This window comes from Plectropomus leopardus, chromosome 3, assembly GCF_008729295.1.
Source record: "Plectropomus leopardus isolate mb chromosome 3, YSFRI_Pleo_2.0, whole genome shotgun sequence".
Lineage (NCBI taxonomy): Eukaryota > Metazoa > Chordata > Actinopteri > Perciformes > Serranidae > Plectropomus > Plectropomus leopardus.
The window spans coordinates 32675599-32819054 of record NC_056465.1 but is presented as its reverse complement, the minus strand read 5'-3'; the positions used below and the strand labels follow the sequence as shown (position 1 = coordinate 32819054).

Sequence of the window (143456 nt, the reverse complement as noted above, 5' to 3'; positions counted from 1 at the left end):
TTATATTTATGATTAGGACTGATGTTGGTTAAAAAAAATTACACTCAATGTTTAATGTATAATGTTTTTTTTTTTTGTTAAAGCTTGATTTTGTGAGCAGGGCAATATGAGTGTGTGTAACATTTAAGTGGGCCCTAATGGTTAAAATGTGACTATTGACATGGGGTTGTGTGGTACAACCACACATTTTATCCACAGAAAAGGTCTTAGATTTTTTATTTAAACTAATGAAAAACAGTTGTATTGATAGTGTATTCATGCAAAATGTAGGCTATAAAATTGAACTTTTTCTTGTACTATGAGTTTGTAAATCACAGTATTTACATTCTCGGTTTAACTGAGATTTTATGACATTGTTTTATTTGCTTCAGCTGGTCCTTCACATCAGTCTGAATCCAATCTGGTGGCAAGTCAAACTAACCAAACCAGGAATCAGAGCCAGGTCTCTCGTGCGCTGCTGTGATTACTCCACCACTTACCCGGGCACTACATGTCTGTCTCCACTCCTTACCCCTGCTCCATGCACACACATATATACAAACTCATACATCAAAGCCGGGGGCTCATTACCACGCAGAAGATAAACATGGACGGCCCTGCAGATGGTTAGCGCTCGGATAGAGGTTTCTCTGTATATGTATGTTTGCATGAGTGTTTGTGAGGAGCTCTCCTGAAGCATGCCGGCAAAATAGAAGTGTCTGTGCATTTTTTCCACGTTAGACCTCTTTGACTTGACCAGGGAGCAGGGGGATTCTTTAACGACGTCAAGGACTTCACAGCAGATCTTATTCACACATGCAGGGATAACATTTGAGCAGCGCCGGCCAACTTTATTAGTGGCGCTTTACAGGGATATCCATGACACTCCCACAGCTCTCTGGAAGCTCCTCCACATTATTTCAGGGCAACGGCAGGTTAATAGAAGCCAGGTGGAACCTCCCTGCATTTCCTCTGACCAGGGGCGCGTGATTGACAGTGAGTTGTGGCGATGAATTGGAGTGCAGCTACCCAGAATCAGGGTCGGGATGGAAACATGGCAATTCAAGAGCAACAGCTGCTTTTCTTGGCCACAACAGAGAGAGCATTTCCATTCACCTGAGACTGCTCTTAATTGGAACGTGTGGATATGTGCGCTGATGTGTGTCTGGCTTTTCTCTTTGCTTATTTGTGGTTAATGGTTAAATAGTATTGCAAGTCACCCAATTCTCCCAAATTTGGAGCCTGTTTTTTTTTTAAGTGAATGCACTTAAATGTGGGTAGAGGAACAGAGAGATTGCTTCAGAGATGGCGGTCTGTCTAGTATCACCAGTTTTTCTTTCTTTTTTTGACATTGTGTGATCAAAAAAAAATTACCTAAAAAAAACCTATTTTAAAAATGTGTTATTTTGATTACATTTTCGATTAAACCCTTTGAAACCTGAGTAAGCTGGCTTGATTTCTTGCAAAAACATGGATAAAAAGGCAAGAACTGTCAGACATTCAGAAGGCAAGAACAAGAAATGACCCAAAACTTGACCAAAAAAATTACCTTAAATTAGCACAAAAAAAGAGCAAAATGAGAAAACTGAACCCTGTAACCTTATTTTAAATATAGATTTATAATAATTATAGTTTTTGTGACATTTTTAGGAGTTATTTATTAATTATTCCCTCTTTCTTTTTGAAGCCAATTTTCAGGTAATTTTCAATTTGCTCCTTGCATTATTTCCCCATGGTTTTGAAAGAAATCAAACCAGTTTGCTAATGCTCTAAATCTGTGTGAAAGGCATCTGAAGAAAACTGATGTCAATCCAGGTTCAAAGGGTGAAAGTAAAACTATGTAACATTCAAGAGAAGAACTGAAGTGAAGAAATTTTTCCTCTTAAAAAGGAATATTTAAATTCCAAAGCAAAAAAGCATCCTTGCTCACTGTAATAAGCTTCATGTGTTTACTGCTACAGTCCTACTTGGTCTAGTATGACCAGCGTGTATTCTATGATCTGCACGCTACAAAATCTTGAGTGAACTCTGTGTTTTCATTCATTTAGATTAATTTCACAACCTTGAGTTACAGTTGGACTGAAGCATATTGAGACCAACATGGCGTTTGATTACTTCGAAGCCCTTTCTGATGAACTACGGCGAAATATGAGAGACAGCTCACTCTGATTGTGACCGTAAATAATTAGCTTGTCTTATGACACCACTACTTTTGCGCAAGCTTAAAAAATGATTAAAGTATGAGTAAAGTGCTTAAAAGTGGCCAAGCCTGGACTTAAAATGAGATTGTCAGTCACCCAGCAGCTCTTTGGCATGCTGGTAAAGTTGATGTCACAAAGAAAACAAACTTAATTTTTTCACTCCCAGTTCCCTCATCTTGAAGTCAGTGGGTTTTTTGAATGTGTTTTTGGTTAGTTGCCCAAAACAAGGTCTGTGGTTAACACAAGCTGAAGAGACTTTCACATTTTGTAGTGTGACATAAAATACGTCAGTAAATATCCCACCGTGAATTTTGAAACTTGTATGTATCTTTAAAAAAGATGTTGGTAACAAATGGCTAAATGAGACGACAGAACATCATCACACCGAACGCGGTTTTCAGCCCTGTTGTGGTGGCGACGTTGAAGTCATGCAATTTTTATGTATTTTATTTATAGCATAATGCTTTTTACCTCTGGCCATTACATTTATGCTTCAAAAATCAGTTGTGAAGATTATCTCCCTGGACAAAATATCTAAGTATCATAAACTTTTGTTTGCCACAGAGCTTATTTTCTGCAATAATCCAAAATCCAATGGAAGAATCCCATAAGGCTTTTTGACGAGGGAACCAGGACGAAGCTAACTTCCTACGACAAAAACATCATCCTTGCAGCACTCAATTAAAAGTTTGCTAACATTAACAACATGACTAAAGTCAGGGTTAGGTCATTTGTTCTATCAAAAGTAGATTCATTTTAACATAAAAAAGAAGATTAAAACAAAAAATGGCTTGTTATATTTGACACAAATCATATCAACAGCTCAGGGTAAGTGTTATTTCAGTATTCTTGGCCCTGGATCTTCAGACCTGTTCCCCCATCCACTTAGATCAAACATTTCATGCAAAAAATACAAATTTCCTAATCGACAACATCCTGTGTGGCCGTCATCAAGGAGATCAGTGTACAGAGCAGCAACGCTGTACAAAGAGTAACTGTTTTTATATTTTGAAAAAGAAAAAAAGGCGGGTGGACCATGTGAAACAGATGGTCCGTGCTCTCTGGGATAAAACAAACTTTCAACTTACTTCTGCTCTGACGCTCTTTGAGAGCATTTTTTGTGTTTAAATTCCTCAATATAAAACCTGTGAATGGTTCTCCAGCAGAGACGAAGAAATGAACTCGTACGTACGCTAAGATGCACTGATTTATTACTGTACATCTATGAGGATGTCTGTCAGTGAGACACTGATCTCATAACAAACAACAGTGCCAGGAGGTAATCATTTTTTGGTAGAGCATGGGCACCACTTGTGTCTTGACAGTTATTTCTTCATCTGTCAGTCTTTTCTTGTCACAACTCATTTTAGGGATCATTTCAAATCACTCACAGTATCAAGTTTTGCCTATGCAACCCTAATTTAGACGTCTGAGTTCATAAACACAATACGTAGTGTGCTCTTTCATCTCTGGAGCCACGACTGTGATGTTAACTGCTTGGCAAAAGAACATGACACCCAGGGTGACAGAGGGATTACTCGTTCTATATTTAGTGTTTATGTACATGAATATTGGCAGGACAACTCTGTACATGTGACACACACACACAGCGATACAGTGATAATAACACAGATCTCCAGCACAGAACACATTTACAAGATGGGCTCTAGAGCAAACACTGGCTGAGATACATAAGGGAATGTCTCAACTACGACAACTTCCTCATAAAACTGGAATTTCCTCGTAACAGTTATTATTGTCATCAATAAAAACAATCAAAAAGAGAGACAGAAAAAGTATAAAATAATTTAAATTCCTCCCTAAAACATGTAGTGAATATGCAGTGAGAGATCTATACAACACGGGCAGCCACTGTTTCTCCTCCGGTGATTTGAAACTGAAGGAACGCACAAATATGACGGACAAAAGCAAATGTCATGCAGTGACAAAGAAACATACAAGATGAAAGATGATCTTCTTTGTAGTTCTGCCTCCCCCAGTGGCAACATCATGTCAAGACGACAGGCCCGGTAACGAGGCACCCCCACGCTTTGGGCCACCCAGAGGTGCCGCGATGAAATGTAAACATAAATATACAGGTTGATATCTCTCTCTACAAACAGTTCAGTCACTGCCACAGGCCCATCCGCTGTGTGAGTAGTCAGTCTGTATACACTCCTTAGTAGAATATCACTTAGAGTTAAATAAACTTATTTAATATATATATTTATAATAGATTTATTCTTTGCAGAGTCATTTAGCAGTATTTCCTTGTTTTCACCAGTTTGCTCTGGTATTTCACTGAGTGACCACTGTGTCCCACCACGTAAACGTCCAGCAGGTAGGTCTTGCCCGGCTCCAGACCTGTGATGGTCTCTGTGGTCACAGCTTTCTGCAGGTTTGGGCTGTGGAAATACTTGCACAGGACCTTTTCTGACTTCCTGCGGGTCTCTGGCCCAGCGCACTGGTTTTGTTCCCGGCGTCGCTGCTCCTCGCCGTAATTGTCAGCTACCTCTTTGCGGTAGATGCAGTATTTGTTGCGGTCCTGCGTGCCAAGCCAGGCCACGGTGGCGGAGGAGCAGGTGCGCAGCTTGTCGAAGGCTTTTATACGCGTATCCTCTGGAAGTGACGGGAAAGGCTGCTTGCTGCTGGGTCGTGTGGTAGCGAGCACCTTCAAAGTCGAGGCCCCTTTCCTGCTGCCTCGCAAACGGATCAGGTACTTGGCTTTTGGCTTTCCTCGCAACTGGAACTGCCGTACTCCCTCAACGTTCTGGGACAGAAGCAGCTTTCCGTCGCGCCGCACTTGCACCTGCACGGCGTCCAGACACGTGTGGACAAACAGAGTGACCCTCTGATGGGACGACACAGGAGCAAAGCGTAGAAACTTGCTGCCCTTTCTCTTGATGAAAACATCCGATACTTTGCCGTCCTTCAGCTCCACCGTCTTCTGGCGAGCTTCCTCTTTAGTGCGGGCGAATGTTCCCACGTACGCTGTGCTGGTGTTGGTTGCAGAATTCACAGCAAACACGTCAAAGTAGTACTGTGTGTCCGGCTTCAGGTCTGACACTGTGAAAATGTTTTTATTGCCAATGCACACCTTCTGAATGTCTGATGCTCTGGGCTTGACTGCGTACGCCCGGGAGATCTTGTTACTTGTGAGGCCTCGGTCCTTTCCAAAAGCGTTGTCAGAGGGCACAAAGCCAAAGTGGGCAAAGTCAAATGGGCTGAAGTCTCTGCCAGGTTTCGGAGCCAGCATGAAGGCATCGTCGACAACCATCTTAGCCTCAGCAGCACACATGCTTTTGAAATTGTGCTCTTTGTTGATCACGACACAATACTGCACAGGCTGGCCCATCAGAGAGCCAGTTGGGGTCGGTTTCCAGGCCAAGGTGACAGTGGTGCGGCCCAGCGCGGTCACATCCACACGAGGGTCGTAAGGCAGCTCCGGGTAGGGCTGGTCGGACTCTGGAGTCGTGGTGGCATACACCTTGAAGTTGCTGTCTTTCTCGGTGGACAGCAGCTCCAGCTGGTAGAGTCCAGATGGCGTGCTGGTGGCCACATACGCCTCCACATCGTTACCCTTGTAGGTGAAGAGCTCCGTCCCCTCGTCTACGGTCACCTGCTGTTTCTGCTGGTCCAGAGGTTCAGGCTCTCCTGGAAGACAAACAAGCACAACATGAGCTCTCTGACTGACACTGCATCCAATCTGTTGTCATGACCTTTACAATATTTTCCTTCTGTTTCATTTTGGCTTTGATGAAAAATCATCTATGTGCATTCTAAAATTGCTTAATATGTTGATACTGCAAGGTCACGATGAAGCTCTGCAAGCCTCATGGACGATTAGCCGCTCACATGGCAGCCATGTTTTCACTCCAAACATCCCCAAAGATCACAGGCCAGCATTCACTCGGCCTTTCCGGGGAAGCTGTGCTACAAAGAGGCGCCTTGTAGCTTCTACGTGAGAGAAATGGACCAAGCATAATATTATGTTTGTCAACCAGAGAGTGTGCTCAGTGGTGTACTAAAAATTAATGCTCAAAGATTTACTCCCACTAGAGATGTTTAGCAAAAAAAGAGCTGCAAAGAAGGGAAGAAGTTCACTGGTTCAACCAACACACCGTGTGAAGTGAAGCCTACTAACGGTGCTGCGTGTGTTGGGTCCGAATTTGATTATTTTTCTACTTAGAGATGAATTCTTTTCTCTTGAGGCAAGGTGCGTGTCTTCAACAGTGTAACAACCCAATAAATCATTTCATTATATTTGATCTGACAAGAGCACGGACACACACGCAGGTGCTCACGTATTGATATTCAAATATATGCTCACATCACTCATGTACGCTCAAAACCACCGCTTTGGTCATCTGGCAAGACCTGCTGTGTTGAAAGGACGTCCTCCAGATGGAGAAAGTTTTAATATAAGGCAGAAAGTTAAAAAAAAAAGAGAGAGGAAAAGAGGAAGGAAGACAGACAGACAGCAGGATTTACCTTAAGACGACCAAGACAGCTTAAGTAAAGGGATGTAATGGCTTTGATTCAGTAGGGTGACTAGAGTGGAGCCCTTCTCTGAAATTATAGACGTCAGCTTGGGCCGAGTCAGACATCATAAGTGGTCAGACTAGACACTACGACTGTGACTTAATTAAAACCCACCAAAACACAAAGCCTAACATCACGGCGTAGGTTAATTGTGTGTGAGGGGATAGTGATATTTCCACAGAACGTGTCATTAACCTCTTCCACTGATGCTTGATGTCAATTATACCTGATCCCTCTCCGCTGGCCTCTTCTGGCAGCTCCTGCAGAGTCAGTTTCCACTCCAGAGGAGCGTCGCAAGGTGTCACGGTCACAGACAGGGGTGTGTTGTCTTCTTCCACCACAAAGTAGTACCTGTGGGAAAATGACAGGTTAAAGGGAGCCGATATGGACGTTGCTTCATCACATTTTGACGTTATCCAAAATAATGTTTGGTTTAAATGCATGAGCAGACTGTTGGAGACTGTTATTGAGGCTCTGACCTTGGTCTCTCTTGCTCTGAGCTGACAGACACTCAATTACACGAACACGACTTTCTCATTTATTATTTAGTTTTGCATCTACATAATAGATCATGTTTCAGGGCAACGTCTGATGTTTCCTATCTATTTACAGTAAGAGGCCATCAGCAAGTTCAATGTATCCACGGTGATTGTTATTGATCAGTCAGCAGCTAAAGGTGGAATTGACGGTTTTGCACTCATAAAAACATGTTTTTGATCATTAGAGTTATGTAATTCTTGCAGTCATTATTTGTCTGAGCAGCTCTTACCTTTTGGGTGTGTCCCTGAACAGGTAGCCACTGATCTCAGCTCCGTCTGGGATGACAGAGGAGTCATGGAACAGCGACTTGTCTCTGATCTGCATTTGAAAGAGGCCTTCGTCTCTCGTGGGCAGCTTCTGGGCCAAAACTCCGAGCCCCAACATCACCAGCAGCACCACAGTCCAACCTTTACACTGCCTCATTCTGAAAGACAGAAAAACAACACTGTGGTTTCATTCATAGGATTCAGTACATCCTGGAAACAGAAGCATAAAGGGCTCTGTCGTTTTATTTTAAACAAATAATTAAAAATGTTGACAACAGACTTCTTTGTTGTTGTTTTCTTTTCTTTCCTTTTCTTGCAGAGAATACAAGGAGAGGATTAAGCCTGGAAACAGAGGCAAACAGTTAGCCTGCTGTTTGAGGGTAAAAAATAAAAAAGCTGGGGAATTTATTGACTGTAGGGAGAAAACAATACTCCCAGCCGAGAAATAGTCCAGCTCATGACCCTCCCTAAAACCTCAAGACATCATTTACATTTACTTTTTGTAAGCAAGAATTAAACAAACGAGATACAGCATGTTAGTCTTAGGGCTCGTTTATGCTCAACATAACAGAGACAGACGGAGCCTTCTGTCTGTACTCTGCATTCATTTTGTCCGTTTCTGTGCATGTTTTCTATGAGCTTACGCATACAGACGAAATGGAGCAGTGCAGCGTAGTTCAAGCGAGACATGAACGTAGGAGACAGCAAAGGAAGTAAAATAATGGCGCAACAGAACCCAAATGTAATATACAGTAACACTTGTTAAAAATCCTGAGAGAAATTGCTCATCTGCGTCAGGAAGTATATAATAGCCAGACAGACGTCTGTTATGTACAATGCTGCCTCTTTACACCGCAACACTTCAAGGAAACATCGTACTCTTGACATCGGGACTTTTATCTGACACCTTTAGATACTTTACAGATTAAGATTTTTGCAAAAAAATCACAAGAGTTTATAAAGCATAACTATTTGTTAAAATGTACATAGTTATGACCTCCTTTACGCCTTGTGTGTCACATGCCTTTAGAGGTGTTTCTACACGCTTACAGTCTTTATGCTAAGCTAAACATCTCCTTTCACTATAGCTTCAAATTTAATGTAATTTTCCTCTTTAATATACAAATATAAAAATGGTATCAATCTTCTCGCCTAACTCCTGGCAAGAAAATGTACTTCCTTAACTGTCAAACTATTTCTTTTCAGTAAATCCAACCATAACTTAATAATAAAGAAAAAACAATAAGATTTTGTTACCTTTGGACCCTGCTTCCAGTCGTTATGCCGAGCTAAATTACTCAATATCCGTCACTAGCTTTATATTTAATGAACAGATTTCAGATTGGTATCAACCTTGTCATCTATTTCTCAGCGAGAGAACAAATAAGTACACCTCCTAAAAAGTCATACTATTACACTTTACAAATAAAACTAAACAAATCTTAATAATATCAGATCAGATTTTGTTACTTTTGTATGAAGCCAGGCTAGCTGTTAGCCGCTGTTAGCCCCTGCTTCCAATCTGTATGCTATGCTAAGATAAGCTAATATTTAGCATACAAACATGAGAATGGTATCAATCTTCATATAAAACTCTTCACAAGAATACAAATAAGTGAACTTCACAAACTTTTATAGTACAACCAAACATAACTTAATGATAAAAGAAAAAAAACTAGGAGGCAAATTGTGTTACTTTAGGACAAAGACAGGCAAGCTGTTAGCCGCCGCTTCCAGTATTGATGCTAAGATAAGCTAATGCTTAGCGTAGGCCTACAGACAAAAAAGTGGCGTTGAGCTTCTCACTCTTAACAAAAAACAAATAAACATACTTTGCATAATGCTGAACTATTTCACTTTACAGTACAAACATAACTAAAAACTGATTTGGATTTTGTTACCTTACAGAGCCAAGCTAGCTGTTAGCTATGTTGAGATAAGCTAATATTTAGCACAGGCTACAGACATGAGAGTTATACAGGGTTCAAACACATTTTCATGGAAAAAATTTCAAAACTTTTCCATGACCTTTCAAGAACCATTAATAACATTTTTTTCTTCTTGTCCCACTTGCCCAGCATTTTTCAAACATATCAGATTCAAACGGATATAAGCTACATAAAGAGAAAAATGGAGAAACATATGTGATTTTAAGCAAAACATCACAAATGAACACATATAAGAGCTGACATTTCGCTTTATGCAAGCTTAAAAACTTTTTTGCAATAAATTTGAGGTTTTTTTTAAAAATTGAAATGTTTCCATTAGACGTATTTTATATTCGCAATTTCATTTGAGGGATAATAGAAACCTGCTTGATGTATCCAAAATGTCTCTTTTGCAGTTGGTGTTCTTTTTTTTTTTGTTTTTTGGCTTCCTTTTTCTTTCCTTTTATTCTGGCATTAACTTAAAACTGAAAAACTCTTTGTGAGTTCTATTTGGCAACACTGAGCTTTGGCAAGAGACATAACAATGTTTCTAATGGGGCCCTGCTTTAATGCGTTTCCACTACATATTTTTATTTGATGTTAAAATGTCTTTTCTAGACGTCTTTTCCTGTTAATTTTAACCTTAATTAACATTGAACATCAAAACAGCACGGTTGCCATCTTTGAGCGAGAGACAGAAATTGAAGGGAGAATGAGCGCTGGCCGCAGAGAGGAAGGGGGATTAGATTTAAATACAGACGTGTGAGGGAAAAGACATGGCTTAGAAACTCTGGGGAACCGCACCATTTCATAAAACGCTTAATATAAAAATATCCCCAAATCCATGTCATTTAAGTTTTATTGACGCTAATATAAAAATATTTAGTGGTGCAGTCCACAGATGGAGCTGCGGCTCCGGACGAGGTGCAGCTGAGAGCCTCTCACGTATCCCCTGTCTATTGATTTTGCCCCATTGATTGCAGCTGATGGGAACGCCAAATCCCTAGTGATTTAATCAGCGTAATGATGGCAGATTAGCCAGATACTTTACTGCCATTTACTGCAAGCGAGATGGTGTCCTTTTAATGACCCCTCTCCCTCCCCCTTTTTCTCCGCTCTCCCTCCCTTGTCTGTCTCTTCTCCTTGATCGCAGTTTTTTCACCAACAAATAATCTCTTTCTCTTTCACACTTGTACACACAGCCATTTACTATATCTCCTCGCTCATTTCCTCCCAAAGTTAAGTAAAACCAGAGGACGAGGGCCTGGATGACTACAATCTCCATTTCTGCATTATCGTGCTCTAAAAGCACGAGCAGGAGAAAAAGGCCTTGACAGCTCCTGTCAGTGTCTCCGTCTCTGCCGTTGTCTGAGCCCGGCCTCCCGTCAGCCCGCCAAACTTCAGAGAGCCAAAGCAAAGCCGCCTAAGTGGTACTTTGAGGTTTGACTCACATAGAGAGAGGAGATCCTTATCGCCTCAGCTTGTCTCATTCCACTTCAGAAGCGTGTCACTTGGAACAAAGACATGTCTATTAATACTCAAGACAGCGCTGAGGTGGTATGTACAGAGCCGCTCAGAGCTGTCTTTCATTCCAACATCCCCAAAACACCACGCAGACACAGCGAGGGCCTCGTCCCCGGCCGGCTCTGTCCACCACACTGATGTCATTACACATAATGTCTGCTATCACTCATACAGTAAGGGTTTTATCACCACTGTTATTAGCACATTTGATGTGTGCTTTCAATGTGCTCCTCATGTGACGCCACTGATTTAAACCCTCTGACTGAACCTTTTACTTCTGCCACATGCGCCCAACCGCTCAGTGTGCATTCACAACTGCGGAGAGATGACATCTGAATATTAGAGCAGCCGTGTTGGGGTCACTGCGGTTGCATGGACCAGCGAAGAGTCAACATGGTCACACAAGCTGCGCTGGATCCGCTTTTACATGCACCATTCTCATGCCACAGAGTTTCCCTACCAAAATAACACATCCAGAAGAAAAAAAAAAAAAGAAGCTGCATCTGGAACAAATAAAGTCTAATGTTTAATTAGAACGGGGAAGAATGTATGATTGCAATTTGAGGAACGGATAATTTTAAGGCAAGTTCGCCCGCAATCGTGTCAACTTTGTTTTGCAGTTGCTTTTTATCTGTTTATTTATACATTTATAGTTTTTTGTTTCACTTTTGGTGGAATTTGCGAAGCGTTGTGGGTGGAAAACATCTTGCATATCCTAATTGGTGAGCTGTGGAATCTGTGTAATGGGATTAAAGGACAAATGCAGCTTGCAGTGGTTTCAAAAGTAGAGGAAGTAGTGATAATCTTTGTACCCGTGGCCGTCTTTGACACATCTACGGTCAATACAGTCGCCTGAAGAGAAAATGTTCAATGTAAGTTCATGCAAAGCAAGAATACGTAACAGTTGCATGTTTCATACGTATCATTTCAACGTTGTTCTAGATATGTGGAGTGTGAGCTGTCATCAGGAGGTGGATGGCGTGATACCTTGGCATCATTGCTGTGTTTCCAGCAGCTAGTCATCAAATGTGGGTGTTTTGTTGCCACTGGTCGCTGTTTTAACACCAGTAATAGTAGCATGAAAAGTGGATGTTTTCTACCACACACTGCTGCGTTTTCAGGCAGGATAGTGCCACAAGAAGCGATGTTTCCTGACAGCATAGTAATTTTTTTTACAGAGACATTGCTGTGTTTCCTGTTGGGGTAGTGCGTTCTTTTTTTACCAGGACATGGCTTGACATTGGCATGAATAGTGACTGTTTTTACTGGAGATATCGCTGCTTCTCATGCTGGGATAGTGCCATAAAAAGATGTTGTTTTTTCTAAGATGTCAGTGCTTTTCCAGCCAGGATAGTGTCACATACAGTTGTTGTTTCTTACAGAGACATCCCTGTATTTCCTACTGGGACAGTATCACAAAAAACATCTGTTTTGTATTGAGACATCACTGCTTTTACTGCTGGGATATTTCCAAGAAAAATGGTTGTTTGGAGACATTGCTTAATTTCCTGTTGGGATAATACCATTTTTTATGGAGACATTAATACGCATCCTGCCGAAATAGTGCCACCTAAAGCAATTGATATTTACCAAGACATAACCATGGCTATCATTTACAGAGATGCTGCATTTCCTGTTGGGATAGTGCCATAGAAAGTTTTTTACCAAGACATTGCTGCTTTTCCAGCAGGGATTGTGCTGCTAAAAACGTGTATTTTACACCATAACAACCAAGTAGTTTTTGTGCCTAAACCTACACATTAACCACAGCAATGTGTTCGCTATATAATAATATTCAAATGTATCTGTTGTTTACAGAAATGTACGTTCCCATCAGAATTACTCATTTATTCCTCATTCCTTCATTAGGTTGCTCCAGTTTTAATCTCACACAGAAAGAATGCAAAAATGTCCCCGCAACCCCTCTCCATTCCTGTGTGATGTGAGGAATGACATCCCTTCGTTTTAATCACTTCTATAACAGCTTTGACCCCTGCTCTAATTTGGGGTCATTACAAGCAAATCATGTACAAAGCCAAAACAAAATGTTCACACTTGGTCTTTACATCTCCCAGATGGACGCAGTATTTTCAGGGACATCAATCAGCTGCAAAATCATGCACAATCTCCTCGTGATTAAAGCAGAACAAAAAACAACAACTTTCATCCACCTGATCAACTCTTGTAAGTGCTATGTTTCCATGTATGGAGTTGGAGCTGAGCACATGCATACACCCCAGCATCATATGTGTGCATGTGCTCGTGCACCGATCTGCCCCTGACCTCCCCTTTTTCTCCTCTCACTTTGTTTAACCGGTCCCTCTCTCCCTCTCCTCCCCTCCAGCTCCTTGTCAAGACGGATAAGCCTCCTGCCTGCTGCCACATGGAGCTCATTAACAGAACGGGAGGGAATAAAAGACAGTTTAATTTCAACACAAATAAAGAGACATTTCGGATTCCACCCAACAAGACGCCTGGCAGCGGCTCGCAGGACCCGAAGCCTCTGTGTGTTTTCGTTGAGGAAGTCTGAAGGCAGATTTATGGTGGGTCCTCAGCAGCGAGCTCCATCACTGCTGTCACTTCAGGGCCAATGTGGGGATTGGAGTTGAGTGGAGTATATGAGGGGGCCCGGAGCCAAGGATGGAACCACACAGGACCTGGACCTGTTCTATAGGCAGGCCAAACCAAAGCAGGTCTGGTGTTTTTGGACAGCTAAACAGCTCATTAATGAATTGGTAGAGACTGTGGTGAGGGCTCCCATCCAAGAATGGAGATTTTCTATCTGGTGTGTGTATGTCCATACGTGTGCGTGTAAGTGTGTGTCCAAACCATCACATTCCTCCGCTCTTGTCTAAATCATGGCTCGGGACCTGTCTCCTCGCCATCCACAACATCACTCACAGTTTGAGTTTCTGAATTATCCACATCATCAGAACCACCAAAGCTGGCACAATAGCGTGATGGAAACAGAGAGTTTTCCTCTCCCCTCCTCCACCCTGCTCTCTCTCCTTCTCTCTCTCTCTCTCTCTTTATAGTCCATCTCTGGAGCTTGCATTTAGCACTGCATCCTGGAATGTGTCTACAGAGGAGGGTCAGGTCGCAGGGCCGCTTTCTGCCTTTAAAAAGATAGAACTGAAGGGTGGGGGGAGCGGTGGTGGTGGCTGACTGATGTGCTGGCATTGTGGCTGCAGAGGGTGATTAAAGATTACAAGAGAAAATGCCCCCATGGGAAAGTCATCCACCCACTGCCCATCATCCCATGCACACATCCATGCACGGGGGCCTGGCTGCGTCGTGGGAAATGAGTCCATCATGATCTGTTATGTTGTGCTTCACAGAGAGCCCTGTTCAGCAGTGTGAGCCGCCCTGCCTCCTGCTTGTGTCCATCTGAGGGAGCATAATGAGGGGCTTTGCAAAATGAATGTGCCCGGGGACTGGGAGCTGTATGTGTGTGTGTGTGTGTGTGTGTGTGTGTGTGGATATGATGAATAATTTAACAAGGAAATAAAAAAACTTAACGTCCTTAATCTTCCACCAGTGACTCTGGATGTGTGACAGCACGGAGGAGACTGTATATATACACACTCACACACACACACACCGCAGCCTGTCACTTCTCTGGACGCGAACGGCTATAGCAACACTGGCGGAATTCTTTCAGCCGGAGAGTTTTCATATGCAAATCACGGTTTAGTTACGGTATGCGACGCAGACCTTCCCATTTTAAGACTTTTTTTGTTCATGATTCATTCTCCTGAGAAAGTAGAAGGGAGGCAGTGTGGCTTCACCCTGCTACTAAATACAGTTATTCAAATCCCCAGCTCCGGGTATGTCTCTCATTAAACACCGACTGAGAGGAAAAAACTCTCACATGAACCGGATGACGAAAAAAAAAAAAAAATCAAACATGCGCTAAAATGTCATTAATCTGCAGTGGATGATTTGACATAAAATTTCAAGCATATGAAAAATTATCCTCATTACGCGCTCCAATCATATACAGGTGCGTAAAAGCAAAAATTTGCATCCAAATTGCACTTTGCAGCTAAACGCGTGGATGGAGAGAATAACGCACATTGCGCACACGCAGTTGCGCGTATTGATAAATCGCCGTATTGGGTACTGTGTCACCCCCGGGAGCATGGGAACCATCGGGAGCCACAAAAGCAAGCTTCTAAAGTTCATCCTCAACACCGCGCGGTTCCGTGCGCAGTGATATATACAAGCGCAAAACCCCAAATTTTAGCCAAGATTAAAAAAGCATGCGAGTTCGGGCTTGATTGAAATGTGTTTGAAACTTTTAACTTCCCGGAGTTGTAAACCGCAAAAACCTCTTCCCCTCTCTTTCTCTCTCTGGCAGGCGTTTCAAAGGCACCACTTTACTCGGGGAGTCCGGGCTCTGAATTTATATGGAGCTTTTTTAGAAAATAAGAGACGTAGAAAAGTTAAAGAAAAAGAAGAGGAAGTTGGATCACACGCGCCGATAGAGACTCAAAATCATGCGAAAAAATAAATAAATAAATCTTACCTTTTAGAATATGAAACGGCGAAGTTATCAGACGGATGTCGCTTCTTGCTCTCTGATATCACCAAGAAAAAAAACTTACAACTTAAAGCGATTTAAAAGAAAAATCAAAACACAAGTTGTCCTCTACAGAGTCCAGTAGTTCCCTCAGTTTTCACTTGGTGCCTATCAATCGGATTAGGCGACTGCTCTGGTGCGTGTTTGCAGTTTTCTTGCGGATTTAACTGGTCTCTAGTGGGCAGGAGTGTGTGTGAGAGAGTGTGTGTGAGTGGGTATCCTGAGTGCTGGCAGTGCGTCCCTCCCCTGCCGCGCTGCTGCTATTGAAACCTCCACTGGATTGGAGGCAAAACTGGTGCGAACTTCTTCCCCCTGCGCTCTCTGTAGGAAGACTCCAAGACACAGAACCAGCCCACTCTCACACACAAAAAATAAACCAAACAGGGACCAGACAGCTTCACTGGCCCTCAGACTCAAACCACTGACTGCAGAGGAATGAATCTGGCAGACGCAGCACCTGAATTCCTCATAGTTTTATCCACAAAGTCACATAACTTTGCATTAGGAGCAGACTGCGCTGCTGATAAAAACAGACAGATGTCACCAAAGCATAAATCTAGAGACAGCGGGGTTTCCCCTCTCCCACTTTTTATTTTCCTAACTGTTTACTCTGATGTTCCCTGGAAATTAGTACTTTTGGCCTTGTACAAGTCACGCAACCCCTCGGGGCTTACAAGTTTTATCATGGGCCCTGATACCTGGGCGTGCACTACATGATCATGATACACTTCCTCTGCTGAGCAACTTTGATGATGGCGACAAAATCTCTCACAAGTGGCACACAGGTTTCATCATCACCTGCGGAAATTCCCAGCGAGACATCAGCTTTGTTTGCAGGGTTGAAGCCCTGGAAAGCAAATATTTATTCAAGATAAGCGCCATTCACTGTCTCCGAACTGAATTGCCCCCAAATTTATGGCTTGATGGGGGTCCGTGTCTGATGAGCAGGCAATCTAGATTTAGAGGATGCTGCCGTTTCCTGCTGTTTCCTCCCCACGAGGAGCCGTCTTTCACGTCATGTTTCTGTAGATTTGCACGCATGAACGGCTGAAGGTTGGAGCTTCCTGCAGTACCTAGATACATCGCAACTAAATCTGCGCTATTGCAATCAATCTTAACCTATTAATTATGTATTTCCATTGACAAAGATGAAAAGTTGGAGAAATCAAACATTTGAGTGATGTAACTCGCACATTTCCAAAAGGATTCAGGACATGTTTTCAGAGGGTAGATACATTAAGACAAAACTGACAAACATAAAGTTCTGTATTTCATTTTTTTCGACGTTATTTTAAAACAAACCTGATTTGAAAATGTCAATAAACGTAAAGCCTAAGATTGGCCCCAAATGATCAGAAAAGGCATTTCTGCTGTCTGCAGACTGCTGGGACAAAGTGTTGGTACAACAGCGTCATCTAGCGGCTGCTGCAACAAAGTAAAAACAAATTTGCAGTGTTCATTGAAAAGAAAAATAGGAGACTTTTTAAAATTTTTACACACGGCTAGGTAGTAATTACAGTATTATTTGGGTAAATCCATCCCCCCATATTCAAATATGTTCAAAATGTCTCCCCCAGTTTATTGATTAAAAAAATATAAAGAAAAACATGCTATGCTACAAAAGGCAACTATGCACCCCAGTAAAGGTAATGTTATCATAAATAAACATAACAAATTGCTAATATTATTATTTCAGGTTCTAATACTACAGTATACTCTAGTTTTGCATGTGGTTTGTCCAAGTGGTGTTGTCATACCGGCATGCAGATTTAAGTCAGAAAAGTGTTAAATTAAGGTTAAAAAAACTGCACAAGATAAAGTAACGTCAGGTAGTTTGGAACTTGATTTTAGGCCCACAACATTTTTTCACCATCAGTTAGATTGCAAATCAACGTTTTACTTTTGAATGCTTCCTCTAGGGACAGGAACCACTGCTGTACTTGTACATGTAACCTACACACAGGTGCACGTGTGTGTGTTGAGGTTATTGATGCCTGGGCTCATGATTAGTGCCGCTGTGACTTCCACATCCTTGGGATTAAAATAGATGCCAAATTGAATCTTCTATTAGCCACATCACCAAGCTGTGAAAACGAATCCCCTCTGGGGACATGTATACTCACAATAACCCACACTGACACACACACACACATACCTACACGCACACACACACCTACACACACACACACACACTGACCCAGCTACATGCCAGAATCTTGACAATGTATCCACACCAGGGACAGTTTGCAGATGGAGGGAGGAGGGGAATAAGGAGGTGGGAAACGCTCCTGTAATGTTAATCCCTCTGCACTATTTCAGCTTCTCTGCAGAGATGAGAAAAATGTAATTTTAACAGATTTCCTGCAAAAAAATGTCACACAAATGCACATTTTTGACCTTTATTCTTTTTGAGAGCGTCAACTGATCCGGCTCTTTTCTAGCAACGCCCTGTTTCACACTTACACAGTTACAAAATGAACGTTCACATCTGGTAGTTTCTACTGAGCTGAGCCACTAGAGCATCGCTGCCTTGCTTAAAGGCATTTTGATTATAATTGAATGTCAGATGTTACACAAAGCGTATTTCTTTAGGCATAATTTTAAGTATGGTATTCTAATACAAACCTTTTGCACAAAATCTCACTTGCAAGTTTTTATCGGAGCTACTTCCTTCTTAAAGGGACAGTTGATTCCCAAATTCAAAGTAACCCCAACTGTATAACCACGCAGAAGGAAGTGTGCATCTACTATTAGACACAAGGCCAATGCAAGATGTAAACATTCATGGCGTCCTCCTCGGCTGAGCTGTAATGTTAGCTAGCTCAGTGGTGCTAGGTGAGCCAGCAGTGGGTGCATGCTTCATTCTGATATTAAACTGCTCACAAAATGTGGATTATCTTGAGCAAGTAGGTTATGCCTTGTGGAAAGACATTTCTGCTTAGTTTTTCAGATTTTTTCAATTTAAAAAAAAAATTGTTCTTTTTTCCCCAAGTTTTTTTTAAAAAGATTTTTTTTTCTTTTTCTGTTTTTCTTTTTTAAATTTTTCTTTTCTTTTTTGTGTGTTTTTTTAGCATCACAAGCTTAGTGCCACCCTGTTCTGTTATACTGAAGAAAAGGCAAACGTCTCTGCAGCTGTTATCTTCAACATGCAGCAACTCACATCAAAACAATCTAGATGGATAAATAGCCCCACAGGTACGAGGAAAACATGTATTTTTTTCATTTTTTTGGGGGGACTGTCCCTTTAAATGATACTGCTTCAGTTTATATTCCACCATAGGGTGGATTCGAGTGTGGGCATTTCACTCTCATGCAAATGATCAGCCAACTGCAGTCTTGCAGAAATATGAAGCAACATTGTCACAAACTGGCTCGGTGAATGATTGAGCTAAAACTATTATGATTGATTAAACTAAGAGTAACTTAAATGGACGATGGAGCGTGGAAAGAGCAAATTCAATAATGAAAGCCATCTGTGGACGTGTGGCAGGTATGTTGTGGAGGTGTTGAAGGTGCAAAACCAAAAGGCAACAATACAGGGTTGATGTCTGCTGAAGGACAGGAGAGAGAGAGTTAACACCTGGGCCAGTCTTTACAGCCAGCAAGACCCAGGTGAGCCTAATTAAGGTAACGAGCCTTCATGTCACCAGCTGCCTGATTAGGCCAGGACAGCGTCAGAGACAGTGGGAGGAGGGAGGATGATGCGTTTGATTGTGTTCTTTTTAGTGTTTTAATCCTTTTTCTATGTAACTATTGATTAACTCTTTGAAACTTGAACAAATTGGCTTTTTTTTCCCAAAAAAAGAAGCCAATGAGCAACTAAAGAAATGCCCCCCAGAATGCTGAAATAAAATTACTTGAAAATTAGCACAAAAAAAGCAAGAGGAAAAGTAAGGAAAAAACTGATTACAGTGCTAAAATTATATTAAATTAACTGACAGATTTTTTTTCTGTAACATAATAAAAAAAAAAACATATAAATATAGATTCTCAATATTTTACCCTGATTATTAAAAGCTAAATTTTAAGATTTTTTTTTCTCACCTTTTACTTATCTTTTGCAATTTGTGGGACATTTCTTGTCATGTTCCTTGTTGCCCTTTTCAACACGTCTTTTAAAGAAATCAACCTGATTTGGTCAGGTTTCAAAGGTTTGAATACTTGTGAAAGGTGTCTGAACGCAGCACAAGAAAACTGATGCTGATCCAGGTTTCAAAAGGTTAGGTGACCTGATAATTTGTAAATTTTTAAACAGGAATTCATAATGCATTAAATTATCATGAGTCATATTTTAGTTAAAAGAATACGTGACACATAAAATGATCATCACTACTCATCCTTGCACGAGAATATACTTGTTTATGTGCAAGTGTTTATGTCTTTGGTAAACATGTATGTGTTTTATAAGTACTGAGCGTATGACGGGATAAATGAGATTTACGCATTGTGTGAGAGTTTGTAAATAGATGGTTTGATATAGTTTTGCTGTTGTTAAATGCAAACCTTTATGACTTCAATTCATCATGAATGTTTTCCATGTTTGGATTCTTTGTTCACTGCCGATACGTTAGAAAAAACAAAGTTTTCTTCAAAAATTCAATGTAACATGGAGGGAGTAATTGATGTACAAATGATAATTTTGCTGGTGAAGTATTCCTTCAGCATCCCTATACTGGATATTTTCTGTACCCTTATCATAAAGAGTTATCATAATTTTACATACTGAGAACACCACACAGTAAATTCGTTTAATCTTGATTTTACATGGGTGGCTGCAGATTTGTAAAAGACAGATAGCTGAAACCAAAAAAAAACTAACCTCCAAATAAGAGGAACATTTTTCTCTTTCACAGCTCTAGTAAGAAAAATGTGCTATCGTAATTTGGGTGAACCAGCCCTTTATCTAAGTCAGTTTATGGATTTAACCCAGTGAACTATACAGACATGATAAATGGTTTATTATCAGTGTGAAATGTGGAGATTGTGGGTCGGACTTGTTTGCCTTTTAGATATCCAGTCACCCATTTCACTAACTTTGTTTTCCATTCTGATTGTTTGCGTGTAACATCTAATCAAACTGTCCTCAGATTCACTTCCAGCTATATCAGATTGGTGGTTTGTTATTCAAGATAGTGAATTATCTTTGTGATTTTATGAGGAAATATGTAATATGTTGTGGCTTCGAGTCGTTTGCAGGTCAGAACTGAGTCATTATGCTCCGGCCTCAGTCTGTTTGCTTTGGGGGAAAACTCTGTCACTGACTGCAGCCTCACCTAACTGATCTCCTTACACCTTCCCAACAGCTCAGGTAATCCATTAATGCAGGGAGGATGGAAAGTCATATGTTATTGGACTGAAATGCGTTCACATGATGCTTAGCAGAGCCTGGGAGGTGTAATCTGCATCACTCACCTCACATCCATTTAATGTTGTCTGAGAGGTTTTCCGTCACAGCTGCAGAGAGGAGGATGAGGTCTGCCTTTTAGCGCCCTAATAACCAGTTCATCATTAACTCGGCAGAACTAAGAGCGTTCTCAAGGCAAACATCAACTCTGAAAACCACTGATACTCAACTTTCAGCCCCCAGGCCAAATCTGGTCCCCTATAGAGTGCTGGGTGTCCCCCCGAACCATTTTCAAACTCACAATAAAAATAAAGTGATTCACACTTGGAATTGTTTTTTGTAATTTTAGTAGAGTGAATAAAACAGCATCAAAATAGAGCACGTTTATCTGAAAAGTTCCAGTGAAGAATCCTCTGTAACCCTAACCCCTAACCCTAACCCTAGGTGAGCCCCTAATGTCCTAAAATCCTAGAAATGTCCCAAAATCATGGAAATGCCCTAAAATCCTAGAAACATCCTCACTACAATACTTCAAAAATCCAAAAATCCCAGAAATATCCTTAGATCCTAGAGATGTCCTAAAATCCTTGCAATGTCCTAAAATCCTAGAAACGGCCTAAAATCTGAGAAATGTCCTAAAATCCGAGAAATGCCCTAAAATCTTAGAAACATCCTAAAATCCATAAATCGCAGTGAATTCTTGAAACATGCTGAAATAGGAATGTCCTAAAATCTGAGAAATGTCAAAAAATCAATTGAAGAATTGTGCTAAAATCTGAGAAATCTCCTAAAATCCTAGAAATATCTTAAATCCTAAGTGCTAAAATCCTAGAAACATGTATGGGGCTGCTACGACTGGCCCCTGTCCTATTGTCATTTTGTAAAAGTGGCCCCCAAGTAAAGCAAGTTTAGCATCACCGATGCAAATGTTTCTGTCCATCGTTTTTTACACTGTTGTCTCTTCTTGGAGAGAAAAATAATGTGTGAACTTTGACCTAGCTACAGATGTTGCACTTTTGTCATCTTTTCTAATAGATAAAGAGAAAATCTGCACACTGGGCGACACTGAAGGCATCACAGCAAGATTAAGAGGGAGGAGAGACAAAAGGTTACAGTTCAAGGGAAAGAATGAGGGAGGGAAGGACGGTGACGGGAAACAAGGCTGTGTTGAGGACGTCCTGTGCGAGTTTCACCCCATCGTGTACCCACCTGGCCTCCAACAGATGCCTCTGTCAGCCAGGACAAAATAAACCTGTGAGTGCAGATAAGGCCGGCCTGAAGGGTTTGTTACATGAGACCGTTTCGAGGGCTTTTGTTGAGTTTGTGTGGCAGAGAGATCCATTATGTTGCAGAGATAAACACAGATAAACATACAGAGCATTTGGGTGATACGAGCGGTTCAGCATTTCTAAAATTAGTCCATAGGCCTCACTCATCCTCTCTTTTCTTCAAAAGCTCTTTTGGCTCTTGAAAGAAGAAAAAAAGCCACAATTGAAACCAGATGAAAGAGGACACAAGAGAAGAGCGCATGTCGTGTCAGCGTCTAACTTCCTCTCATTATCCAATAAGAGAGCAGCAGTGTCAGCGTCCAACTTCATCCTATTATCCAGTGAGGGAAGCAGCATGTCAGTGGTGCCCTGAAATACTCGGGGGACGGGGAGACGTAAACAAAGAGCAAAGTTTAGATTCACGATCGCGTACACAGAGGCAGATTCAAACAGGAGTCTGTCCCGGGCCTTTTTAGTGAAACTCTAGAGCGCAGCAGCTCCAGGCGTGGTATGCCGATTGTAAACACAGCCGTGAGGAGGCAGAGCGGAGGAGGATCTGCTCTCCCCACTCTGCTTTGTGTCTATAGGCAAGAGGAGGACAAAGTAACAGAGGCGTTACATCATCTGTAACACATTACATTTCACACATTTGTTATCAAAACAGAAAGTGATAATGTATAACATTTTTACAAAATAAAATCTCACTTGTGAGAGTAATTTTCTTCTACCATGTGCACTCAATTTATTTACATTCTGTAATTATTTATCTATATAGTAGTTTTCATTATTAGTGGCGGAGTCCGCCAATCTTGCCCTGGATTCAAATTGCCTATATACGTATACAAGTGGGTTTGTTTCAACCCACTCTCATTTCAACAGCAAAAGTGTAGCTTTTCAATCTTTATCGCCCCCTGGTGTCTGTCTGCAGTATAGGTCATAAAGCCCGCCCCTCCATGTTAGTAAATGGGACACAGGCCAAACTGAAAACTCAAACTACACGCCAAATAAATTTATCCCAAAGATGGTTTCTGTCACCGAAGGTAGTTCTTATCACCTTGATGTTTGTTCAAGTGATCGATTTTGAAATAAGTTTAGCTTTAATGAGTTATTCAGTTCTTTAAAAAGTTTTTTTGTCAGTCAGTTTTGACTGCCAATCTGTGGACTCGTTTACGTACAGTTACAGAGGTTAGGATTAGTAAATAAAGTGACTATGGTTAGGTTAAGGAAAAGAAACATGATGAAGACGTACCTTAAAATGACTAAAAGTTCACTCAAAGTTCACACAAACACGGTTCCGAACACGTGTCTCCGGGGTAAAGTCCTGAGGTAAAGTCTAAATTTGTGACGGATACATCGAATCTCCTTTCTCCTCCTTTCAAGATTGTTCAGCACTGCTTTTGATCACAGCCTTTAAAAATACGTGGGAAATGTATGGATTGGATTGGATGGATTTGGATGCATTACTTTTAGTAGGAAAACATACAGCAGTTTGTGAGAACTTTAAAAAAAGCCAACATGTTTCGACCGTAATTAAAGCTTTTTAAGATTCCTCATTTTTCATGTTTTTCACATTTTTGAAGTGCCTGGATTTCCTTCCTGTTCATCCTGTTGGTTCCCGGTATTAATGAGCACTCGACACAAATTTGTGACCTACATTTGGTTATAGTCTACAGAGCAACCAGTCATCTCTCTCTTTTTCTAAGTGTGACAGAACAGTCTGCTTGGTCAGTGACATTAGATACCAACACACTGAGGCACCCTTCAGTTGCTGTATGAGATGAACCAGGCAGCAACTGCTGTGGTATAAAATGTGAAAATGTTCCTGTAAGGTGGGTGGACAGTGAAGCAGATCCATCAAACAAACTCTGGGGTTTCACCTGTGTATCCTGTGTGAAACCTAGAGTGACATGTGTAACATATGTCACTTGACATTACATTATGTTAGTAAAAAATGTGCATTTTAAATCAAACCATGATGTTTTTTCTACATCTAACCACATACTTTTGTTGCCTAAACCCTAAAGATGAATGTTTTTTAACCCATGTTCTAAGTTTATTTTGAAAAGAGACTGTAAGCATTTACGAGCCAAAAATGTACATTTCCACTGAAAACAGAAATCTATTTTGAGCAATGCCTGAAATTAGCTTAAATTGTCCCTGAACATCCAAAACTGATGCTGGAGGGGTCCCTAAAATAGTTTCATTGTAGGGCCACTGACCAAGTGTTATTATTTGACTTGTTTGGGGTGGGAATGTGGTGTTTGTTTGGTTGTACCATAAACAGATACATCTGTTGCTCTTCTGTTGTATTTCTGAGAAAATAGCTGCTCCAGGAGTGTTGGCTGTAGTAATAAACCACACTTGTTGTCACCACGGTAACCACAGGTGATGCTAAGTCAACCAGGAATGAAATCCTAAGAATAACAACTATAAACAAACAATAAATTAGCCACAAATGTATTATAATACAATCTGTTATTGAAACCACTCTCGTACATAATTGCTACAAAGTGGGGTAAAGAATAAAGAGGCATTGTGGTTTTATAATTTAACGCTTTCTCAGAGATTCGTCCTATTGTGAGATAAAGAGGTGTTCTGCAGGATACAACAGCTGCACCAATGAAGCATGCACAGTTCATACTGTACATGACAGTGAAACAAATGGCCTCAATACGTGCTCATCCACCTTGGACGGTAACAATATGTTTATGCTTTGGCAGATGCAGCACAGCTATGTCTTAATCCCTGAGCTACACTAAAAACAAAGACACATGCTTGACACATGCATGCTCTGTAATCTCAGATTTGTTTACGCAGATTTCATTTGGTTTCCTGGACAAAAAACGTTGAGGAAATAATTTTGGAGGACACATGTTCAGTAATGAAATAAAACTGTAGAGGTGTACTGTAGAGTATTCGTGAAAAGCTTCAGTTCTCTGTAAGCTTAAACAGCTGGAAGACTGCAGCGCTTTAACATACAAAACAAATATCAGCACGGCACTGGTTTTTTTTTTTTATTGCTTTTTATGTACTTTTTGGGTGCAGAGACAGCCATATACGACTTTCACATATAAGAGGGGGTGTACTAACCCTGTTTTAAATATTTTCTCCAGTATTTATGACTTCAGGACTTCAGGGAAAAAAGGGTTTTGCCAGGACCATTAATTTTTTATTACTGTTTAAATTATAAATATTATTATTTATATTCAATTATTATTATTTTTATTCTTTCTTTTATTTTTTGGTCTATTTTTTTCGGTTTAATTTCAGCCACAAGGGGCTGAAGTGCATTTCAAGCACGTCATACAGCAAGACATGACAGTAACTTTACATAACTGGCTTACACGCAATAATATGTACCTTTTGTTAAGAGAGCATGGAGAAATTAAAATTCACCTTGAAGAAAGCATGAATGTTTTTAGTCATATTTAGAACATGTGGTAGTCGTGCAGAGAAATGATCTTTTTTTCCCACCTGTTTCACAGCTGGAAAAAACTGTAAGGACCTTTGAAAAATTATCTTGACAGAGCACTTTTCACCTGTTTTTAAGTCATAAATACAGGAGAGAAACAATTTAGATCAGACTTAGAGGATGGATCACCAGAATTTTATCCCTTATAGCTTCATGTAATGTATGATCCTTCTTGAATTCATAATTATCACCATATGTGTGCTTTATCTCTTTTTTGTTTTACAGCAATAACATTATTTTGTAGGACAATCTTTTAATGAATAAATCTGATTAGATGACTCTTCCATTCATAAAGAACTTGTCTGGTCATTGGCACAAGACATGTATAATACACTACATGAACAAAAGTACGGGGCCACACCTCTTAATCATTGAGTTCAGGTGTTTCATTCAGTCCCATTGCAGACAGGTGTGTGAAGTCTGGATGGATGGGCAAAAAGTCCCACAGACACACTCCAAAATCTTGTAGAAAGCCTTCCCAGAAGAGTGGAAGCTGTTATAGCTGCAAAGTGGGGACCAACTCCATATAAATGCTTATGGATTCAGAGTGGGATGTCACATAAGCTCATGTAGGTGTAATATGTAGGTGTCCCAATACTTTTGGCCGTATATTGCCTGTATTTAATTCAACTCAGATCAGAGAAACCACATAACAGATACACCCTGTTCCTTGTATTTCAGTGTGCTTCCCTATAAAACCTTTATCATATATTGTGCATTATTTCACACAAATAACAAAGTGTTTCCTAAACTGAACTACTACTGTCATGCAGACACTGAGTATGTGCAAGCAGATTCTAAATATTAACCACTACAAACGTTTGATCCTCCCCCAAACATGCAAAGTTAGTTATTGCACTATAAAAGCAAAAACTTTGGTTTGCATCTCAAGTATACATAAATAATTTGGTCAACAAAGAGATGAAATGTCGTATGTCTGTGCAGTGTAAAGTCTGTGTTTCTCATTTCTCTGCCACAGTTTAAAGACAGGATTTACTGTGATGTTTTATGGTCCAGCAAAAAAAAGAAAACAGACTGGAAACTTGTGTTAAAATATAAAATAATGACTTCTAAAAGTGGATACATTTGTGGTGTTGCAGCTGTATAGAAGTACAATGCTGAGACATCAGCGTGCACTTTTTAACACATCACAATGGTGAGCAAATATTGACGATGCAAAAGGTCCACTGATGGAAGAACAACAGAGTCTCACAGATTTAGAGTTTGTTATCACGAGGGGGGAGGATGTTGCAATCATCACAGAGACTTGAGAAAGCCCAGCGAGGTGCTCAGACTTTATTAGATTTGTTCTGTGGTTGTCAAGGGGAATTTCTACAAAAATACTCGACTGTCTGTTGAGGAGGATTTTCAGTCGGTCCCAAAAGAGACTTTACAGGAAAGGACCATAAAATCCTTTCAGAGAACATTCCAGCAACAATATCACAGTCTACTGGAGCAAGCCAAGTTTATGGCTCCGATATGAAATGCTAGAGATGAGCGAATTTACCCAGCACACACACACACACACACACACTCACACACAAACACACACACACACACACACACAGCCCCTGGAAAAATATTCATGGACGTGAAACCTTTTTAACTGGACTGAAAAACATATACATTAAATGCATTATAAAAAATATGTTTCATTGAATTTATTATGGGCTCATCAGAGTCAGATTGCATTAGAGAGGTTCTAAGACTTTCGTCCCTTGCTCCAAAGTGTCTGTTAATGCAATATCTGAGAGCTGTGAAGCGTTAGGAATGGACACACTGTCCCCTCCTGGACACCAATACACACTGCAGACATTTGTGTAGGAGCATAAAAATAGTCTACTGTCTTTCTAAAAGGGGATACTCAACTTGTTTTGCTTGGGGGCCACTTTTGCAAAATGAGAGGAGGCCAGGGGCCAGTTACAGCAGCCTCATACATGTTTCCAGGATTTTAGGACATTTCTAGGATTTAGGTCATTCATCTGATTTGAGGACATTTCTTGGATTGGCATTTCTAGAATTTTAGGAGTTTTTTAAAAAAAATTAAAAGCATGTATTTATTGGTTTTCAGTGGTTATATATTTAAACATAAAGTGTACAAAACAACTGAACTTTCCCAAAAGGAAATATACGGCAGTGACAAAATAAATAAATGTATAAAAAATAATAATAATAACTATGATTTAAAAAATAAAATAAAAATAAAAGACAATAAGTTAAATACAAATTGACATGTGAAAGGCCAATGCCTCTTTAATGTCCCCATTTCTGACAAATTCTAAAAACCTCATCCAAATGTTATCAAACTTCTGTCAGGGGGTCCGGGGGATCTTTCTCTTGCACTTTTTACCATATATACCATATACATCTAAAACATCTAAAACAATTCCCAGTGTGAATCACTTTGTTGTGACTGTGAATAATAAAATAGTCAGAGGGCCACCTGACACCCTACTGGGGGCTGGATTTTGCCCGCGGACCATAAGTTGAGTATCACTTCTTTATAGATTATTTTTGCAACACATTGCTTTCTCATTCTCTCCGGTCCGTGTCTATTTATATACTGAATAAAATGTGACATGCAACACTTTTGTGATTTCTAAAATCTGTTAAAATCTGTGTCAGTGAGCACTTTTTCTTTTCCAAGATGATCTCTCCACATGACAGGTGTGACGGGTCAACGTGATGATTAAGCAGCTTCATTACTTCACAGGTGTGTCACAGTTAAAGGCCACTGAATGTGCAATTGAGCACACAACACAATGTCACTTTTGTTGTTGACACTGAAGATGATGTATGGGAGTGAAATGAACATCAAGTAAACGGGCAGCAGCTCAGGTGGACGTTCCTATAATCAGCATGCCAAGATGACACGCTCCCTCAAGCTTGTGACATCTGTGTCATTGTGTTGTGTCAGCGTTTCCCAAACATCTCCTTAAGACCACTTCTCCTGCATGTTTTAGATCTCTCCCTGCTCCAACACAGCTGATTGAAATGATCAACTCGTTATGAACTCCTGACGCTGCTCAATAACAAGTGATCATTTGATTCGGCTGTGTTGCAGCAGGGAGAGATCTGAAACATGCACGACAACTAGTACTAGGGCCACGTCCACACAGCCATGTCCACACGGAGACAGAACCAATCTATTTCTTTTTCATTTTAAAAAAGTTTTCTATAAACACAGAGAGAGAGAGTTTTGGGAGAGCTATACCACAGCTGCCAGGTGGATGGATGATAGAATAGAATAGAAATACTTAATTAATCCTGTGAGGGAAATTGTTGTGTTACAGCAGCAAATAAGAGATCAACAGTTGAATAAAATATTTGTTAAAAAGGCAAAATAATGCAAACATATATACAAAGAAAGGCACTTCACATAGAATAAAATAAAATAAAATAACAATAATAATAAATAATAAATATATGTACAGTACGTACAGAGAACAAACACACCAAAAGCCAAAAAGATTAAAAAGAGCAATAACAAAAGAGAGGCACAGGTGAAGATGACAAATTTTCAATCAAAGTTTGAGAGAAATATATATGAATGCATTAAACAAGTCTTTAAATTAAAGCTGTTAAAAAAATGAAAAAACAAAAGTGTTGTGTTACTGACTGCAAATTGTAAGTCATTTGGACGCACATCTGCCAGAAATTTTGAGCATCAACTACTTGATTTCCTGCATTCGGGGGGTTTATTTTTTGCACTAATTTGTGCCTTCTCCTGTATTACTGTATGGTGTAAATGTCTTAAATTTTGTCAAAGCAAAAATGCTCTGCTATGAAGATGTTTTTATTGGGGGAGAAGGACAGCAGTGGGTGCAACTGATGCAATTGTTGAACCTCTAAAAAAACTGGTTTGATTTCCCCCCCAAAACATAATTGTTTATTGTAGAAATAAAAAATAAATAAAAGGGCACAAGGAAATTATCCGACAATGGATTATTAGATATTATTATTATCATCGTTATTTTAAAAGTACTTTCTTGAAGTAATTTTCTTTTTTGTCTGCTTTGCACTTTTGTTTTTTTTATTATTATTTTAGGTAATTTTGTTGAAAGTTTTTACTAATTTCTCTCTCATTTCTGGCCCATTTCTTGTTTAGTTGCTTGGCACCTTCTTCCTACGTTTTTTGAAAGAAATCAATTTGCACAGGTTTTAAAAGTTTAACGGGAGGTATAGTCTTGCCTCAAAATGTTTAAAATAAAAGTTATAATGTAGCATTGAGTCTTATTTTTGTCTGTAATCACTTTCACGTCTGTACGTGCCAGTTCAATATAATGTTGAAGCAAAACTACATTATATGCATAAAATGTGCTAAGATGCAACTTTTGTTTTTCCATAGATATTTTTTTTAATAGATAAGTTGCAGGTTACAAATGATGATAGAGTATTTGTAAATCCTCGTTATCTTGCATTAATAGCTAATGTTGCCCCGGGATGAAAAATGCAGTTTGTGTCTATGACAGACAAACCTAAACATAATCAGCCAAGTCCTGCCCACCTGACAGAGCTGTCGTCACTGCAACACTGAGGTAGTTTTCACTTGCTTTATCCCGGCATCTTAAACAAACCCCCCATAAACCTGCTCAGGACGCCATCTGGACCAGCTGCCCGTCTCCATTCACCTTCCTCGAGCTCCTCTGAGCCTTCAATGGATAAACTGTCAAGCTGAGCTGCGGACGAGTCAACAAAGCCAGAGGAGGGTCGGCGGGGGGGGATTGTTTACTGTGTAACAGATGAAGCCTGTTTGGCTTGTTTGATCCGCTACCGTCACCTGGACTGAGGTCGTGCAGGTCACTCTTAAAACTGTGGAAAATTCAATTAGTTTGGAAGAGACTCTTGTGACTTGAAGCAGATTGTTTGAGCTCTTTCTCAGTGCTCTGACATTTACACTCAAAAAAGAAATGATTTGACTCATTGCAGACTGCTGCCTGTGAAAGTGTGACCGTCAGGGTGAATAACGCCCCGAGCACAACTAGTCAAACATGGCAAATCTTTGTGGCTCACATTAGAGGAGCAACACCTTACAGGTGGGGAAGGGTACGAGGGGATGAGATGTTTGCACTGTATTGTATATTGTATATATGTATGTATATGTATGTTGAAGAGGATTGCAGTGCAAGGCCAGGTTCTGTTTGGCTGCCTGTTAAGTTTAATTTTTTTTTTTTTAATTTTTAATTTTGTTGTTTTCTGGTTTAGTTTGTGTAATTTGGTTTGATTTTATTTTTTATTATTATTATTTTTATTTTTCGTTCTAAAGATTATTTTACATCTATATAATTATATCAAAATGACTAAAAATTTTAATTAAAAAAAAAAATTAAAGCTACAGTTTGCATCAATCTTTGAGTTAGGACCACTTGTGGCCTGCAGGTCCTTAACTCACAGTCTTACCTGTCTGACTTTGTTCCAGGTGTGTGGAGTGGTCAGGGAGGGGAGCTGAAATTCTGAGCTGAAGGTGAAGAAAAGTTAAATTATCAAGCCAATTTCATCAGGATAGTACAACTTAATTTTTTTTTCAAAATCAACTGACAAGGAAATTTGAGTTTAAATCACAAACTACATTAAGTTTATGTAATTATCAACATTATTATGTCAACACAACTTATCAAAACTTAAAAGGTTTATCTAAATCAATAATTTCGATTTTTTTTATCCTCCAACCATGCATTTATTTTGGTGGTGGTGGTAATAGGTCCCCTGAAATTACTTTTGAGAGTGGACATTAGTGTATTTGTAACTCAATTTTAATTTACACTCTGTTTTAAATTAAATTCCCTTTTGTAACAATGAATTTAACTTTTTTTATCTCTTCTTTTTTCTTTAAAACGTATTTCTTTAAAGCATGATTTTAAGGAATGTATCTAATTTATCCAGTGTATTTTTATTATTATTATTATTATTATTATGATTATTATTACTATTATTATTTCAGAAATTTTCATTACAATTGCTCTTTTGCAGTAATGTGCCGCTCCACAAAAGGCTGTGCATGAAGCACAGCCTCTTGTTGTGGTCAGAGATCCACAGAATCCAAAATCTGGGTCATAGGTTTCTTTGTTAATCAGGAGCTATTGGGTGCACCTGCGATGATCTCCCTCAGCTGCTGGCAGTCAGCCTGGTGGGGAGGCTTTACAGCGAGGTTTTCCCTGCTCAGGTTGTGCATCTCCAGAGAGTCAACAGCTGGGTTTCTGTGTTTTTTGTTTTCAGTGGAAATCTGTGTTGGGTGTTTGTTGGAAGTGTGATTCTTCTTTTGGCCATTCATTTTGTTTCACAACACCTTTGGAGATTAGTCTTGAGACTAGAGAATAATAAAGCAGTTCAGTCTGCTTAATCTGAAATATAATGTGACCCTTTAGAAATCCAACTATTGCTTGAAGCCCTTTATATCATTACTGCATTAAAGAACAGAAATGAGGAACAAATGCACCTTGAATTCTTAACATGTCATGCAGGTGTCATTCTTACCACTGAGTGGCAGTGCTGTGCAAAGTGTGCCGATCCAAAAACACTGCAGCTCAAACGAGGAGGATGTTGTGTGTTGTCCTGCAGGTGGGAAAGAGGTGGAGTAGAGGGCTCACTGAAAGTTAGTTCACGTACTCCATGTTGGCAATATTTTTATAGTAAAAAAAGAAAAGAAAAACTGAATTTAATCAAAATAAAGAGGTACACAAGGTGAAAAGCTAACCATTAGAGCAAAAGCGAAAATGATTAGACATGTATCGTATAAATAGTAGCAAGTAAATAGTAACAAAGACTTTAGAGGCTACAGCTAACACAGCTGCACTTTGAGCAAAGGCTATTACATGCTCACAATGATATAATAATAATCAGTAAAGCATAAAAATGCCAATTACAAAGTAAAAGAAGCACACATTTAAATTAATAATCATCAGGGATTCATATAAAGAGTCGGCTGTTTGCATTTTAGCTCAACAGCGGCTGCAGGAGGAAGGACCAAATCTGTCGTCATTTTTGTGCTTCATGTTAAAGTTCGACTGTGTAATTAAACGTTTCCACACACAAACACATCTATTTTCGGTCAGAAAGACTGCCTCTATGATACCAAGTTAGAGATACACTGAACGCCGCTTTATTTTGTGTAGAGCAAACATTTTAATTGCATGTGTTAATGTTTGTTTTGTATGCTGCAGTGGAGGTTCTGAATTTTAGGCACTCAGTCTAGATGACTAAACACATAGTCAGATATGCCTGCTTCTCATTGGACTTAAAATTTAGACTAAAACACTGACTAAAATTAGCCTAAAAACTGCTTTCCACTCACTAAATTTTTATTAAAAACTAAATAAAAAACATTAAAAATAAAAGAAAATTTGACTCTAAATCAAATAAAATTATTAGTAAGCAACTAAGATAAAACCTTAATTTAATGTTTTTGTCAAAATGAACAATGTGCAAGAAGAACCAGAGAATTACATCAAATGAGATATCTTTTAGTTAATGATGAATGACGGAGGAATATACAATATAGAGATTAGCAGTCTTTTTTTTTCTTCATCATCCGTGTTTTTCCTACACCTGCCGGCTTCCCACAGGGCATCTGGATCGTTGACCTCTGACCCCCAGCTGCAGCTCTGTGCAGGGGACACTTGAGATGCCCTCTGATGTGTGTATGGAACACACATACAGATGCATTTACACATAAACAGGCACACATGTACACACACGGAGGCGCACATTTAATCACATTACCTGCAATAATGCAATACTCTGACAGACAGGTGCTCACATGAACTGAATTAGGAATCGTGTGTGTGTGTGTGTGTGGCTTGGCGGATTTCCTCTTTGTTTCTCCTCTAAACAGTATCACAGGCATCCCCATATGTCTGGGACCCCTGTTGTTGCCCGACATTACGCTCTCTGTGTCTCTGTGTGTGTGTGTGTGTGTGTGTGTGTGTGTGTGTGTGTGTGTGTGTGTGTGTGTGTGTGTGTGTGTCTGTGTTTGTGTGTGTGTGTGTATGTGTGTCATTCATGTATTTGTGTGCAAATAAACGGCCTATGCAGAGCAGAAGGCTGCAGGCTGTTATCTGCTCATGTGAATGTTTGCTGTTATAACAGAGCCCTGGCTTCTGTGCAACAACCAGAGGAAATTTACTCTGACATTAAGATAATGCCATCTCTCTCCCTCACACACACACACACACACACACACACACACATACACAAGCAGAAGCTAAGAGAGTAGACAGATGTGATGTGGACACAATCACTGGAGAGCACTCGTGGGAATATCGGGAATAGGATTAGCGACAAGAGCACTAGTCAGGAGAGCTCTGAGATAAAGAAAACGGGATAAGGTTGATCAGATATGATGAAAGACATCGTAAATTGAGCAGAGGATTGATCTTTTGAGTTGACTACACCGCTGTAAGGTCATATACAGCCCAGTCTGATGAGCAGAAATACACCCCTGATGCACTTCTAATATGTGTAACGCATGACAGATGTGCCCGCCTCGTCTCTGTCCTCAAACCTCGGAAAAAACCAACCACCTAATCAGTCCTGCAAGCCTTCTGCAGCGGGCCATAAAATGCAAATATGTGCCACTTGGATACCGACCCACTGCTCATTCAGTTTCGCAGAATAATACCAATCATAGGTGGGAGGGCCCTTTTGACTGTTTCTGAAGTGGTTTAAAAAACCTGGTTGGACATCAGTTTTCTTGTGCTGCTTTCATGTCTTTCACAAGCTATTTTGACCATTTGAATCCAAAGGAAATTGGTTTGATTTCTTTGAAATGTCCAACTTGGCAAGGAATGTGTGACAAATTGCAAGAAATAAGTCAAAGGTGACGAAGAAAATGACCTGAAAATTTGCTTTAAAAAAGAGGTGACAATAGTTACAAAATTATAACATAACTATGAAGAAATGTCCAGAAAATGTTACTTTTTAATCATTATTATTATATGTTTAAAGTTATGTTACAGAAAAAAATATAGATATATTTTTTAGTTTTCTCAACTTTTTTTAGGTCATTTTCTTAGGTTTTTTTTTACTTTTCTTTTTTCTTCCTCTTTTTTGTGCTTATTTTAAACTAGCTTTCTTGCATCTTTTTACTAATTTCTTGTTTTGTTTTTCAGCAGTCTTGCAAACTGCCTCCTTTTCAGGTTGTTAAAAGAATATCAAATCAATTTGTTCAGGTTTTTAAAGTGTTTAAGTGGCAGATGTGACCACTAAAGCCCAGTTTAGATAAGAGGTAATCTTATCCAGAGATCTACTATCACACTGTATGTGAATCTGTAAGTTGCAATCTAACGTTGATGAAACATCGTTGGCGACACCTCTGGCTGTGTGTTTGTGTTTGTGTATGTGCGCATATGTGTGAGGGAGATGACTGTTTGCAGAAGCTTTATCAGTCAGCAACACAAAGAGCCATTCAGTACCCGGAGAGACAACAACAAAGGGACAATTTACGGCAACAAAGACACCTCCGTCCTGGAGGCCATGCCGGGTGCAAATTTGAACAAAAAGCCTCCCATGAGCTGGCATTAAAACTGCACACTGCCATGCAAAATCATAACCTCAGGTAAAGCAGGCCTCTGTGTACACAAGCACTGGCAAATGGGAAAACAGTGACAAAGTGAAAAGGGTTAGTTCAACCGAATTTTTCAGTTTTTAGAAGACAATGTTGGCATGTTTCTGCAAACCATGAAAACACTATATTTCTACATTTTATATAGATCATATCAACAAATAATGTAATTTATAAGCTGACTGTCATCTGGAGATGGACGGGATGGTGGATGGCCTGACACCTCGCCAAGACACCTGCCAAGCTGCAGACCACTGTTTGAGACCTACAAACGCCAAAATCGGTTGCGATTTAGCGAGTATATCCAGCATATTTTTAACCACCAAACATGTGGAGTGTTTTTAGTGACCCATCAACTGTTTTTCCGGCAGCTTTTTATGCACAAAAAGCTTGTTTTTTTACCAAGACCTTACTGCTTTTTATGTCTGGGACCACGGCCCAAAAAGCAGTTTTGGGGTTTTTTTTTCCATAGAAGCATTGCTTCTTTTTTGAGACCCACTGCTGTTTTTCATGCAGCTATTTTGGTGACTCATCTTTGCTTTTCTTTAGGCAAGAAAAGCTGTTTTTCATCAAGACATTGTTGCTTTTCCTGCCATGTAGTGGCCCAAAAAGGGGTTGTTTTCTTTTAACAAGATACTGCTGCTTTTCCCGCCACGGTAGTAGCCTGAAAATGAATGATTTTATACTGAAACATCACTTCTTGTGCCCTCCAAACAGGGTATTTTAAGCCAAAACATGATCTTTACGTTACCATAACCAAATGGTGTTTGTGCCTAAACCTACACTAAACACAGTCTTGTATCAGTTACATAATGATGTGCAAATGCTATGAATCTGGAATTTTTCAAAAACGTACAATACTGACATTTTCCTGGCAACTGCCCTCAAATACACTTAAAAACTCATTATTTTGCAGAATCATTGTACGTGATAATTAACTGTGCTGTTACCAGTTTTCTTGGAAACTATTTCTACAACACAAAGCAGTTCCAGTGAATTGCTTTCTGATTATCCAGTGCAATGTGGGCACTTGTTCTGGAAAGAGATGTTGGTACTTTATTTTAACAATTTATAACTTCATTGCATTGAGTTGGAGACACAAACATCAGAGATGGATATCCGAAAACCTGGAGAGCTTAAAGCAAAATGGTCTGCAAAGGGTTTAATGAGAAAACATGAAAACAATCCCTTTAATAATAAGGAGTTTCAATGCTGAAGACAAATCTGATTTAAATCTCATGGTTTCAGCTGAGAAAGTAAGACGTTGGCACCTCTGCTTGATGACACCTCTGAAATACGAAGTGTTGAGTGGCACACTACAGGATGCACACTTCCTGTCTGCTGAGATAGGATTATAAGAGCCGGGCCACATCCCAAACATCCCAGAATAGAGTCATCACAGCTGATGGATGGGTCTGTCAAACAGGATGAGCTGATCAATGCTCTCCGCCCAACCCTTCAAATATACAGAGTGACAGCCCCGAGTCAAACAGAGTAATCAGCCTCACAAAAGGAAATGCAGATTACCTGTTGCTATGACGACTGCAGCTGCAGTGTGACAGCCATCCACTCTGACAGAGACCCAAATAGAGCTAGCTTTGCAAACACGGTGAAATGTGATAGTGGGCCAGGTGCTTCCTAATAACCAACAGTTGCAACCGGTAACCCGATTAAAATTTCTATGTGCTTTATTTTTCACACTCAGTTTATCCCTTTGAAACAAGGAAATTGGTTTGATTTATTAAAAAAAAAAAAAAACACAGGGAGAAGGCAATGAGCAACCTAAGAAGATGAAGCTCAAAAATGAGATGAAAATGAAAAAAAAAGTGTATTTATTTATTTATTTATTCCTGTAACATACAACTTAAAACAAGACAGTCTGCAAAAGATGATACCGCTACAGATTAATGAGGAAAAAATGTAATTTGGGTGAACCAACCCTTTAATCATAATGAGTTTAAATGGCAAAGACAAATCTGATTTAAATCTCAAGATTTCCACTGTTGTTCAATGGCACACAAGATGTACACTTCCTATATCCTGAGAAAGGATTGGTGTTTAATATTTATTTTATATATCTTGTTATATATTTTTTTGTAACATGCTTTTAAATATTAAATTATTGAAGAATTTTCTGGACACTATTCCCTATTTTTGGGGGGAATTTTCTAAAAGTCCAACCCTCTTTATGAACTAACCTTTAGCTAATTTTCTTGTTACCTTTTACTAATTTCTTGCATTTTTTGTCAGGTTAGTCATTTTTCCACCATGTTTTCAAAAGAAATCAAATCAATTTGCTGAGGTTTCAAAGGGTCAAATGGCTTGTAAACGATGTCTGAATGCACCATGAAAACTGTTATTGACCTAGGTTTTAAAGGGTTAATATGATGCATCCACCTACATGATGAGACATGTTGTGGTATTTGTCTTTTTTTTTTGCATTTCTTCTCCATATGCTCCATGCATGCACAGAGAAAGCAGCTGAATGTAAAGGTGAGCACAAACGTGCAGAGCTATGCTCAGATTTGGATTGATGTGTCACAGTCTGTATGTTGCAGGGCAGCTGGGAGTCAGAGAATGGACCCCCACCCTCTCTTCCCTCAACACCACCCCCTCCTCCACCCCACCCACCCTGGTTCATCCCCTCCCCCAGCCCATCATCATCAGACACCAGCAGCTGGCAGCCTGCCCCATTTAACTCCCTCCAGCACTTACTGGGCCTGGCTAATCACTGGTGCTCAGCACCATCCGTGGCCACCACACCTGCCCCCTCACTGGTGGGACTGTCCCATCTGGGACCTTATGATGGGGAATTTCTTGGGGGGAGGGTGGGGGTCTTCTTACTTCCCAAAATAGCTCAAGGTGCAGTGAACATCAAGACATCAGTGATTGGAGTCTATATGGAATGAGTCCTAAAACGCAGAAATGAGTTAGCATTTCAGCACCTCCGGTTCCCTCGTCTCAAAATTAATGGATTTTGGTTGAAGCCTTAAAGTTTGACATTTTTGAAGTGGGGCTGTATGAGAAACTTATGTATAGTCAGTGTATTGTATCAGCAACAGGGGTTGATATCAAACATTTTTTTAGCCTCTTTAAAAACAGCCTACGAAAAAAATAATAGTCTAATTGGACACTATATTTAGAGTATTTTTTACCGCTTTACCTCGCTGTCACACAGCCTTTACCTTTGGCACTACATTTCTCATCTGCCGCCGGTCTGCTGTTTGGGTCAGAAAGTGCTGTTAGCGGCTGCTACGCGATGTAACTGAAATTAACCATCACATCAAAAACACCCTCAACACAGCAGACAGATATTGTAGTTTTTAGGTAGTCATTTTTTAAAGTTGCAAAAAAAGTGTTTGATATCAACTCATCTATACAGCATGGTAACGCTGAGCTGTGGGATGCATGCCGTCTGTTTCTGAAAACCGGAATCATGCAGACCGCCAGCTACTGTATGCAATATATTAACCGTACCTGAGTATCTCATACAGCCGCGAACTATACTTTTAAATTAGGTCTGTGGTTAACACAAACTAAAGAGACTGTCACGTTTTGTTCTACGGCATAAAATACGTCAGTGATGTAGTTTGTTAGAGCCTTACATTACATTTTGCAATAGCATTTAGGCCTCAAAAATCCTGAACATGGTGTTCATTTATGGCGATTATTTTGCTGAAAAAAATATGTAGGTATCATAAACATTTGTTTACCACAGTTATTTTCTGCAAAATGCAATGGAAATATCTCATAGGCTTTTTGACGAGGGAACAAGGGCGACGTTAACGTTCAGGCTGGCCTGCGTCAAAACGTCATCCCTCTCTGTTAAAACTACGGGAATGTAAAGTTCTCATCGTTAAAACTTTTGCAGGAAATTCTTTAAGGAATCAAACAATGTATGTGCTCCAAACCCTTCCTGTGTACACTTGGCAGACTTCCATTAATCATAAAAACAAACTTTATAACATTTAGTCTAAAAATATTTCAGGCGAGGTTATGAATTGCTTTCGTGATCAGGTGCTTCTGATTGAAATAAAAGCATTGTATACGTGACAATGCAGGGTGGGGAGCTGAGTGTAGTTTGTGCTGAGATAAGCCCTCATCATTAGCAGCGAGCAGATGGTAAGTTGATCATGCACATTGCTTTGCTACTACTGGTATCTGTCTTCCTCATTAGAAACCACATTAACACACAGAGGCTGCAATGATTTATTCAGCTCCAATCATGAGAAAGAGAAATGATCCTTGTCTTGTTTATGTTATACAACAAATAATCCCTTCTGTTCATACCAAAGGCTCTGGGATAAAACACCAAAATATAAATGCAGCTTTTACTCTTTTTGTACAAACAAACTGAAGTGTTACTCATTTGCATCTCCTCCAGCTGATACTTGTTTTGTACTTGAATAAAAGTCATCTGCTATTCATCTGCTGAGGGGAAGAGTTTTGGCTGAACCCCTTTGTTGTTGCTCTCTTCAGTCCTCAAACACAAATGAGCAAAGTCACACACACACAAACACACTCACTGCTTACCATCCACACAGAAATGCAATTTGCCAGTAGCCATACACTGCTGCTGGTGGTGGTGGGGGCCATTTATGAGGCAGATCATATGGTGGGATTGCTTGTCAGCTTTGAGTTCAGAAACAGCCGATGAAGATTCATCTCCCTTGACACGCGCTGACATAGAAAACTATATTTAGCTGTTGGCGTCCGTGCGTAAAGTGACGCTGGCGCAGACGCACGCACCATGGTTGTGCACTGAATACTGATGCGCACCAGCCGAAACAAAGTGTGCCACACGGTGCAGCATTTTACAGGAGACTCTCTCAATCTGAAGCCAAGAAAATGGCGCGATTATCATAATGTGACATGGCATTTTATAACATTGAATTAATCACGGTCATGTAGGACTTAAAGTAAGGTGTGACTGATAAATCTTAATTTTGTTCGATGTTGAATAGGAAATACAATTTCCAGATAAATCAGAAATGCTTCATTGATCCACGGGGGAAGTTGGGATACGTTACAGTCGCTTTGATAAGGAGAATATAGAGATAGATAATTATTTATCCCCTCTACTACAGATAGAGGGATAATTATTTTAAAAAAAATGAAAATAAGAACTGTATATAAATATAAAATATGTCCATTATCTTACAATGTTTACACTAGTGTGCAATTTTTTTTATCCATATAACATGTATTATGCTCATATGTAAAGTATGTCAAAAAAATATCTTTTAAAAAAATGTGCATTATGCTACAATATAAATATAACTTCTAAAACGAGTATGGGAAAGTTTTTAGAAATATATTAATATGTGTCTGTATATAATATTTAATAATATGTATGAGTATTATAGCCTATTCTTATAACGTTCAGTGTAAAAAATATATATAAATATTTATGTAGTATACTACAACTTATGAAACTATATGGGATATTTTTAGAAGTAGTAAAAAATGTGTATTATGCTTAAATTTTTAACAGTATATAAAAATATTTAATAATATATATGTATTATAGCCTATGCCTTATATGTAGAGTCTAAAAATATATTTAAAAAATACGTGCAGTATGCTGCAACTAATGAAACTAGATGGTGAATTTTTAGAAGCATAAATAAATATGTGTATTATGGTACAATATTTAACAGAATCTATGAAATATTTAATAATATATGTATATTATACCATTTGCTTCTTACGTAAAAATAGAAGTATGCAACTCGTGGAACTAGAATGGAAAGTTTTCAAAAATTAAAAAAAAGGAAAAAATAAACATGTGCCTGCCATCCTAAATATATATTCAAAAATAGTGTAAGTAAGGGGGAAAATGCTTAACATTAACTTAATGAACAGTATCCACGTATAAACATGACAAAACTATAACATATTTTAAGCCGGGCACTCTGCACATGACATCATGAGGCCACTTTGGGGTCAATACAAACTCATTAATGAGTAACAGAGGCGCTAGAGGGAATATTCATGACATTTCTCGCAGTGATTAAGCCCTCGGTGTAACTCGTCCTACTGTAGGCCACTTTCCGGTTCTTGGTGAGGGTGTAGGTCTTCTGCACTTTATGAATAATGAAAAAAAATGACGTAAACAATGCGGTCCTCTTTGCAGCTCGGGCTCGAGGCTGGAGGCGGGCGCACCGAGGCGTGATGCGGCGGTGACGTAGATTCAGTCGGGGATCTTTAATCCTCTGCCGCAGCAGCGCAGCCGGTAACCAGAGGAGGGGGGACCACGGTCGGACGGAATGGACCGCACAGGCTAGGCTAGCCTACAGCAAGGCCGAAACACCTCGGTCTTTAGATTTATAAAAGAAAGCTATATATATCACCGAGTAAAAACGAGAGTAGCACCAGAAGGAGCCGACTTTTTGCGTAGGCCAGACCCCCTCCTCTCTGTCTCCGCCGTCAGTCTGCAGCCTATTCACAGACCTATCAAGCAGACCTCACTTAGAAACGGTGGTTGAGATATATATTTACTAATATTCGGTGTGTTTTAGCCGGCTGACGGATAAAACGCCGCGTCCTGCCGGTTTCCTGCGCCCGGTTCGCCCTTCAGCAGCGCCGCCGCGTCCCCGCTGTTCCTGTCAGCTGCTGCGCATCAGCAAAACATGCAGGATGAGCCTGTGGGGGTGACAACCACGCAGATCCCCCCGTCAACCACCGAGGAGAAGGACAGCAGCAGCTCGGTCAGCAAATCCGGGAACCAAACCGACAGCCAGCCGAGCGCATTCACTCCGGATTATAACCATCTGAACCAGAAGATAGCTTTCCCCGATTTCCATCGAGATCATTTCTGCCCTGCGCAGTCTCTCTGTGACCTTCAGCACAGCCGAAAAATACATCAGCAGTTCAGTCAGCACGCTGAGTTTAGCCCCACAGAGTCGCCCCCACCCCAGAGACACTTCAGTCACCTGCCGCAGAGGCAGCCGGAGCACCGCGCTGCTGACCCCTGCGGCTCTCCAGCGGAACAAGCCGATGCTGCGTCGCCGTCGCCCACTTCTGTAAACCCAAACAAGATCCAAATGGACTCCCCCATCGCCCACCATATAAATAACGGCAATGGCAGCAGCAGCAGCAGCACCGGCAACATGTTGTCCGGAGGTCTCAGCGCCGCTTTCCCGAACCTCCCCACCCAGGAGCTGCAGAGCGCCAGCGTAGGCTCGTCTTCACCCTCCATACCGGGTTTCGGCACCCCGTGGTCCGTGCAGACCAGCTCCTCGCCCCCTCCCGCACCCATCAACCCCATCCACGCCAACGCCATTAACCAGATGCCCAGCACGGACTCTGACAACAGCTTCTACCCAGGTATCCCCTCCTCCATCAACCCGGCCTTCTTCCAGAGTTTCTCGCCAGTGTCGGCTAATCCGTGCGCCGGGATTAATGTGCAGGGCTTCAGCGGTCCTTTCTCGCCCCAGATAAACGTCCCTCAGCAGGCGCAGAGTCGCAGGTCCCCGGTCAGTCCCCAGATGCATCCGCAGCAGGGCGCCTTCCTGCAGCAAAGGAACAACTACAACCAACATCAGGTGAGCTGCTGCAGGACACACATCACATGAGGGTGACACGGTGTGGGGGAGAGCTCTGTTTCTTTTATCTCACAGTTTGATGAACAAAACTTAGGCCTCAGATCCTCCACAGCAATCAACATGTTAAGTTTCCAATAATTTTACACCACCACCATGTCCTCGGGTTACAGAGCATCTTGTGACACCAGAGCTGTGATACTTAATTTACGGCCTGCAGGCCAAATCTGGCCCTGATAGGGTGCTGGGTGACCCCCCAGCCATTTTCTAATTCACACATTCAAAACCGATTCACACTGGAAATGGTATTTTTAGTAGTATCAGAGTGCATAGCACAGCATCAAAATAAAGTGTTTATCAAAAAAGTGGCAGTGGAGGATCCCTGTACCCCCAGACAGAGGTCCCAGCTAAGCCACTAATGTCCTAAAATGCTAAAAATGACCTCAAATCCCAGAAATGTCCTAAAATCCTACACATGGCCTAAAATCCTGGAATGTCCCTAAATCCGAGAAATCTCCTAAAATCCTAAAAATGTCCTGAAATCCTAGAAAATGTCCTTAAATTCTATGAACATCCTAAAATCCAAGAAACGTCCTAAAATCCTGGAAACGCCTTACATCCTAGAAACGTCCCTAAATCCGAGAAATCTCCTAAAATCCCAGAAATGTCACAGCCCTAGAAACATGTATAAAGCTGTTGCGATTGGCCCCTGGCCTCCTGTCATTTCATAAAAGTGGCCCCCAGGCAAAGCAAGTTGAATATCCCTGCTGGAGAATTAGACTTCGAGTTTTGTGTGCGTATACTTGCAGTCTTTGAAGTACAAGAAGTCTTTTTTTTACTCATAATGCATTTGTCATGTCCTCGGCGAGGGCTGGAGTCACTACTCTGGAGGCACAGGAAGGGAGGGGCGAAGAGGGGAACAAGGGAGCATCACTGAATCTCACTGTTGTTCTCTGTGGAAGCTGGCAGTGGGATGCAGTCACATGGCAGCGGACCATCCCTGTCTTGTGGTTCAGTCAGTGGGAATACAAAGGCTTGCAGGGTTTGGTGTCCTAAATGGAGGCTTATTTGGGTGAAATGAAGGCGTCTAGTATCTCAGAGGTGTGTGTTTGTGTGTTGTGTTTACAGACAGTTAGGGGACCCTGATGAAAGACAAGCAATAGATTATGCAGTGGTCTTCGTGTTTTGGGGGCTTATGTGTTTTTTTGCAGCCTTTGGCCTCAGGTTTCTCATGTGATTTGTACGTTGTGTGTGTGTTCTGTAAAGTGCATCCATGCTTTTGCTTTTGACTTTGATTACAAGTGCTTTGTAAGTATAATTTTTAAAAGACAAAGACAATCCACACTGTTGGTCCAAGCATCACATCCACAATCAATGAATCAACACATTAAAGGTCCAGTGTGTAGGATTTAGGTGAATATATTGCCAGAATTAGAATTTTATATACCAAGTATGTTTTATTGAGGGTATAATCACCTAAAAGTAAGAATTGTTGTGCTTTTGTTACCTTAAAATGAGCCGCTTATATCGTGTCCTCATCTCTGGAGTCCGCCATGTTGCACCGCCATGATTCTACAGTAGCCCAGAAAGGACAAACCCAATACTGGCTCTGGATGGGGATATCTGTTCACAGGGTCAGTTTGTTTTGGAGATGAAGAGACCTCTGCAGATAATTCAGCTCCCAGTAAAAACCTCGTGAACATCTGGATCTTAAGTTAAAAGTGAAAAAATGAAAAAAACACACATTAGCAGGAGCTAGGCTAACGGCCTCGCTCCAAGAGAAACACTGATTTGTAGCGTGAAACTGCTTTATTCAATGTTTTTACTGGTTTTCATCAGCGGGTCCATTTGTTTTGGAGAGAAAGAGACCTCTCTGGATAATTCGGTTTAAAGTAAACACCTCTTGGACAGTGACCACTGAAAGAAATCTTATCATGAAAAGTTTCAGCTGGTTGAAATCTTGAGTCCAAGCCACTAGATGTCACTAAATCTTACACACTGCTCCTTTAACACAAACAGCGTTCAATATATGTTTTTCACTCTATACAGCACAATGCTAATTTTCATGTGTTGTCCCTGGGCGTGGATATACTGCACATATAACAATAAAAAAATGACAATTTCACATAACATTAATGAACAAATATGAAAATAATTCCACATAACACTGATGCATGCAATTAATGGAATTTAGCATTGAGCAGAGAAAACCTTATTTATTAATTAATTAATAAAACCCTCTTTTAATCCAAAATCCAGCCTCTTTTGGAGTTTAAATTTCCTTAACAGCACTACATTCCCTTGTTTTTTTTAGATAATAAAAACTATTCATCAAGCATATCACTATCTGACCTCCCGTGGCTGTTTGCAGTTGACACAAAGAGAAAAGGAATTTAGATCACATCATGTTTTGAGTGTGTGAGAAACAGAAAGTTGATTGTCCTCTGAGCAGCAGGATTTTCACGTGAAAGCATGCCAGATTAAGCTCGATGCGATTCGATGTATGATATACTTAAGAGTTGACACAAGGTCCAGGTAGAGAGAGAGTGTGTTACGCTGGTGGTGTCGCAGCGCACGGGATACTTAGTATTAGTCTTAAAGCCTTAAATCTTCTTATCTACCCACCCGTTACAGGAGCAGATCAAGCTGTGGCTGACAGAGAGGAAAGAAAGGATAGAAAGACAGGATATTATGAAATGGAAATAATGCATAAAAGGATGCACATGACCTTTTTAACTTTCCACCTCTCCTCTTCCTGTGTGTGCAGCCCATGGTGAAGCAGTCTCCCTGGGGCAGTCACCAGGGGAACGGCTGGGGCTCCGGGGGGATGTCCTGGGGCCGGGACCACCGCAGAGGGAGTGGCATGGGCGTACCTGGCTCAGTCAGTCACGTCTCGCCCCTGAAGAAGCCGTTCTCCAGCAACATCATCGCTCCTCCCAAGTTCCCACGCTCAGGCGGATCACTGGGGCCTAAATCCTGGATAGAGGAGAACATGTTTCGCACAGACAGCAACAGCAACACCTTGTTGCCCCTGCAGGTATGTGTTTTGGGATATGTGTTGGTGGTTTTGGGGGGATAATTTGTTTGTGAATGGGTTTTATTTGTGTGAGAATCAGTGGTTTAAAGGTGGGAAAGATCTCGTAACAGCAGCAAACTAAATCATTTGAATTATAGATTGGACAAAGAGAATGATGAGGATGTGTGTTTTTAAACAAACGTAACTCTTAGGGACTGTTTGGCGCATTTTACACACTTATAATTCTTCATTTTTTAAATAATTTTGGCTGTGTTGATGCTTAAGGCATACATTTTGGCAAGATTATGCATTTTTGTTAAATCTTCGAACTTCCAGCTCAGCTCTTACAATAAGTCTGAAATACACTGTGTAAACAAAATTGTTACATTCATGGCAGCATAGAGCAAAAAATGTGCCATTGAAACCCATTCAAACTGCAACTTTTGATCCCACAGCCATCATAGCATAAAAAAATCATGCATTGTATTATTTTTGGGTGTGATATTGAGCTTTTGCCCTGGAATTTGTAATTTTTACTGTTTTCTACCTGATGTCATTTTTACCATATTTGGCATATTGTGAAAGTACATGCTATTTCCACCAGCCACACTGTCACAATCAATGTTGCTGCAAATCATTGACATATTCCAGACTGTGATAATTAAAAATATATACTTCGCATGTAGTATATTGAAAATAATTCATTCTTTGTGGGTTTTTTCATCTAAAAGATAGTGGTATCATAAAAAAGAAAAATGGCATTTAAAGAGTTAAAATTCTGAAAATTAACGAATATTTGATATTCATGATTAGAACTGATGTTAGTTAAGAAAATTAATTCAGTGAGAGTAGAAAATAATATGAATGTACAATATTTTTTAAAAAAAAGCTTGATTTTGAAAAGCATTTTGCGCGCAGAGCGATATCAAAGCAAACTTTATATTAAAGAATTAGGAATTAGAGTTCTTTTTATCAGCAGAGAAACTGAGAGAAAGAGGTTTTTCACACACACGTAGTGGTGTGTAGATGCTAATTACCATAAAAGGTGCAGTATGGTTTGCATTTCAATCACATGGGAGGAGTTGGGATTGATTTGCTCTGTAGGTTTCACCAAAGGTGTCACAAAGTGGGGGCTGGGCTGATTTCATTTCAGGAAACAAGCATCTTGTAGGTGAGATCTTTTTCAGGTGGCAAGACTGTTAAATCTATTTCTGTGCATTCATGAAGCAAACAGAAGTTACTCTTATTCCATGTTAGATGTACCACATTGGTTGAAGTCTGTCAGCCACATGCACCGACCATCAGGGCCTGCTTTAATATAACCAGGCTATAAAAATATTATGTATTTATATGATTTTCTACTTTCAGTGAGTTCATTTTTTAATCAACATTAATCCTAATCATAAATATCAAATATTCATTCATTTAAAGGATTTTAACCCTTCTTATGCCAGGTTTTATGTCATGATGGCACTATATTTTTAGATGAAAAAAAAAAACACAAACATGAATTGTTTTCAATATATTACAAGCAAAGTAGATTTTTCTTTGATGATCACAGTCTGAGATATGTCAAACATTGACAGTGCACCTGGTGGAAATAGCATGTTTGGTTTTTTTTGCCATATGCCAAATATTGTGAAAATGACATCAGGAGGAAAATAGTAAAAATTACAAATTCCAAGCAAAAGCCCAGAATGACACCCAGAAATAATACAAGGCATGTTTTAGGCTTTTATGGCTGTGGGATCAAAAACTGCAGTTTGAATGGGTTTAAGTGGCACATTTTTTTGCACTTTACAGTATGAATGTATCAGCTTTGTTAACACTGTGTATTTTAGATTTATTGTAGGAACTGAACTGGAAATTGTAAGGTTAAACAAAATACACAATTCTGTCAAAATGTTTGTCATATGCATGTACACATCCAAAATGATCCAAAAAATTACTAATGAAAACAGCGTAAAATACGCCAAACTGTTCCTAACGGTTAATAAACTTCTTGTAGAAATTCCAAATATTTAAGTCAGGACCAGTATTTTAAGAGTTTAACACTAAAGGACACTAAGTGGACTACTGTCTTTAAATCAATGCAACATTACTTCCTGAAAGCCCACAGTGTCACTGTCTTTGTTTAATTTATTTGTAGTTTATTATTTCTGTGACTATTTATTTATTTTTTTCACAGTGTGAGTAATAAGCTCAAAATGAGGTTTTAATTCTTGTGTAAAAACAGTCAGTCAGTCACAGGCTGGTGAAGCTTTATGTAAAAGGCTTTCACTGCTAAGAACTGATCGTATATTATTGTACTGAACAGTTTTTTTACTTCTTGAAAAGAGATTGTGTCACAGAGTACAGCTAATCGTGAAGTGTTTTTACTCGAGGACACATATTTAATGCTTAGTAAAAGCCATGAAACGGCAAACTTTGTTAATAAATTAAATGTATGCAGACACAGTGTCCGCTTATATTAGATTTATACATTCAGTGTAAGGATAGAGGCCCATTTTAACAACTGCTAAAAGAAAAGATATTCATTACAGTGACTCACTCAGACTAGAATAATGATATCACCTAAATAATGCTGTCACCAAATGGTATTACTGTTGCTATGAGCTCAATTTATTAGTGATATCAGTGCCAAGAAGTGCTGCGCTTCCTATTCCAGGAAACAGGCCCGACTCCGTGGATTGTTAATTTCCATAAACAGTGCCGGACCCAGAATTTTTCAGATTCCAAGTCTTTTCCTTCCTTCCTCTCTGTTTAATGTTTGGCAGTCAGTGACACATCTCTGCTGTGTCATGTTTTAGCCATCGGTCAGAGGTGGACCGAGAAAAAGAGGAGAGAGACTCAGCGAGTGTTGTGGTTGTAGGAAAGCTGGTTACTTGGTTACTGATTATAATGCATACCATCTCCCTGACACACTTTATTCTAGCTAAAAAGAATATCCACCGAGCATCATGACTCCCTCAGCTGTGTGTTTTATCGTCCCTTTGTGGCAAACAAGTAAAGTCTTTTTGTGGACACACATTTTGGTCTTACTAATAGTCTTACTAACGTTGTCACATAAGTCTGTCACAGATGTTTTTGGAGTAATGCTGCGTACGTGGAAAACAGTGTATAAAGAATCTTGTTGTAGTCTGATCAATTGCTTCAAGTAATGTCACTTGAATCTGTCGTAAATCTAATCATAAACATCAAATATTCATTTATTTTCAGAATTTAACCCCTTAAATGGCAGGTTTTTCTCATGATGCCACTGTGTTCTGAAATTTAAAAAAATTGTTTTTTTTTGGCAATATACCACATGATTTTTTTTTATTATCACAGCCGAGGATATGTCAAATGTCAAAGACAAAAAGACAAAAGCCTAGAGTAAAACCCATAAATAATAATGTATTTTTTAAGGTTTTGATGGCTGTGGGATCAAACATTGCAGTTTGAATGTTTTTTAATAGTAGGAACGCAACAAATTTTGTTTACACAGTGTAATTTTAGATTATTGTTGGAGCTTAGCTGGAAATTCCTATATTAAGCAAAAATACACAGTCTTGCCAAAATGTATGCCATATGCATGAACACATCCAAAATTATCAAAAAATGAAGAATGAAAAGCTTGTAAAATGCACAAAACAGCCTCTAAGGGTTAATAACTGTCACTGTTGTTCTGGAAAAGTACTTAAAAGGCACATGAGGCAACCTACAATGCATCACTGTCAAAGTTTGAAGAAATGACCTTTACCCTGCGCTATGTTAGGTGTGGTGAAGCAGGATAGGCGCACGGCGGTACGCTAGTCACCAGTATATTACCATATGAGTTCATCATAGTTCATCATTAAGGAGAACGGTCTCACCGGCCTGCTGATGAGCTCATAACCTCCCTCTCAGCTCTGCAGCTAAATGCCACTCCTGGTTTTGGTTTCCATTCTCTCTCTGAGTGTCTCTGGGAACAAGTCCAGAGATCCTACCGGGGACTCCGTCCTATAGGCCGCTCATAATATACCTTCAGACCCCTGAAGTGAATAAATACGGAAGGAATGTTAATCCAAGCGTGAGCTACTCACTCTCTTAAATCTCTTACATTTTAAGCCAAATACCAACACTTCAGAGGCGTTATTGTTCATAAGCCAAATCACAAAAGTGTGTTAGAAACGTGAGGACTCGCATCGTGACGTGTCACCTCTGACTGTGTGGCATTAAACACATCACATCTCTGTTTTTTAGGACCGCACCAGAATGTACGACAGTCTGAACATGCACTCCCTGGAGAGCTCTCTGATCGACATCATGCGAGCCGAGCACGATCCGATGAAAGGTAAGATTGCCTTTCCCTTTCCGTCTGCGTCTGGGGGGTGCGGAGGTGATCGTGTTCGGTGAGGAGGCCTGACGCCGCGCGGAGTGACTCGGTGCAGGGAAGTGACAGGCCCGTTGCTCCCTATGTTGTTTTTCTGCACACCAGCTTATTTTGTCCCTGCTGAGAGCTTAATACTTCTGCCACCAGCTGCACATTTACATGACCTTCCAGCTCTGATCCTGTCGCTGCTTAACCTGACCTGAGCTGAGTAAGGAGCGGAGGAGAGATGTGATGGTGCTTTTCTTTGCTGTTCCATTTTGTAACAGATGTTTTCAGTGCATATCACACATCACTTGCGTTTTTTAAACTAAAAGATGTATAAATTATCATGGATTTCTTTTGAATTGCTCCTCATGTTTTGGCAGTAGCAAGCGGAGAGTGTGCTGTAGTGTGACACTGCCTCGGCCTCCTGGGCTCAGCTGCTGGACATCAGAGGAGCAGTGTCAAATAACCGCACCGCTCTCACCCTCCTCTCCTGCAGACGGCTGCTTGTAGCTCATTTACAGCCTCACAGGCCGGCTAAACTTTCACTTCAAAAATATGACCCAGAAATATCAACAAACACGCATGCGGTTGTTATGTGTTGGCATATGCAACACAATTCTTGCGCAGGTTTTGGTTATTTGTAGACCCAGACTCGACCTGTGCCCTCCTCTCTCAGGCAAGTTTCTTGTTTTTCCTGCCGCAGCAGATGGAGAGGACATGGGCCAGTGTGCACAGCAGAGAGAGGGGGATCTGGACTAATTTTAGACGTGATCACACTTTCACACACTGTGTATGACAGCCAAGAGAGGAGATGGGAGGGAGGGCGGGCTCTGCCATTTATAGCATTGCCACAGCTAACAAAACAGTGTACAGTACTCTGACCAGCAGCCCCCAAATGAAAGATCTTCAAAATAGATAGAAAGTTTTTAATAGATTGTAGCATTTACAGGTGATATTTATAGCTGCTATGTTGAATTTTAACGTTTCTGATTTTGGTGCCACCCAGTGGTCACATCAAAATGGGCAGCTTTACACCCTGACAGTGGGATAAATGGCTAAATACTCACAGTATATACGGATTTTCCACAACCAAAATCTTATGCCATCCCACTGTTTGTGTCCCGTGTGAAACTAAAGTCAACGTTCACATCTTTTACTTCACGACGTACTTATGCCGCAAACATAACAAGCTTTATTTTTACGTTAATTTAACCAAAAACACTATCTTTTTAAAGCCTAACCGAGTAGTTCTGGTGCCTCAACCCAACTACAAACGTTTGTTCATTTCACAGATTTCTGTGAGATCACATCAAACAGGCACGTCAAAAAATTACTTAAATTGATGCAGAACAAAACATTCAATCATTCAGTCTATTATTATACAGTATCACAAACAAAAATAGTCAGATGCAAGAATTACAATCTGACAAAAATGTAACTGAATATTACACTATTACACACTGCAGGCCGGCTGATATTTCACTGACAACCTGAATCGATTTCCATTCTTTCCATTCCAAAACTGAGAAAGAAATGATCCGTTTCGTCCGTAGACACCTATCAAAGTGTTTTAGTGTTGATAAAAAAACAAAGGAAGTGTTTCATTCTGCCTGTTTTCTCATATTTTCAGCTCAAAGTAAATTTGGGGATAAAAAGAGCTTTGTTCACTTCGCTGACTGCAGTGCTCGCTGTAGACATGTGAGAAGGCTGTTGTAACACATTTACAGGGAGGCTCTATGTGCGTGTGTGTGTGTGTGTGAGTGTGTGTGTGTGTGTGTGTGTGTGTGTGTGTGTGTGTGTTCTTGCTCCCATGTACACATCTTGGCCTTGCCCTGTCCTCTCCATCTGCTCTGTGTCTCATCCCTATTTTTGTGTGTGTGTGTGTGTGTGTGTGTGTGTGTGTGTGTGTGTGTGTGTGTATTTCTGTTTCTCATGTCAGGCCGTGTGGGATGCCCTAACCCCGGGGCTGATGGCCTACTCATGCTCAATGGTAATTATCTTTTAGCACCATCTACCTCTGTTGTCAGGTTTCCTTCCAAAAAAGAGCAAATTTACAGAAAATTGGCAAAAGAAACAGCAAATTATGCAGCAGCTGCAGTGGATGTTAGAATCGCATGCCTCGTGGTTTATTCCTCAAATCTGTGTCCATCGCTCTTTGTTGCATTTTGCACATACACATATATGCATATTCATACACCAACTTTTTCACTTCATCCAAGAGTAATATTTTGTGTTTTACAATTTCTCATTTCAATCCAGCTGCATTTTCAAACAGCTGGATGGAAACACATCTTGTGTCTCCATCACTCATAATGCTTCCACTGTTACTATTAAGCCTCATTAAGCTCCAGACTAACCAAACTGACATTAAAGAACAAATGGCAACAAATGCTGACTTCCGACGCTTCACGTCATATGTGTCTTGGTCAAAAAGTTGCTCTCAACACACCACAAATGCTACAGCCAATGGCCAATTAGCAAAAATAATCTGTGCCTGCACAAGTGTAAAAAACTCTCCACACCGGCAGGCGGTGGTAGTCTTTATTTGTCATTCAAAAATCGAAACCGGAAGACTGACAGGACGAATTCAAGACTATAGTTAGCCAATGTGCACATTAACAACACAACCTGATTTTAAGAGAACAAAGGATATTTACCATGTGCTAATAAATTAAAAACTCATTAAAAACTGAGCTATTTAGAAAGAAGCAGAGAAGGAGAATCACTGCTGACCAGTACAGAGATATGCGCGCCTGGTGTGAACAGCCAACGACTGTCAGCGACTGCTGACGGGCGATTAACACATCAGGGCGCTTCTGTGTGTTGTGTGGATCCGGTGTGAGGCCGTCTGTGAGCCTCTGTCGCCATAGTTTTGGTGGTGTGTCCTGCACTGTTGGCACTAGTCGCCCTGTCTAACTAGTGAATCCGTGATATCGATCTTTGGGTTTCATGTTTTGAATGATGAGTAGTTTACGATCTCCTGCTGGTATGGAGAGTTATTTCCTCTCACAGGTGCAGAATGCACACGCTAATTTGCAGATGTATTTGTGGTGTATTCAGGTGCAACTTAAAGGCCGACGTGAGGCGACGCAGCAGTCGGCCTTCGTCACCACTAGTTCTCTGATGCCAGTTTGGTGTGTCTGGGCCTTAAAGCCTCATTAGACTCCCTCACCAGACTCACAGTGGTATTATAGGGTAACACTAGGTGACATGTTGTCGATCTGGTGTATAAAAGAGAATATCTACTAGTATTTCTTTTTTTTTCCTTCTATTTTTCAACAAATCCTTACAGTATATTTACAGAAAGTGCCATTTGTTATCAAAATGTTTCTGTGGTGCAACTCTGGGAGCTATCAATGCATTTTATGTTTTATAATATACCATAACTGTTGCATTTTCAAACTCTTTTTTCTGCTAGTGACTTTGTGCTTTTTATTAACTCAAACTCAAGATCTGCCATACTAATGCTTTCTGATGGCGCTCACAAGATAAGGAGTGTTTCCATTGTTATACAAAGTCACCTCAGGCCTTTGAACGCACCACAAACAAAACTGTTACACCCATTTATTAAGATGTAAATTTTCATTGCCACTTAGAGTAAATGAGGATCGGCAGACTCTTTTTTATGTCTCACATGTGGACACGCGTCATGTTGATGTCAAAAATAATTTCTAGTTTTATAACAGTCTCAACAGGACACAAATCTGGGTCAGAGAGAATTTCCAAATAACTGAGCGTGCTTTTTATTGTCTCTGGTATTGTATACTGTTTCCTCCTGAGACCCAGAAATGAGCTACTTCATCTTCAGCTTTTTTGGCTCACGTCTCTGAGGCCAAGCATGTTGCTAAGATGAGCCTTGTTGTCCCTGACAGAGGACACTCAGGGCTTTTCAGTGATGTAACAAATGTGGAGTTGGACCCTGACAAGTTTATGTTTCTGGTTTTCCAAACAACTTCCAACAGAGCTGGCACATTTTATGGAAAAGGGAAAGCTGAGTGTCTATGGAGCAGTTAAATGAGATTTTAGAACAGTAAAATGATTTTTTTTAGCTGGAAAAATATAAATCTTGTTCTGGGTCTCTGAGGGATGTAAGCTCAGCTGTTTAAAGTATTAACAAGTCAGTTTGGTGCACTTTTCTTTGACTGACAGTTTATTTAACTGAAATGATATAAAGAGGTCATGAGATAACTTTAAAAAGATACATGCACTTATTTGAGAATGTGTGCACAGCTGAAACTTGTACTCTGTACTCTTCTACATGCAGCCAGGAGCTATGGGAGACGTCGAGGTAAACTGAGCTTTCTACAACACGTCTTTTTCCTTGTGGCTTTTTCTCTCTTGTGGCATGCTTTATTGCTTAAATGGAAACCAAACTGAGGCCTTAAATCTTTTTTTTAGAAAAACTTTGTTGTTTATTTTTTTTGTAGCATTATTATACAATTGTAAGTTTAAGTTTTGCCAAACAAATTATTGTTGGCTGTCAAAAAATACAAAAAAGAAAGTCAATAATTGTATTGTTTTATTATCCAGACGTGCAAAATGTAAAGGGCTTCAGGTTTGGTCATGTTTATCAATTGTGCCTCTGCTCTATGGAACCCCAAAGTCTGCAGTATTACAATATATATTACATCAATGTATAATAAATGGAGACAATAGGAATAGATAATCTTATGAATAAATTATGTAATATACAGTATATATATTTTAATTATCTCTCTCTATATATATGCAAATAAGCCTGTTGAAAATTTGCAAAAAAATGAAAATAAATAAATAAATAAAAGTGTAATTTGGGGAAAAATATTTTTTATTTTAAAGAAACTGTAAATACAGTATGATTCTTTATTTTTGTCTTTAGATTTCTTAAAATATTTCTCATATTTTTTAAAATAATAATTCTATACAATTCATTCACATGAATATAATCAATTATTTAAATATTTATTTTCTGGAACACTTTGGGGCTTCATACTGCTGAGCGATGTTAACAGCTTGTTGCCACACAGCCTGCCTCTCTGCGCCTGCTTCATCTGCCACAGCTCAGGGTGCAGCACACATGATTTCTCTGTCTCAGATATGTAACAAAAAAACAAACAAAAACTAATTTTATGTAATACTCTGAAGTGGTGTTTTGTCTCCTGACCACTCAGCGTAAAACTGCAATAAAAACACAAACATGATTCCATAGACAGCCTCTCCTCTGGATCTTAAACAGACTTCATAAAAATGAGGCAGATAGTTTAGCTACACGTTTGTGATTTGTGTCTCTGCTTGTGTGTGTTTGTGTGAATGCTTTACATGTGCTGGAGCATTAACTGCTTTGTTTTCTCCACCAGGCCGCTCCTCTCTCTTCCCTATCGATGACAATCTCCTCGATGACGGCCACGGCAACCAGGGTGTCCCAGGAGTCCTCGGCTCCCCCAACTGTTACCCCCACCAAAACGGGGAACGCATCGAGCGCTTCTCCCGCAAGGTGTTCGTGGGAGGTTTGCCCCCCGACATAGATGAAGGTGAGGATAACACAGCCTCTTCACCCTCTTCTATTTGGAAACCATATTTATTTATCTTGACCTGGATTTTTTTTTGTTTTTTGTTTTCTCTCAGATGAAATAACGTCAAGCTTCCGTCGCTTTGGTCACCTGGTGGTGGACTGGCCTCACAAAGCAGAGAGCAAATCCTACTTTCCACCTAAAGGTACAGATGAAAGCATGCAATACACGAACTATTAGTTTTATACAAAGGTTTCAGATATACAAAAAAAAAGTCTCACATATAGTTTTGGTGAATGACATGATATGTCAGTATGGGATTTTGGGTACAGTCTTTATTTCTTTGTGTTGAACGCGCACACTGAGGCTGTGAACGTGTGTGTTTTCTAGGATACGCATTCCTGCTGTTCCAGGAGGAGAGCTCGGTGCAGGCTCTGATTGAAGCCTGCATGGAGGAGGACGGGAAGCTCTACCTGTGTGTCTCCAGCCCCACCATCAAGGACAAACCTGTGAGTCCAACAGCAAACTGAACAAACACAGAGCTGACATTTAATATTTTCCTGTATGGCTTTTAGAATAGATTTTAAGGTGCTTTTTTTTTTTACCTGTTTTTAAAGCTGTTAAAGGTTTGGGAGCTGCCTACATGACAGACTTTCTGTCGTTCTATAATCCTTCGATCTTCTGCTGCTGGGTTTTTAAATACACACAATTATAAGCAAGAAAACAGGAAGTGCAGCTTTTGTTAATTATGCTCCAAAATTGTGGGATACCCTTCCAAAAGCTATAAAAGAAGTGGGCTCTGTGAACATTTTTAAACGACAGCTGAAAAAACTTATATTTAGTCTGGCTTTTAATTAATGAAATTCTTTTAAATATTATTTTATATCAGTTCTCGTATTTCTACTGTTCTTACTGGTCTCTTTACTTTTTACTTTGACTTTTGAATCTTATCATTATTTCATGTCTTGTTTTTTGTGTTGCATTTTTTTATTGTGAAGCACTTTGAGCTGAATTCCTTCTTTGAAAAGTGCTCTATAAATAAAGATTATTATTATTAGTAGTAGTAGTATAGAAAGAGTGGATTTAAAGTTAAATTTGATCTTGACCCCAGGTGCAAATTCGACCCTGGAACCTGAGCGACAGTGATTTTGTGATGGACGGATCTCAGCCCCTCGATCCCCGCAAGACCATCTTTGTGGGAGGCGTCCCTCGCCCCCTGAGAGCAAGTAATTACACACATTTTGTTTTTTCTTCAACCAATTTTCTATCACTTTTCTAGTCTATTCTAGACTTGTGCAGCCCTGATAGACATGTGCATGTGTGAATAAACCATCAGCTGTGTGTTTTACGAGTGTGACGTGAAATCCCGTCCACAACAAGAGTCTGACAGCTTTGCGCTTCTCTCTGACTAGTCGAGCTGGCCATGATTATGGATCGTCTGTATGGCGGAGTGTGCTACGCGGGCATTGACACCGATCCGGAGCTGAAGTACCCGAAGGGTGCGGGGCGTGTGGCCTTCTCCAATCAGCAGAGTTACATCGCTGCCATCAGCGCAAGATTCGTGCAGCTGCAGCACGGAGACATTGACAAGCGGGTACAGCCTCCCCTTCATTAACACTTTTCTTATTTTTCAGAAAGTGCATATGATTCAGGCGTTATTCGGATGTGTCATTCACACAATGTGTGAATGCAGGTGTGTGTTTATGTGACAAGCAGCTTGTTGCCATAGTGACGGAAAGCTTATTAGTGCTGATTGAATTAGCTTCCTCAGTCTCTGCTGCTGTTTGCCCTGCCCTTTTATGAACCCACACTTATCTGTCACTGTATGTTTTTAATGCACTTTCATGTCTTCCTTAACCTTTTAAAACCTGAGCAAGTTAGCTTGATTTATTCTAAAAACACTAAAAGAAGGCAATGAGCAACTCAGCAAGAAATGACCCAAAAATTAGTGAGAAATTAGTAAAACATTACAAGAAAATGACCTGAAATTAGCACAAAAAATGAAAAATAAAAACAGGAAATGACCTGAAAAGTGATAAAATAAAAATTATAGATAGAACTATAATGATATTCTTTTTCTGTAACCTAATTTTGAATATATATCTATAAATGTAGTTATCACAATATTTTCCCCTAGTTATTTTATAACAATTCTGTCTCTCTCTGTCTTTTTTTAAAGCTAATTTTCAGGTCAGATTTAGCTAATTATTCAGGACATTTCCAAGTTGCTGATTCCCTTTTTCCACCATGTTTTTGAAAGAAATCAAATCAATTTGCTCAAGTTTCAGTTTTAAATGCTTGTGAAAGGCATCTGAACGCAGCCAAAGAAAACAGATGTTGATCCAGGTGTCACAGGGTTAAATGTGTGTGTGTGTGTGTGTGTGTGTGTGTGTGTGTGTGTGTGTGTGTGTGTGTGTGTGTGCAGGTGGAGGTGAAGCCCTATGTCCTGGATGATCAGCTTTGTGATGAGTGTCAGGGTGCACGCTGCGGAGGGAAATTCGCCCCCTTCTTCTGTGCTAACGTCACCTGTCTGCAGTACTACTGCGAGTTCTGCTGGGCCAACATCCACTCCCGCGCCGGACGAGAGTTTCACAAGCCGCTGGTCAAAGAGGGAGCCGACCGCCCGCGTCAGATTCACTTCCGCTGGAACTAGAGGTGCGACCGCAGCCGAGGCGACACAGTCAGAGGGGAGGGGAATGAAACACTGGCTAACAGGAAAAAGAGCATCGCTCTGCCTCTCCTGCTCTCCTAAGCTATCAGTATAATCGAGTATGTAACACTATACAGTATATACTATATATATCTATATATCTTTTGTAGCAGCCAAACACCACAAGCCTCAGTTTTTCACCAAAACCCCCCTCACATCTCAGGCTGACAACTCTACAACTCTTTTGTGGTACTTTCATCTTTTCTAAGAGGAGATTTAAAAAAAAGAGATTGATTTTTGTAGGTTTTTTTATTATTATTATTTTTGTATGTGAGATTTAAAGTAGATATGGGAATGTTTTTTGCATGGGGGCAGCTTGTCTGTCTGTTTGTCTGCTGCTAGCCACCCCAACAGTGCGTGTAGTGCACACTTGTTTCTGGGAAATCCTTGATTCTCTAAATGTCGACGCCGGCCCCAGGTCATTAACCAAAGGTAGCAAAAAGATAGGAAGCATAAAAATTGACACATTTTCTGCCGCGAAACAAAACGGTTGTTTTTTAACGTTGCCATGGGCTCTTTCTCCTTGTTAGAGAGTTTATGAAAAACAAAAAGGCGATAGGGTTGTTTCTGCGCTCATACCGACCCGTAGAGTGATACCTCAAAATACTAAATCTGGTTTCTGCTAAATGTATTCAACATTTATACTTAACAAGCTATTTTAGAAGCTTCGCTGCTATATATACATATATATGAATAGATGTGTAGGTATTATATTTAATGCCATTTATAAAGCAGAATCATGTAAAATGAAATGCAGTATGCACTCAACCACTAATGGCCCCCATTGCCATGGAAAGTGCATGTTCTGACAATAGGCTTAGCTACACAAATAGCATGCAGGAAAAACACTGAGAAAAAAACCAAACAAAAAACAAACCACTGAAATCATAATTAAAGACAAGAAATTCTATAGTGAGTAGCATGACCATCTATTTCAGATGCCTACGAGGGAAAAAAAAATCAGACAAAGCTAAATAAGTATAAAAAAACATATTTAAACTTGCATGCATTGATGTTTATCTGTTGTTTGATCCGTTTACATACTTAACGATACAAAAAGTGATATTGGTTCTACTGTAGACTTAGTGGACGCCATCATTTTGTGACACGGTGGCTTGTATGGAAAAAAAAAAAAACTCCTGTCGAGAAGCAGAGTGGTGTTCAGTGGTTTGTGTTTGTGTCGTCCCTGTGCTGTGTGACTGTTTTTAGTCTAGACTGAGGCTCTAGTTTAGTTACCTACAGATTATGTCGAGGAGAATTTAAACATCCAAACGACTTTGCCTTCACCCTTCCTGTCTCACATCTTTGTGTCGTTCCAAAGGTCAATCTGATACAGCGTCGCCCTCGTAGACCAAACAAAAGACTCGATCAGCCCGGAAGACTCACAGCTGCAGTTGGTAACTTTTACAAAAAATAACTTTGTCCTGTTTGCTGAAACTGTCGCTATATCCTGACAGTATATTAATATCTTTCAAATATCCAACATGAAACTAACTTCACCGTGGTGAGGCAGCTGGTTTGACAGCGCCTGAATGGTCACAAAAACTGGGCTGCACTCTGATGTCCGGACATTGATCCTTGCAGATCTTTGCGGACATGGGTGGATGAAGACATGCATGTAATACAGACCAAAGTGGACCCTTGTAGAAACTATGTATTGGCCTTCAGAGAGTCCTCCTGGCTCTGATTGATTGTTTTTGTTAAGGCGTGGTGGCTTCTTGCTACCAGGAGCCAGAAAAACAGGATCTGTCAGGGATTATCGGCCTCATGTATACTGTCAGGAGATAACGACAGTTTGAGCCGATTAAACAAAAGTTATTCCCTAAAGTTACCTGCTGTAGCTTTAACTATTTTAAGTGGACCCTTCAGAACATGTCCACTTCTCTTATCGAGGGGTTGAATCGGTCAGGCTTTCATGCCGTGAAAACCAGGGAAGCTCTGGCTCTGTTACTGAAAAAATAAAGTGTCTCTGCAGCTCTTCAGTGCGTTTTTACCACGAGGACGATGACACTTGGTCTCTTGGCGTGCTAAAGACGAAACTCTCCTCTCCTTGTTTGTGTTGCCACCATGACCCCTTGAAATACTCTAAAAAAAAAAAAACTTATTTAGGGACAATCTTTTTGTGAGGACGGTGGCCCTGCCGTCCGTTTGGTACTGTACAAGTGTGTCGCTCTCGTGTCGTCGTGGTTTTTGTGTTCCACGCCCCGGTGTGTGCTCCTCTGTATCGGTGTTCAGGCGTCAAGTGTGAACTGTTACAAAACCATTATGAAACTCCCAAGTTTTATTTACTTATAGTTGAGTCATTTAATTTGTGTCAACTACTTACCCATCACTGGCCCTTCGACGTGTTTTTATATATATTATGCACTACTTTTCTATCTCCCCGCTCGTTTTATTTCTTATCCGCCCCCCTTAAGTGATTTCAGTGTGGATCCTCTGAAACCTCCACCTATTTATAATTCTACAGATGATTTATTAAATTTTTATTTTTTCATGATTACTTATTTAAGATGTAGCGTGAAGCAGTGGTCTTAAGTTATCTATGTTCTGTATGAGTAGAGCAGGAATCCAATATTTTCTAATATATTCTAATGTAGTCTGGATGTTGTGCGGACGGGGAGTCAGAGCGGCGTTTGACGTGATCGAAGTTAAAGAACGAGCTCCCGTCGTCCGGCCTGTGGCTTTAGTTCTCATGAACATGTTTGAATATCGTCACCTGTAACACTTGACTCGTGCTGTTTTTTGTGAGGTTCTATTTTCTATGTTGAACACTGTTACTTTGTTCTGTATGTGTCTTTGTTTTTGTATAAATCATATTTATTTCACTATTTTTGTAGACAAAAAAAACAAAAACTATTTGATTTTGATTGTATTTTTCTATTTAAATAGGACTATTATCCAATTTATTTCCCCCCTTGTGCTAATTATGTCCAAAAGTTCTGTTCAAAGACAAAGAATCATGTCATCAGTAACAACATCAAAGTTTTTTGATATACAGTTGACTCTTATTTTGATACACATGACACATTTCATTTGAAGGAAGGAAAACATGAAGGTTTTATTATATTCTTGGAAGACACTTGAGATTCTCCCCTGTTGCATCGAGGCCCCAGCTGCCTGTCCTCGTAGATGCTCTGAAACTTGAATATAACACATTTTGAAAGGCTGACTAACCTCGAATCTGTGTTGTGACGTGCAATACTGTTTCTAATGTTTGTATAAAAGTAAGAACTACAGTGTAAACCTTTTTAATGCAGATTTATTTTTTTCATTGCATATTTTGCAGATTTCTGATCCACAGTGTCATTTTTTACTGTCAGAAAAAAAAATAAACCCCGTTTTTTCATTGCAACTATTTTTAAATCCAGATATCTTTGTACTGATGTAAATGATTGTAGTTATTTTGGATAGTGTTTTGCTAACAAAAGGAGAGACTTTTTCATGCATATTTCTATTTCATTTCATCTTGTTTTATCCCACGTTTTTATTTCGTTTAATAGTAGCAGAGTTCTTGGAATAATTTTTCATATTTAAATGTCATTGTTATTATTTTGTATTTTTATGTGGAAATACACTATATATAAATTTAAGATGCTAATTGCTAAGATATTATTTTGAGTTTAATTATTTTTAAAGCTAAATATTTGTAATTTTATTGTTAAAGTGACTAATTTCTAAATCAGAGTTTGTGTATAGATTCACAAAAGTGGTTTATGGGGTGTTTGGATTGTAATTATTACTGAATGGTTCTTTGATATGCAAAATGAATATCATGTTTATTTTTATTTTTGTTGGTTTTGTATTTAAATGGGGTGTTGATTACAATCTTTTTTTTCTTTCACTTCCTGAATAAAGACCCATTCTGTTTGGACACAACATGGCTGCTGCTTCCGCATGTATTTTGAAGAAAACACAAAACATAATCAATAAAAACAGGAGACTGATTAAAGTCGGTTACAATGCAATGTTTTATATTAGTCCCGACAGAGATAAAGTTATAAACATATGCCAAAAAAGCACATTTAGGATTTAGCACTTTAACAAATTAGTGCAGATCAATGGTGGAATGTAACTAAGTACATTTGTTCAAGTATTTTGCGGAAGTTCGATGTCGAGGTACTTACAACATGCCATGGTACTACAATGTCACTGAGAAACAGAATATTAAAGAAATCAAAACCATACAGAGAATAATAAAAATGCATTAAAACTGCAGGTATATGTTATAAAACAAAGTGCTTACGAAACAAGTAAAGTGCTTACGAAACAAATAAGTTTTCAACAGCTTCTAAAATATCCAGTGACTCAGTGTTTTTACAGCTAAGGGACAATTCTCAGGAAGTGGGGGCTGCAACTGCAAAAGCATGATCACACTAAGTTTTTTTTTCCGAGATTTTGGGACAGCCAGAAAGCCTTAGTCAGAGGATTGGGGATTTCCTTATACTTCTACCATATACTCACTACATTTAAAAGGGAAAATATAATATTTTTTACTGCAGTACATTTATCTGACATCTGTAGTTAATTTATAGTGTGAGATTCTACACAGAAAAACTGTTAAATATTATGTATTGTCAAAGATTAAACCAGTTGTTCCTATAACATGACTGACTTTTGACCCCCAACAAGACAGCGGTGTCTATTTGTTGTAGACCCTATGCTGGGGACCACTGGACTAAACCAGTTGGCTAGAATGACTAAAACCAGCTCTAATATATGCTTTACGTGCACCGATAAATCTGCATTAATAATCTAATAATGTCAAGTCTAATCTCTCACAGTAGGCCTTTCTCTACAGAGTGAAAATTTATACTTTTGAAACTTCAGACTTGTTGATAATACCTCTTCATTCCCAAATTTACTTCCATGTTTTGCTACTGAATGCTTTTGCTCACTTCATGTCAGAGTGAAATATAAATGATTCTCAACCTGTTTAACTTGTTAAATCACAAAACTTAAGTGTCTATTGTAGGCCTGTTGTCACAGTTCAGTTATCTTCGAATTATAAGCAGTTCCACCATTTCCGCTCTAAACTTCTCACATGGTTTCTATTAAAAAACTGTGTCAGGCCCAGAGAGGATGACATTATCTATTTTTAAATTAATAGCGCTAGAGAAAAGAAAAATAAAAAAAATTAATACAAATAAAAAATGATAAAAATGTGTGAAGCAGATCCTGGGTTTTCCAGCTCTGTCACAGTGCAGGATTTAGGCTGAATGAAAAATGGGAGACACATGGGTAAATTAACAAACAAAGGGACTTTTTAAACTAAAAATAGATGGGATAAATCTTTGTAGTCAGGAGTGTAGAGAGTGAATCAGAGAAAATGTTCTGTAAAATCAAGAATAATAGAAATGCAAAACACAAAGCAAAGAGGTGAAGAGGTCTGCCAACACTGTCCTGTCATATTTGTGCATGAGCCACACTGAGCACAGGTGTGTCCAATTATACTGATGCACTCAATCGAAGTCTGCAGCCGCAATGTGAACGCTAAGAAACAGCGAAGGAACCAAGCAAGAGGTATTTTCTGCACAGTGAGAGCTATTAGTTTATTTAACATATTTTTCTGATTATACATTGGCTTTTGATTGCAGGAGTTGTGTTTGTAGTGGAGTATTTTTACTCTGTGATATTGCTACTTTTACTAATAGGTTCTAAATATTTCTTTAACCAATGCAAACTGAGACAATAAGGAAGAAACATGTTTTCTTGGGTAATTATGATGCACATGAGAATATATATTACTGTATATACCTGTACATTTGCAAAAGTTTAAAAAAGTGTTAATCAGCACCTTAATTAGCTGAACTAGTAGCTTTATTTTGACTTTTTGAAACCAAAGTAAATTGTTTTGATTTCTTTGAAAAATACAGAAAGCAGGCAATGAGCAACTTAAAAAAGTGACCCAAACATTGCAAGAAATTAATTTAAGAAAAAGTTACACTAAACTACTGAAAAGGTGCTAAGATAAATTAAAACAATAAATATAAATAACAATAATATATATTTTGATATTTATAATATATGACCATATATATTTATAACTATTAATATAGTTTTCTTGGTATTTTTCTTTAATTATTTGAACATTTTTAATGATTCTCTCTCTCTTTTTTAGCCCATTTTAGGGTCATTTTTGTGTCCCCTTTTACAAATTATTTTTAATTTTGTGGGATTTTTCTTGCCAAGTTGCAGATTGCGTTTTTTTTTCCCATGCTTTTGACACAAATCAAACCAATTTACTACTCAATGTTTCAAAGGTTTAAATGCTTGTGAAAGGCAATTGATGTCAATCCAGGTTTCAAAGGTTTAAATTAATTGACATTTTAATAAATCATTGTGATGCTGGAGACATATATTTCATATGTTATCTATAAAGATGGTCTCATTTTAACCATATGTGGGAGGAAATCCCCCAACACATCTCGTCTCATCAGTTCTGGCCCCATCTAGAGGAAAGTGTCAGAAATACAAATGAGATCAACGCTGAGGTCAACAAGACACAAACGACTTCTCCCATTTATTGATCTGACTTTTCATAGAACAGCATCATTCAGGATCCAGCTGCTGACTTTTACTCCGGGTGTCTCATATTTAAGGAGTCTTCGTGCATGACATAATGGAGTTGTTTCTGTATGTACATGCTGTGCTGGTGTGGATGGTTGTTTGCCTTGGGAAGTTTATGAGGCAGAGAGAAGGGAGTGGATAAAGGGGGAAGAAGAGGGAGTGAGGAGGGAGGGCTGGTTGGATGGAGTGAGTGCAGACTGCTGCACTGCAAGACGCTGTCAGCAGCTGAGCTCTGCACGCAGATATCTGAAAGCGCAGCAGGAAAAAAGAGACGAATAACATGTTAACCAAAGGGTCGCATCATCACGGAGAGCTGAATCTGAGCAGATAGGACGAAGAGACTCACTGAGAAATTAGATTTCAGTTTTGGAGATGAACAGCTGCCAACTGTGGGGTAAGAACTCAGCTTGCATACTTCTGCCCTGTACTGTTTTTTATCCATCACACATCTTTCATTCAGAAAATGATGGAAGCGTAGAAACACTTGCCTTTCATATTTGCAAAAGAACTTGCTGAGCGAATACTTTTGAATAACTTTGCAAATACCTGTCTGTGTGAGTCAGTTTTTGTGCACAGTTGTACCCACATATGTGCATGAATGACTCATAAGTGTGTGTAAGTGAATTTATCCAAATATATATGGTAAAATATCACAGTGAAAGAAGTTAAATGTCCAAAAATGTCTTATTTGTTCCTTTTTAAATCTTTTCTAACATGATGATGTGGAATTAAAATCGGTGACCGCCTCAGGAATCACTGTTACACTGGTCTGAGATCAATTACAAACACCTAGAGGCAATCACAGAGGCTGCCACTGCTTAAAGTGGACACAGACATTTTCAGTGAAGGACTGCCAAACACAAACTTTTCGTTTTATCTGTCTCGCACCACCTGTTCACCGGGAAAAGAAAACACTGAGAGGATAAAAATTTGAATGTTCTTTTAGAGGAATTCCTTATTATTAACAAAAATGAACAAAAATGGCTTTATTTTGAAATGTATTTCCCTATAATTTAATGATTTGCATGCATGTGTAACTATAGGAGCATTTTTCACGTGTATTCATGTCCTCGTGCATGCTCCTGTGTGTGTAAAGAGATGACCATTTAATTAAAGGAACAGTGTGTAAAATTTAGGGGGATTTAGTGACATCTAGCAGTGAGTTTTGAACTCTGCAACCAGCTGAAACTTCTCCCTGGTGCATTTTCTTCAGTGTTCATTGCTCAGGAGGTTTTTACTGGGAGACAAATTATCACAGAAACAAAACAAACAGATTTGGTGATTTAAATCAGTAAAAACACTGAATAAAGCAGTTTTGTGTTACAAATCAGTGTTGCCCCTATGATGTTTGGCACATCGCAGATGAGCCCAGCATTTGCTCGAGTGTTCACCTTCTCTGTTCTTAAGATCCAGATGTTCAGGAGATTTTTACTGGGAGCCAAATTATCCGCAGAGGTCTCTTCCTCTCCAAAACAAATGGACCCAGTGATTTGAATAGGTAAAAATATTGAATAAAGCAGTTTCACGTTACAAATCAGTGTTTCTCCAATGCTGTTTGGCATGTCGGACACTGGCCATTAGTTTGGCTCCTATTTACGTGTGCTCACCTTTTTTCTCTGATAATTTAAGATGCTGATGTTCAGGAGATTTTCACTGGAAGCAGAATTATCTGCAGAGGTCTCTTCCTCTTCACGGAGATTTAAACTGGTAAAAACACAGATGAAGCAGTTTCACATTGAAAAAAAATAGGGGACACTCTTGTTGCAGAAGAGCTGCTAACTTAAGTGTCCAACGCAAAAATGCAAAAGGCTCTATCTCAAGCCAGAGTGTGGTTTGCAGGTTTGGCTACTGTAGAAAAATGGCAGTGCAACACGGTGGTCTCAATGGACGAGGACCCGCTCCCAATGTAGATATAAACCTCTCATTCTAATGTAACAAAAACACAAAAATACCTCTTTTCAGGGGATTATGTACTAAAGAAAACATCCTTATTATATTATATTCCATTCCTGCCAATAAATGCTACACACTGAACCTTTAATAATAGCCATTTCACTAATGCTGACATCATTTCTGCAGAGCGGAATTGGCGGGCGGGGTTTCTCTCTCACAGGACCTCACACTGGCTCCGTGGCCAGGTCATTACCCTTAAAATCAAAAACATGCTCAATATGGAGGGAGCCGTGAGCATTTTACTGAGTACTCTCGGCTGCTTCATGTCCATGCGTCTCTCTGAGTGACCTTCCTGTTTATCTCATCGTGTTTATTGTCCCGCTCGGACACACACCATTTGCCTCATGTGCTGGCATCTCGTGCTGACAGACGGAGCATGTAATGCCAAGTAAAACATGTTGCAATAAAAAAGACACACTTATTTTGAAAGACAAGAAGTGGATGATCTGTCTCAGTAAACCTGACACACATGTTCCGACGCCCCCACTGACAAGCAGCCAAGAGCAGATGCAAAACTCACATTCTCACACCCACGTGGGCAAATATGCAAAGAAAAAGCATGTGTATTAGTGAAATACCATAAATCTTTTTTATGCATATAGTCAAAATCCCTGAAGATTTTGTTATAGCAGAGCACATCATGTTGGAAAGCTTCCCTAGATGGCATTATTATGGAATGCCTGAAAATCTTCCAGAGTGGATTTAAGTGTCCCTCAGCCACCACTGCTGCATCTTTAACTCGCAGTTATTATCTGTTAGTGAGACACAGTTTCACATGATTACACGTGATGACATTGTGTCCTTCTCTCCCTGCAACATACATGTATAATGTCTCCATCTGCTCTAGTGCCATTGCTTCATGATTAGGTTCCCCTGACAGAAATTGTGCTAGATGTTATGTCATAACTTGGGAATGTTTAGGAAAAAAAACTTGGAACAGAGACAAAGGTTTCGTTTGAGGTCTCTCACATGCAATTCTGTGGCGGATGAGAACATCAGTGTGTGAGACGGAGTCAAATAGCAATTGCTTCTCATTACAAGATTCACATCTGGCCTCATGCTGTACTTGATCACAAATTAGATTCACCGATATGCTTTTGTTCTGTCTGCGACCATGACAACACCATTGCAAGTGTCATCAGTGCAAAACTGATAACTGGTTCCCATCTCTGGTCAGAACCTGTTTAAGAGTCTGGCACCACAACTCAGTTTCTGTCTTACTGTTTGGTTTTTATTTCCTCTCCTTCCTCTTTGCTCTGAATATCTGCAGCATTTTTGTTCTTTATTTTTAACAAATGATGCAATATACTGAGCATTGAGCTTGGATAAATTATAAGTCCTAAAAGGATATTACATGTTACTTAAGTTCCTTTTCTCTTTGCATTTGCAGATTTGAGGATGTGGGCGTTGATGGGAGTGGTCTGTCTGTGCCACTGTGTCTTTGGCCAGCTGTTTGAGACCAAACTGAAAGGAGCACCGCGTCTGATCTGCAGTGTCCCCGGGTCACCGGGCCCGCCTGGCAAACCCGGTCCCAGCGGGCCCCCGGGAGCAGATGGGAATGTGGGTATCCCGGGAAGAGATGGCAGAGATGGCAGAAAGGGTGAAAAGGGAGAAAAGGGAGACACAGGTATAAACATAAACAGGTACAGCATCAGTTTATGTGTGCTAATGAACAAATACTACTGCTCTGTGCAGGAGAGAAGCTGGAACAGAAAAGTTTCCTTACTTGACAGCTGGCATGAGCAGGAGCTGACGTAGAGAAGATGAAGTGATGAGTTCCATTGAAAAAATGCATTTCCATTAATAGCATGGTTATGAAATGTCAGACAAAAACTATTCAACATTTGTTTAGAAGAGCACCCACTGCAGGCTTGAAGACAAATGTTAAATCTGTGGTAACAGGCGTCTGACTCCTCTAAAAGAACATGACCATTTACAGACAGTACAAAGCTGAAGGGTTCTGTATCTGAAAACTACACCTCCTTACTAGCTTTCAGCTATAAGTGGAGTACTCTGATGCTGACCACGATTCAGCTTGTGACCTATGTTAAAGGTCATGCCCATAGAGTGTATAAAGTAATGAATGTGGCTGCCGTGAAATCACCCTTTGGTGAATGGACTGCTGTTTTGAAACCTCAAATTCATTATTTTGGCCTTCACTGTTTACTTTAAAACTTTGGTTAATAGCGAAGGCTATTATTCACTTAAATCAACTCAACAGGCTCACATTTGGGACAGTTGTAACATGGGACAGGCTTTTATTTTTTTTATTTGCAAATCTTGTGTAGTTCTTGGTCCTTCTGTGTCTCTTTGCAGTAAATTAGTTTCTCCTTTTAGTTGTCGTTTATGTCTTTGTAGTTATTTTGCGTCTCTGTTTTTGTCATTATTTTGTGTTTATTTGAGGTTTCTGGCATCTTTTGTGGTCTGTCTGTCTTTTTTGTGGTCATTGTGAGTCTCTGCTTTATAAATTGAGCAATATTTTGCATGTGAAACTTTGGGCCCCTATGCCTGTACCCCTTCAGCCCATTTGGTAATGCCCCAAAAATAATTCTATTCAAAATAAAAAATCAGAGCAGAGCTTGAATTTAGAATATTTATTCATTTTAACACAGATGCATCTTCACAAGGACCATGCATTTTCTTTCTGTGGATTTTTCAGAAGGTGAAAATTCCACAAAGGTAAACCTGCCATAAAATTGCAAAAAATATTTGGACGGACTGCGTCTGTTGGTCTCGCCCAGAAGAACCTCCGTACTGATATCATCTATGCGGTCTGAACTGCAATAAATCTGTCAGTGATAAATAAACGTCATGCACCTGTGTTTTCCATTAGGTGTGGAAACAGGAATTCAGACACATACCTCCATCTGAACATGAAGCTGCATATTCAAAATTCTTCTCTTGTGTTTGCACAAACATACAGTGATGCAAAGTGTTACCTAGCTGCAGGGTATAGTCAGCGAGATGTAAGATAGTTTGGATGAATCAAGCTCAATCTGTGCTGTTCAAATGTCAAGGTGGCTTTGCTCCAAGGGTGACTCAATACATAACATGGGGTGGGGCTTTGTGTTTCCATTGACTATTACTTTAATAGTCGGGTTCAACAAGTGCAGAGTAGGAAAGGATTCATATAGCAGAACTGATTTATTCTATCATGGACTGTGCAGATTTGAGGATCCCAGCATGATTTTCTTTTATTTTTTTCCCATTATATTTATTTAATTAATTATGATTCTTTATTTAATTTGACTTTTGGAGGGCTTTTGCCTTTATTAGATAGGACAGTTAAAGCATGATAGGGAGAGAGAGAGGGGATGACATGCAGCAAAGGGCTGAGGTTAGGGTCAAACTGGTGGCCCTGACCTCAGGGTGACAACAATTTCTTAATTCACCCAGTTTTTTCTTTGTTTCAGGGTTGAAAGGCAGAGTCGGCCCGACAGGTAAGATTGGAAGCCGAGGCGATCGGGGCCCTGCGGGGAAACGAGGCCCTTCAGGCGAGAACGGGGACGTGGGCCTTCCTGGTTCTACAGGCCGTGACGGACAAAAAGGGGAGAAGGGTGAAAGAGGGCCACCTGGAACTGCAGGAACCTGCAAGTGTGGCAGCCTGCTGCCGAAATCCGCCTTCTCTGTGGGAATCACCAGCAGCTACCCCGCAGAAAACACCCCCATCAAGTTCAACAAGGTGCTGTTCGATGAGGGCGGACACTACAACCCACAGACGGGCAAGTTCATCTGTGCATACCCCGGCATTTATTATTTCTCCTATGACATTACGCTGGCCAACAAACACCTGGCTATCGGTCTGGTGCAGAACGGTCAGTTTCGCATTAAAACCTTTGATGCCAACACGGGGAACCATGACGTCGCCTCAGGGGCCACAGTGATGTACCTGAACCCGGAAGATGAGGTGTGGCTGGAGATCTTCTTCCACGACCAGAACGGTTTATTTTCAGACCCCGGCTGGGCTGACAGCTTGTTCTCTGGCTTCCTTATCTATGCAGACACAAACTATTTCGACGCACTGGCAGAGGACTATGCATAGCACCTGGGAAACGCAAAACACAAACTGCTAGTTGTTTTGATCGTTTTATTCCACATATGGTATGATCAAACTATATTTTTATACAAATGTTTGTACTGTTAGTTATATTATTGCTATAGAAACTTATCTACTGATTTGAAATTATGATATTTGATAAAGCTTGAATAAGTTTCTATTTTTTTTTTTTTGGCTGGGAGTCGGATCAATAATAACTTAAATAAACATTGTTGAATGTAAGGATTGTTTTGGGGGTTCTCTTTTACAGCGGGGCTAAACTGAAGCATGTGTGAGACAAAGACGTTGGAAAATATAATATAAAAGTCAACACAGAGCAGTTGTAATGTTTTTATTGGCTATGGAGAATGTGAACTTGATGTCACGCCATGTTAATTTTGTTTTGGACGGGGGCGCCATCTCGTGAGGATGACTCTGCAGCCTGAAGCTGATTTAAAAACCACAATGCACTCTTCCACTCAAATATACATACATACTGTACATAAATATGTTGTAAACTATATTGCTTTTAGACTGAGTATACACTTTAGTAACAGAGTTAACAGAGTGTATACTTTGTGCGTGACGTTATTTATTTTTTCGATGGGGCTGCCACCTTTTGAAGATTGTGCTGTGTTATTGTGCCTGAATCGGTGCCCAAGCAACAGTATTTGGATAAATTAATTGTGATAAACAATATAGATCCATATGAGTTGGCAGTCCAAGGCTGGATTACAGACCCGCTGCACTACCTTCAGTCACATACCTGGACATTGTCTTTGGACTGAGTGGACACACTCTGGTAATAAAGACAACAGAGTGCATACCTCATAAGCTGGCACCCCGTCTCAAAAGACTTGAAATACCTTCAAATTCTCTGTTGTGATGAAAAAAAGTTAGACAGGAGAACACTGGGTTGCATCATGGCCGAAGGAGCCAGTTACTACCAACAAGCACATCACCATGACATCATGTGACCTATAAAAGCAATGTGTTTCCATTGCAGTTTTGCCAAATATGGCTTTTTCCAAGTTTTTCAGAATTGACGTGTTTCCATTAGGTGTAGTTTATTTTCGGAATTTTAAATTGCGCAGTTTGAGGGTTAATGAAACCTGCCTACTGTTGTTTGTTTTGTCAGCTGACAGTCGTGTTGTTGCTGCTGTTGGCTGACAGATTAACGGGCCATCGGCACCTCCACTTTACGCCTCTGGCCCACATTCATGTGTAGTTTCTTATTAATATTCATAATTATAATTTCTCCAGCATTTAGCATTAACAGAACTGTTTTGTAAATTATTCTATTCAAATTTTTAATTTAGAATATTTGATGAAGTTGCCATCCTATATTAGACTTAAACAAACAAATCCAAGCATATAACTTCAAACTATAAAATGTGAAACTAAAAAAGTAAATAGTTAATTTATGCAAAAACGTCAATATCATGCATGTTTGAGTAGTTTTTTGTGGGTTAATTGTCATTTTTTGTTTTCCTTTTTCTGTTTATGTATATTTATGTCAGAGGAATAAACTTTTTTTTTTTTTAATTCAAGGGTTAGGTTTGGGATAGGGTAAAGGGTATGGTACAACTGCAAAACGTTCAACGACTTTTCTGCAAATTTGACCAATCATCGTGGTTTCCCGCGAGTTTAACCAATCACAGCAGTCCCTCGCGCAGCGTCACCAAACTCGCTTCCTTGTTTTGTTTTTTGGTTGTATTGTGAAGAAGCAGAAATGTGCGACAACAACATCTCACATTTAGCGACTAAAATTACTCCCACAGAGCGCGCAAGACAGTTTCCAGATGTTCTGCACGAGAGCGGCGGTAAACTGCTCTGCACCGCGTGCAACGTCGTGGTTGAACACAAACGGAAGTCATCGATTGATAAACACTTTTCTACCGCAAAACACGCAAAATACGCTCGGAAAGCTGCTGAAAGTTGCGGACAACACACAAGACAACTCGCCACCACAGAGGCTGGTGCACAAGGATCTGCTGCAAGTGCTGGAAAAATCAAGGTGAGTTAAGAAAAAAAAAGCATTATTATTGGTGACGTCGCTTTGCTTTATTCACCAGTTGTGATTGCATGTATGCATTTATATTGTATTATTTTTTTCCTCTTTCCTTTAGGAAAACCCTGCAGTGAGATTCTTGACGGGAAAAAGGTATTCAATGGAGAACCTCTGGATTTACAAATAAATCACGTTTTTCATAGAAATATTGTAATCCTTAGCCTTTTTGGTAAAGTCTCCTTGAACTCTCAGGTAATTGTGAGTTTATTCTCATTGGAATAAGTTGCTGTCAATTTTTGATGAATATATATATATAAAAAATGACCTTTTTTACATTTTCATTTTCTCCTGCAATTGTGATTGAAAAAACAAAACAAACAATTTCTAAAAACAATGAAACATGTATTGCAATTTTTTAGAAAAGCTGTAGTGAAATCGCTTGGTGCTATAGAAGCTGACTTTGTTAGTCTTTATTTATAAAATATATTTGCCTTATCATACTGAGCAACTAAAGTAATCGTTTATGTTAACAGGGGAGAAAATCTGAAACCTCGCATCAGCAATGCAAAGCGGTTTCCCTGCACAGCTCCAGCTGAGAATATTGACCAGTACCCTGAATTGATGGTAAACTGTTTTGAAACACCCTGATAAGATGTGGAGTTCAGTTCGGCTGCATTTTGTGTTTATATACCAGTAATGAGTGTAAAGGAGAAAAAAATTGCCAACTTTTATGTGGACAGACAAATGGTGATGGTTACTACTTTAGTTATTACTTTGTTGACCAAAACAGCATTAGTGACCAAATACTCAATGGTATCTGCTCTCTTGGCTCTGCTGGTCTCAGTTGTCTTTTCCAGTTGATCTTTGGGATCCTGAAGAATGTCCCCAACACACCTCTGTCTAAATGAGAGCTGAAAATAGTTACGCACAAACAAAACAAAAATCAAAATTAATTGCAGAAGAATGATTAAGTTAACACTTTAAAATTCCTTTCAAATAATGTGGGGAACAAAAGTTGTTTTTTGGGGGGGGGGGGGACAACTAAAAAATGTGTATATATAATCATGGTAATTAAATACGTAATTACTATAATTATGAATTCTAAATTGATGACCGATAAAGTTAATTTGTTCCAAATAAGTTTTCCACATTTAATTAATTTTTTAAAAGAAATTCTTAAGTGTCATGTACTTAATGTATTGGAGGACAATCTGAGCGAAGACGTCACCAGTCAGTGTTTGCTCTTGTCAGTTTGGAGGGTCACAGCCTGCCGTATTCATCTAAGCAGCCGCAGCCTCTGCAGCTCTCAAATGCATTTCCTCAGCTGCAATGTTACACTCTGGCACGTATCAAATATATATTCATTCAGATCCTCTGCACTCATATTTTAAGATGCCATTTTCGCTGTCTAAAATGCAGCTAACCCAGCTTGTAGTTTTACGTCACTTTCACATCAAATGACGGCGCTGGCTGCAGGAAGAATTACATATTTTGTAATATATGTGTACGCATTGAGGATTTATTGCTTGAATTGAATACATTTACCATCAACGATGAATGTTGATTAAAACATGCAGAGCAGACAGAAGATTTCATGTGTTTTCTTATTAACTTTACATTGTCTGTGTTGAAGGACTTTTTGCCAAAGGAGTATCAGTATCATGTATGCAGTTACAAAGAAGTCAACGTGAACGGTGACCACACGGACTTTGAAGCCACCCTGCGGATGTCTCTCACGTCAAAGGAGGAGATACTGGTGTGGCTGAAGTTAATGCCAGTTACATGGAGAGTGGACTACACAAGGCCTACCAAAGGGTCAAAGGTCATCTTCAGGGTAGGTTAACCAGTTGTTCTTCACAGAGCTATTTGAATGTGTATATTTATGTGTTTAAATATGTATTTCTAATTATATATTTAGGTCCTATGGTGTAACAAAGAGCTCACAAAAAAAAAATAACTGAACTAATTCAGTGTGGATTTTATTTATTATTTACCCTTTTTTTTTTTTTTTTAGTTTGGCACTTGTGATTTACCTTTAACTTTAACCTCTTTGGGGATAACAAAAATTCCTCTATGCAGGAAAAAAACAGCTTAATATTTTTACTTGAGTCATTCAAGAGCCAAAGTAACTACTTTAACTTGACTGCAGCTGTCAGTACCTCCTCTTATCATTTTTTTATAATGTTTTAGACAGAATACCGGTGCCAGCACAACACCAGGTCCAAGGCAACACGAAAGAATGACGGGACGTCCAAAAATACAGATTGCCCTGCGAAACTCAAAGTTGGCATTGCACGCACTGAAGTCTCTCACAGACGGCCGAGCAGGTCTCACAAACCCTACTTAATATTCTGAGCAGTCTAGTGTTTATTTTGATAATGAATATCTGTATATATTTGAGTTTTGATTTGATTTATTTTGATAATGTGAAAAAGAAAATTTATAAATGATAATACAAACAAGCTGACAGACAAAAAAAAGTCGTATACAGACAATGAAAAACATATAAGCAAAAGAAATGGTCAAACACATGATGACTTAGTTTACGTATCTGAAAAGGAATGAGAAGAAGCACAAACTTATTTAAACCTTTGAGTCCTGAGCGCATTATTTCGATTTCTTTCAAAACACAAGCAAAAAAAGCAGAGCAGCTTGGTAATAAACTGTTAACAAATTGCAAGAAATTAGTAGATTTACAAAATAGTTTTTTCCCTGGGGAAAATTGTCAAGGGAAAAAAGCTAGAAAAAAATATATTTATAATTATCATAATTACATATTTAAAATTATGTTACAGAAAATATTATATAATTTTAAAGCTTTTTTTGCAAGTCGTATTGCCTGTTTCTTTTGTTTTGTTTTTTTTTTTGTTTTTTTGCTCATTGCTTTCTTTGTATGTTTTTGAAAGAAATCAAGCCAATTTTCTTAGGTTTCAAAGAGTTAATCCCACCCGTCTCAATAAATCATTAAATTTTAATTAACCAGTTTCCTTACTAATTTAAATAAACATATATGCACCCACAAACCTAAAATCAAATATGTACAATTTTTCATTATTATTTACAGAAAAAAAGGGAGATAAACTTGGAAAAAATTTAAATTTTGGTTTAGTAACCAAATAAATTAAAAGTAACCCCAGTAAACACCTGGTAATTTTCACATCCCTTCTTTAACCCTGTATCTCGTGAAAATCCTGTTACACATTATTTTCAGTTTAACAGAACAATGTTTGCTCTTTTCCACCCAGAAGTACCGATCCTCACATCCCAAACTACCCCACACTTGTGGAAATCATTAATGTTCACAACCACAACATTCATGCCCTGGATGCTCTGCGTCACCGCGATGTGGGCAGGAAGGCTGTGGAGCAGCTCACAGAGCTGTTTACGGCCGGGCACTCGCCTTCCTCGGCACTAAATGTTCTTAAGTCTGATCTGCAAGTTCAGTTTGGGAAGGATTACATCAACGCTTTGGCAGACCGCTCCATCTGTCCTGACCTGCAGTTCTGCTACAGGTATTTATGATGACTCACCTTTCTGTTTTTGTATCGTTCAGTACTTGAGATGTGAGTTTTTTATGCTGTTGATGTTTTTCAGACTTTACTATAAGATGTTTCGTAAGGAGTATGGCAGTGCAGGGGATGATGACCGCATCCACGAGGGCCTCCTGAAGCCACTTCAGGATCACGAGTGTTCGACTAAAGTATCTAGCGGGTCACATCTTACTACAGACCTAAGCAATTGTGGTCCAGAAACGTCTGCAGAAGCCGTTGAGGAGCTTGAGACTGATGAAACACCAGAAGGTCAGTTTAATTAAAATATGTGTTTACAGTTATGCATATAAATATATATTGCTGATTAAAAGTAAATCTACTGCCATGTAAGGCCATAAACATTCTTGTACTTTCAGCCAGAGTGAGTGCACAGGAGTGGGACTCCATGAGTCAGGAATTTGCAGCGATGGTGCAGAGCAGTGAAGAATTTCAGGTGGCAGGATCAGCCTTCTTAAAGGCCTTCAACAGGCTGAAGGGAAATCCCTCCGTGATGCGGTCCGCAATGCACATGTTTGGCCGCTATAATACGGGCAACCTGGTTTGGAAACAGTCACGAGATCTAAGGCGTAACCGTAACTCTGTTGCCAGCTGGAAGTTTTGGAGAAGGCGTCGATTTGTTGCTGGGAGTCAAAAAAAAAACGTAGCAACCGTGGACCATCACTACAGCAACCCAAAAGGGAAGTCTAGGAGCTTGTTGAGCTGCAGACGTGTGACGCAGCAATCCAAAACAATGGACGCTCCATCATCGTATCCCACACCTTCCTCCCCTCTCCTTAAAGGCTGGACGCACGACCACTGCGCCTCTTACCAAGCCGTCTCTCCGTAGAGGCTGGATGCCCAATGTGTCTGTGGTCATTGTTTTTACACCATAAAACATCTGTAATTTGTCATACCTCCACTCTTTTTTTGTTCTCACTATAGGTGTGAGCACCATGGCTGTTTCATTACCTGTACTGTGGTGGGTTCAAAGAATAATGTGACTATTACCTGTATATTTGTCACAGGGTGACACTGTCATACTATTGGTGCACAGTGCTGTCTGGTTGTCTTGCTTTATCTATGTTGTATATTTAATCGTACAAATTAAGAAAATGTTATTGTTCACAAATGTGAAAATCAGCCTCATACTCCAGATTGAAGGTGTGCAGCAAAACAACTGCACTTTCTTACTATACTTTGTATATTTATGATCATTTTTTGCACTTTCACATAAATAAAAATGTGCATTTTTGGCTTAGTCGTGTCTCCAATGCATCAGTTGTTCTTTCCTTCCTACTTGTATCACTACTTGTATAATATATGTATGCCAAATGACCAGGCATTACATTCAAAATAAGGACTTAGCAAAAAAAAAAAAAATCAATATTATTCGTTAATTTGAAAAATTAAAAAAAAGTCTATGACCAATATTTAGCAATATCATTTAAAACAAAACTTATAAACAATTGTTTTTCATCGATATTTAGAGATTGTATATGTTTGAGGGTTTTCTGGGATTCCCCTGCATGCCTCCTTTTTTTAAAATGTATACCATTGTTTTTAATACGTGCTAAATAGATTCAAATCAAATAAAAAAAAATAATAGAGATTAAAAAGTCAGATTTTAATATTTTGGCACGATACATGTAAGAGACTTAGTACATATCTTACAAATCAAGTGGTGCGTTAAAGAGGTTATCATTGGTCAACGACAACGTCAGTAATAGCCAGCATCCAATCACAAGGATATTTCGAAGCAACGTATTAGCCAATCACAACAAAGTGGGGCGGTACTTTTTATAAAAACAGTGATCGCCGCTTGTTTTCAAGGTAGGTTGAGGGGTAGTTTATCTCGTTACTAGGCAGCGGTAACGGCGCTCGTTTGCTAAAAATTGACCATAGACTTATTTTGTAAAGTCTATGGTATTTAGAGAGAAATATATGTCTCTCGGAAAATCATACATTTGGATAAAAGCGACGGGAGCGCAGATATGTATATGTTGTAGCATGTAAACGCTAGCCGGGTAACACAAACTAACCGTTAACGTTAGCTAGACCACAACTGCAGTGGTCACACTCCTGAAGTGACTTTTTCTTTACTGTACAGAAAATTACCGTCACCACACTGGCATCCTCAAGGTAACCTAGTTGTTTTCTTTCTTATTTAACCGCTTTCATGTAACTTTAGTCGGCTATATGTCTCGAGACGCCACTTTTAGCTACATAAGCTAACGTTACCTCTATTTGTTAACATGTTTTCTCTATTTCTATTCTAGTGACATTCGTGAAAAACTGCGGAAGAAACGACGTGCTTTGCAAGAAACTCTGGTAAAAAACAAACATGAGGACGACATTCAGGTAAAGTTTTAAACGTTATGTTACTGCAGATAAAGATCACACACTGAGTTGTCTCTGTGGACTGACAGTGAACAAGAGTCCTCCCTGACAAGACTCAGCATGGCCTGGAGGAGTGTCCTCACTCATTTTATACACACTTCAAAGTTAAAAACACACAGGAACACAGATAAAAGGAGCTCCTAACACTTAAGTTAATCTAAAATTATACTTGATAGGCTTTGGTTTCGTCTACCAATTTGAGTGAGGAGAAACTGCAAACGACAATGAAGGTTGGTGTGTTTTGTAGCTCAGCTTTTAGGCTGTAGTCGCCCACATGTGTGCTGCTGGCTGCTCAACACCTATTTCTTCCTCTTTTCCCTCAACCACTGAACCCCTTTCCAGCTGTGCTAAATAGCAGTGTGGATAGAAGTAAAGTTTGTGTGTGCAGTCTTGCTGTTGTTGTTTGTCTTACAGTATGCCTCTGTTGCACCAGGAACCTCAAAGCAGCGAGGAAGACCCCGGAGAGACACTGAAACGCACCATTAGGGCTCAAAGACAGAGGCGGAAGAAAAGGGTACATCTCCTTTTTGCATCCTTTAATTCCGTTAACTGCATTAAAGTTCAAGCTCTAACTCCAGCAGCATTTTTGTGCATAATGTTACATCCCTTGGCATATTATAGCTGCTTGACCAGTCTTCAGCTCAGGAGTCCCATGATGACGATGTGGAGGAGATCTCCACCGTTCAGCACCAAAGTGAAGATGAGGGCTCAGCTGAAAAGGCAGCTGACCCGGTGGTTTTGTCAAGACCCCCAACTGGTTCTCAGAGAGGTTAGTGTCCATGTTCTCTTTAAACTTGCTTCTGTCCTTCGTCATTAAAAAATACTGGCAGCAGTATCAGAATTGCACTTTAAGATCTTTAATTGTCAATATTTATTTAATTTAACCAGAAAAACATCTTGAGAATCTCATTTTTAAGAGTGGCCTGGCCAAGACAGGCAGCAACAAAAGTTACAGACAGACATCATGGAAAAAAAAAAATACAAATTCAGAATCAGAAATATTTTATTGATCCCGACGGGGAAATTGTGGGTAGTTACAGTCACTCTAATGCCAGCACTGAGAAATTTTTACAAGAAAGAAATAAGTACCAGCGTGGTATAAAAGCATATAAAAATAGAAATACAGTAAGAGTAAACAAATGGCACAGGATGTAAATATTTAAAAGTATGTGTAAACATTTCAAAATAAACCCATATAAAACCCTTACCCATATTACATGAGTATAAAAATGACAATATCCAAGCAGTCGGCACCAGCATTTGATTTGAGATCATCAGTCAGTAATAGCGCAACACTAAATAACACATGTAATTGTTACGTGTTTCATGATGTGCTTTGCCTTCTAGGTCTCTCCTTGAGAATTCAGCAAACTCCCAGCTCTAAGCATTTAGACAGCTCTGTGACACGGCGCTTGGAAGAGAAACTGAGAGCAGCCAGAGTAAACCCACTGTCTTTTTTTCCAGAAATAAGCTTGTATTTTTAATAAGATCATAAAAGACACAAAAACTACCTGTTTTTGCAAAAACTTGCATTTGCAAATCATGAATTAAAAGTATTGATGGCCTCTTGTGTTCCAGTCTAAAGGTGAGAGCCTTCAGCAGCAGGAGGCCACTCTCGAGCCAACAAGTCGCCTTCAAGGCCTCCGAGACAGGGAACCTGTAACACGGTTTGACCGAGAGGTGAGCATCTACATTACCTGTGATGGCATAGCATCTTCTAGCGTTGCTTGTAACCAGTGCAGTGGAGGTTTAACTCCGAGTGTTTAACAGGTTCATCCAGACAGAGCAGGAAGACATGATGACCCTCTGGCACTCAGCACAAGGGTCAAGTTCAGAGAAGCAGCAAGACGAGTAAGGCTGGAGACAAGATTGACCTTTTTCAGAATGAAGTATTTCTGTTGTATTTATTTATTGGTTCTTTGTAAAAACAGGTAGGAGAAGGCGAACTGACTGCTGAGGATACGTACAATTTCTTTACACTCAACTTTGAGCCAGAGCCACCAGACGAGATGGAGAAGAAGGGCAAGAAAAGAGAAAAACAGAAAAAAACAGCTGACGGAGGCGAAGATGAAGAAGAAGATGAAGCCGTAGAGCAGGAAGATGCTGAAGAGGATAATCAAGATGAAAATGAAGACCAGGTAAGACACCAACAATAATATTGTAAGAAATCATCTGTTTGTATACTAATTCAGGGTTCCTACAGCCATGAAAAAACTGGAAAAGTCTTGGAATTTCAAAATCACATATTCCAAAAGTCTTTGAAAGTTTTTGGAAAGTCATGGCATTTTGTTGTGTGTTATGAAATAGTTGAGATTGTAATCTTCTGTGGATTATCTACCACATAATGTAACATGACAACAGATATTTTTTCTGTAGCTTTCGATGTTACGTACCTCCAATGTGTGTCAATGTGTTAATATTTTGTTTACCATCTCGTATGTTTCTTCATTTTCTCCCCTTAATGTATGCCAGCTAGCTAACATTTTGAAAGTTTGAATCTGATATATTTTAAATTTGCTGGGTAAATGGGGGGAGGGATGATCATGGGTCCTTGATAAGTTTTAACATTTTCTCCATGAAAATGCATGGGAACCCTGATAACAGTTTCTACCTGTTCTGTAGCAACAATTGCATAAGACCAAATAGATCTGCAGCACTTCATATTCTTTGTCCCGCTTTAGAGTGAAGAAGCTCCTCTTGTGCGAGATGAAGATGAGGATTTATTCGTCATTGGACAGTCGTCACAGGACTTCCTGGAAGTGAAGAAAGCAGAGTATATTGGCTACCAAAGACGTGTTCTTCAAGAGAATGAGCACCTCTTTGTACCGAGCTTTCGAACAGGTATTCTGTAATGTACTAAACCACCTGATTCACAACCACAGCTTTCAGATCCTGTGATGTCAGCTTTAATATTATGCTGAGAATGTTTACTATATCCTAACTACCTTTATCTCTCATTGTCACAGTCTTAACCTCCAACAAATTGCCAGAGAACATGAAACCTCGTTACCTGGAGGACGAGGGTCTGTATGTAGGGGAGAGGCCTTCTGTATCGCTGACCAATGAGAACATTCTGGAGAACCGCATTTTGAAAACAGACGAGGTAATTTCAACCAACATAACAGACAGCTCAACAGTTTCACTTGCTCTGAACCTGTGAGTTCTTTACAATATATATATTTTGCATTATTTATCAAGGGAAAGAAGTGGTTTGGAGATGACGGCAGGATCTTGGCTCTGCCGGACCCCATAAAGGAATCATCCACTAGACCGCCTCTCTTCCACATGGAGGAGGACCTGGACCCCACGCTGCAAACCGTGTACAGGAAGGTCAGACACACACCCACACTCACTTCGATCACTCCGTCCATTTGCCACATCTAACGCACCGTGCACATTCATACACTGGAAGTGTGGTGGCACTCTCAGACTTGAGTGTTCTGTAACCTTTTTGCCATTTTGAAAAAAAAAAGCAAAAGGGCAGTTTGGCATTTGGTACAAAGGAGCAGGGAGTGGTTTGTTATCAGGGAATAGAGCAGAGGTGGATGCTGACACATCTGTGATATCATCTCTACAGACAATATCAGCTACATCAAAACTCCACCTGGGCATTGTGGACGTTAAAAGAAATACAAGCTGTGAAGTTCTCTTCAGTGGAGGAGCTGGAATAGAAACTGAATTTTAGCTCCTTTTTGTTGATATTGGGCTAAATAAATACGGAAAAATTAAAACAACTTGATCATGTGGAAATTAAATAAATTTAACAAAACATCTGAGCATCAACAAGACAAATTTCAGTTTCTTTGGAAAAACGGAGAATGATTCGGAGAATCATATTGTTGAGTGGCCTCTTTGGATTATGTATTCAATGTAAATGTACAATAATGCATGTGAACGTACCTATTGATCTCCAATTTGCAGTAATGTGTTTGTTACAGTTCATTGACAAATTCTGTGAGCAATCAGACACTATGGTCCATCTGCATCCTGATTGACGGCAGCTAATTCTGGACATTGTTAATATTTCTAAATGACTAAATGACTTACCACAGAAGCAAAATATGGCAAATATGGAAACTGTGGAAAAAAACAAAACTGACAATGCAGGTTACACTCAGATCTGGTTCACTGGTTGGGAGTGTCTGAGTGGAAAACCCCCAAAGAACTTAACACGCATTTTTTTCCCCTGGAGACAGGAACAGCTGCCGTATTCGATCATCTCTAAAACAGAGCGTTCATTGTAGTTTAATTGAGTGTTTATTTTACATTGTTGTCATGCGTGACTTTTTATTACAGTACCCCCTGATGCTCTTGCCAACTATTTCATGCTTCCTTTACACTTGCACACATACTTAGATACGCTCAAGCAAGCCACTAGCAATGAGTATTTTTCACTGTGATTATTATTTTCCACAACATTGCATGATGGATGATGTTGTTCTCTCCCCCAGGCAGTGAAGTCCAAGTATGCAAATCAGTATATCTCTGGTGCAGCGGACCCCGAGGGGGACTACCAGCTTGATGTTGATGTTGCTGGGCTGATCTTCTCCCATCACCCGCTCTTCAGTCGTGAACATGTCCTGGGGGCTCGTCTGGCTCAGCTGTATGATCAGTACCTCACCAGGCAGAAAAATAATCTCACGGGACACCTGACTGACAAGGTAAACTTTACTGAATAGCAAAGCTCTGTGAAACTTCCTTACACTCCTGAATTTGTTGCTTTATTCAAATATGCTGCATAAATATATCATGCATTTTCTGTGTGCTGTAGTTGAACGGACTGAGGAGTGCGCTTCGGAATATGCTGGAGATCCATGGCGGGGCGAGCCTCACTCAAGCCATGCAGCAGAGGATATCAGAGTACAGTCGGGAGATTAGGTGAGTTCTCCAGTTTATGTTCAGTCTGGAAACCAGTACCCTTTAGCACCATGATGGCCAACATTCCTGTTGTACGATACTCCCCTGAATATCACAGGAACACTCGGCAGCTGCGAGACACTGAGCAGGAGAAGGACAGGACTCTGCTGAAGAACACAGTTAAAGTGTGGAAGGAGATCAAGGCCCTGAGAGACTTTCAAAAGTATACCAACACATCCTTCAAGCTCTACCTCAGAAAGTAAGTCTCTAAAGCTCTATCTCAGAGAATAATGTTGGATAATGTTCGTATTTTCTTATTATAGTGTTCTACAGATGCTTGTACCCTTTTTATTAATGTGTTGTTGTTTTTTTTTTAAACTTTGCTCCAGAGAAAATGTGGACCGGGAGTCAGATGAGCGAGAGTATGAAGATGAAATCTTGGCAGAGGTTGTGGAACTGGAGGCAGAAACCGAAGAGGATTATCAGAGAAAGCTGGCCGAGTACAAGAAACAGCTGGAAGAGTGGAAGCTCTGGAGAAGGAAGCAGGTAACTACTAGAGTTAAATGGATAAATTGGCTACGCTGATATCAGCCCATATTCACTTACTGCAGGTAAAATATATTGGTATTTGTGTAATGGTTAAGCCTGTGGCCCCGCTGATAAAAGTATTGCAATATTTATATATTTGAAGTTTTATGAACTGGGATTATCAATCAAGCTGAATATTTATTAAGTATAGTTTAGTTGGATGTAGTTAGTTACTTCATTTAATTTTATTTTTTTGCACCATTAAAAACGGTAACAGAAAAAGGGTATAAAAGAATACAGATAAACAGGTGCCGGAGAGGTGAGAAACCCAAACAGGCGTGTAGAAATACCTCAGCAACGGTAATACAATAAATTACAATGCAGCAAATTGAACGACAAAACATAGACATATTACTGTACAAGCAAAATCTGTGATGTAGAATCATCTTACCTTTAATATTATCTCTCCTGAAGAGTCGTAAGTAAATTAAGTTCTGGTGTGAAATGAAGACAGTCTTGCACCTTAGGTGAACATATGTATATTTATGTTAATACATACAAACTATGTTTTTAGAAGGAAAAAAAGAAGAAGAGAAAAAAGAAGAAGAAAGGCCAGGCACAGGATGACACAGAAGAGGAAGATGAAGAGCAGGACGTGAGCGAGTCAGAAGGGCCCAGTGAAGAAGGCCCCCAAAAGCCGGAGCCTCCAGAAAAACCAGATTTTAACTCTATAGAGCAGCGGGTCAGAGAGAAAGCCTCCAGGATACGCAGGAAACCAGGAGAATCCATCCTGATCCCTGAGCTGTCTGCATCTGGAAACATCACCGCCAGTGAACTCTGCCCCAGGTATGAGCAGGAACACAGACAAAGTCTCGGTTTCTTTAAAAAAAAAAAGTAAGAAACAGGGGAAGGGTTAGTGTTACTTTGACTGCTAAATAAATCTGCAGTATAATGCCCCTTAGCAGATTTTTCACTTGTTTTTAGAAAAGCAAGAGGGTAACCCTGAATCCAAAATGAAAGGCTTTCACTGCGCTGTTATTGTAGCACTGTGAATGTTTCTCATCATGTTTGTTTACTTTTGGTTGTAGGCCTGAAATAGCTCGAAGAGAGGATGTTACAAGGCGCTCTCTTTTCGTCAAGATCCTATACAACGGCAAAGAAGTCTCCCGGACAGACAGCGGCTCCTTGAACACTGATTTCAGGGTGCAGTTTGGCCAGATTTTCAATCTCAAGATAGTCAACTGTCCACAAAGCATCAATTTGCAGGTACAGAAACATTTATCAGGATGCCACTTTATCTCATCCACACATCTGCTTGATAGATTACAACATGAACAGTTTTCTTTTCTCATATCTGTGTGTGTGTATGTGTCTATGGGCAGGTGTTTGAGGAGATTGGCTCATCGTGCTCCCTTCTGGCTCAAGTGTTTGTCCCGGTGCCAGAACCCTCAGTTTTGACGGGCAAGGTCCCTCTTGAGGAATTTGAGTTCAGCAGCAACCAGCGAGTGATGTTCGACCACGAGGGTGTTGGAAGTGGTAAAAGCCTTCATATTACACTCGCTCAGACCTGACACGATAGGTGTGATGGTATGGCTATGTGCTTGTCAGTAGGAACTGGCTCCCTCATGATGTGGCAGAAGCTACAAGAGCTGTTATTGCATCACTTAACTCTTTAAAAGTTGAGCGGATCATCCGGAAGTTTAGAATCTACAATTCCTCTGTAAAATTGTGGACTATCACCTCCCAGAAATCCCTCATAAGTGGTCGCTCCCATGTATAAGGGGCTTACCTTTCCAATATTGCTTACATAACACGGCCACATCACTTTTGATTGGAAGTAATGATGGCTAGTGCGATGGCTGCAATTGAAATAAACCTGCTCATGTTTTGAACATCCATCGCCATGCTTCTTGGAGTGTAATTGTAAGAGGAGAAGTCACATAACATCACTAAACAACAACAACAACATCACCAAATGTTGTCCACAACTATATTCCCGTCCCAAGGATAACATCTGTGTTTATATGATTTATTGCCCTCCCACTTGTTGAACAGGGACTTTCAGTATTCTCAGTCCCTGTCTTCCTGTGTCTCATCCTCTCTTTATGCCTCGTCAGACGTGCCCCTCTCCTTTGAGGCCGATGGCAGTAACAAACAGACCCTGCTGACCTCTGGGAAGGTGGCGTGCTGTGTTTCTTGGGGGACTGGGGAGGACGATGTACCACTCGCCCCTCCTGTGTCTCAACAACTTGCCGGCAAACACAGGTAATGTCACTTAGAGGACAGTACTTGTGGTTGTGAATATTTAACCCATGAATAAACATATCCTGTATGTTTTATATAACTGCTGATCATCTTCCAAAACACACCACAGGTATTAATATTCAGGAATATCATCTAGCCTCCCGGCAGCCAGTAGTTTCAGTTTATGTCAGCACGATTTAAACTTGGCAACGTGCTCAGACTTGAAGCTTTGTTAATGTAGGTAATAAATCATGTTAAACTGATTTAATTTAGCATCAAAGGTTATGCTGCAGGGTAAGTTTCTGAAAAGTCTGACACACTGATGCCTGCAATAATGAGAGCACACAAGAAAATATTCAAATTGTATTTTCTGATGGATCATCATTCATTTTTAATGCGCAGTCCAAAACATTGATTTCAGAGTTTCCTGCACTTGTCTGAAAGTTTGGGTGTCTGCAAGTTTAGTGTCATATATCATTAAAGTAAGACACATACAGTGGCTGTAACATGTCTAAAAAAGCATAGTATGGGAAATAATTCTTAGTAGTGTATGGCATATGCAATCTGTAGTTTATAGGATAAAACAAAAGGGATGTTTCTAATTTCCCTAAAGATTACACAGAAGTTTAAACTAGTTGACCAGTCTACATGTAAGAAAAACACTTAGAAAACAGTCCAAATTTAGCACAATTTAATCTAAAAGACTGAACATTTTCTGAAAAAATATTGTATATATCATAACATATTTGTATGCATATCACATCATAATCATCTATCACATTTTTCAGTAACCAAATCATAATTGAATACCTCTGAAGTGTGTTGCACTTTGCACTTTAGGTTATGAATATTACACACTGCACAACATGACACCAACTCACTAAATAAAACAAACAACAACAAATTCTTGAAAACAATATTCTTCAGGAAAATATTTTTTTTAGGAATGTAGCTGATTATTACGATGACATTTTCACTGGGTGAAAGCAATCACAAAAAATAATTTTAATGATAAGTTTAGCCAACCTTTGAGTCTGTCACTTAACATCTAACAAACTGCCTAAAGGTAAATTTTACTCTCAGTAATGTCTCATTAATCTCTTTTTTTGTGTGTGTTTTTAGTGGTTTGGGTCGTCTTGATGCTGTCACATATATCGGGGCATCTGGACTGTATGACATGAAAAAAATTGGAGAGTGGGCCACGCAGTCTCGACTAGACCCCAATGATCCAAAAAATGCCTCCATCATGCAGCTGCTAAAAGTGTGTATCAGAATACAGAATTGTGCATAAAAAAGAGGTCTCAACACTCTGGAAGACTTCTTGATTTTTGCAGTGTCTTCTTTCTTTGTTCCTGTGGTTCACCAGGTGGCCAGTAGCGGAGAGGTGACAGCTCCGGAGTATTTCCGTCTGGAGCAGCTGCAGGAAGAGTTTAACTTTGTGACTGATGAAGAGTTGGAGAGGTCCAAAAGATTTCACCTGCTCAAACTCAGGAACCAGGAAGTTGCAGAGTTTCGAAATTACAAGTGTGTTCCTGCTTTGGAGAGAGAGGTCGCTGATAAAGTGTTTGAGGTCAGCTTTACAAATATTTACTTGTAGAATATGATCGTTACGGCAGAGTGAGGATGCTTTAGCTCTGTGTTAGGCTAACTCTTTTTTTTCTCTTTTTATTTAAAAATGATTTCAGGAATATGAGAAGAGACTGAAAGAAGAAGAGAAAGTTGAGGCTAAAGAACATCTGGATTCACACCGAGCCAGAACGGCCAAACACCTCCAGAAGGTGAGTAGCCCATCTGACTTAAACATGTGTGTATATCTCAAGCATATAATTGCATTAATAATCTGATGAGTAATCTTGTCATTCAAATTATTTATTGATTTTAATAATATTCATATATACTGACATTTAGAATACAAATTATTTAGATATAAAAGGATACACAGTCAGAAAAAGGCAAAAAAGAATATAAAATTAAACCGAAATAGACAAATAAAACCAGAAAACCATAACAAAAACATCCAACAGAACCCACCTCGGCACTTCGATCCCTCTTCAACATACATATACATACGTACACATACACAGTACAGTGTACGCATACATACATAAACACCTCTAAGGAGGGTCAGAGTCTTAACTTGTTGTATAATCTTGGCATTTTCCTCAGATCCGAGAGTCAGTCATCAACAGATTTCTTCTTGCTAAACATCACTACCTTCTGTCTGACTTGGTGATGGAAGAGGAGATACCAAGCATCGGGTAAATACTCTCCCAGGAATTAACGCACTAAATAGTCTGTCTCACTTTTAACTCCCATCTTTCACAACTGACATTCTTTCATGTTTGTGTTATGCATGTTACCGTAACTTTTGCTTTCTTGCCAATCACCAAATAGTGATTTACGTGTGTATGCACGGAATTTATCTTTTTTTTTTTTTTAATCTTTTGCTTATTCCTCTTGTCAAAATGAACTGAAACGTAACAGACAGTGCCTGCTCAAGTTGTAAAGGAAAGGTTAGATAACTTGGATTACTTTGAACTGTGGGATCAAGAGCCAAATCAACGTATCACAGCGAGTGGCAGGGCTGATATAAATCACAGGCTGATGTAAGTATGTTTTTTGGCCTGGTGCTGCCTCGGTCTATTTGATCTTGAACTCAACACAACATTCCCCTGGATGAGTAATACTGTCCTCTGGATCTGCTCACAGCAGTGTTTCAGAGCAGGTTCTCAACATGTGGACATGATAACAGAAAATCTGAAATTAATTTTAGTCTTTGATGGCATTTGTGCAGATACGTTCATAATAATGTAAAACTGTCGACTCCAATCGCAATGTTGGGTGTTGCTTTGCAAGTTTTTTAGTATTGAAAGTGAATGTTATAATCTTTGCCGTTTCATTTTCTGTTATTTTTCTGCATGCGTTTTTAACAGTGGTGCAGGTCCAGGGTATGAGTTTCTTTCTTTTTCTTCCACCCTCTGTCACACCCCTGTGTTTCTGCTCCTCCATGTAGTTTGAACCCAGAGTACCAGCACTGTAGTGACTATAGACCTTGTGTAGTATTCAGTCCTTTTAGGATTTTGCAGTTTATTTCACCAAAAAAGTTAGATTTTTTTGGTATTTTCTCAAAAAATTAGATTAATTTTATTTATTTATCCACTATAAAATTACAAGAATTGGTAAAGGTTACAATTTTACTAATGTGTGCCTCACATAATATTTTTCTAATACAGTAATAATCTGTATTATTGTTAAAATGTTTATTTTATATACCAAAATTACATATTTATCACAGAATAAATGTGAAAGTCATTAATCAAGCTTTGCTTGCTGTATAAATACTGAAAGACAGCTCCCTTCCAAGTGTAACAAACCATCCATGCAACTATTCTTCATGAAATAATGCTGTTTATTATGTGCTTATCCTGATTTTTCGAGCCTCTGCTACAGCAACACATGTTAAAACACTTTGCAAGGCACCATGGGACTTGCAGAGTTTCGCCTATAATATACTCCTATATTTTCTTTGTTAAAACAAGCGGTCGTCTTTCTGGTGGCACCCAGTGCCACAGTTCAACAAAACACTTTTACTCCTTAATGGTCTAATTTTTCAGCAGCTCTTACTATACCATAAAAAGTCAAGAAAATCAAACTGCCAAAGTAAACATCGCCTCTTAATTAGTAGTGTGATGATAAAATCGCAGATACCTGAAGGGACTGAGTACTTTTGGTGGTAATAATCATATCCCACACTTTGAATGAAGCTATTTTTTTGCGTTCATTTCGACATCCATTTATATGAGCAATTTGCAGTCCTTTGTTGACTGTTGACTAACTAATAAGGCTGTTTGTCTTGACCATCAGGATTCTAGGGATGAACCTTTTCAAGCTGGCCGAACCAAAGCGGCCGCTGAAACCTCAGAGGAAGGAGAGAAAGAAGGTGACAGCTCAGAATCTGACTGATGGAGACATTAAACTGCTGGTCAACATCATCCGTGCCTACGACATCCCCGTCCGCAGGCCCCATAGCAAGTGAGTGCACTCAGTCAAATTCAGAATAGTGTTGAGTAAAAATCTTCATTTGCCCTCAAAAATTCGAATTATGCGTGCTCTTTAGACACCTGACAGAACGCTGAACTTCTCATCGTGGATTTTTTTCTTTTCAGTAAACCAGGACAGTCGTCTCAGGCTGTCATCCAGGGCAGTGATTGGCTCGTCAGTCAGGTTCAGTACACCTTAACTGTAACTTACAGCTAACTGGCAGCAAGGTCTTTATTGACATTTGATCTAAATTGTGTATTTTGAGTGTGCTTGTTTATATTGGTGTGATGTAGATACTAGTGAGGCCCTTTGTGGAGGTGTCCTTCCAGCGCACAGTACTTCAAACAACCACAGCTGATGGACCAAACCCCTGCTGGAACGAGGAGCTGCAGCTACCGTTTAGGTGAGGACTTTGTATTTCATGGCTTGACTTTTGTCCTTTATAAAATATATTTATTTCTGTATTTTATGGCCACTGGATGCTACAGGCCAATTTCAAATCAGCTTTATCCGCTTAAATTAAGATTGATGAAGGATCGATACTTTAATACTTTTTCAGTATCACATATTTAGAACCATACCATCTCTGTTAACTATACATTTGATAATATCAAAAGTACCAAAGCTTTTCAAAAAACAGATCTACAGACAGATTTTTAACCCAAAGATGTACAAATTAAACAACAGGGAAGAAAATCAGCTGGTCCTCAACTTCATCCTCAACGGGAGGCTTGTGTTCAGTGACTTTTTCTGTACCAGCGCTGTGTGAAGAATACTAATTTAAAAGAAAAAACAACTATTTCTGTGCATAGGACTTTCTTTTTTTTGCAGAGGTATCAAGTATATATATTTTTTAATACTAGTATTGTAACGAAGTTTAAAATTCTGGTAGCAGAACAACATAAACTTACACACCTCCAAAACATGTGACTCTTTCCAGATACTGTAGCTAAGTGCACTTAGAGAGGAACTACATCCATTTTCAAAATTCATACATATCATTCCTATGGTCTAAGACAGTCCAAGAATTATTAGTAAACATGGAAAACTCACTCCCAAATCCAAAAACTAGAGAAAAACTCAGATGTATGATCTCTCTACAGTGCCCCAAATGGTGACTACAGTGCTGCCGCCTTGCAGTCAGTCAGAGACGAAGTCTTCATCAACATATATGATGAGGTGGTTTATGAAACAGGAGTGGTGAGTAAAACTTTTTCTCTCACCTCCCTCACAGTAATTACATCAGAACATGCTCCTTTAATGAATTATTTGTGCTTCATTATTGAATCTTTTGCTTCTCAGAGTGATAAAGACAGAGGGAAATCAATACATACCCGAGTAGAGAAGCACTGGCTGGGCTCTGTCAAGATTCCCTTCAGCACCATTTATTCTCAGTCCAAGGTGACAGTCTTTGTTGTTGTGTATTTTTTAACAGGCCTGACTCTTGAACTGCTAACTGATTTTTTTTATCATTGGGTAGATTGATGGAACATTCAAGGTGAACACGCCAGCAGTGTTGCTGGGGTACAGTAAAGAGCGGAGCTATGGCACCAACAGCGGTTATGATACTTTGCGGAGCCTGAGTGAGGGAGCATTTATCACGCTCTTCATCACTATCGAACCTCAGCTGGTGCCCGGAGAGTCTGTTCGAGAAAAGGTAAGTCGTGTTTAAGAGCCAGAGTACGGAAGCCGAAAGCAGTGCCTGCAGTTTTGTTGTTGTTATCTAGAGATCACAAGTCAATAATTTAATTATCACGAGCCAACAACATAATCAATTGTTACCTCAAGAAAACAAAACGTTCTTTCCTTTTAATATTAACGTTTTTTTGTCAGAGATCAGGAGTGCTATGCCAGCGAGCATAGACGGGGTCTTGACAGCTGTAGCAACTAATTTAAACTGAAAATCAATCAGTACTCATCACTGACAAAACACGCAGCTGTTCGAGAGTGGAAGTCGTTCACTGCATTTGGTTGGCCGCAGCACCTTTCTTATTATCGTCGACTGTTCGTGTTTCCTGTCAAAACATGGCTGAACTGCGCTCTATCGACATTCTATTGACTGTGTCTCATATTTCAGTCGAGGAAAAGATATTTTGCGATTGATATTATTATTGTTTTATCGCCTAGCCCTACATATATGCATACACCCACATACCCAAAATCAAATATCTACAATTTTACATCGTTATTTACAGAAAAAAGAGGAAGATAATGGTAGAGGATAAAGTAAATACTATGTAACCAAAAAATAAACAGTGACCCTGTGAACACCTGGTGATTTATGGTTGTTTTAGCTACACATTAGAACAGTTTCATGGCTTCACTCCAAAGATTAATATACAAAAACCTTTCTTGTTGATTCAAGCACTTTACATTTGTTCTCACAAGAAAACATGCTTCGTTATCTCAAGATAACAATATAATTAATAATTAAGTGAAAGCACAGCCGTTCTTGGCTTCTGTATGAATCAAGGATTGCTCCTGTCTGCTTTTCAGTGCCCAGTCTGCATCATCACATGCCAGTTTGTCTTAGTTCATGTGTCTTCATATCCCATCAACATCCATTTCATTTGAGTTTCTATATCAATACTTCATTATATATGTTCACGTGTTGCCTGTGCTCTATTACAGTGGTTATGTATCAGTGTATTAATTTGTTCTCATGTGTGTCGTCCTTTTGTGTCTTTATTTGCTTTTGCTCTGCTACATATGCTAGATTAAGGAACTGAAGGTAACTGTCATTCAGTCATTTCACCTGTATATGTTCACATAATTCTTCATGCATATTGATTAATTTAGATAGTGTTGGCCTGCATTTCTTCGCTGTAACCTTTGACCTTTTGATGCAGTTTGACAGCGACGAAGCTGAGGGTGTACTGCTGGCTACAAAGAGGTTTGAGAGGGACGCAGCACAGAGCTACCCGGACCGACCCTGCATTACCACCGTCATAGACCTCAATGGGAAGATGGTCGTCATCACACGTTACATTCGACCACTAAACCCCCCACAGGAGTTACTGGACGCATTCCCCGAAAACCCGCAGGAGGCCTCGGTCAGTCGCTAGGAAGGGGCTACTTATCTTCTGAAGTAGTAATTATTTTTAATTCTTTTTTGATCAGATTTATTGTAACGCATTTACTCAATCCTCACCTCACACAGGTCCTGGTTGCCCGCTTTGTCTCCCTCATCCCTTCTCTGCCAGACGGAGTTGCGTTTTCTGCTGCCTGTGACCTGTGGAGCACCTGTAATGTGAGTGAACACTCTGTGGTGCTGTAAGAGGAGGAACATGTCCATCCTATAGTAACTTGTCCTCCCAATTTCAGGAATTCCTCGACCTCCTAGCAGGAGATGAAGAAGAACACGCTGTACTGTTGTGCAACTACTTCCTGTATATGGGCAAGAAAGCCTGGCTCGTAATCGGCACCGCTATACCAGAGGTGTGTAACAATCATTTGTGAACCTGAGATTTTAGGTCTGCCACAACGATGCCTCTACATATTTGTCTCACGTCTTCATTAGTTAATAAGATAAAAAGTCTCTTTCTGGACAAATAATGAAGAGCTTTGAGTCTCTCTACAGCAGCACTAAGATGTTTTATCTTTAATTTTTAGGGGCCCACAGCATATGTCTTGACCTCAGAGCAGAACCGCTTCCTGATCTGGAACCCCAGCAGTGGTCAGTACTACGGGCAGTACGACACCTTCTGCCCGCTGCAGACAGTTGGTTGCCTGGTCAATGCCAACAATGTGAGTTGAAAGAAAGCAACTATATGAGATCAAATCACCAGGACGTGATGTGACAAAGGTTTGGGTGGCATCAAGGTATACTGGAGTGTTTATAAGTCCTTGAAGGTGTGATTTTTGATACCGTCAAAGACACTCTTGCCTATTAAACTGATACAGAGACACTGTATTGAGGACTGTAGTAAAAAGCTCACACCATCAGAGGTCAGTCTCTACTGCTGTTACTGTCGATAGTCTCTAAAAATACTGCAGGAATCAGACAAGAGAGCGACAGATTTATTACAAGCTGCCAGCAGTTGTATCAATGTAACATTTGAATCAAACCAAGATCTTAGTCAGGTTTGGTCAAAGTTGTCAAAGATTTTGACAATGCCTGACGAATAAGTACATTTGCTGGGAGACTGTGAATGTCCTGTCTGTTTCTTGCCTTTGCTAGATTTTTTTTTATCCAGCAACAGTAAAAGGTTTTTAAATATGTGTATCCTACAACCTGAAATATACACCTCATAAAAATATAATTTTTATAATAATAATTTAATTATAATAATTCTTATTCATAATATAAGAACACAACATTGCAGGCTAGACAGTGTAATGCTACAGTGACTGCTGTCACCAGTAGCTCAGTTTTGTGTGTGTGTGTGTGTGTGTGTGTGTATAGTTTTGTTTTACACAAATACCATCATATACCATATACCCAGATAAAATGTCAGTAAGAATAATAGATACCCAAGCCTAATTTTCTTTTCATCTCCTTCAGCAGCGTATTCAGTTCTCTCTGAATTCTCCTTTAGGTGTGGTTCAACATTCAAGATTATACGTCACCAATGACAATGAATTTTGACACAGAAAAAGCCAATTTGTGGAAGCCGTTTTTCACCAGATCCTGCCCTGACAATGGGCGGATGAGCGCACAAGTGAGTGTCCAAGATTTGTCTTTGATCTTTTTACATGTTTGTTTTTTTTTAACATTTTCCTTTAAATCTGATTCCCTTCAGCCAGAGAAGCTGGTTTATCGGCGCGCAGACAAAGAAGCTGCAAGAGATCTTCAGGACAGGCGAGTTAACGCTGCGTCATGCTGATTTGTTTGGCTGAAATTACACACCAGACAAATCTCATAACTCATCTAACTCTCTGTAGAATTGAGAAGACCCTGAAGGAGAAGATCATGGAGTGGCGCCCCCGTCACCCAACCCGCTGGAACCGCTACTGCACCAACACCCTAAAACAATTCCTACCCAAACTGGAGCAAAGCGGGGGGCAGGACATAGCTGAGGGGCACCGCCACGAGTTGCAGAGCTTACTGGGAGACAACAGGGTAAGACTGAAATGGGAGCGCCTGGAAAAAACGTACTCAACTGAGTCACTGAATGATGTCATTAGTCATCAATCTGTCATCAAATATTCTCTGCTTTGAAAAAAAACGCTGGCACAACACATGGTGTCACATTAATAAAATCCTATCATAAATAATTAATAGGCTCTTTCTTTTTTTCAGATTTCAGGATTTCCCCTGAATCTTCCATTCTCTGAGATGGGGCCCATCATAGAGGCAGTGTACAGCACCGGAGTTCACAACGCTCAGGCATCAAATGTGGAGTTCGCCCTGGCTGTGTATGTGCACCCCTACCCCAACAATGTCCTGTCTGTGTGGGTGTACCTGGCCTCACTGGTGCGTACATGATGCAAGAGATGCTTTCGTATATAAATGTGCATCAGCTTTACTTAAGCTGATGACTTCATTACTCACACTTTTTGTACAATATTGTATATCTAATGTGTATAATGGATAACAGGGAAAGGAGATATGCGTTTTATATTTGTTAATTAAATCCAATACAATCCAATAACTTTGTACCATATTAAATCCCACCCTCAGTTCTTGACTCTGAGAATATTCAGCTTTTTGGGTATAGCTTATGTTGCTTTTATATAATGATTAGCCAAAACATTAAAACCACTGACAGAAGTTAATGACATTGATCATGGCATTGCATGAGGTCACTTTTTAAAAAAAGATTATTTTCATGGCTTTTTCCCTTTCATATGTTTAGAGTATTAAACATGAAAGAGGGTACAGAGAGGGAATGACCTGCAGCAAAGGGCCACAGATTGGAATCAAACCTGCGGTGAGGACACAGCCTCTGTATATGGGGCGCCCGCTCTACCAGCCAGGGTACAACGTGCCCCAAGGCAACTTGTAACAGACCACCGACCCCAACATTGTTACAACCCGAATAACACCCGTCAGTGGTTTTAATATTTTGGCTGATTGGTGTATTTGACTGTATTTAAAGAAAATCCAGTATTTTAGTAATCTATTTTGGCATAATCAAGAGCAAACTGTAAAAATAAACAAACCATTTACTCTACAAACTAACAGTATTGGTAAGAACAAGACAAGGACTGAAATATATAATTATATTAAAATAGGATTTGTCGCAGGGTATTGGATTGTATTGCAATGTAAACATGTATGTAATTAATTGATAACTCTTTATAGGAAGCTCTTGAAATGTTTTTTTTTATGTGTTGAAACACTAAAATGTAACACAAGCTTTTTCTACTTTGTGTTCACAATTAAACTGACCGACAACAGAGCTTTTAACCCCAAGATACTTTTATTGATCTGTTTATGAATTGAACATTTCCAATAGAACTCCTCATGCAAGACTTCTGAACAAGGAAATACATCCTGCTGCAGAATGATTAGAGATGAAGTACAATCTACTGAAAACTGACCAAGTACACAGCAGTCTTCTCCCAATCTGAGGGTAATTATTCTTCACCCCCTTCTGAAGGTTTTCTAAAAACCCTCATCAGTGTTGGGTGTGTCAAACTCCCTCTTATATGAACATTGGTCCATTTTTCCCCACATTGGAGTGCATAAAGAAAAAGCTTGTTGAAATGGTATCACAAAGTTGGACAAAATGGTTAAGACTACATTGCAACATCACGTGCCAATCCTGATGTCTGTACATCCTTTACTGGTCACTCAGTAATTTGATGAAAATCACAGTGAGGGAAGTCGTCCGCATACAGTGGGACTACTTCAATTCTGACCAGTAACCTTCAACGTGACAGCTTCAATCTAAAGGGGAGTAGCAATCAAATCACTCCTGTTTAATTACCCTCTCAACTGAATGACAAAGCTTGTTTCATTAATGTTGATGTCAGTCTATACTATGATGATTATAAGTGGATCAACTAAACACAGCAGGGGGAGAAGACTTGTATTGTAGACTTGTATAAATCAGTAGAGTTTTAGTGACAAAGGAAACATGGTTTAACTACAGAAAACACAAAGTTCTTGGTGTTTAAGGTTCTCTATTTAATTTTTTGTGTTTTTTTTGTTTTAATTTTTCAAAACCAAAAAAGGGAATCAGAATGTACATTTTCACTTCACTTCAAATCCTATATCACCCCTTCATGTGTTCTTTCTCTAAAAGATTATTTCCATTTAATATAGATGGAAATGGGAGCAAATTTACAGTTTCTTCCAGAAACATTTTTGAAGTGACACAAAATACAGCAATCGGTATTCCCAGGATAAAGTGCAATAAAAAGGAGACGTGACATTTTAGGGAGAGCGTTGCTTGGCAGGATCACTCTCCAGAGCGACAGCAGGCCCTGAAACCACACTGCAGGTTCTGGCAGCCGCTGGCCGTGTCTGCGTGAGGACCTGGAGAGAAACACCGCACAGTGGTCACCTTCTGAACTACATGCCATAAGGTAAATGAAACTGCTTATTGGCAACCCTTACACACCCTCTTTACAAAACAAATTATTAAATTTAAAATAAATCAGTAAAATGAAGTGGATAATGATGGTATCATACTGGCTACTGCAATGCCTACTTACCTTCCACCTCAGTAGGATCTGTTACTTACACTAGGACACATGCTATGCAGGTGGGGTTAGGAATGTTTGTTACAGTTGTCACACAATGCACCATGACATGTTCACAAACAGTTTAACACAATGTCTCTTTCCAAAGTACACTGCTAGTGCAATAGTTAGAAATAGACTTTAAAATGAATTTCTATGCTTATTTGACATATGTATAGTTTTAGAACCACCTGGTGGACTAATAGCGCCACTGCATTGGTGGTGTTTCTCCTCACACACCCGCCTCAGCAAAGACAAATACATCCAAGCTGCAGGTGGGTGCATGTGAGCAATGCTGAAATCGATATTTCTATATTTAATGCTTTAAAATTATTTTGAAGCCATGGATTACATGCATTTTGATTGTAAGCACTATTATCGTGTAATCTGAGAATTACAAGCATGTACAGTTTTGTGTTTGGGTGGAAAAAGCACCCCGAACAGTTTCACTTGTGAGTGTTACCGTTGATGTTGTCGCAGTAATAAAAGTGCTCATCATTGAGGGAAGGACAGGCTGACACCAGCTCCTGCAGCCCCACCTCAGTGATGAAGAGGCAGCCAGACAGGTTGAGATGCTCCAGGAAAGGAAGCCCTCCACGCTGCGACAGAGCCCTGAAACACACACGGTGCAACGTCAGCGCAGGTACAGCAACACACACCAGCAGTGAGAACGTCTAGATGAACACTGATAATCCAGTCTTAACCTAATACAGACTGTCGACGTTAGCAAATGTATGGCCCTCCTCTAATAATTAGCATTTAGGTTTTAACCTTTTGAAACCTGGATGGACATTACTTTTCTCATGCTGCAATTAGACACCTTTTACAAGCTATTTAACCCTTTTAAACTTCAGCAAATTGAATTGAGTTTTTTTTCAATGACCATCTTGGCAAGAAATGTCCCTGAAATTGTGAGATATTAGTAAATTTATATTATAGAAAAAAATGCATGTATATTTTTAATTTTCAGCACTTTGGGTTTTTTTTTTTTTTTTTTTTAACCTTTTTTTTCTTATTTTCAGGTGATTTTTATGTAACTTTTAACAAACTTCTTGCTTATTTTTGGGCCATGTCCTGTTATGTTGCTCATTGCCTTTTCACCATGTTTTTTTTTTTTTTTTAAAGAGAAATCAACCTAATTTGTTTAGGTTTCAAAGGGTTAATAACTGATGGCAACATAACTTTATGAGTATACCTGCATTTCAGTTTTCAATTTATTTGGCCATGTAAATAAACACTAGCCTACTAACTCTAACCAGCCTACCTCATTAGTACTGTGTACGTGAGAGGTTGCAGGGATGGGGCGTTTACTAAGTGGCAAAGCTCTTACACAATTGACAGCACCCACAACTTATTACACTGTTTCCTGTTTTCAACTAGCGCTGAAAATAACTACATGCCACTTACCACTAATCGCTGTTTTGAAACTGCTACCTGACGAAACATTGTGGTATTTATCAGCTGATGAAGATGACATCATTCATCTCACTGCATCACATTAGTTTCTGAACATACCAACGTCTCACTGACATCCATGTTAAGTCAGGTTTGTATGTTAAAGTATCCAATTTCAAGGGTAAAAGCAGTGTGCTTGTTTGAAAAACCAGCAATGATCTTTACCTCAAGCCCAAATCTGTAACTTGATAACATCCAGAGAGACTGAGAAATCTCAGTGAGCGTTTTGCCTCTGACTGGTCAGTCCTGTTTTCACGCTCCAGGCACTGCAGGCCCCCAAACGAGGAGCATTTAGTCCGAAACTCTGCAGTGCCGCTCCTGGTGATGCCTGACTTGCACTGATGTCCAGTTAAAGTCCTGAGGGCCATGTCACTGGTGCAGCAGGTGGAGTGACCACAAAACACCTCCCCAGACATGGCATACTGCTGATGCAGATAGGAGGCATTTGAGCTAGTCCTGTGCCCGCGCCTCCTGCTCCTCCTGCAGCAGCACGAGCCTCCAACAAGCTGTGTCTCTACAAAGCTCTCTGCTTCAGGAAGAGACATCCCACCACGACGGGTCCACTCTGCAGCATCTTCAATATCGGCAAGGTCCGAGGAGTCAAGGACCCACACTGGTGTTGGGGTGCAGGGAGCGCCCCAACGGCCGGTCCCCGGCTTGAAAATGATGGCCTGCCGCTTCCGCCCCACTGGATGTAGGTTTCTCTCTTCCATGAGTGTGATGGGTATCGGGGAACTTTTGAGAAGCTTGGCTCGTCGGGCTGAATGTTTGGAGGAGGTGGAGGGCGTGAGGTCACCCAAACCAACGGACAGTTTTTTCATGGTGTGATCAGTTATCTTCTCACAACCCGACAAGTCCAGGTGCTCCAGAGAGAGACAAGCTCCGAGAGATGACCAGCTGTAAGGTAGGATAGCAAAATAAAGGTGAGTTTCCTGTGCATTAAAAAAAAAAAAAACTCAACTAAGGAATGACTTTTAATATTTACCTGTCAAAAGCACAGTCTGTAACATCAGTCTGGGTCAGGTCCAGGTGGGTAATATTGGGGCAGAAACTGAGCATCTGGCGCACCTAAAAAGAGGACAAAAGTATGACGGTTCAGACTTGACATGATCTTAAAAATCAGATATTGTGTAATTTGCACTGCATACCATTTTACTGGAGACCGTAGAACTGTACGCCAGAACAATGGACTTGACAGACGGACCCACAGCTGGCAGGAGGTTCTGGATAATCCTGTTCAGAAGCCTCTTCTCTCGCTGAGCAGTGGTGATTGCCAGGGAGCCCTGTGTATCGCCTGACACATCTAAAAAGACAACAGACATGAATGACAGTTTAGTAAGTTTATGGACGTAGAACAAATTATAATCATCACTTTCAAAGTATAGACTACGAGGCACAACCCACGGCTACATCTGCTTACCAGGAGATAGAGCACCAGCACTCAAGAGACTTCTTATTCGTTCTGGGCAAATGAGTTTCAGCTAAAAAGCGATAATCTGCATTGAGGCTACTTTTTATCTAAACGTCACCTAAACTGTGCACTTTTATTTTTTTGACATTGTCAAAGATTTTGAGTTGTGCACACCGCTGTTTTTCCTACATGTTTGCTACCTTGATACAAGAGTGCAGCCAGAAATGAAGGTGAATTACAGTGACTGAATTCACAACAAGAGCATGTGAGCGAAGGTGGATCTTAGGCAAACACATTTAAATTTTGTCAGACTGTACTAATTACCTTAAATCAACAAAATAGCTAAATATAAGAAAAGTCACACCCCCTCCAGCCCATGCCCTTTTATTACCGGATTTTATGAGGATATATTTTGGTAAGCTTTTTTAGGTGCCTAATCTGTTCATGACATAAGCCTCTGTTACAGATGACCTCTTACACTTTTAAAAAAAGGTGCAGGGTTCCTTCAGCTTCAAGCAAGGGGGATTTAAGACTTTCAAAGACTTTTTTACTGCCACTCAGAATGAAAAAATAAGACAAATTTTGACGAAACTAAAAGAAAAACAAAAACTGCAAACTACCATGTATTACTTAGGGATGAGGAGAATTTTGACCAAATATTAATTGCAATAGAAAACATGACTTTATGTTAACATTAATGTGAGAGGCTACCTGTAAATTCTTATTATAATTTTATTTTTTAAGATTTTGCAAGTAATAAAATCCCACATATCTTTGCATTTTTTTTAAACTTTTGAAATATTGATTTAAGACATTTTCATACCAATTAATTATTATTTTTATATTAATCAATTTAATTCCTTTTAAGACTTTTTACGGATCTGTGGGAAACCTGCTGCAGAGGACATTTTGTTTTTAAAGGCACCCATGGCACAGTTCTGATACTTGTTAGCTTCTTTCTAAAATGATCGTCTTTAGTCACTAACTGAAGCATGCCTTACCAGACTCATCAACATCAGCATCCTCATCCCATTCCTGATAGGCCCGACCCTCATTCTGCCGACTCTTAACCCACTCCTCATCTGGCTCTTGGTCCAGATCCCCAGGGGGGCCACTGTAATAATCCCCTGCGTTAGAGAAAAACAAACATTTATCAGCAGTGCACTACTGCTTAAATTAATGCAGGTCAAGTCTTTCCTCTCCAGGGAAAAATTAAACTTACTAAACAATATTTTGCTTGCTGAGGTAATTACAAGCTATCAATAGCCTACCTCTGGCCCAGCGCACAGGGTAGAGGTGCCTCCACAGAGAGCCGGTCTTGGCAAGCTCTGACCAAGAGCTGCACACTTGACTGCAGCGACACAGATCTTCAGGGCCCAAATAGTGAAACAGCCTCAGCATGATTTCTGTAGGAAGCTGGGAGATGTGGGTCGAAGAATTCTTGTTCTTCTCCAGTTCTGAGGAAGAGGGCAAAACAGATTTACTTATAACAAACTCAAGTTATGAAATGCACCTTTAAAACTGCAACCATCCTTTAACGAAGCTAATGACTTTAATAGTTAAACAAAGCACTGCTGAGACATAGAAAATGCATTTTTGACATTTCACGGTAGGGAAAGCACAGTTGTTAATGATTAAATAAATCATGTCTGAATTCTATTTAGCCATCTCGGTTTCAAGGTCCTGCTATTGTGCATGCTGGCTTACTGCCACATTCACATTGCTTACGGGAACTTGAATAAGAGAGAACCATTGTGCTACAAATAACACCTGTGCATTTCTATGACAGGTCATAATGTTTACTATAAGAAATAGTTTTGTACTGCAACTGCTAGACAATATCAAATATTTTTAATCATTCAATATTTTTAAGTTGTTTACAAAATTTCTTATTTACTAATGAGGTCTGTTTGTTTGCATAATAGTTTTAGCATTTAAAAACATATTTACTCACCATAATCTGTCTTCTCGTGGTCGGCATATTTGAAAGCCTTTTGCAGCTCCTCCGCCTGGCTCCACAAACTGAAGCCCTTCAGCACCTCAGCGGCACAGTCCCATTGGTGTTGGTTGCAGTGTTGAGCTATCACCTGTTTCTTGATGTCCTTGAGCTCCTCGTAGGTGAAGTACTGCATAAGCATAGGCTGAAAAACCTGCAACGACTCTCCTAAGTTTATAAACAGCTTGCAACAGTGCAGTCACTGGGGTATGAGCAAACGGGTTTTTAAAAAAGAACTCCTTAGGTTTTCTTCTTTGCAGTTTTTTAGGAACACAATTTAGTCTTACCTATTGTTTTGGGAATCAGTTAATTTAAATATATTTATATTAAGAATAAGAAGAAATTTGAACATCTTATACCTCTTCCTCTTCCTTCATGTGGGGAAGAAAGTCTTGTGTGAAAGCTTCCAGTCTCTCCTTCAGCTGCTGGGCATAGTTAAGCTGCTCATATTCACTCTAAAAACACAAAACAATTACTTATTTACAGAATCTCTTTAAAAAAAATAAAACAAAACATGGCAGGTGCTTATTTACAGTCCTTTCTAAAACATGAAGCAGTTCATTATTTTGATAATTGAATCACCAAATGTGCCGTCATCCACTAGGTAGTAAGACACAGGAATTATATTCTGCAACATCTCTTTGACAACTGATGAAAATCTAAATTAAGTCCTCCAAAAAAATCCCAGCACAATAATATTTATCTCAGGAAAAACATCCTTCCTCTCAAACAGATCTCAATCCAAATATACAGAATGTTCCTTTCTGTTTTACAAACTGTCCGGAGCAGAGCGGAAGTTAAGATTTACACAATTGCATCATTCTGGAAAGCCCGTTTTTGGTGTGCCCGTGACTCAGGAGAGAACAATAACTCTTCTTTCTTGTTAAGGAGGTCACAGAAAACAGCCCTGCCTTTCTTATAAGAACCAGCCAACGTCTTTGTACATCTAGCATTTTCCTATTCTAAAAAATCTCAAGTTGTAACTTTACACAACAGAGACAAAAATTTGATTTACTAGTTTTACAAAAATGAATGCAGTTTGTAAAACAGCTTTAAAATAAATAACATTTACATTGAACATGTACAAATAGAACATAACCATTTTTATGATGTTGGTACTGTGATCTCTGTGTGGCTAATATAGTTATAATAATAGTTATTCTAATGACAGAGTGTTACCCCACCATTGAGCATTAACTATCAGCTGAGCTCTGCAAAACTCATGTATGTTTTCCCTTAAAGTAAAGCCTCAGTGCAACTAAAGGTGCAATTTAGAGCCGTAGCGAACAATAAACTATTCTGTCAAGCATCTATGCATATTTACCTTGACGTTGTGCAACCCTTTTTCAAAGAGGGACAACATCTCTGAGAGCTTGTTGTCAGAATGCACATTGTACACAGTGCAGCAGCGCTGTTGCAGCAGGCCGATGATGTACTCATTCTCAATTTGTTCATGCATCTTGAACTCCTTAAAGGTGGCGCAGAGTGACTGAAGAAACGAGCGAAAATCATTGTTGTTGGAGAAGTTGGTTTTTGACAGCTGTAGAAGAAAAACAAAGTAGTAACTTATAAAATCTTACATCTCTTTTGTTTACACTTATATCCATGTAATAAATAAAATTATTTGCACTTCTGCTTTCACAATAATTGTTAGTTCCTGTTTGTGAAAATCAGACAGAAGATCCGGATGCTGTGTTAAAAGCTCCTGGCAATTTTGATTGTGCAACATTTCAATTTAACAGAGATCTTCCTCAGGCGTTGTCAAATCCAAAGATATATTAATTGCTCTCGGCTCTGTAAGTACAGTGTGCTGATCACCTATCCCATTCTTGCCTTCGTTTGATTTTGTTCAATCCAGCACCTGTAAGAGTTTCTTAGACATGTGATCCCTCCACCCTGCCAGCCTATAGCTTTCTATTTGAAACCCAACCAAACAGCTGCAGTGTGACAGAGAATGTAAACTTAGACGACTAATAATAATAATCATCTGATATTATGTTATACTGCTATACGTCATGTTATACAAGATCATATTAGTAACTACTACATTACACCTTTTACTACATTTTGTACCTCATACCACCCCATACTTCATCAAACTATAGAATATTACTAGGTCCCCCTGTCCCCCCTAAACATTACTTGTATTTAATCCAAATTCGCTATAGTAATTCACACAACACTAACTGACATTACCCAACCAAAGCACTTATTATTCTGGTGTGTGCCGTTTACACAACACTAAACAAGCTGCTATTAATCTTAACGTGTACGTAAATTGTCGCTTTAACCTGAATTGCTCTTTTGTAATCCTTTTTTATTATTTATTTCTACGTTTACACAAGTTCTGTGTATCATACCGCTTATTTTATTTAACTTTTTTAAAAAATTCTCTATAAGTCTATTCTTATTTCAGTCTTTGTGCTGCTGCAACACCACAATTTCCAGTATGGAAACCAATAACTAACATTTTATTATCTTATTTGTCATTACAGCAGAGTTGCTGTAACGCTACACGTCTACTGCGTTACCACACCCGCCGTGCATTATGCCAGCTAGTGTAACTGAGTTTATCTGACTAATGTCAAAGTTTTACTTACAGCCTGAACATTTCCAATGTTATACAAAGTTTGTGGTAACATCAGAAACTGCGTTGTAATCCTTAAACGTTGCACAAGAACACATTTTATAAGTTAGTTAAGCTAGCTAAACCTGTTAGCGAGCTTTAGCTTCAGTCGCTGTGAGTCGTTACAGGATTGATTTTTGAAAGTTTCTTGATACTTCGAAATAAACACCTCTAAACGCCGCTAATTTCACGTTCATAAGTCGGACCATGGAGCTGCCAAACGGCCTCCAGCTATCCGTGAGACATGATCTGCTCCGACTGAGGCTACAGACACAAGCTAACGTTAGCTGGCGTGCTAGCTGGAGCTCACTCGTCCGTTGGTGATACGCACGTGATATATCTCTTCATAAAACACATTTTAACGACAGACGTGTATTTATACACACCTTTTCGCAGTATAGGCCCACCAGCTGCTTCATTCGCCAGTGTGGGCCAGTAAAAACATCCACTTCGTCCGGGAAGGGAGCCATCTTTAAAACAGTGAAGCTCAGTGCGTCATCTGCACAGTCGCAGATACGATCACACTGAGAAGCTGCGCGTGCGAGCTGCTCATGCGACCCAGGTTATGGATTTATCGATTATGGATAAAATGCAACTCCTACTGCACCTGTGTCTTCTGCTTCACTGGCTGGGAGTTTCTACACATGCACATAACGCATACATGTGGAAGACCATTTCCACCAGTGAGAGGAAACAAGATGAAAACACAGCCATGGTAATAATAGTTTTAAATAATCATGTTAAGTAAAATTATGAGATAAAAAGTAAAATATTAGGAAATGAAAAGTCGTAGTTATGAGATAAAAGTCGAAATTATTAGATAAAAAATCATAATTATGAGACAAAAATTAAAAATTATGAGATAAAACGTAAAAATGATTAGTTAAAAAGTCATAATTAAGAGACAAAAATTAAAAAATTTTGAGATTAAAGTAAAAATTATGAGTTAAAATGTCAGAATTATTAGTTAAAATGTCATAATTATGAGACAAAAATTAAAAATTTTGAGATTAAAGTAAAAATTATGAGTTAAAATGTCATAATGATTAGTTAAAATGTCATAATTATGAGACAAAAATTAAAAATTTTGAGATAAAGAGTCAGAATTGTGTGATTAAAAATCGAAATTATTAGATTAAAAAGTCTTAATATTAAAAAACAACTCATAATTGTGAGATAAAAAAAATCAAAATGACGAGATTAACAAATGATGTGTTTTAAAGGTAATCTCTATATTAAACTCAGACACCTGATGAACAATGACCTTGGCTATATCTAGATCATTAACTGTCCTAGACCTGTGTCACAGTTTATATTTCAGAAGTCTTTGATTTTTTGTTTCCTCTTTCATTTCAGGACAAACTGAATCTTACATTCAGATTGAAACTGTCAAAATAAGATGTAAATGTCAATGTGAATATTTTCAGTTAAAAAAAGACATAAAAAGTTCTTTGTTGGTCTTACATTCGTTGCTTGTAAAAACTGAGTAAAGATGAAAAATACACACATCTATTCACTGAATTTATTCAAATATTTATACTAATTAAAATGCTTCACAATTATGTCTAAAATCAAGTTGTCAAAGTCACTTGTATTGGTTACTTTTTTTAAACCCAGGAGAGCATCATTTGCATAGACTCTTTGTCAGTGCAATTGGAGGTCATGCCATGTGCAGTATGTACCTTAGTTATGACTTTTTTAAATCATAATTAGGACTTTTTATCTCATAAATTTGACTTTTAAACTCATAACTATGACTTTTTAGTGCTAGCTTAGCACTGCTCTTAGTGCTGCTCTTTCTACCCAGTAAGTGAGTCAGACATTGTGCTGAAATTAGCTGACCAATATGGACAAATAATTAGCCTACTCATATTGTTGGGCATGTGTTACTGTTTAATTGTGGTGCATTCTCTTTTATTTTATTAATGAATAATCACAACTAAGAAATAATTGATGCACTGAGGCAGTTGTTTGTCCTACACTGTCTGCTGCAGGTACATGTTTTTGCCTGTGCAGTAATAGGCTAATGTACTCCATAACTGTCCAGATGCAGTCTGGAAACGTTTGCAGAGGCTACCTCTGGAGAAGGGCCTTCTAATGTACCATCTACACATCTCCTGTGGAAGCGTGGAAATTTAGCCAATTATTTGTGGTTCCTGAGAAACTGCTGTTATCATTGTTGTTGTTTATTACTGATATAACTGTTAAATCTTGTAAAAACTAAGTGCAGGTCTTATTTGTATTAAATAAAGTTAGTTTGTACAGTGCCTGCTTTACATGAAGTAGAATGAAACAACAGACTTAATGCAGTGGCGTAACAGTATGGATTTATTGTATGTTTGAATTCAGCTGCAGGTCAAGCAGCAGATACCACCAGCATCACCACATCCAGCCAATTTTAGAGTGTAAAACCTGATGTCTCTGATACACTGCAATGTTACCATAGTTGGCCTACTATTATTATGTAATATTCCAATTAAACCTTGTAACTTGCTCTAATTGGCATGCCGGGGGGGGATGCGTGGGCACCTTGCCTAGGGCACCAAAATGGCTAGAGCTGGCCCTGTATATATGTATTTATATATATATATATATATATATATATATATATATATATATATATATATATATGTATGATGTATGTGTGTGTGTGTGTGTGTGTGTGTGTGTGTGTGTTTATATTTATTTGTTTGTTGTTTTTTTCAGTAAATACAGGACTTTTGTTTTTAACAGAGTACTGAATACTTCGACTAAAAGCCATTAGCAGTTAGTCAAATAAAATAAAGTTCCATTTTTTGGTAAATAATACCAAAAACATTGGTAAAAGAAATTGCAAACATAACGTAAATTTTAACGTAAGTGCATTTTATTGTCCAAATGTTTCCGTCAGAGCCGTTTCTAGTGCACTAGTTTCCATGGTCGCTTCACTTCCTCGATTGGCTCATGGTTGCTATGGAAAATGTCCACAGCAACAGTACCACTAGGGGTGGGATCTGGGACGCTGAAAGATGATTGACATCTTTTTGAACCAATTGGCAATCGAGAAATAGGAAGGCGACCAATGAAAATGCATCAAAATGAGAGCTGTAGTTAGCTAGAGAGCGCGAGGGCGGTAGCTACAGCTCGAGCACAGGACCTCTGTGAGACAGCAGCGAAAAGACTAATGGTAAGTGTTAGCCACCTCATAGCATTTACATAACGCTACATACTGAGCTAATTAAATATATTACCTAGTGTTGAGTGCACTGACAGGGTATATATTTAATGTAGGGTGGTCTTGGTCTACTGTTTTCGCCAAACTACTTTGTAACGGTAACGTTAGCTATCTTGCTAGAAGTGGTGTTAGCATGTGTTGTCTCAGCATCACAGACCGTCTGAGGCAAGAGATGCTTTTCTGTCTGACACCGTTCCTCGAAGGAAATAACGTTGCTGTGTATTTTTACAACATGACATGCAATCAGAATTACTGAAGTTATGCAATATTTCAAAGCGACATTAATTTGACTTATCCTGAAAACATAATCTCGAGCACAGCTTTGCAATATGTGCCTCTTTTCAGTCTTTGCAGACCCAGCATGAGGATCCAGTCATCCCACTAACATGGACAAGTACGAAAAGGTGAAGAAAATTGGGGAAGGTTCATTTGGGAAAGCCATCCTCGTCAAATCCAAAGAGGATGGACGCCAGTATGTCATCAAGGAGATTGGCATATCTGCAGTAAGCCACTCATATGCATCATGTAACCCAAGCTTCACGTGTCGCTGTTACTGTGAGCTCCCTTGTGCTGCCTTGCTCTTACACCATTATCTGCTCATTATTTTGACAGATGTCAAGTAAAGAGAGGCAGGAATCTCGCAAGGAGGTTGCTGTTCTTGCCAACATGAGTCATCCCAACATTGTACAGTATAAGGAGTCTTTTGAAGGTATTCACTCACTCCAGGAACCATCTTTTGCAATTATATTTCAATTGGCACAATGTAGACTGTATAGTATTACTCCAAATACCTTATTTTCAGAGGGGGGCTGCCTGTATATTGTGATGGACTACTGTGAGGGTGGAGACCTCTTCAAGAAGATCAACTCTCAGAAAGGAGTGCTGTTCTCAGAAGAGCAAGTAAGCCACTTATACACTGAGACAGTCATGAACATGTGGATTAAACTAGTGCTGCTCATTTCCTTTGTCCTCTCATTTGAAGTGTATTAAGACTGTTTTAATGTTTGTTTTTTCTTGACATAAGAATTATTCAAGTTGATATTGTATAATGTGGGTTTACGATCTTCTCCCTTTCCTAGATCTTGGATTGGTTTGTGCAGATTTGCCTGGCACTGAAGCATGTGCATGATCGAAAAATTCTCCACAGGGACATCAAATCACAGGTGTTGCTGCATACACCACAGGACCATCTGAACTTGATTTTTGTATAAAGTGTGATGTTTGCGTATTATGCAATGTTGAACATTTTTTGTTAAATTGTATGATTTATGTGTTGGACCCGAGGGAGACTAGCTGATGTCAGTGTTAGCTAATCAGAATCTCTATAATCTATATAAACTAAACCTTTCCTCTGTGATTATAAGGTGTTTATTTGACACATTTCACATTATTTACATGTCTTTTTCTTGCATAGAACATCTTTTTGACTAAAGATGGGACAGTACAGCTTGGAGACTTTGGCATTGCAAGAGTGCTGAACAGGTATGTAAAATGTCAAATTTGTCTTTAACTAAACTTTTAATTTTTTATGCACATGCATGTTTCATGCATCTAAGATCTGAATTGGTTTGCATATTTCTACAAATCCAAGATTTTGTAATAGTAAAGCATAATAAACTTTTAATTATCCTCTAATTTCCAGCACTGTAGAACTGGCAAGAACATGTATCGGCACGCCATATTACCTATCACCAGAGATCTGCGAAAATAAACCGTACAACAACAAAAGGTACTAACTTGATGTTGTGTTTGACTCGTTTGTGGTGTGCATGAATATTTAATAGTAATGCAGGGGACAAGATTTGTCCAACTGAATTGTGCGTCATGTAGGATTAGGTGGCTGCTTCTGGGTGATGTAAAGGTATCGTGTCTCCTCTTTATTGAGTGAACCTGCTTGTCTGCAGCTACAGCAGGAAGCTAATATTGATTTCCTCTTTAACTATTTTAAGTATGCATGTAATTTAATCCACTTTAGTTACAATTAATTAAGTAAATTTAGCAGTATGTTAATGTCCTTTGTGGTATTTTCTCAGCAATGAAACCTTTTTTTCTCCACTTAATGATAAAGAAAGGAAGACCATTGCAAGTGACTGTCAATACTTTATTAAATGAATGTAAATCTTCCCCAAAACTTATCCCTGCCTGTCCATTTGTATGCTCTCTCCTTTCACTTTTCCTACTCTCCCTCCCTCTGCAGTGATATTTGGGCCCTAGGGTGTGTCCTTTATGAAATGTGCACTCTTAAGCATGCAGTAAGTATTCTATGTGTGAGCTGTTTATTAATTCATGTAGATATAATGTATCTTATGTAGCAACGGGAAGCCCTCTCACATGCTTTGATGTCTTCTCTGTATGTACTGTATGTTTCATGGTTGACAAGCTAAGTTGCAAAGGATGAGTCATTTTTCCAGAGGCTCCTAATCAAATCTGGAGCTCTTTGTAGTCCCAGCCACTCCCTTAATGACCCTTGCTTTACTCCAGCATTGCTTTTGATTGAGAATGATTGCCCACGGTAATTTCATTGCAGTGGTTATTTACGTTTTATGCTTATATTTCTCCTCAGTTTGAAGCTGGCAACATGAAAAACCTAGTTTTGAAGATCATCCGCGGCTCATACCCTCCTGTGTCTGTTCACTACTCCCAAGAACTGCGCTCTCTCTTGGCACTGCTGTTCAAACGCAGCCCTCGAGAGAGGCCCTCAGTCATCAGCGTACTGGACAAACCTTTCCTGGCCTGTAGGATAGAGAGGTTCCTCACACCACAGGTAGAGCACACAGTCAGTTGTCTTTGATACAGACTGAATTTACATGAACCAGACTGTTTTTTGGTAAAGTCATTTGTTCTGGTTTCAGATCATTGCTCAGGAATTCCGCCATACTTTTCTTCACAAGCAGCCTAAAGTGGGTATGGTGCAGGGGCCACCAGGTAAGCAAATAGACTTTTTCCATACAAAAGCACATGCCCGATGCACAGCACTGTCAGCCCTTATAACTTGGTGCAGGTGATGGCGGGTAACAACAGATTGATAGTAAATAAGTAGATCCACCGCACACAAGAAGGCTGAATTACGTCCTCTTTTATTTAGTCCTCAGTTGAAATGTTGCAAATGAAGACTAAATAAATAACTACTTATTTACTTTAAATCTAGGGTTTCTCCATACTTGGGGCTAGGGAAGGAACAATATATGATTTTTTCAAGGATTCTCATTTTTTTTTAAAACACTTGCAGTATGTTAATCGTGAATTTCCATTATCAGCATAAATGTGAATATTGCATCCAGCATCACGCAAAGAGACTGCCGGGCAACCAATGGTAAACAAAACTCTGGAAAAACAGGCTGCACTTGCACCAACCTGAGGACACAGATCACTAGGAGTTACCAAATCCTTTTTTTTTTTAACTCTCCTATCATGCTGAAAAAAGAAGTACAGCCATTATATTATGGGGAAGATTGAGCCTCACTGTTTAATACCCTTAAAAACAGACAATTAGTTCATTTTATGAAGTCCCAGTTAAACAGCAGTTGGAGCATCTGTAGCTTTCGAAACGTGATGAATTTCTGTTGAAGTGGAATATGTGGGCGGTGTATAGTTATGAGAGGGATTAGTTGAAATCGTTCAGACTTTATTAGATAATATAAAAGCTTAGGTGTTGCTCAATAGGAGCATTACAAAGCTGTAGAGAGATTCAGAGCTGTAGAGGACTGTTGGGCAAATCAGGAGCAGGAGGGAGAAATGAGTGAACGAGACCTGAACCACCCTCTTTTGGCAATGTAAACAAACTGTGTCTTTAATTTGTACCACTCTGTGATGGAGATGTTTTACACTGACAGTTGTGTTAGACCTCAATTTAGAGGGAGAAATAAATCACTGGATTTGCTTCCATTAGCGGTCGAAATGTATTACTTTGTTGGTGCAATGTAGGCCAGAGGTTTGAAATACTAAGTGGATTTCAACCATAGTGTAAATAACATAAAAGAATTGCACTTTCATGTTAAATTTTCTTCTATTTATTATTCTGCAGAGACCAGTTAGTAGAAATATACAGTAATTATTATATTTATTTGTATTGCATAATGCATTTTATTTAATTTAACCTTAATTTAACCAGGTTAGTCCCAGTGAAATTAAGAATCTCTTTTTCAGTGGAGACCTGGCCAAGACAGTCAGCAATAAAGACTCAAAACTGCGGACAGAGACACAAAGGGAGAAAAAATACAACTCACACACACTAAAATTTGCATTAAAAGAGATTTATGTATGAGTCAAAAGGGAACTTTCTAGGCATCACTTGTACAGCCAGGCAGGATAACAACTTCAACATCCTATAGAATCTGCTTCTAAGTCTTTCATTTTAGATGTTTACAAAACATCTAAAAACACCAGCTCCTTGCTGTTGAATACTGACTTGGATAAATATGTTTGTATTTTCTACTTGTGTGACCAGCCAAGCGTCCTGCTCCTGGCTCCATACCACTCACCCCAGCCCAGAAGATTACCAAACCAGCCACCAAATATGGAGTGCCTTTAACTGTGAAGAAGGTGTCGGATGCAGCCAAAAAGCCTGCAGAGAGGAAACCGGCTGTAAAGCATAAACCGGTCAGTAGACTGTTGATGTTAATGACAAGCTGTTGTGATGTTTAAGCTTCACTCATGATTTTTTTGTTTTGTTTGTTTGCTTTTGGAGTAAAAAAGCTCTATTTGATGTTGGGCTCCTAGTCTGGCATGTCGGAGGCTTTTCCCATCTGTGTGTGTTTTTACATCATCGTCTGTGGGCAACCTCTGAACCCCAGTGTCATATGTTGCTTAGGCCCCTCTCCCAGCAGCCCCCCAGAGAAGAGTGAGTCAAGTGGAGGAAGAGAGGAAAAAACATGAGGTACAGCTGAGAGCCCCTCATCACTTGAATTTACTATTAGACTCCCCTTCCTTTTCTCTCTCCTGTTTACTCACACATGAAGGTCCCTTCCTACCAGCCTTTATAGTTTTCTCTCCCTCTCATTCCGCTTGATCCCTATATTCACCCACTCTTTGCTCCCGGCCCATTCTGAGTGTTTTTCTCTGTTAACCGGCCTTTACCTCCTCACCTGCCTGCCCAGTGACGGAGCAGTCCTGCTGCCTCTTGCCTCAAAGAGGGTTTCTTTATTAAGGTGTCTCTTTTTGATTGAGATGCTTTTGCCTCATGCTGCAGGATGGCATCAGAAAGAAAAAGATGGAGCTGATTGACAAAGAAAGGAAACAGAGAGAGCAGGTGGGTGCATTGTTAAGTCCCTCCTCAAAGTGATCATTTAGGGAACTACTGAGAGTGTAACATCTGTGTTTTCTTCAGGTGTTTCTGTTGAAAGCGGAGCAAATGAAGAGATATGAAAAGGAAAAGGTAGGTGTTCCTCATGGGCATAGTTATTTCTCTTTCTTTATGTATCAAGTCATTACTGTTAATTTATTTGTTTGCTCTGGGGTCTGTGTGGTTAAAAAAGCTCATTTAAAAACCCAAATAAATTAATAAATAGTAAAAAATTATTTTTTCATTAAAAGGTTAGTTAGATAGTTGGTTTGTTTTGCTGTACAAATTCCTCTCAAATCATGTTAACTTTCTTTTATTATAACAACGTTTGGAAATTATTAGGTAGTAGATGTTTTTTTGCTCCATACATGATTTGAACCATTTTGAAATCAACCAGATGAGAACCTGTTGGTTCTCTGTAAGTGGTTTTGTTTACAATTCTTATTACTCTTATTTTTTAGTAGGAGGGTGGAATTGGAAAAAATAAATGTACTGTATGTCTCCATCTGAAACTGAAAAAATGATGAATGTTTGATCTATCACAGATCAATCGTATAAACCAAGCCAGAGAACAAGGCTGGAAGCACGTCCTGAGTTCGAGTGGAGGTAGCAGCCCAGAAAGGAAGGTAATACGTCCATTTCCTTTTTTGTCATACAAAGTGTCGTCTTTTACATAAAGCTTTGACGTATATTTTATGCATTATTACATTAAATTATTATCATCTCTCTGTTTTCTTTTTTACATGTACAAAATTTACAAAATAAATCAAATAAATGACAAATCAGTTGTTACAGCTCCTCCGTCAGGCTCACAACCACGTTTTTTCTCCTGAACTCAGTGTTTTGTAGGTGGTGGAAAGAGGACTGTCCCAAGCTCCACTCCAGCCTACGTCCCAAGTAAAACCCCATATGAACAATACCACGCTGCTCTGGACCAAATGGCTGAACCACAGCCTAAAGTCATCAGCAGAGAGGGCTCCTCAGCAGGACCAGGCAGTCCCATTCGGTAAGTTCAGATGTTTATCTCTGTATTTTAGGTGATAGACGTGTTTTGAATATATGTCTTTATGACCTTGTCTCTGTGTGGAACAAGCGTACCAGCTGCTGCTGGCCCCGTGCTGTCCAATGGCCCCGCCCGGCTCCTAAACCCTGATGCAATCAAGAGAGAACTACAGAGGCTGCAGCATGTCTCTAAACCAGTTCATGTCAGCAGGTCAGTCCAGCAGCTTCTTCATAATCAGTACATCTGGACTGAAACTCCACGTCCTTGTCTGGGTTGTTTTGCAGTATGAAAAGTTGACTATTAATGACCATATTCTGTTTTCAGGCCGCGTGGTCAGGTGGCCTGTGGACGGGCTTATCAGGTTGAGGAGTTTTTACAGAGGAAAAGAGAAGCCTTGCTCAACAAAGTCCGTGCTGAGGGACAGCTGGTACGTAGTGTAACTTATGCTTTAATTTCAAGGGCAACCTATTTAATATTTAGTCCTGTTTTTGAAATATAGAACCCTCCTATCATAGGTAAGCCTTTGCCTAATAGGTATAGTTTCTGTGCACAGGCATAAAAAGTGACATTAATGTGTTTATTGCAAATAGTATGAATCTTAAAGCTCTGGTCAGTGATTTTTATGTAAACACTGAATTAAATGGCTCCATGCGTAATAAAAGTGGTGCTAGTACTGCCAAACCCGCTCAACATCAGCCAGGTGTCAGTTCATGTTTTCTAAGGGTGAGATCAAATAGCTCTCTCTGCCAACCCCAAACCATGAACTGCCTGCTCTCTCTCCATGAGCTCATACAAGCCTTTAAGTAAGTTACCTTTTTAGCACAAATCGCACTGAGCCAAAGTAATGGAGGAATGGCTGGTGAAGAAAGTAAAACACACGAAATGCCAGAAAGATTAAATTAATCAATCAAATAAAGCTAGAGTGTATCAACGGTCATTTTCTGTCTGCTTTGGAGTTTACTTAAAAGGGAACACCACCCTAAATCAAAAATTCAAATATGTTATTTTCCGTAGCCTCAAATATAATTTGTGAACATGAGCTACTCTCTTTCAAAGCCAAAAACCAGAGAAGTAAGTCTCAATCTTGTGATGTCATGGGGTGTAAAGTCTGGAGCTTCTCCATTGACAATGAATGGGAGCCTGAATTTGTGGATTCACAGAATGTTTGTTTTCTTTTTTATACCCAAATGAGCTTTATTCTGTTGTAGTGTTGTCAGTTCTGAAACAGAAAATGTACCCAATTTATTCAGAACATTTCCCTAAGTGTTCTCAGTGTCATCTATAACACCTTTGTCAATTCATTGTCCAAATAGTAGTTCAGGACATCACAAATGTGAGTTTTAGCACCATAGCTTTTAGATTGAGTTTTTCTTATTTAAATTTTTTTTGGACTGTCTTAGACTACAGGAATAATATGAACGAGTTTTAAAAATGGGTGTAGTTCTCCAACACTCCATTTATAGATTTTTCAGCCACTAGGGGGTGGAAAAACCATAGAAGAAGCTGACAGAATAACTCGCCATGTTAAGTTTTTGTAGCTAATGAGTGTGCAAACAATTGGGCCCTTTGACATCCAGCAGAAATAGAGCAACATAATCATCCCGCTGAAGTTGTGATTTTGGCCACTTGATGAATGCAAATCTAAAGTGTGCTGGCCAGGCTTGGTCTTTACCGACCCCTGAGGGTCATGTCTGGGTTTTCAGCTTAGTAGATGGTTGACCTTATTCTTCAGTTGGCTGCCAAGTTAATCTTTCTGCTGCGTGGTGCTGTGCAGATTTATTGCTTGAAACCAGCTGCCATATGCTGTATGGAAGGAGGTTGATGAGAGTAAGGAATCAAAGAGATAATCTGTTCACTGAAAACAGAAAACAACAGGCTGAAATACTTTGTAGAGCTGCACATTTGGATGATAATTCAGTGGGTTACATGTAGTGATTTGATCTAGTGTTTATGTAAAAATATTGATCGATGCAGTGTTGCCTCCTGGCCCCGGCTCCTGACTGTTGTGCCAATTAGATGTTCGGGGCTATTAAAAATGTGGTTAAATTGAACGGTAAACAGGGCACTCGACAAAATCTGGCGGCACTCTATGGAAGCCGGACTGGTTCGTTTCGGTGCAGGAGACCCAAAGCCAACAAAGAGGAGGAGGTAGGAGCCCAGACCTGAATGCCCAGCCTTTCACTCCACCTCACTCATCGCACGTCTGGCTTGGCTGGTCGTCCTTCATACGTCTGCACAAAACTCCCTTTGACACTCCCATAATTCAGCCCAGCAGCTCAAACCCCTGCCCGCCCCTTTGCACAACATATGACGTTCCACTGTCCAGTATGAGCTGTTGTACTTTTTATTTTGCCTCCCAATAATCACAGTTTTTACAGCAATAAATACCATTATTTTTGCTTGTTTGTTGTGTATAATGTCCCATTTCAAATAACCAAACCACCTCAGTTTTGAGTTGTTTTTTTTTTCGTTTTTTTGCTTTGAATGGAGCACATAATTTTTGTTTACTGCTGAATGTGATTTTTTTTTCCAGCTGAATGTTTAATGTTGTTATGGTACAAACACAAACATCATACTGTGTTGTGGGTAAAACTTTGTCTTTTAACTGCTTCCTGTGTATGTGATTTTATTTTTGTATGATTTAACCACAGGTAGCAGTGTTTTGTCTATGTGTGTCTGTGCAGATGTGTTGGGCATACAGTGTGTAACATTTCTGTTTTTGTTCTCAGGAGTACTTGTCAAGACTGAGGCAGATCCGCTTGCAGAACTTCAATGAGCGTCAGCAGATCAAAGCGCGACTCCGAGGAGAGAAGGTACAGTCCTCCGCGCTCAGATCCTGGGAGCACCTTTTAATGAGTGCTCTCTGCTTTCTCTGACACTTCGTCTTCCAACTGTTGCTGGTGTGTATTTTTCAGTACGACAGTGATGGTTCTGACAGCCAAGAGTCCAGTGAGGAAGCCGAGCTCAGGAGAAAGAAGATTGAAGCTTTAAAAGTGAGTCTGTCCGTAAAAAATAATATGTTTTACAATATGCAACATTGACAGCAAGAGCAACACAGACAACGCCGAGACAAAATCAAACAGATAATAAAATGTCAACAAAAGAGCAAGTTAATGTCAGTCAGTCTAAACTAAGATTTTGAAAAGACCAACATCTCCCCTTCAAACAACCTTAGCCTGTTACTTATTCTCTTGGTTGCTTATATCACAGAGTTCCTACGCAGTATGGAAAAATACTGAATTTTGAGGTCTGGTTAAGTATGGAAAAAAGAAAAGAGAGAGTGTGAAATATTTGTCTGCAGGTTCCAAAAAAATCTTGAAAAAAAAGCTTCTTAAATTCAATTTCACAAATATTAGGCCTTAAATATCATCATCAAATAGTCTCAAATTTGAGTTTGTGATTTGTTTCTTTAATTTCATTTGTCAAAATTAGTCAATCTTATCAGTCCACATTTCTGATGTTAGAAATTTTTAAACCTACCATTAAATGTAACACTGTCTTTTTCCTTGCAGCATGATTGCACAGAGTCATAATGTAACATACATTTAACAGTTGGATTCTCAAACTGTTTATTTACATAAAAACATCTAGCCATTTGTACTCAGATGTCAAATACGGTATGAAAAACCTACAGAGAAGTCTGCAAATTTGAGTATGAAAAAAAGCATGAAATTTTGAAATGGAAAATGTTTAGGGACACTGTAATCAGGATTCGAAGATGTAGCGAGATGCTTAATCAGGAGCCCTGCAGGAAGTGCAATCCTATAATCAATTCTACAATTACCCAGCAACCAGTGTAGAGAAAATAAACAAGGCTGCTATTGTCAAAACTCTGATGCTTCATTGTGCTCTAACTGCAGACTAAAGCCTCATTCCCACTGCTCAAAAAACCTGCTAACACCTGCTAACATCTGTTAACATCTGGCTTTTTGATGCAATAAGAATGCATATGATCAAATGCCATCTGCTCTCCTTTGGTAACCTTCTAGAGTTCAGCAAGGAATAAAACACACTGCAATTACTTATATGCATTTATTTTATATCATTCAGAAAATGTTTGGCCATAGCCTCAATTTTCATGTATATATGCACCTGCTAGGCCCAAGCGAACGCTCGTGCTGCTGTGCTGAAAGAGCAACTAGAGAAGAAGAGGAGAGAGGCATATGAAAGAGAAAAGAAAGCTTGGGAGGACCATGTAAGTTACTTTATTTGCACACTCCTACCATCACTTGGCCTTACTGGTGGACTACTTTAGCATAGTTTAATCTTGGGTATTGTGTACTGTGACAGCTTGCAGCTCGGGGGGTGAAGGTTGGCTCCCTGGCAGCAGGAAACGTAGGGACGGCAGCAGAAGCAGTAGCAGCATCATCTACCTCTGACAGTCCTCTTCTACAGCCCAGTCCCTCTCAGCCAGATCCAGCTGCCAAAGCTCCAGCCCTGCCTGCATCCAAACCCTCCACCCCAGCTATATCCATGACCGCTGCCCTGAAGAACGTTGGAGCAGTCAGTAAACATTTACAAAGTCTATTACACCGTATGTCATAGTATTGTTTGTATTCCTAAATTATATAAATTTTGCATTTTGTTTTGCAGATTACTCCACTAAAAGAAAAGATACCAGAGCCAGAGACTGCTATGGTCATCCAAGTGAGTGTACAACATGTCAGGAATCATTTTTTGAAGTAACAGTGTGCTAAAATGGCAAGAACTCTGAATCTTCTCCGATTCAATATTTAGAAAGGTAATACGAATATGATAGAAAGTTAATGCTTTCTGTGTAACAGAGTGAGAAAAAGCAGATATTGCGCAGACTAAACCAGAACCTGAAAGCCCAGAGCCCGGTAGAGGAGATGGAGGAGTCGCCTCCACCACCTGCAGAACCAAGTCCTGCCCCCCAACAGAACCAGCCTGACACAGAGAAACGTCCCTCTTCGAATGGAGACCGGAAGAAGTGGGATGCAGCAGAACTGCCTGTACTTCATGTGGCTCAGCAAACCTTAGAGGAAACCTGTTCCACAGCAGCCAGTAAGTCCAGCTATCTCTCAAGCCCCACATATAAAAACAGGTTAAATTTACAGGATCGTATTGTTACTATTGTTACAAGGCTGCAACTAGCAATTAATTTTATTATTATTATTTATTTGTTGAATCATCTGTCATTTATTTTCACAATTAATCAGCTAGATGTTTGGTCTAGATGTAAGAAAATTGTGAAAATTGTCATTCAGTCTTTCCCAAATGATGTTCTCAAATTTTTTTTTCATCCAAAACCTTAAAATACTCAGTTTGCTGTCAATAGAGGAGGGAAGAAATCAGAATTTTTTAAAAAATTATTATTGTTATTGGAATTTGGATTGGTGCACATTATACCTCACAGCATACTTGTACAGGCAACAGTGCTATTAACATTATGTTGAATCATTGTTTTGACTTTTTTTTTTAATGGCTGAAACTGATTAATCAGTTATCAAATTAGTAGGTAATTTATTTAATAGTTGACAACTTTTTGATTAATTGTTGTAGCTCTTCTTAATGATGTAATCTTTTGTAGCATTTGTTTATCTAGAACTGAAAGAAACTCTTTACAAATGATTTAGCTTGCTTTTACATAGCAAGAAATAATAATACATTTCCCTTGCATAGACTTTTTCATGTTGGTGCTTCTATCTAGAGGTTTTGAAAAAACTTTGCTCATTTTTTTCTCCCAACATTTTCTTGACAGCCATCTCAGTTACTCCAGAAGACAGACCGTCCTCTGGTGGAGACAGGAAGAAGTGGGAGGCAGGAGCGCCACTTATTCTCTCTGTAGCCCAACAAACTTTAGAGGAGACGTGCATCAGGACCATTGGTGAGTCATGTCCTCCCTGAGTGAGAACACCGAGAAATTACAACAATCTACCATGAGCATGTATGAATGTAAATCTCCCTTCTCTGTCATTCTCTCTCTACGTGTGTGTATGTGTGATGTCTAAGAGCAAACTGCGGGTGAAGTTATACAGATGGGCAGGCTGCAGGAAGAAGCGCCTAGAAAGGTGTGGAGAGCGAGTCCAGACTCTCAGGTGCTGAGAGTCCTTCAGGAGGCAGAGCTTCAGCCTCTCACCCAGCAGCTGGAGACTGTCACCATCTGTGAGGACGAGTTTCCAAGCCCCGGTTAGTTTTTATTTAGTTATCATTGAACTTGTGAAGTTGTTTCATTTTTACTTATTTTAGTTTCAAAGAATGCACTGATGGTTATGATATAGTAGGAGTAGATTGACTTACTGGTGATGCCATATTCTCATAGTAAAGATCACCAATCGAATTATAACTTTTTTATTGGCACACAGACGTTTCGGGTCAGACACCCTTCTTCAGCATGTAGATTTGACAATATTACAAAGGAAGCCCAGAGGTGGGGTTAATTATACTGTAAGTCACCACATCAAAACATACAGTTTGTCCCAGCAGGGGGAGCTAAAATTTTTCAAGGCACAGAATCACAGTAATTTTTCAACTGATATGTATTTAAATCATAAAGAAATAAACAATAAAAATTAAATCAATAAATACATTTTTGAACATTGAAATAAAGTTACATTACTGAAGTGATACCATATTCTTCCCAGAAAAGACTAAGCAGACAGCAGCAGCTGAGATTATGAAGACACCTGAAGAAGTGTTACCCTCTAAGCCAACACCGCCTGCTGTGGTTCTGAGTCCAGAGGTCCAGAAAGAGACTGTAGACTCCACAGAGGCCTCACATCAGGAAATATCTGTGGCTGCTGCAGTACAAAGAGTAACACTGCCACCCAACGTCACTGAGATTCAGGGTTAGTGTGACATTTAGCCTGATATTGATTTGATATCTGAACTCCTCATTTTGAAGTATATTTTTAGTGTAATGCAATCCTGTCTGGTTTGAATTCTTCCAGATCCAGCAGACATGGAGTCATTGGTTTTGGAAGAGACGCCTAAACAGGCCTCACATCGCACAGCTGATGTGCAGAAGGCGTGGGAGCAGGAAGCCCAACAGCCAATGTGACTGTTCATCTTTATTTCTAATTATATTTAAGGGGCAGTTCAGACTTTGTTAATTGGGTTGTATGAGATACTTATCTGTAGTCAGTATATTATCTACAGTAGATAGTAGTTAGCACACCTCCAGTTCGAAGAAGCAGACATGAGTACAGACATGAAAGCTAAGCAATGTATTGCTGTGGACAGGGCAGCAGCAGAATATATTTTAGCCACCTAAATTAATTTATATGAGTTTAAGTGTAGTTATATTAAGAATATTTTCACATCTTAACCTGCCCTCAGACAGCCCTTTAGGACTTTGAACTGAAGCTGCTGTATCCATCTGTGCTCACTTCATCCCACCAGACTCAACTGACAAAACCATTGATTTTACTTGGATCTGTTAGCTTGTTTATGTTATTCTTTGACTTTGGTGAATCACAACTAACTCCTTAAAACATCAAAGTCACACAAGGTCACGCAGCCAGCAATGACCAGCAACTCCTGTGTTCTGCACGGTAAATTACTGTTTTTATCAAAGGTGTCTGGAGGATTTGAAGAGAGCATAGATGAATGTAAGGGCTTCAGTTCCCCATCAGAAGGGCCGTCTGGAGGCAAGGTAAGGGATGAAAATTTTCTAAAAGTAGCATAGGCTACACTTAAACTGATATCGATTTTTTTAGGTCGCTTAAAACGAATCAATAAAGGCAGTTTTTCCGGCGCCGTTTGATTATATGTATGTGACGTGGCAGTTTTCTACCCCGAAGTTATTGTAAACCAACAGTTATGATTGTGATTTGGGCTATAACATAGACTGTATTCATAATATAGTTTTATTGCAAGTAGCTGAAAAGTGGCATACCTCGGCTTGCCGTGGTGCAATCGGACATACTCACATCAATAAATGGATTCTTCCCAGGGGCTTGTATACTGAGACGAGGACAGTAGCCCAATGAAATGGCCTAAATGAGCTATGACTGTAGCTCAGCTGAACTGTGCATGTAAACATACTGACTGACTATGGATAAGTACCTCATACTATACTCTCACTTATAAAATCTAAACTATCTTTTTAAGAAAGAAATTTACCCTTTTACACCAAAATGAAAAAGTAGTAATTGTTTACTCGCTCCAGTATTTACCTAAAAGTTGATGTGCCTATAATTTTGGAGTGAAATTTGTTTTTAATACATTTGAAGACATCTTACATGTTTGTGAAGCTAAAGTGTATTTTTCTTACAGGCCACCAGAGGGTATTATAAGACCAGCAGGCACTAAGGAGAGTGCAGAGAAACCAACTGAATCATCCGGTGAGGTTGATGTCTAGTTTTTTTTTTCCATCATGATGATTATCTTAATTAAATCTACCCTTCCCCTCCCCTCTCCCAGCTTTAGCGCAAAATGAGGAGCCCCTATTTATGAAGTTGTGTTCCCCGGCTCACCGACGCACTGCTGCCCTTGCACTCCTCTCTGCCCAGTCCTCCATGGATGAATCATCCTCATCTCTGGCCTCTCGCTCACGCTCCGTCTCACCTCTGCGCTCCAAACACCACGACGCCCTCCTCATTGGTCTCTCAACTGGCATGTTTGATGCAAACAACCCCAAGGTGATTACTGACTGAGCTTAAATTTAAAAAAAAAAAATCTATTGCTTTTGCTGGAGATGATATAGCATTTTAAGGAAAGATGTGACAGTATGGCATGACACATGATCAGGTGAACAGCTCTTGCAGGGGTTGAGGAAATTGGTCATGTACTTGGTGTGATGTCGAGACTTGTGTGGTATTTTTAGGGAGGAATTCAGTCTTCTTTATTAATGAGAGGGTCTGGAATAGAGCCAGAGCCATTAATCACATAGTCTGAACCTGCAGAGGGTCTGATAGGACAGAAAGAGCATCCATCAACCTATATCTTTCATAACCTTCGTAGGGGACACTGCACAGCATTTTTTACCTGCAAAAAGCTGCACAGAATATAAATGTGGTTGGTTTTGTTAGCCGGCTTTGTTAGTGTTTGGTTGATGTTTACTATAATGGGTTTAATGGTGTCGTTTTTTTGATCCAATCAAATGAGCCCCATCAAAGTGTTAAACAGGTCACTCTGTCTCTGTTGTGCTGTTAGATGCTGCGAACGTGCTCGCTACCAGACCTCAGCCGTCTCTTCAGCTCTCAGCAGGACTCTGCAGTGACGAGTGATGCCAACGTTGCCCCAGACAACAACCTGGAAATCGAGGACCTGGAGGAGGCAGCGAAGGATGACGACCAGTCAGAGGCTGAAGAGTAAGACTAATTAAAATGTCAAAAACACAAATATGCCTATGCCACAATGTATGATTTTGGCAAATCATAAACTGCTGCAGTTTAAAGATGGCTGGTAGTTTTAATAGTGACCGAAATCCTGCCTTGGCCCGATTCTGTCAGTCATTTTTAGGCATGAGAGACAACATTAGATAATGGCACAGGCAGTGGTGTTTGAAGATTATTTGAGCTGGGGGTTCTACCACCCAATGTGCCAAAAATGTTACGTCATGACTGCTGTGCTCTAGCTCAATAGAACTCACTCACCACTTACATCTCTGTAATCTACAAAACAGCAATAACTAAACTTTTTATCACAAAAGTACTCCCCTCTTGTAAGAGCATGAGATGTGCAGGCATGTATCCTTTTAGATGTCAGAGCATCTGGTGACAATGTGTCAGCCAGCCCAGATGGCAACAACTTGAACCCAAAATCTGGTCTACTGCAGCAACTTTACAATCAAACACTCCAAGCAACAAAGGAAAATGAGGACGAGGGCATGCTGTTTACATTCACAGGCAGGGAGATGAACATTATAGACTTGTGTATTTTTGGATTGATATGATTTTGGGAAAGTTAAGTCTCCTCCAGCATGCTGGATGCATTAAATAGATTTAAATACTGTTGCACTCTGCAAACTTGGGCCAAGGTTTCTGCATTTTAAATTTCAATGCTCTATTTAAGGATTCATTTGCTACAAAAATTGCCTGATTCAGGGACATTTTATTATTGTTACATAAAAACTTCAGAAATGTCATTTCATTTGATATGTGTTGAATGTGACTGAAATGTTAAAAGTGAAAGTTTTTTTTTATTTTTTAACTGAAGTACTTGTATCGTTTGCAGTTCAGGGAGGGTGCTACAGCACTCTCAGCAACGCTTCCAGCGCCTATAGCGCCTATCTTGTTGAGAAACTATAAATACAGCCAGATGGTGGCATACTGTGTGTAATAACAGAATTCCCTGTTCTCTAGTGCATATGAGGATGAAGACCTGCGGGACATCCGCGCCTCCATGGAGAGACTGCTGCAAGAAGACGGAGACTTAATGACGAGCCCTCCAGAGGTTGGTGCAGGAGATTTTAACGGGAACCCTCCAGAGGGCGAAGATGAACTTTTGAACAGGATAGCAGCTGAGATCGAACAGGACAACATTCAGATGGCTGTAGATGATGATGAAGATGAGGATGATGAAGATGAGGAGGAAGAAGGCGAAGAGGAGGAGGATGAGGAGGATGAAGATGAGGAATGCTCCAATGGGAGTCCTGGCGATGAGGAAGCAGGGGAGCTGCTCTCTAATGGTGTGGGAGAGGGGAACCACAGCGATAACAGCCAGCTCAATGAGGAGTGGCATTCAGGTACGAGCACCGTCATGAGTTATTAAATGTCACAATGTCACAAAATTATTACACGATTTTAATGTGGAAACAGACAATTTTCCAAACCAATTAATAGAACCGTTCCACTCTGAAATATTTTCATTACCCCTCTGCTGAGGTACCGAGAACACTGATCAGAAACTAAAAGATGGAGCTAGTGCAGAGCTTTATTTCTCTCTCTTGCGTTGATTAACCAGGCAAAGACCTTTCCTCTTTGGTTTCCTCAGCCGTTTATTCACGGGAAGATGGTGCTGTAGACTGATGACAACAGAATCGCATTAGATCTCATAGCACCCATCGTTGTCTCATAAGCGCCAACAAAGGTTATAACACAGACAGAAATCATTTAGCTAACGGTCCGTAAGCAGGTTACACCGGAGATTTCCTCTGAAGTTAACGTTACACAGTTAGTGAAGTCACAGTGTGGTGGAACAGAAAAACAACTTCTTTTTGGTGTCAGACAGAACTGCTTAGTGAAAGCGAGGCCTGTAGGGAACCAGTCTAAATGCTGATGGTGTCATTTTTCTGTTGCCATTGCACTGTGAAATCAACATTTACTTCATAATTATAAGTTAAAGCAAAAAAAAACCTGTCTGTTTCCACTTAAATTCAGTTTGTATGGACTGCCCCAGGGAAGATGTTTTTCTGTAGGCCAACTTCTTTTTTTAGGACACGTAAAACTTTTTTGTTTGCGAGTGGGGCATTTACTGATGTATTTTATGTCATAGAAGAAAATGTGAAGGTCTCTTCAGCTTGTGCTTAACCACAGACCTTATTTCAGGCATCTAACCAAAAACTCATTCAAAAAACCAATTGACTTTGAGACGAGAGAACCGGAGGTGCTGAAACTAATTTCCGGATTTTAGGACTCATTACCGGGGTTCTATATTAGCTTTTTTACTGTAAGAACAAATGTTAATTATCCATTTTTGCTGACATGGTGAAAAGCTTGCAGACTACTTAAGCTTATAAAAAAAATAATAATCTTGAGTTAATATTTTATGACATAAGATTCATGCCTTTAATTAGTGGCTGTGTAATAAATAGGTTGTTTTTGCAAACGAAGCACCTTTAGAGTGATCAAGTATAACAGTGTTATTAGAACTGATAAATCCTGCTGCACCACAGATGGCAGCGGAGAGGACCAGGCCGCAGAGGAGGCTGCGCATCATGACAGCATCTTCAGTCGTCTGGAGGAGCTCCGCTTCAATCTGGAGCAGCAGATGGGCTTCGAGAAGTTCATTGAGGCCTACAACAAGATTAAGGTGTGAAATGTTTCTCTCTAAATGTTGACTCTGTTTAACGCTACAACACAAGGCCAACTGAACAGACTGATTTAACAGATGTTTTGTTTTTTTGGCATTTAAGGCTATACACGAAGATGAAGATGAGAATATTGACCTGGGCTCCAGTTTCGTCTTGCGCATATTGGGAACTGAGCACCAGCATCTTTATCCCAACATCCTTCATCTAGTGATGGCAGATGGCGCTTACCAAGAAGGTTAGACTGCAGTTACTTGTTAGTTAACTGCAGATATTTTTATTTTTTCTTCATTTCCACCGAGTCTCTGAAAAGTGTGGTGCTATATCTTTTTTTATTTTTTTATTTGAGTGATAACCCCTCACTTTACTCTGTTAATCTCCATTTTCCACAAATACTGTGTCCTCCCGAGTTTTTAGGTCACTTGTGTAAACCACAGTTTTGTTTCTCTTTTTAACCCTCTTGTGCCTAACTATATTTAGCATGATTATAATAATCATAACAACTTCATTTATATAGCAACTTTAAGAACAGATGTTTACAAAGTGCTTAAACAGATGACGCAAAGGCAGTAACTCAGTGAGTAATGAAATAAACATCAACACACATGCCAAATAGAGAAAGGTCTAGAAAAGTCAAACAGGCAAGAACAAAATGCAAACACAGAAGTTCAACAAGAATAAAGCAAATACAATTAGTTAAAATGATAATACAGGCAGAATTTGCATGGCAGTTAATGTAAAAAGTGAAAAAATGTAAGATATGTAAATATAAGAATAAAAGCAATAAAAGATGATAAAAAATAATAATATAAGAAGACAACATCAAATCACTGGGGATAAAACAAAGAAAGGAAGATAACAGAGGTAAATAACAGATAGATGAACAAGTAAATAAAGCATGAAAAGGTGGTAAGAGCAGGACGACAGAAGGATAAGGAACGGATAAATCCAGTAAGAGCAGCAAAATAATCGAGGAAGAGAGAAGCAAATGAATAAATACATGATGAGGAAAAGTGCCATTTGCTCTAATTGGCCTAAAAACTTGAAATCTTGTACTGACATATACACACATATTTGGAATTTAGGTTCACATGTAAAAATACACTTTTATTAATAGGGATCGGAATTTATAAGATTTTATGGATACCAAAGCCATAATCGATTCTGCTTATTTTTCCAATTCTTTCTCAATTCCTTAATTGATTCCTGATCAGTTTTCTGTATTTTCAGCATCAGTGGAACAGTTTTATTATCTTGAGTCTGAACACTGTGGAAACAAATTAGAAAAAAGGCATGCAATGTTACTCAGGTGTGCAAAAGCTCCACTGATTAACTGTTTTGTTAGTCAAAGAAAAAAAATCCGCTAAGCCTGCCTGCATGGCGCTAACGTTATTATAACAGGATATTTACCCTCGGTAACAGACATGCTGCTCGGCTGGTATGCAGTGGCACTCATGCATAGAGTGTAAAATACATGGCATTCCTGGAATTTAAGCCCTTGATGTTGTGCAGAAAGATAGTTTCCACCCTGACTTGAAATGATCATTTTACAGAAACTATAAAAGGCACAATTTTCATCTTACTTTGTGAAATAAAGTCAGAATTTGGGCCATGCCACCCTCTTGTTGCAAGTTTCTTGCAGCGTAGATGCATGAGTCTGTCATTGTTTTGCAATGCAGAAAAACATGCCAGCAACTGATGAACTTAGACGCATATGATTCCAATGCATCAGATAATTTTAAACTGGTTCACAACTGGAACAGTTCTCAATTCCCAGCCCCATTTATCAAAAGTCAAAGTCAGGATTTTTTTTTTGTGTTTGTTTTTTAAGTCCACCATGTGATTTTTTTTCTACACTGCATTTGTTCACATTTCTTGGCTGTTTAGCTTTATACCCAATACTTGATTGTGCTTCTTGTAGTTTCTGAAATACAGTCATTTTTTTATTATGCTATATTTAGTCTTTGGGTACGTTGGAATGCTGTTTTTTTTCCTAAAATTGAATTAGATATAAAAAAAATTGAAACAGTCTTTTCATGTGGCCAAAGACTAAATATAGCATGATAAGAAAAACTCACTTTTCACTGAATCGGTTTGACCGATTTGAATTTTTTTCAGATATTTACCTGAGAGAAGCCCAATGAACACTTTCTCCAAAACTCAAAATTTGAGTTGTGGGCACTAATAGGATAATAGCAACAATGCTGAATTGTCCTCAGCGGTTGTTCTGCAGCACAGAGCCAAGTCAGAGCACAGCCAGTGTTTAATCTAATCTCTCAAATCCTATCCTCTTTCCTCACATTGCTACTGAGTCATGAAGGGACTAAGTAGATGTGAAACACACCCTTTCTGTCTGCTTTTTTCTGCTGTGAGCCAAGTCAGTTGTCAGACTGAGGCCACAGCAGATACAGGAACAGATGGAGGGAGGGGGGGAGTATTTCTTTTTAGTTTGACAGGTTTCCCTCAGGATGGGAACAGTCTTCAGATAAATTTTCTCGCTGAACATCTCTATTTGACAATTCTTTTGTTTTCTATTTTTACTGTCTTCTGTAGAAGAAATGGAGGATGTATGATAAATGTCAGATATCTCCCCTGAGGACCGATCTCAAGATCTGTGAAAGATGTTTTCCCTTGGTTCCCATCCATACGGCATAACACTGGGTTTATTTTGAAATACTTTTTTGAGGCATCCAACAGAGAACGAATCCATGCACTGTGGTAATGCAGTATAATCGATTGGCTACAGTCACATATTATCAATCACATCCAGGCCACAACTTTCAGAAGACTGCTGCACTGCTGTGGAGGGGGCAGCAGCAGAACATATTTTAGCCACCTAAAAACATCAATATCAATTTAAGTGTATGCTTTACCACTTTATGCTGCCGTCCAACAGGGAACTGAAGCTGTTATATCTGTTTATGCTCCCTTTGAAGCAACAAGACTCCTTTGACAAAAACAGTAATTTTACCTCAAAGACCATGGGAGGTGCTGGTCTACCACTGCCTCAATCAATTATACCCCTTTTCCACCAAAATTAGCACGTGCATGCAGGTTTTTAAACAACACCTGCTAAAAATAAGCGATAGACGTCACAGACAGAGTGGAAATCAAGTTGAAATGTGAAAATGTTCGGTGGTTTTCTTATTTATATCTCTTACTTTTTCAGTCTCTCTTTCAAACTCGTGTTTATTAAATTTGGATCAATATTCGAGTGCTGCTTGGGCAGAGAAGGATGATTTTTTTGTGGCAGCCCATCATTGCATTTTGTCAGTGAAGGGGCTAAATTTAGTGCGTTCACCCGGATGTTGTATATCCATCTCTGCCAAGTAGAGGCGATAGGACCTGGAGCTCATAAATAACCGTGACAACTGCAGAGTCATTTGTCTCGGGTGTAAATGCTGATTGTAACCTTTCCCATTGAATACAAAAGTCAGACGTTAGCAGGCATTAGTATGTTTGTGTCATTGTGTGACTTTGGTGTTTTAATGGGTTAATTCAGATTCACCAAAGTCACAGAATAACATTTATACTTTTTGACATTTTTTATCCTTGAGCAATAATAAGAACAGTATGTGACAACCAGCCCCAAAACTTAATTGACAAGCATCCCAACATGGGATTTTTTTAGTTTGCAGCCGAGCTAGCAACCACATGTTGTATGCTAACCATGAAAAAACTATCTAAACTGTACCTCTCCCTTTATACTTTTTAATGGTAATAATTGTTTGTTTTTTTTAAACCTGTTGTGTAAAAGCATAGAAGAGAAACACAGAAGAGCTGGATATTTACATATATGATATTTATATTTCAACATGAAAAAGACAAAGTCCTCTCATATCCCTTTCCCACCTAAAATTAGCGTGTGCACCCAAGTTTTTTAAACACGGGTAAACCCACTAAATATGAGCAATTGGCTGTAATCCCCTTTCCACTAGACTCACCACTGGAGAGCGAGTCTGCCTTTCTGTCAGCTGGACTATGTTTGTCTGTGTGTCAGTGTCTGTGTGTGTTGTTTTGTTGGTGTGTCTGTGCGAAGTCACAGACAGGCAAGAGAAACAGTTAACAGTAGGCGGCAGAAGCATCACAGAGCTTTAAAAACTTTTCAGCAGTTTCTTCTATTTATTTATTTCTTACTTATTAAGTCCCCCTTCAAAATTCAGTGCAGACTCATTTGGAACAGTGTTTTAGTGCTGCTTAGGAGGAGACGGAGGGTAACTAGTGACGGTGCATCATTGCATCTCACCAGTTCCCATCAATGCCGGTCAGGGCCGGGGCGATAAAAAACTGCGTCTACTGCAGAGTCATTTGACCTGGGTGTGAATGTGACCATCTACTGTATGTTATACACAGACTATGGATAAGCGCCTTGTATGATCAACTTAAAAAAATCCAAACTATCCTTTTAAATGGGTTCACCAAAGTCATTAGGATACATCATCTGGGAACCTTAAAAATCTGTACCAGTTTTTGTGCCAATTTAGTCATCTGCTTCCCTTTTGTCGTTTTATATTAAGAGGTACGATCTTACCAATGACCTCTGCTTCTCTAATTAATTATCCGTCCCAACATGCTTCTCTCTCTTTTTCTCTTTCTCTCTCTCTCTCGTAGATAATGATGAATAATGTTTCGAGCAGTAGTGCTGCTGGCAGCTATGACAATCTGCTGGCTATCTGATGTCTTCCCATGACGCACATCATTGGCAGAAGGATCTATGCATGAAGTGTCGCAGCCACGCATCTAACAGTGTTTCAGGCACACTTGCATGATGAGTAACTAGTACACTCCAGGCTGTATTTCGTACTTTTGACTATCAGCACCTGAAACTATTTTCTAACAAGTGTTCATTCAAAAAGTGCATTATAAATACACGTTCTTATTAACCAAAGTTAACTAAGGTTCTGTCAAATGTTAATGAAAGTCTGTGTCTGTACATGAATGAAGCGCGCATATTGTCACGTTGATTGATAACATAATACCTGTTGTGTTTCAGTTTGAATGTTCAGCTTGAATCCGCAGTGGCGTTTTATTTTGGCGGGCAAAGATGTGGTCCTCTCAGGTGCTCTCTTTCTAATTTTCACATCCTCGACTATAGCTTCAAAACATAAACCAGGTCACCTTCAAAGCAAAGTTTACCACGATCTACTCAGAACCAGTAGAACCTCTTTTTTCTTACAACTCTTTTCACCAAACAAGTTAAATATTATCTAATACATTTTCCACGTTTCTTACTGTTTCACTTGACCCAAATTAAATCAAAAGATTTCTGTGAGACTGCTTTGTGTTGCCAAGGTACTGTAGCAAGACTGTGGCACTGGAGTGCTTGGTGTGACGTAGCGGGCCAGGTCGGACTGATGTTCAGTGCAAACATTTGCACTAATGATGTAAGCAATGGTACAGATAATAATAACAAAAAGTAATATTTGATTATAAATTAAATGTTGTAAATCTTTATATAAAATAAACACTTTTTTTTAAGAATCTGAAGACATTTATTGTCTATTTTTTCTTCCTCTATATCATGTTGACATAGCAGTGCTTACAAATTAGCTGTTTTGAATTATACAAAATATTTTATTAATCATTTGAAACCTGGATTGACATCACTTTTCTTTTGCTGCTTTCAGACACTTTCACAAGTATTTGAACCTTTGAACTTAGTTGCATTTCTTTAAAAAGCATGGGGGAAAAGGCAATGAGCAAATTGGCAAGAAATGTCCCACAAACTGCAAAAAAATCAGTAGATTTAGATTTTTTTTTTTAAAGCTTGAAATTTTTTCTTGAAAAATACATATCAAATAATCATAGTAAAATATTTATATTTTACACAATCTTTTTTCGTGTAATTTCTCTTTTTTGCTTGTTTTTTTAAAAACATTTTTTTGCTCATTCTCAGGTAATTTCTTACTTTCCCCTAATTTCTTACTTATTTCTGGGTCATTTTGTCTTTTGTTGAGCGATGCCTTCCTTCCCGTGTTTTTGAAAGAAATTAAGACAAATTACAGAGTTTCAAAGGATTAAAGGATAATTTCAGCATTTCAATCTGGACTATATTTTTCAATGTTTTTGTAACAAAATGAATAATAGGAACAACATTTTTTGAAATTGGTCCAGTATTGAGCGAGAGCGCTGAAGCCACAGAACAGCGTTGGAGCATTTACTAAAAGGGCTTTTTAGCCACTGAGCGGCTCACTTTGTTATTCCAAGGGTCTGATAACATTATGAGGAGGATCCCAACAGTGAAAGACCTTTTTTTAAAAGATTATTTTTGGGGGGATTTTAACCTTTAATAACAAAACTGCTATCAATTGACAGGAAATGTGGGAGAGAGAGGGGGAATGACACGGAGCAAAGGGCTTCAAGTTGGAAACGGACCCGGGCTGCTGCAAAGGCTTCCACATATGGGGCACACACTCGGCCAGGTGAGCTTGAGGTGGCCCTTTTTGATAAAAAGACCCTTTTTGTTAATGAGAAACAGCCCTTAAATCGTTATCGCCACACTCACCAGACATTTTACAAAAAACAGTAATTTGAGCGACAGCCTTTTTTAAAAATCTAACTGGGTGAATTAGAGGTTTATTTCAACCAAACCAGAGTTGGTGATTGTTCTAACAGCAGAAACACAAACCAAGATGCCTTCTGTGACTTAAATTTTGTCTCTGCCAACCTTAAATGAAGTGTGTTTTATGAGGCTAAAGTTACTTTTTCTTTACATGGAGTCTGGTGGCTTTGGTGATGGTGATTTCAGGGCAGTTTCTGGATCAGGATCTTATAACACAAAGGTCTATCTTTGTAGGGATCCTTTCTATAACATTTTCAGACACTTAGAATAATAATCTCACAAGCACGTTTATTGGATGTAAATTGACGATGCCAATTTTCTCGATTGGTTACATTTGTAGCCTGTTCGCAGCCTCTTTCTCGCTCAATCCTGGACTAATTTTTTAAAAATGTTGTTCCCATTAGTTGCTTGGACACCAAAAGGTGGGAAAACAGTGTCCATATTAAAAAAAAATATGTTGATGTTACCCTTTAAGAGACTAAAATAAAATATGAAGGTCTTAAAATCGCTCTGCTTTTCATGGTTATCAGACTGCTGCCGCACGGGTGAGTACACAAGACTATTTTCATCCCCAGCCCTTCCACAGACCACTAACCCCTCTGTCAGCTAGCAAGATTTAAATTTGTAGTCGCAATCCCTGTGGAATAATACAACAAGAGCCACCAGTGTCACGTGGCTGTCACATCAGCCACGTCTGATTTAGTGTAACAGGAGAAGAGGGTGTGATTCCTCTGAGGTGGAGCTTAACCATGTAACTGACTGTAGCATCCTCCCGAAAAGAATAAACAAACTTATTTGATAATCTGGATTTGCAGCCTTTCTTAATTTAAATACTTAAATTATTCAAAAATCTGTAATTGTTTCCTTCTTTTAGACCCTTTGAAACCTGGACCAACATCAGATGTTTTGTGCTGCTTTCAGACACTTTTCACAAACCTTTGAAGCCTAAAAAAATGGGTTTTGATTTCTGTCAAAAACACGGGAAAAGGCAATCAGCAACATAGCATGAAATGTCCTTTGAACTGCAAAAAAAATTGTAAACAAGATAAGAAAATGACCTGAAAATCAGCTTTTTTAAAAAATAAGATATATAATATAAATATATATAAAAAACATATATATTATAACATATATGGTATAAATAAATAGTCAATAGATAAATAAAGTTCAATTAAAAGCCAAAGTAAAAACTTTTTTAAAATTATGTATTTGATAACATTGTAAATATGTGTTGTATGGGATCTAAATAAATAAATAAAATGCTATTAGTAATAATAACATAAATAAATAAAATAATATACTCAAACTGTAAATAAGAGATAAATGAATGGAGAACAGCACACAGTAAAATAATAAATAAATATTAAAAAATAAAAAAAAATGATTATATAGGGAGCATTAAAACTGTGATAGATAAATAGAGTTCAATTAAAAGTCATTTCTGAAAGTTTTTTTTAAGCTAGTAAAAGTTTTTTTAAAGTTATGCATTTGATTACATTATACATATGTGGTGAATGGGATCTAAATAAATAAATAAATACAATTACAATAGTCATAATAAAAAATAAATACGTTTTTAAAGGTTATGCATTTGATTACATTGTAAATATGTTGTATGGGTTCTGGCTGACTCTGGTCTTTCTTGCTCTCCACTTTAACTTTATTTTGGCTGTTAGTCAGAGGACGGACAGAAATAGCACTTAAAGCTGTTGTACGTACGCCGTGAACTACACAGAGCACTTCATTCAATATTTATGCTGCGTTGTGTTTGTTGTTCCATTTCGGATTTGGTCATTCTGTTTTATGTCCTGCTCCGTGGCTTTTATTATGCATGGGTGGTGGTTTTATCTCAGCAGTGATTTGCATTTTTCTTGTTTAGAGGCATGTAGAGTACATGAAGGTAAGCAGCTGTCAAACCATGCTAACAGCATGAAAGGCTATGAAAATGCTTATGGCTTTCTTTCCAGGATTTAATGAGGAAATTACATTATAGGTAAATGTGGAATTTATTTAAGTATATTTACTCAAACACTGTAGGGGAGAACAGGGTCAGTTGTCACACTTTTTACTTTAATCTCAATCCCTCATTAACTGTATCCTTAATATATTATTATGTGAAATGAGAGTCTAAAGTGTCAGGTAGGAACAGAGTGACCTGACTTTCCTTTAGCTTATTCTGTTCAAAAGTTATGGACTCTCAATTACGTACCCTTTGAACCCTGGAGCGACATCACTTTTGTTGTGCTGCTTTCAAGAAATTACTCAAAAAATAATCAAGAAAATTGTAAAAAAAAAAAAAAAGTACAAGACATTACCTGAAAATTAGGAAAAATAAAGAAAGTTAAGACACAATAAAACAAAAAAGAGTAAATACAAATGGTGCCCATGAATTATAATATGCAGGTTAGGGTTAGGGTAATGTAATTATAATAAATTATGATAATTATAATATAAATATAGTTTTTCTAAACTTTTTTCTTTTTCCCCTAGACATTTTTCCCTAACTTTTCAAGTATTTTTTATTGGTACTCGTACAATTACAACTTTTTTCTCATAAAATTACGTAGTCTTGTAATATTAAGAGTTTATTATCATAATATTACTATTTTTTCCCTCAAAATATTATGGCTATTTTCTCAAATATTCCAACTTTTTTCTTGTAATATTAAAAGCTTATTATCATAATAATACTACTTTTTTTCTCCAGATATGATTATTTTTCCAAAATATTACAGCTTTATTCTTGTAATATTAAGAGATTATTATCATAATATTGCTACTTTTCCTCTCAAACTATTAGGACTATTTTCTTATAATATTCTGACTTTATTCTCAAAGTCTCAAAATGTTTTTTTTTCCATCAATGTGGCCCTAAAAAGTCGTATTGCTACACGCTTGTTAGTTGCAATCTACAACCTCTCTGCTAGATAACACTAAATCCCTCACACACCTTATAATAAAGAACCTGAATACTTATTCCACCGCTGTTTATAGGCTCATTTTGGAGTCAGAATATAGATATTAAACTTTTTTCACTTTTACATCGGCCAACTGAGAGTTTTGTTTTTGATTTGCTAAAATAGACTCGGTGTCTGGGCCTGTGGCGGTTCACTAGTTAAACATAAAAGAAAGACATTAATAGCTTCAGTTCATTTGCATAAACAGAGCAACAGACCTCTTCAGTTCTTTGTTCAGGATTTCTGTTAGATATGATAACAATGCTAAAATTAGAGCGGGCTATGTGGAAAAAACAAAAACATCAGAATAGGTTACAGTCTCACACACTCTAACCCATTGTCTCTGCTTGACATTATACTTGGTAAGAAATTAATTAAATTCTCGGTTTGAATCTTCCATAAGGTCTGTGGCTGCCTTGATCCCGGCTCTCAAAGGGAAGAAATCACCCCACAGAGAAATATACGCACTGAACCGTTATCAGGCTGCATTCATTGACATTCAGCTGCGGTCCCTAATCTAATTTGAAAGCAGGTTGCCTGCGGCTGAGTTAGTAAGTTTGAAAGCCTTATCAAAGTAATACAAATGGAGATCACTGGATGAGTGTCCTGATCTTAATAGCATATTAAGCCCTTGAGATTCTGGTCTGGTTTCAGTTAAGACATCATTGTTTTTAAAAAAGTGAATTATTGTATTGTCTTCTTGTGAACAGCAGCTCTGCGCTCTGCTTTTTAAAAATGGTCTCTGGTATTCGCTGCATTTCAGCGTATCTTGGAGCGTCTATTTACAGTAATGGACTGTATGAGAGGGGAAATATTTCTGTCAAGGTTCATCCATTCCTGGAAATTGGGACATATGTCTTGTCATGTCCTCTCCCGCTTCCCTTGTCCCCATTTATAGGCTGTAACACAGCTGTCACTTCTATCACATAAGTGTGTGTGTGTGTGTGCATGCTGTGATTTTGATCTTTGCCTTCAGGTGCAGTCATTAAGAAAGATTATTGCCTTTTTTAAAGTCGACTAATCATTCGTGCCGCCGCTCTGAATAACATTAAGTAACGTCTGCTGAAGTCTTTTCAGAAAACAACACTGAATGTGTGCAGCATGTGGTAAAACACGGGGGTCACGCAGAAAAGGAGGGCAGGGGCCATTGTCTCAGCCGAGGTGGAGGGGCGGACTCGCTGCCTCCTCACGGCGAGGAAATATGACCTGAGGGCTCCTGAGGGCTCCTGCCGGCCCCCACGGGATCACATGTGACAGAGGAGATCCACCTCCATATAAATCTCCTTTATTGCTCTTTTCTTCCTCCCCTTCATCTCTCCGTCTTGCTCAAGATGCAGTGTCCTCCGAATGAGATAAAAATAAATCACATGTTTATTGTCAGGCTGTGTCTCACTCGCTCTCCTCTCCCTCAAATGTGCCTTTGCTGTGAAGGTTATTGGGAGTCAAAGGTCTATACCAAAATGTACTTTTTTGTAATAAAAGCAGCACGTTTGGAAAAGTGCTCACCCTCTCCCTGTGGGGCTTTTTTCTATTTTTATATTGGCCAATGACAGTTTGCTTTTCCCTCAAAAAAGGTAAAGGATAGAACAATCCAAAGCAAGGCTCTTTGTTTGTTGCAACTTATATTTCAAAAAAGATTTTTGTTTTTTAAAAATTAAAAAAATAAATTTAAACAACAAATTAACCATTTGAAACTTGAACGAATTGCCTTGACTTCTTTTTAAAACAAACATGGGAGGAAGGCAATGAAAACTGTAATAAGTTTAACAAAAATAATAGTATGGTAAAATAACAACAGGATACCGGCAACTGTAACAGCCTGCAGTTTGATTTTACTGGAACTTTTGACTTGTAATTTCATGTAGTACATGAAAATAACATATAATTTTTTTCAAGCAGGACTCAAGCTAATATAGCATCAACATCCTGTATAATAAGTAGTAGATTGTAACTACGTACATATACTCAAGTACTGTACTTGAGTACTTTACTACATTCCAGAGGGAAATAATGTACTTTTTTTACTTAACTATATTCATCTGAAAGCTTTAGTTACTTTACAAGTTAAGAGTTTTGCATAAAAAGCAAAAGAAAAGTTTTATAATAATAAGATTTTTAAAATTTTATAAATTTAACTACCCAACAGTTAGTGTAAATGCATGATTTTTGAAATTTATTTCATTTTTCTGGATTGGGTACTTTTACTTGTAGCACTTTGAGTACATGTTCCCGATTATATGTGCACACTTTTACTTGAGTAACAATTTTAATGCATGATTTTTATTTCTAACAAAGTATTTTTAGTGTGGTATCAGCACTTTTAATTAAACAGAGGATCTGATTACTTCCTTCATCACTGTGTATGTGACTTAAACTAAAAGCTTTCTCTCACTATAAAATTCTGTAAAATGTGACCACCAGATGTCCCTATTTACTCTCCAGTACACATTGAGCTTCAGTATGTTGCAAAAATTATAGTAAAATAATATCTTTCAGAGTAAGAAATAGTCTATTTATTGGTATCTGTTATATCAACAGGACAGAGCACATGTCTTTGTTGTATCTGAGTGTGAGAAGATTGTAACTGAGCGGAAAATGCTGCAGAAAGGCATCAGAAAAACATCCACATTTTGCAGATAATTTAAGTAGCTATTCCATTTAACTAAACTGTCAAGGGTGATGGCTTTCAGCTAACCGCGTTACATGTCCATGGCCAAATAATGACATGAAAAACAAGTTATTTTCCACCCCGCCTGTGAAAAGATGCTGTTATTTGACACATCATTACATACCATTAGACTATTCAGTTCACGCCCGTTTGACAACGCTGGACGCCGCCTTCAGGGCCGCCTCGGAAATTTGGGTCACCCACTGTGGAGGTGCTCAGCAGGAGTCAGCTTTCAGGTAATATTGGAATTAAATAATAATAGGGGAGACTGGGGAAGGGTTCAACATGGGACAGGTGAAACAACTTTATTAAATAATTTAAAGAATTACATAATTTTATATTAACCTTGTTATTGTAATTGTTCATTATTAAGTAGTAAGCCATTTTTGTTTATCAAACACTAATAAATAAATTAACTAAGAGAAGAAATTTATTCCAAGAGTGAGGAAGAGGGTGACAGACAGAGGGGTTACCCACAAGCAAAACTCGATAACTGTTATTTGATAATAAATAAATACTAATATAATATTATTGTTTAAATAAATATGATAAAATTGTTGTACTACAATGAATATCTTTTAGCAAACAATGCTTATAGACAAAATGTTAAAGAAATAATAAAACTGAATGTGTTTTTAAGATGTTGCAAACATCCCTGCGTCAAATAAATATTGTGTAATCAAATTAATATTGTGAATGATATGTTATATGTAATCATGTTTAAATGGTACGGGCACAAACCAGACAGATGTAAGTTTACACATAAAAATTTGGTTGGTGTTTTTCAAATAGTCTCTGAGTTACAGGATATTCAAACAGGTGTTACAACAGGTATTTAATCTAAGTGTGTGCCCCCATCGAAAACAGTCTTTCCCCCCTCAGTGGTTAGGGTTGGTGGGGGCACAGGTGCACAGGGACCGGGTGAAAATAATTCAAGTTTTCCGTATAAAACCAAATATGGTTATTTCTGAATAAAATAAAATAAAATAAAATAAAATAAAATGAAGGGTTTGATCGAAATGCTAAGGAGAGGCAGTTATGTAGCTCTCATAATTCTTTGACAAAATTCTTGGTAGGTTATATATTTGTGGCTTTATTAGTCTATCAATTTTTTTTTTTTTGTTGCATTTTTTAATTAATTATTGTATCAATTACTTACACGGTGGACGCTTATATTTCCAAATGTTACAGTTCTATTTTTTTTTTTTTAATTTTCTAATTTTTTTGCTCAAACTTAGTTTGGTGATAAAACCATAAAATGATAAGTATTGTAAGTACCAAACCATAAAACAACGAGGGTTTGATGAGGGTCACACATACTGACGGGGAAACAGTCTTATCTTAATTCACTGTGGTGTGTATGTTTATATGCATGCATGCATGTATGTATGTATGCGTATATATATACACACACACACATATATATATATATTGTTTACCCGTTTTTATGTGTGACCATCAACATGCCCCTGTAGTTAAATGTTTTAGGTTTTGAACTGAATTGAAATAGACATCAATTCTTTGAAAAAATTCTTGTTAGGTTATATATTTGTGGCTTTATTAGTCAATTGTTTTTTGTTTTTTTTTTACATTTTTTAATGAATTATTGTATCAATTACTTACACGGTGGACGCTTATATTTGCAGATGTTACAGTTCTTTTTTATTTTTTAATTTTCTATTTTTTTTGCTCATTTGTGCACATTTACTACTTGACCCCCCCGCCCCGTGGGATGGTCCCGTTTCCGGACAGCCCCTGAAGCCGTCACACGCCCTCCCCCTCTCCGCTTGTTTCCAGCAGCTCCGTCCAGCAGAAACACAAGTAGCGGACTAGCATGGCGCTCGGTGCGGTCGGAGTTCCGTTGTCTCGCTCGTGTCCTTTTCATGTTAGGTTTAACTCTTGTATCTGACAAAAGTATATTTATACTACACGCTGTACACCTCAAAAGAAAACCTTTCCTGGAGGAGCAGCGGTATTTTGTCCGGCGGATAAGTGGCTGCTTTATTCCAGATAGCTTGCTAACTAGCAAGAAAGCAAAAATTGGGAGATACGAGGCAACAAGAGGAGGAGTCCTGTTTTGGAAGAGGTAAAGCTCAATTGAATTTAGTTAGCGAATGCTTTTAAAGTGTTATAAATCATTTGGTATCGTTTGAGAAGTTGTAATACAATGTATTTTTACAGTACAAAAGCTGTGAAAACTTCTAATTGTTACTTTAAAAGGTGCAACATTAAAAGTAGCGCCCTCGCTAACGAGCGATGTTTGCTAGCAAACTTACTTTAAATTTGCACATTAGTTGTTTTAATTCCTCGCGTTGCCGATAAAACAGCAATACGCTGTCGTAAAAAGTCACATAAGTACCAGTACACGTTTTTCATGCTACGTGTTACGTAATATTGACATTTTTTTCCTCCGGAGTAGCGTTTTCTACTATCGCTGTACAAGCTCGTGTTTTATTGGAGAAATGTCGTCTTGTGATGTCAACATCTGTAAAACAGGTTGCATCAGGCAGATTTGGTGATGGTATTTTGGTTAATAAGTAGACAAAGTGAGTTTGTGACATTTAAGATGGATTTCTCTGCATGTTAAATCACAGCCTTTTCACTGTTGAACAGGTTTGGAAATTAACTCTTTTTTTTCCACCTGCCACTGTGGCTGCTAGACACCCTTACCATTGTTTTTTGGCTTCAAGTGAAGCAAATTTAACACCCATTTCTGTTGTCATTGAGATTTTTACCAGATTAACATTTTACTATCAACATAAAAGTTTGGGTTTTATCAGAAGACATGTAAAGAAATGTCTTTTTGTGATGTCAGGCTGATTTGGTTGCAGTATTTTCATTAATCAACAGACAAAGTTTGTAACAGTTAAGATGAATTTATCAGCATGTTTTCACTCTTGAAAGACAAATCACAGACTTTCACAGTTGACCAGGTTTGAAAATTAACTTTTTTTGTCCACCTGTCAATGTGGCTGGTGGATACCGAAATCTAGATTACCATTGTTTTATGGCTGCAAGTAAAGCAAATTCAGCAGCTGCTTCCGTTGTCATTGACATTTTTACCAGATGAACATTATACAATCTGTGTACAAGCTTGTGTTTTATCAGAGAAATGTCTTGTGACTTCAGCATCTATAAAACAGGTTGCATCAGGTTGATTTGGTTGCAATATTTTTTATTACTCAACTGACAAAGTGAGATGGCAAGATTTTTGTAGATTTCTCTGCATGATTTTTGCTCTTGAAAGACAAATCAAAGTTGTTCACAGTTGACCAGATTTGGAAATTAACTTTTTGTCCACCTGCCACTGTGGCAGGTGGATACCAAAATCTATCAGCTATTCATTAGATAACCCCCGTTACTTTTGCCTGGAAAATGATGCAAATTTAGCAGCCACTTGCTTTTCTACCAGTATTTGGCTGGCAGCTATTGACCATACAAGTTGCAGGATCCAACATCACAGTTTCCAGGTGTAATTATCTTCTGTTGAGTAAATCAGGTTAACATGGCCTTCAATCCCCTTCCACGTCACTCACGTCACTCTGACACCCAACAGAATAGTAGCTTCGTGTATTGCCGTGTATTGCCAGTGTTGTCAGCTCATCATCACTTAGCTGCAAATCACTGTGGCATGAATGTGTCAGTTTTTTCAGTGTGACAGCTGAAATGTAAGATTTCCAGAGCTCAACGAATGACGCCACACGTGACAGTTTCAGCCATATGTGATGTCTTTTATATGCTTAGTAACCATGACCTATTTCCTGTGTCCACAATTAGTTAATTTGCATGTGTCGACCCTGTTTTATAGCTGATGCAGATGCCATGGCCACAGCCGAGGTATGGGAGTGACGTGACAGCACTGGTCCTGCATCCGAACCAAAACCTCATCATGTTTTTCTGCTGAAGTAGTGGCAGAGCACACAGAGAATGGACGAGTCAGTGTTGTTGGATTTGCTTGAGTGCCCTGTTTGTCTGGAGCGTCTGGATGCCTCTGCGAAGGTCCTTCCCTGTCAGCACACCTTCTGCCGCCGATGTCTCCAGGGCATCCTAGGCTCACGTGGAGAGCTGCGCTGCCCAGAGTGCCGGACGTTGGTGGAGTGTGCCGTAGATGAACTCCCCAGCAACATCCTTCTCGTGCGCCTGTTGGACGGCATCAAGCAGCGGCCCCGAAGGGCTGGCCCAGGGGCAGGAGTCTGCACAAATGGTACGTCTGGAGCCGTGGCCAGAGCACACAGCAGTGGATCCAGGG

General features: G+C 39.2%; 8 protein-coding genes across 15 annotated transcripts in view; 6 read left to right on the top strand and 2 right to left on the bottom strand.

The window, feature by feature from the left end:
• Positions 1-3703: 3703 nt before the first annotated feature.
• On the bottom strand, positions 3704-16002 carry ndnf (neuron-derived neurotrophic factor). Its single transcript, XM_042517040.1, has 4 exons — positions 15509-16002; positions 7492-7686; positions 6949-7073; positions 3704-5834 (listed from the first exon to the last, which is right to left on the bottom strand). The coding sequence occupies exons 2-4, from the start codon at positions 7683-7685 to the stop codon at positions 4438-4440; spliced, it is 1716 nt and encodes a 571-aa protein (XP_042372974.1). The 5' UTR covers position 7686; positions 15509-16002; the 3' UTR covers positions 3704-4437.
• Positions 16003-41432: 25430 nt separating this feature from the next.
• Positions 41433-62181, top strand: cpeb2 (cytoplasmic polyadenylation element binding protein 2). Of its 4 annotated transcripts, XM_042483558.1 has the most exons (11): positions 41433-42752; positions 45517-45786; positions 49990-50080; positions 52044-52094; positions 54369-54392; positions 55441-55614; positions 55709-55798; positions 55984-56102; positions 56705-56819; positions 57006-57187; positions 58019-62181. In XM_042483558.1, the coding sequence occupies exons 1-11, from the start codon at positions 41838-41840 to the stop codon at positions 58244-58246; spliced, it is 2259 nt and encodes a 752-aa protein (XP_042339492.1). In that variant the 5' UTR covers positions 41433-41837; the 3' UTR covers positions 58247-62181. The 4 variants fall into 4 exon arrangements, with proteins under 4 accessions (XP_042339492.1, XP_042339503.1, XP_042339497.1 ...); XM_042483569.1 differs by lacking the exon at positions 52044-52094; XM_042483563.1 differs by lacking the exon at positions 54369-54392.
• A 2900-nt stretch (positions 62182-65081) lies between these two features.
• Positions 65082-71196, top strand: LOC121941215 (complement C1q tumor necrosis factor-related protein 7). Its single transcript, XM_042483960.1, has 3 exons — positions 65082-65264; positions 68214-68450; positions 70237-71196. Exons 1-3 carry the CDS (start codon positions 65243-65245, stop codon positions 70863-70865), a joined length of 888 nt encoding a protein of 295 aa, XP_042339894.1. The 5' UTR covers positions 65082-65242; the 3' UTR covers positions 70866-71196.
• A 1366-nt stretch (positions 71197-72562) lies between these two features.
• On the top strand, positions 72563-77594 carry si:dkey-75a21.2 (uncharacterized protein LOC794385 homolog). Of its 2 annotated transcripts, none has more exons than XM_042483897.1 (8): positions 72563-72876; positions 72989-73023; positions 73404-73494; positions 74504-74704; positions 75061-75197; positions 76119-76382; positions 76465-76670; positions 76778-77594. In XM_042483897.1, the coding sequence occupies exons 1-8, from the start codon at positions 72592-72594 to the stop codon at positions 77245-77247; spliced, it is 1689 nt and encodes a 562-aa protein (XP_042339831.1). In that variant the 5' UTR covers positions 72563-72591; the 3' UTR covers positions 77248-77594. The 2 variants fall into 2 exon arrangements, with proteins under 2 accessions (XP_042339831.1, XP_042339830.1); XM_042483896.1 differs by having other exon boundaries at positions 76116-76382.
• Positions 77595-78280: 686 nt separating this feature from the next.
• Positions 78281-96602, top strand: cc2d2a (coiled-coil and C2 domain containing 2A). Of its 3 annotated transcripts, XM_042483516.1 has the most exons (39): positions 78281-78539; positions 78677-78758; positions 78974-79027; positions 79231-79311; positions 79419-79566; positions 80145-80236; positions 80376-80477; positions 80568-80648; positions 80729-80935; positions 81479-81638; positions 81764-81900; positions 81996-82127; positions 83249-83458; positions 83569-83675; positions 83773-83913; positions 84044-84200; positions 84757-85028; positions 85271-85448; positions 85565-85718; positions 86300-86447; positions 87549-87687; positions 87793-87996; positions 88112-88204; positions 88593-88684; positions 90291-90458; positions 90593-90650; positions 90761-90870; positions 91571-91667; positions 91770-91868; positions 91948-92124; positions 93184-93198; positions 93317-93520; positions 93628-93717; positions 93792-93905; positions 94080-94214; positions 95006-95128; positions 95210-95268; positions 95352-95529; positions 95710-96602. In XM_042483516.1, the coding sequence occupies exons 3-39, from the start codon at positions 79022-79024 to the stop codon at positions 95893-95895; spliced, it is 4854 nt and encodes a 1617-aa protein (XP_042339450.1). In that variant the 5' UTR covers positions 78281-78539; positions 78677-78758; positions 78974-79021; the 3' UTR covers positions 95896-96602. The 3 variants fall into 3 exon arrangements, with proteins under 3 accessions (XP_042339450.1, XP_042339465.1, XP_042339458.1); XM_042483531.1 differs by lacking the exon at positions 93184-93198; XM_042483524.1 differs by lacking the exons at positions 78281-78539; positions 78677-78758 and having other exon boundaries at positions 78765-79027.
• A 211-nt stretch (positions 96603-96813) lies between these two features.
• fbxl5 (F-box and leucine-rich repeat protein 5) lies at positions 96814-106120 on the bottom strand. Its single transcript, XM_042483540.1, has 11 exons — positions 105974-106120; positions 104286-104501; positions 103321-103416; positions 102920-103115; positions 102237-102422; positions 101967-102092; positions 100703-100857; positions 100540-100622; positions 99720-100451; positions 98563-98711; positions 96814-97893 (listed from the first exon to the last, which is right to left on the bottom strand). The coding sequence occupies exons 1-11, from the start codon at positions 106055-106057 to the stop codon at positions 97817-97819; spliced, it is 2100 nt and encodes a 699-aa protein (XP_042339474.1). The 5' UTR covers positions 106058-106120; the 3' UTR covers positions 96814-97816.
• A 2597-nt stretch (positions 106121-108717) lies between these two features.
• Positions 108718-132416, top strand: nek1 (NIMA-related kinase 1). Of its 2 annotated transcripts, XM_042483498.1 has the most exons (36): positions 108718-108753; positions 109147-109304; positions 109414-109510; positions 109604-109701; positions 109881-109964; positions 110216-110283; positions 110444-110530; positions 110999-111053; positions 111365-111565; positions 111654-111726; positions 113249-113400; positions 113612-113677; positions 113990-114049; positions 114128-114175; positions 114628-114708; positions 114922-115088; positions 115176-115295; positions 115410-115512; positions 117147-117233; positions 117815-117898; positions 118001-118078; positions 119185-119280; positions 119376-119588; positions 119679-119732; positions 119870-120110; positions 120808-120933; positions 121059-121235; positions 121691-121894; positions 121997-122102; positions 123324-123391; positions 123471-123688; positions 124203-124360; positions 125354-125736; positions 126886-127022; positions 127126-127258; positions 131632-132416. In XM_042483498.1, exons 2-36 carry the CDS (start codon positions 109188-109190, stop codon positions 131643-131645), a joined length of 4254 nt encoding a protein of 1417 aa, XP_042339432.1. In that variant the 5' UTR covers positions 108718-108753; positions 109147-109187; the 3' UTR covers positions 131646-132416. The 2 variants fall into 2 exon arrangements, with proteins under 2 accessions (XP_042339432.1, XP_042339439.1); XM_042483505.1 differs by lacking the exon at positions 117147-117233.
• An 8607-nt stretch (positions 132417-141023) lies between these two features.
• The window catches only part of sh3rf1 (SH3 domain containing ring finger 1), a 50739-nt gene continuing 48306 nt past the window's right edge, over positions 141024-143456 (top strand). The window contains exons 1-2 of the mRNA XM_042483491.1: positions 141024-141293; positions 143016-143456. The exon at positions 143016-143456 is cut by the window's right edge and continues 59 nt beyond it. Coding sequence (XP_042339425.1) covers positions 143135-143456 — 322 coding nt within the window. The 5' untranslated portion in view covers positions 141024-141293; positions 143016-143134. The remainder of the gene's footprint in view (positions 141294-143015) is intronic.

Coding starts and splice junctions, on each gene's coding strand:
- cc2d2a (XM_042483516.1), top strand. Junction 82,128..83,248: donor TGCAAACCGTGTACAGGAAG/GTCAGACACACA, acceptor TCTCTCCCCCAG/GCAGTGAAGTCCAAGTATGC. Junction 86,448..87,548: donor CAACTTGCCGGCAAACACAG/GTAATGTCACTT, acceptor GTGTGTTTTTAG/TGGTTTGGGTCGTCTTGATG.
- LOC121941215 (XM_042483960.1), top strand. CDS start 65,243: ATGAACAGCTGCCAACTGTGGG. Junction 65,265..68,213: donor GAACAGCTGCCAACTGTGGG/GTAAGAACTCAG, acceptor TTGCATTTGCAG/ATTTGAGGATGTGGGCGTTG. Junction 68,451..70,236: donor GGGAGAAAAGGGAGACACAG/GTATAAACATAA, acceptor TCTTTGTTTCAG/GGTTGAAAGGCAGAGTCGGC.
- si:dkey-75a21.2 (XM_042483896.1), top strand. CDS start 72,592: ATGTGCGACAACAACATCTCACATTTAGCGACTAAAATTACTCCCACA. Junction 73,495..74,503: donor ACCAGTACCCTGAATTGATG/GTAAACTGTTTT, acceptor TCTGTGTTGAAG/GACTTTTTGCCAAAGGAGTA. Junction 76,671..76,777: donor GACTGATGAAACACCAGAAG/GTCAGTTTAATT, acceptor TTGTACTTTCAG/CCAGAGTGAGTGCACAGGAG.
- nek1 (XM_042483498.1), top strand. CDS start 109,188: ATGGACAAGTACGAAAAGGTGAAGAAAATTGGGGAAGGTTCATTTGGG. Junction 111,054..111,364: donor TGTGCACTCTTAAGCATGCA/GTAAGTATTCTA, acceptor ATTTCTCCTCAG/TTTGAAGCTGGCAACATGAA. Junction 114,709..114,921: donor GTAGCAGCCCAGAAAGGAAG/GTAATACGTCCA, acceptor TCCTGAACTCAG/TGTTTTGTAGGTGGTGGAAA.
- cpeb2 (XM_042483558.1), top strand. CDS start 41,838: ATGCAGGATGAGCCTGTGGGGGTGACAACCACGCAGATCCCCCCGTCA. Junction 55,615..55,708: donor GCCCCCCGACATAGATGAAG/GTGAGGATAACA, acceptor GTTTTCTCTCAG/ATGAAATAACGTCAAGCTTC. Junction 56,820..57,005: donor CCCTCGCCCCCTGAGAGCAA/GTAATTACACAC, acceptor CTCTCTGACTAG/TCGAGCTGGCCATGATTATG.
- fbxl5 (XM_042483540.1), bottom strand. CDS start 106,057: ATGGCTCCCTTCCCGGACGAAGTGGATGTTTTTACTGGCCCACACTGG. Junction 100,452..100,539: donor ACAGACTGTGCTTTTGACAG/GTAAATATTAAA, acceptor CCTACCTTACAG/CTGGTCATCTCTCGGAGCTT. Junction 98,712..99,719: donor GTTACAGATTTGGGCTTGAG/GTAAAGATCATT, acceptor TGTGTGTTTCAG/GGCTCTGTCGCAGCGTGGAG.
- ndnf (XM_042517040.1), bottom strand. CDS start 7,685: ATGAGGCAGTGTAAAGGTTGGACTGTGGTGCTGCTGGTGATGTTGGGG. Junction 7,074..7,491: donor TTCAGGGACACACCCAAAAG/GTAAGAGCTGCT, acceptor ATTTTCCCACAG/GTACTACTTTGTGGTGGAAG. Junction 5,835..6,948: donor GGCCAGCGGAGAGGGATCAG/GTATAATTGACA, acceptor TTTGTCTTCCAG/GAGAGCCTGAACCTCTGGAC.